General features: G+C 34.6%; 8 protein-coding genes and 1 long non-coding RNA gene across 18 annotated transcripts; 7 read left to right on the top strand and 2 right to left on the bottom strand.

Annotated features, from left to right (window-relative positions):
- Nucleotides 1–46,883: 46,883 nt before the first annotated feature.
- On the top strand, nt 46,884–83,432 carry LOC117927633 (regulator of nonsense transcripts UPF2). The gene is made up of 18 exons (XM_034847255.1): nt 46,884–47,007; nt 47,940–48,038; nt 48,972–49,059; nt 52,650–52,852; nt 53,176–53,520; nt 58,230–58,334; nt 58,484–58,611; nt 60,636–60,809; nt 60,956–61,037; nt 68,972–69,265; nt 69,375–69,572; nt 69,671–69,772; nt 70,243–70,494; nt 70,582–70,800; nt 77,154–77,324; nt 79,065–79,250; nt 81,545–82,018; nt 82,431–83,432. The coding sequence occupies exons 2-18, from the start codon at nt 47,976–47,978 to the stop codon at nt 82,926–82,928; spliced, it is 3,582 nt and encodes a 1,193-aa protein (XP_034703146.1). The 5' UTR covers nt 46,884–47,007; nt 47,940–47,975; the 3' UTR covers nt 82,929–83,432.
- Nucleotides 83,433–90,665: 7,233 nt separating this feature from the next.
- LOC117928757 (APETALA2-like protein 2) lies at nt 90,666–94,921 on the top strand. 2 transcript variants are annotated; one of them, XM_034848762.1, is made up of 10 exons: nt 90,666–91,570; nt 91,658–91,683; nt 91,812–91,842; nt 91,981–92,068; nt 92,143–92,288; nt 92,507–92,551; nt 92,664–92,767; nt 92,881–92,969; nt 93,215–93,331; nt 94,117–94,921. In XM_034848762.1, exons 1-10 carry the CDS (start codon nt 91,029–91,031, stop codon nt 94,414–94,416), a joined length of 1,488 nt encoding a protein of 495 aa, XP_034704653.1. In that variant the 5' UTR covers nt 90,666–91,028; the 3' UTR covers nt 94,417–94,921. The 2 variants fall into 2 exon arrangements, with proteins under 2 accessions (XP_034704653.1, XP_034704654.1); XM_034848763.1 differs by lacking the exon at nt 92,507–92,551 and having other exon boundaries at nt 90,667–91,570.
- A 5,514-nt stretch (nt 94,922–100,435) lies between these two features.
- On the top strand, nt 100,436–106,875 carry LOC117928760 (sporulation protein RMD1-like). Its single transcript, XM_034848766.1, has 7 exons — nt 100,436–100,848; nt 102,190–102,301; nt 102,942–103,101; nt 104,330–104,478; nt 104,564–104,715; nt 106,294–106,408; nt 106,534–106,875. Exons 1-7 carry the CDS (start codon nt 100,487–100,489, stop codon nt 106,672–106,674), a joined length of 1,191 nt encoding a protein of 396 aa, XP_034704657.1. The 5' UTR covers nt 100,436–100,486; the 3' UTR covers nt 106,675–106,875.
- A 2,629-nt stretch (nt 106,876–109,504) lies between these two features.
- LOC117928758 lies at nt 109,505–111,804 on the bottom strand. Of its 2 annotated transcripts, none has more exons than XM_034848764.1 (3): nt 111,469–111,804; nt 111,230–111,403; nt 109,505–111,144 (listed from the first exon to the last, which is right to left on the bottom strand). In XM_034848764.1, exons 1-3 carry the CDS (start codon nt 111,778–111,780, stop codon nt 109,660–109,662), a joined length of 1,971 nt encoding a protein of 656 aa, XP_034704655.1. In that variant the 5' UTR covers nt 111,781–111,804; the 3' UTR covers nt 109,505–109,659. The 2 variants fall into 2 exon arrangements, with proteins under 2 accessions (XP_034704655.1, XP_034704656.1); XM_034848765.1 differs by having other exon boundaries at nt 111,230–111,394.
- On the top strand, nt 111,539–112,391 carry LOC117928761. Its single transcript, XR_004653656.1, has 2 exons — nt 111,539–111,624; nt 111,722–112,391. It is a non-coding gene; the product is annotated as an uncharacterized LOC117928761 (long non-coding RNA).
- Nucleotides 112,392–113,857: 1,466 nt separating this feature from the next.
- LOC117928448 lies at nt 113,858–114,991 on the bottom strand. Its single transcript, XM_034848329.1, has 2 exons — nt 114,213–114,991; nt 113,858–114,116 (listed from the first exon to the last, which is right to left on the bottom strand). The coding sequence occupies exons 1-2, from the start codon at nt 114,989–114,991 to the stop codon at nt 113,858–113,860; spliced, it is 1,038 nt and encodes a 345-aa protein (XP_034704220.1).
- A 1,922-nt stretch (nt 114,992–116,913) lies between these two features.
- LOC117927761 lies at nt 116,914–123,556 on the top strand. Of its 2 annotated transcripts, XM_034847423.1 has the most exons (8): nt 116,914–117,044; nt 117,459–117,921; nt 118,176–118,293; nt 119,437–119,558; nt 121,305–121,390; nt 122,177–122,286; nt 122,378–122,410; nt 123,233–123,556. In XM_034847423.1, exons 1-8 carry the CDS (start codon nt 116,951–116,953, stop codon nt 123,287–123,289), a joined length of 1,083 nt encoding a protein of 360 aa, XP_034703314.1. In that variant the 5' UTR covers nt 116,914–116,950; the 3' UTR covers nt 123,290–123,556. The 2 variants fall into 2 exon arrangements, with proteins under 2 accessions (XP_034703314.1, XP_034703315.1); XM_034847424.1 differs by lacking the exons at nt 122,378–122,410; nt 123,233–123,556 and having other exon boundaries at nt 122,112–122,199.
- A 450-nt stretch (nt 123,557–124,006) lies between these two features.
- LOC117929063 (nuclear transcription factor Y subunit B-1-like) lies at nt 124,007–129,216 on the top strand. 5 transcript variants are annotated; one of them, XM_034849252.1, is made up of 8 exons: nt 124,012–124,189; nt 124,277–124,507; nt 124,818–124,947; nt 125,438–125,443; nt 125,582–125,665; nt 125,806–125,856; nt 128,547–128,643; nt 128,786–129,216. In XM_034849252.1, the coding sequence occupies exons 2-7, from the start codon at nt 124,290–124,292 to the stop codon at nt 128,592–128,594; spliced, it is 537 nt and encodes a 178-aa protein (XP_034705143.1). In that variant the 5' UTR covers nt 124,012–124,189; nt 124,277–124,289; the 3' UTR covers nt 128,595–128,643; nt 128,786–129,216. The 5 variants fall into 5 exon arrangements, with proteins under 5 accessions (XP_034705144.1, XP_034705141.1, XP_034705143.1 ...); XM_034849251.1 differs by having other exon boundaries at nt 124,014–124,189; nt 128,783–129,216; XM_034849250.1 differs by having other exon boundaries at nt 124,010–124,189; nt 124,258–124,507; nt 128,547–129,216.
- A 4,383-nt stretch (nt 129,217–133,599) lies between these two features.
- On the top strand, nt 133,600–135,587 carry LOC117927675 (probable RNA-binding protein ARP1). 3 transcript variants are annotated; one of them, XM_034847326.1, is made up of 6 exons: nt 133,600–133,920; nt 134,006–134,150; nt 134,255–134,378; nt 134,461–134,503; nt 134,610–134,838; nt 135,032–135,587. In XM_034847326.1, the coding sequence occupies exons 1-6, from the start codon at nt 133,738–133,740 to the stop codon at nt 135,097–135,099; spliced, it is 792 nt and encodes a 263-aa protein (XP_034703217.1). In that variant the 5' UTR covers nt 133,600–133,737; the 3' UTR covers nt 135,100–135,587. The 3 variants fall into 3 exon arrangements, with proteins under 3 accessions (XP_034703217.1, XP_034703218.1, XP_034703219.1); XM_034847327.1 differs by having other exon boundaries at nt 133,603–133,920; nt 135,180–135,587; XM_034847328.1 differs by having other exon boundaries at nt 133,604–133,920; nt 135,160–135,587.
- The last annotated feature ends 8,592 nt before the right edge of the window (nt 135,588–144,179 follow it).

The following is a 144,179-nucleotide window of genomic DNA, read 5'->3' as shown; positions in this document are numbered from 1 at the left end:
CTAGAAATCTTTAGGGAACTAATGGAAATAGTCTTGGGATTGATCAAGCCTTTTCACTTTCTGCATAAGATTTCAAAAGAAGAAAAGTCATATATTATAGCACTCTTAGGGTTGAAAAAAGGTTACAAGGATGAGAAAAAACCCATTGTCTTCCTCAATCTCTTCATCTTTTAACATTCAAAAATTAAATCATATGTTTAATTCACACATTAAACATGATTTAATCTCAAATGTGTAAACTCTCTTACACTTAACCTCTTAAGCTTTGTAAGTTACAAAGATGAGAAGACTCATTGTCTTCCTTAACCTTTCAAGTTTTGTAACATTTCAAAACTTAATCATATGTGTAAATACCTCTTAAGTTTTGTAAAGTTACAAAGATGAGAAGACTCATTGTCTTCCTTAACCTTTCAAGTTTTGTAACATTTCAAACTTAATCATGTGTTTAATTCACACTTTAAAAGTGTAACCCTTCTTACACTTTTATTTTCAAAGGTTATTTTTTCAAAAGTGTAACTCTTCTTACACTTATTTTTAACCAACAATATATATATTTATATAAATATAACAATCCCCACTTGGTTAAAAATAAACATCAACCCTTATAACCTTAACAGTGAAAATGCATAAAATAAAATATCTTTCGATTTGAATTTTACCTTAGTGTAATTGTCACAAAGCTCCGTTGAAATCCCAGGTTGCTTGTAGCATTGAACCAGTTATTCCTTGTAACGAAACCGGTAACAACACACACACTTCCACTAACCACACGAGTGCCCATTATTTTCTTGCTTAGCACTTTTATGGCCATGTGCTCAATCCATTCATGAACTTTCTTGAAAGAAACTCTAACTCTCATGAGAGGCGGCACCACCCCTAAGTTCACATAGGTGAAATTCTTCCAGCATCCTTGTTACCTTTAAGATGCTTGTCACACATAGACTGAATTTCATTAAAAGCTTTAAGCTTAACCCTCCAACGGTAACAACCAGCATTATATCATCACGGATGGAACTCACATGTTCTAATGCTGCCACAACCCACTTATCAATGACTTGTTTTTACCCATTGAACTTAAGACTAGTCATTTCTTAGTATTAAGTTGGGTTACCATCATTGGTGAGTTTTATTTAAGGAGTTTTAGTCCCATCCCTCTAGATGTTATCCTTACTAAATCTCTTGTAAGAGGTTTAGTAAAAGGATCCGCCAAGTTTCCACTTGACCTCACAAATGAGATTGAGATGATTCCATTTTGAATCAATTGTCTCACATAATCATGTCTAATGCTTATATGTCTAGACTTCCCATTGTACACTCCACTGTACGCACGAGCTAGAGTGGCTTGACTGTCACAATGTATCGACACTGTTGACACATTATTTGCAGTAAAAGGATGTCCATCATGAGATCCCTAAGCCACTCAGCTTCTTTTCCAGTTGCAGCTAGAGCTATAAACTCTGCCTCCATGGTTGAGTGTGATATACAAGTCTGTTTCTTGGATCCCCAAGAGACAGCCCCACCACCAAGTGTAAAAACCCAACCTGTGGTAGATAAATTATCTCCCACACTCGATATCCAGCTTGCATCTGAATACCCTTCAAGTATAGCAGGAAACTTTGAATATTGGAGGCTTAGTTCTTTGGTATTCTTTAGGTAACCAAGAACTCTACCAATAGCTTTCCAATGTTCCACGCTTGGATTGCTAGTAAACCTACTTAGTTTACTAACTGCAAATGAAATGTCAGCCCTAGTACACTGAGCAGCATACATAAGACTTCCAATTGCACTTGCATACTCAAGTTGAGCCACCGATCTACCATCATTCTTTTCAAGTTTTATACTTGAATCAAATGGAGTATTAGCATTTTTAATCTTGAGATGACTAAATTTGCTAACTACTTTCTCAATATAGTGGGTTTGGTTCAAAGCATAACCCCCACTATTTCTTTTCACTTTGATACCCAATATAGTATCAACTTCTCCAAGATCTTTCATCTTGAAGGTTGAGGATAGAAACCTTTTCGTTTCTATTATTCCTTTCATGTCATCACTCAAGATTAACATGTCATCCACATATAGACACACTATGACCATATAGTCATCACAAGTCTTAGAATATAAGCACTTGTCCGCATTGTTGTGTCTAAATCCATCCGAAAGAATAGCATGATCAAATTTTTCGTGCCATTGTTTGGGAGCTTGTTTTAAACCATATAATGATTTGACAAGCTTACACACTTTGTTTTCATTCCCTAGTAGAACAAAACCTTCCGGTTGTTCCATGTAGACCTCCTCATTGAGATTCCCATTCAAGAATGCCGTTTTGACATCCATTTGATGAACAAATAGATTATGAATTGATGCCAAAGCAAACAATATCCTAATCGATGTTGTTCTAGCCACCGGCGCATAGGTATCAAAATAATCAATACCTTCTCTTTGTTTAAACCCCTTAGCTACTAATCTAGCCTTAAAGGTTTGAATCATACCATCAGTGTGATATTTCCTTCGAAATACCCACTTGCACCCTATTGGTTTAGATCCTGGTGGAAGGTCTACCAATTCCCATGTTTGGTTGGACATAATTGAATCCATTTCATCATTGATGGCCTCTTTCCAAAAAGCAACATCTCTAGAAGCCATAGCTTCTTTGTATGTTTTGGGATCCTCCTCTATTTGAAGTACTATAGGAATTTTTCTTATAATATCTTCTCTATTTCCTTCTACTAAGTAAAAGGAAATTCTTTGAGAATCAATCTCATCCGATCCCAACACTTTCTCTTTTCTAGCTCTTTGGCTTTTCCGAGGCACAATGGGTTGCTCAACAACCTTTGAAGGTGTCTCCTCTTGAGACTCTCCAACACTAGTAGGCACTTGAGAATTGCTATCACTCAACAAATTCTCAAAGAACTCTACTTCTCTTGATTCAATTATCACATTAGACTCCAAGTCTAATAGCCTATAAGCTTTGCTATTTGAGGCATAGCCTACAAATGCACACTTAATGGCTCTTGGACCCAATTTTGTTTTATTTGGATCCGTTTTCTTGCAATAAGCAAGACACCCCCACACTTTGAAGTAACCTATATTAGGCTTCCTTCCTTTCCATAACTCATATGGAGATATCTCATTTTTCTTCATAGGAATTCTATTCAAAATATGGCAAGCAGTCAATAAAGCTTCACCCCACAAATTGAAATTCAATTTAGCATGCAATAACATAGCATTCACCATTTCCAAGAATGTTCTATTCTTTCTCTCCGCTATGCCATTGTGTTGAGGTGTATAGGGTGCGGTGCACTCATGTATTATGCCATATTCTTCACAAAAAGAATTGAATTCACTAGAGAAATATTCACCACCTCTATCACTTCTAAGCACCTTAATATTTTTTCCTAGTTGATTTTCAACTTCGGCTTTGTAAACTTTAAAGGCATTGAAAGTTTCACTTTTGTTTTCAACAAAAACACATAGGTAAATCTAGAACAATCATCTATGAATGTAAGAAAATACCTATTTCCACCTCTTGTTAACATGCCATTAAGTTCACAAAGATCACTATGTATTAAATCAAGCAAATTAGATGATCTCTCAACACTATGAAAAGGCTTTTTAATCATCTTTGATTTAACACATATTTCACACTTTCAAATTTCTTGGTATCACAAGCAATCAAACCACATTTCACAATCCTTTTAATAGTGCTTAAACCAACATGTGCAAGCCTATTATGCCACAAAAGTAAAGAATTTGAATCACACATATAAGCGGAAGTAGAAGCCATTTTATAGGTATTGTCATTGGTACAAAGTTTGATCATCCCATCACAAGAATACCCCTTTCCCACAAAGTTCCCCGATTTGGATAAAATTAGCTTACCGGATTCAAACACCGCTTTGATACCCGGTTTGCCAAGCAAATCCCCACTAACCAAATTTTTATTCATATCGGGGACATACAATACATTTGTAAGGGTAACCTTTTTGCCGGAGGTAAAAACAACTTCAATAGTGCCCTTGCCAAGCACCTTGGATCTTCCTTCATTGCCCATTTGAACCTCTTGATCTCCCTTTGCATCTTCAAAGGTCTTGAAAAGAGATTTGTCATAGGTAACATGAATTGTGGCACAAGTATCATACCACCATCCTTGCACCTTTCCTTGGACAACGCACACTTCGCTTAGTGTTGCAATGATCTCCTCATCAATTGCATTCACCACAGCCCCTTTTTGGTCCTTTCGGAACCTACACTCCCTAGCATAATGCCCGGGTTTTCCACACACAAAACAAGGACCTTTCTTGCCCTTAAATTGCTCTTGATTTTTCTTGGGGCTCATATAATTTCCGGAATTCCTTTTGACGTTGTTATTTTTACCTCTAGGATGATTGGCCTTTGAAACCGCATTGGCTTTGTTAGTCCCACCATTGGACTCTTCCACCATTTGTCTCTTGATCTCGATTCTTCCTCAATGCGAAGATGTTTTTGAATCTCCTCCAAGGAGTAATCTTCGCTCTTGTGGAGAATCCTCTTCCGGTAACCTTTCCAACTTGATGGTAATTTAGCCACAATAGCACCAACTTGGAAGGCCTCCGGAAGTTCAATTTTGAGAACTTTCAACTTATTCACAATTACTTGCAACTCATGAATTTGTGGTAAGAGAGGCTTTTCATCAAAAAATTTGAAATCTATGTATTGAGAAATAAGAAACTTTTTGGTACCTTCTTCCTCGGCTTTGTACTTGTTTTCAAGAGCCTCCCAAATCTCCCTCGCGGAATTGGTGTTGGTGTAGAGATCATATAGCCTATCGGATAAGGCGTTCAAAATATGACCCCTACATATGAGCTCATCCTCCTCCCTCTTCTTCCTTGCCGCCACCACTTGAGGTGTGTCATTTTCCTTTGGTTCCGGTAACGTGCCAAGGTAGGATCAAGGATGTAGAAAATCTTGAGTGCTGTGAGAAGGAATCTCACCTTGTCTTGCCACCTAGTGAAGTTGGAACCATCAAAACGATCCAACCTCACAAGGTCTTGGTTCATAATCTTGATAGTCTCTCCTTCCATTGTGAATAGAGTCTTTGATTGTTGACGAAAATTGGATACAATGGAGAAAAGAAACACTCTCACACACTCACTTTGATACAATGAAACTCTCAAAGATACAAAATAAGAAGAACAAGAAGAAGAACACAAGAAAGGCTCAAACAAGTTCTTGGAACTTTGTCCAAAGACTCTATTTCCTCCCACCTCTAGAAATCTTTAGGGAACTAATGGAAATAGTCTTGGGATTGATCAAGCCTTTTCACTTTTCTGCATAAAATTTCAAAAGAAGAAAAGTCATATATATAGCACTCTTAGGGTTGAAAAAAGGTTACAAGGATGAGAAAAAACCCATTGTCTTCCTCAATCTCTTCATCTTTGTAACATTCAAAAATTAAATCATATGTTTAATTCACACATTAAACATGATTTAATCTCAAATGTGTAACTCTCTTACACTTAACCTCTTAAGCTTTGTAAAGTTACAAAGATGAGAAGACTCATTGTCTTCCTTAACCTTTCAAGTTTTGTAACATTTCAAAACTTAATCATATGTGTAAATACTCTTAAGTTTTGTAAAGTTACAAAGATGAGAAGACTCATTGTCTTCCTTAACCTTTCAAGTTTTGTAACATTTCAAAACTTAATCATGTGTTTAATTCACACTTTAAAAGTGTAACCCTTCTTACACTTTTATTTCAAAGGTTATTTTTTCAAAAGTGTAACTCTTCTTACACTTTATTTTTAACCAACAATATATATATTTATATAAATATAACAATCCCCCACTTGGTTAAAAATAAACATCAACCCTTATAACCTTAACAGTGAAAATGCATAAAATAAAATATCTTTCGATTTGAATTTTACCTTAGTGTAATTGTCACAAAGCTCCGTTGAAATCCCAGGTTGCTTGTAGCATTGAACCAGTTATTCCTTGTAACGAAACCGGTAACAACACACACACTTCCACTAACCACACGAGTGCCCATTATTTTCTTGCTTAGCACTTTTATGGCCATGTGCTCAATCCATTCATGAACTTTCTTGAAAGAAACTCTAACTCTCATGAGAGGCGGCACCACCCCTAAGTTCACATAGGTGAAATTCTTCCAGCATCCTTGTTACCTTTAAGATGCTTGTCACACATAGACTGAATTTCATTAAAAGCTTTAAGCTTAACCCTCCAACGGTAACAACCAGCATTAATCATCACGGATGGAACTCACATGTTCTAATGCTGCCACAACCCACTTATCAATGACTTGTTTTTACCCATTGAACTTAAGACTAGTCATTTCTTAGTATTAAGTTGGGTTACCATCATTGGTGAGTTTTATTTAAGGAGTTTTAGTCCCATCCCTCTAGATGTTATCCTTACTAAATCTCTTGTAAGAGGTTTAGTAAAAGGATCCGCCAAGTTTCCACTTGACCTCACAAATGAGATTGAGATGATTCCATTTTGAATCAATTGTCTCACATAATCATGTCTAATGCTTATATGTCTAGACTTCCCATTGTACACTCCACTGTACGCACGAGCTAGAGTGGCTTGACTGTCACAATGTATCGACACTGTTGACACATTATTTGCAGTAAAAGGGATGTCCATCATGAGATCCCTAAGCCACTCAGCTTCTTTTCCAGTTGCAGCTAGAGCTATAAACTCTGCCTCCATGGTTGAGTGTGATATACAAGTCTGTTTCTTGGATCCCCAAGAGACAGCCCCACCACCAAGTGTAAAAACCCAACCTGTGGTAGATAAATTATCTCCCACACTCGATATCCAGCTTGCATCTGAATACCCTTCAAGTATAGCAGGAAACTTTGAATATTGGAGGCTTAGTTCTTTGGTATTCTTTAGGTAACCAAGAACTCTACCAATAGCTTTCCAATGTTCCACGCTTGAATATTCACAGAAGAAAGATTGAAGAAAAGAGACAGGCAGGTGTTGAGAGACCAAGTGTATGGGGTCTATATATATACAACTCTGTTGGGGGAGCTAGCATGTAAGTGAATGAGTCACTTACAGAGTTCCATGCCGTGTGTCCATGAAGATTCTTAGATTCTAAATAGATTATGGAGTATTCATTCTTTGTTGGATTTGGGCCAAACCATCCCCAATATTAGATGGAATTTGTTGAACTTTATACTATATCTTCCAGTCTTCTATGCTCTCCGTCTTTCAAGAACTTTATTCTAACAGTACACATTACTCTTTTCTGAATAGGACGTATTTTCCAAGTTACATTAAGGAAACGAAGCTTAGTGATCACCACATTGATGGAAAACAAGGCAAAAGAAAAGTGGGAGCATTAAGAAAACTTATGAACAACCAAAACATGTAATGTTGTAATTAAACTGAGTGTGGACCATTAGGGAGCAGTAGGTTTTTGTGATCATTTTCCAACGACTGGTGCACATTCTAATTTTCGGCATATATTTTGAAAACTTGTCTGCAAGTTCTGGAGGAATAGCCACTGTAAATCCCTTGCTACATTCAGCAAAATTGCCGACAGAGCCCCGTGCACTTGGTCTCTTTTGAACCTGCTTTCATTAGAACTTATGCTCTCCTGTCCTTTTGAAACATTTGAGAGCCTTTCATTGGAACTTATGCTCCTGTCTTTTGAAACATTTGATATCAGAGTTGGTGCCTTCACTAGATCTGCAACTGGCTGCATGGCTACAGTTTTGAAAAGATTCAGGTTCGGTCAAAATCAACGTAGTTTTAAGCTTTTCATATATGGTATAGGAGGCAGAGCTGTTTGATAGGTTCTTTGTATCTTTGCTTTCTGCCTAATATCGACAAGGAGGACACACGCATTTTTCTCTGGTTTTTATTTATTTTCTTTTCCTTACCTTTTGGGTAGTTATATCATGTATATATGATGACATAATGTAATGATGTAAGGGAATGAATTACAAGAAATGAAGATTTTGAGAAGTGAGATAACTAAAATCAAGTTCTTCCACTCATGATTTTAAAAATCAGACTGGCCTGGCCGGTTATGGTTCTGGTCCAATCCGATGAATTGGGCCGGAAGATGGTTGAAACGGAATCGAATCGGGTGCACTAATGGTCCCATCGACAAACTGGAAGGTTCAACCATTTTTTTTATAGCATCAAAACGACGCCATTTTGATGACTATAAAAGCATATTTTCTATCTTCCCCCCACCCCCTGTCGCCTCACTTCCTTCTTCCCAACCCACAGCCCCTAGGGCTGCACCACTGCCACCCCCCTCCCGTTTTCTTTTATAGAGGCACCTCTTCCCCCTTCCTTTTCTAGATTTTTATTTTTATTTACCTTGTTCATCTCCATTATTATTTATTTTATTTTATATTTGTTATTTTTTAATGTTATGATTTTTAAAACTTGTTATTTTAATTTAAATATAATTTTAAATAATTTTTATTTAAAAATAAATTTTAAAATTTCTAATTTTAGATTAAAATTCTGATTTTAATTTAAATTTCTATTTTTAAACTACTTTTCTGATTTTCAAATAATTTTATGATTTTCAAATAAAATTTTAATTTTTAAATAATATATAAATTATATATTTATGACGTTACCAATTTGACTTTGATTCGATCATTGATTAGACTAATAAACTGTGAATCGATAACTTTTCCGGTTCAATAACCGGTTCAATTCTAAAAACATTGCTTCCATGACATTGAAGGGGATTTCTTGAAGTATACGAAAATATGCTCTAAAATTATTAGAAGAATTTGATCTTCTTAGAACACGTCCTTCAAAAAATATATCCCACGAAGCAAAATCTGAAATTGAGTAAATAAGATGGAGACCCTTAGGTAGATGCTTCTTGTTGCCGGTGTTTGATAGAGAGGTGCTTTATCTTATAGTGACGAGGCCTGATATTGCTTGTTGAGTTCAAATCCTGAGCCAATTTCTAAACAAACCAATGCATTCTCATTATCTTGTAGCTACCCGTGTTCTACACTACTTAAAAAAAAATCATCTAGACCAATAAATTCTTTAGTCTTCCTCTAGCACTACTCAATTATATGCCTATTGTGACATGATTAGGGCAGTTGTCCAGATTGTCGATGTTCCATTATGGGGTATTATATTCTAGTTGCTTGCTCACCAATCACTTGAAGAGTTTAAGAATCAATTAATAATATCATGTTCATTGACAAAAGTGGAATATTGTGCAATGGTTACCACAGGCTATGAGATTACTTAGTTGCATTATACCGTAGTTGTATCATAGAGACGCAGCTTGAGGGATGACCTTGATGACATAATGTAATGATGCAAGACATTGAATTACAAGAAATGAAGATTTTGAGAAGTGGCAAATCTCGAATCCTTTTCTCTTCCATCCCTTCTTTTCTTTTTCCTTGAGTCTTCCCCTTCAGTTGCGAAGGAAGAATCTTATTCTAAAGGAAAACTCAATTCAATAGAATGTACCCCAGAAAACCCATTAGCCAATAAATTGATTTTCAGGCAAAAATAAAATAATTGTCTTTTTGAAACAAAACTTGACCTCTTGCCCCTCCCAATATATATATATATATATATACACACATATAGACAAAAACATAACCTTTTTCGTTACTGAAAACAATGAGATCAAATCATTTTCCCTTTTAATAACTTCGAAGCTTTAAGTAAAAGCAAATGTAATGAGTCAATGAATCCTCACGTTCGGTGGCTTTTCAGCGGCCACCACTTTCACCTCTCCTTTTGTTTCTGTATATTTATGTATAGCACGAATAGATGGAGGACGAGGATCATGACCAGCATACAGGGTTCACAGATGTACGTTGCCCACACAATTTGAAATTTGAGCCATTTTGTAAGAAATGAGGGGATGATAGAATTCATGCATTCCTTACAGTTCTGTTTGGTTTACAAAAGGGCTCCTATAAGAATCCTTCTCATAGGTTTTCCTTGAATTTGTATCCTATACTATGATAAAACTCCTGCCGGGCATTTGCGTGATGAGTGGATCTTTGCAGTGCCGAAATTTGAATCTAATTTTGTTTTAATGAAATAGTCTAATTCGACATGAATTTGGAGGCTTACTTAGTGCTCAAATTTTATAAGTAGAACTTAGTATAATTTTCAATATAACATGCTGATATGAGGCATGTGTACAGGCAATAACTCGTATTGGCCTAAACTTAATACATGACTCAACTCTTACTTTATAGCTCTTTAGTTTCATCTAAAATGCGGGCATAGTCAGTGGGTTCCGCCACCACTGCTGCTACTGCTGCTGCCTCCGCCACCATTGCCACCTCCATTGCCATTGCCACCTTCATCTGGGCTGGTTTGCACTCTTGCCTTGCTGTTTTTGGCGGCCACTGCCCCTGCCACTAGCTCAAATATCTTCACTTTTATCTGACCTCTCTGTGGAGGAATTTTAGCAGACTTCCCCACCTTGGATGGGTTGGTCGACTTGTTTTCCATTGCTTTGCTTTTTAACCTTGAGCAAAAGGGAAGTAAAAGGACAAAAAGATATCAAATTCACTGAAGAAGGAAGAAAAGAGACAGGCAGATGTTGTGGAGAGACCAAGTGTATGGGGTCTATATATATATACCTCTGTTGGCAGAGCTAGCATATAAGTGAATGAGTCACTTACAGAGTTTCATGCACTGTGTCCATGAAGATTCTTAGATTCTAAATAGATTATGGAGTATTCATTCTTTGGTGGATTTGGACCAAACCATCCCAATATTAGATGGAACTTGTTGAACTTTATACTAAATCTTCCAGTCTTCTATGCTCTCAGTCTTTCAGGAACTTTATTCTGACAGTACACATTACTCTTTTTCTGAATATGAAGTATTTTCCAAGTTACATTAAGGAAACGAAGCTTAGTGATCACCAAATTGATGGAAAACAAGGCAAATAAAAGTGGGAGCATTAAGATATATAACTTATGAACAACCAAAACATGTAATGTTGTAATTAAACTGACTGTGGACCATTAATCCAAAAAATTCAGAAACTTTTTCTCATTTAGGGAGCAATAGGTTTTTGTGATCATTTTCCAATGACTCGTACACATACTAATTTTCGGCATATATTTTGAAAACTTGTCTGCAAGTTCTGGAAGACTAGCCACTGTAAAGCCTTGCTACACTTAGTCAATTAAATTGCGCACATAGTCTCTTTTGAACCTTTCATCAGAATTTGTGCTCCTGTCTTTTTGAAGCATTTGATATCAGAGTTGGTGCCTTCATTATCTGCAAATGGCTTCATGACTACAGTTTTGAAAAGATTCAGGTTCGGTCAAAATCAACGCAGTTTTAGCTTTGCATATATGGTATAGGAGGCAGAGCTGTTTGATAGGTTCTTTGTATCTTTGCTTTCTGCCTAACCTCGACAAGGAGGACCCATGCATTTTTCTCTGGTTATTATTTCTTTTCCTTGATCTTTTGGACAGTTATATCACGGAAATATATATAGCTTGAAGGATGACCTGATGACATAATGTAATGATGTAAGGGAATGAATTACAAGAAATGAAGATTTTGATAAGGGGGACCGTAAAATCAAGTATTTCCCCGACATTGAAGTGACAAGTTCCAAGAATGGGATTTATTCAAGTCAACGAAAATATGCTCTAAAATTATTAGAATAGTTTGGTCTCTGGGAACACGTGACACGTCCTTCGAAAACTATCCCATGGAGCAAAATATAAAATCGAGCAAATCAGATGGAGAACCTTTGCTAGATGCTTCTTGTTAGTGGTGTTTGATACAGGTTACTTTATCTCGTACTGATGAGGCCTGATTTTGCTTGTTGAGTTTAAATTCTAAGTTAATTTTTTAACAAACCAATATATTCTCAGTATCCCATTGCTACACGTGTTCTTCACTATTTGAAGAATAATCCAAATCAAGGATTTTTTTTGTCTTCCTCCAACACTATTCAATTATGTGCCTGTTGTGATTCTGATTGTTGACGTTCCATTATGGGGTATTATATTTTATTTCCTTGCCCACCAATCTCCTGAAGATCTGAAAATCAATCAACATTATCATGCTCATCGGCAAAAGTGGAATATCGTGCTATGGCTACTATTTGCTATGAGATTACTTGATTGCATTATGTACTTGCAGATTTTTTAGTTCACCACCTTAGCCAATGCTTCTATACTACATATTTCTATTAATCCAACTTTCTATAAATGATCTAAGCACATTAAATTATTATCACTTGTTCCGTAAAAATATTTGAAATGGAATTGTTTGTACTCGGTTTGTTAAGTCACAACAATTCGTGGATATTTATTTTGATGAACTCCCTTGGTATTGATATTTTCCATTGCTTAGTTTTTAAGATGGGTGTTTGTGATCTTTAAATGCCAGAGGGAGGGGATATTTAAGATATGAATTTGTTCTTGCTTAATCTTCTTGATCATGCCAACCCTTGATTGTGATTTGTTTATATATATATATATATATATATATATATATATATATATATATATATATTTGAAAGTAGAGAATTTGTCCCTACCATAGTCATTCTTTGGCATGCACAAGTAACATGGAGGACCCATGCACTACAAAAACGATCATGTGATATTGTAAATCCTTGAAGATGATATGCGTAAGCGGCATGCTTGGGAGGTTGTTATGCACACAAATATACACAAGCCATCTACGCTTAACCTGCCTAACGCATACCTGCACAACTCTTAAGCAAGATTTGAGTTCCAATTCCTCATGCTATAAAGCTTTGCCAACACTTGGTTTCTAGTGTTTTAGGGTTTTTAATCAGTTTATGTTGCTTATTAGGGTTAGTTTTTGGGTTTGTCATGACCCATGCACCTTAAATTGTATATGCATAGTCATAGGGTATAGGGAGAGGATAGTAGAAAAGAGAAGAATATCATACTAAGATAGGAGAGTTGGGAGGAAATTTTTTATTATTTCCAATTTAATATAATTTCAATTCATTTAATTCCTTTATTCTTTCTTTTTCATTGCAACCAAAAAAGGGTTATGAGGAGGAATCCTCCATCATGCTTGGTTGATTTTATTTAATCTAGGGAAATTAGTGTTAAAAAAGTAAGCATTGTCGTCGGTTCAATCATATTTTAATAGGGATGAAAATAGAATTGGTTTTTTCAGGTAGCTATCTGCATTAGAATATTTTATATGAACTTAGGGGATTTTTTTTACAAAACTTGAAGATGACTCGAGTATTGCCTTATTCCATCCTACCCCACCCCACAACCTAACTTGATTTATTGTGATTGCATTTGAGGAAGGATATACAAAATGAATGACAAGTTTACATGTTTGTAGACATAAAATTTTAGTGGATTAAATTACCACTAATTTGGTCTTCAAAATGAATAAAAAAAAATAGACATTTTCTTATGGATAAGTTCCCTAAAAAAAAAACTAATCTCCAATAATAATAATAAGAAAAATATTATTAAAAATTGCTAAAATCAAGAAATTAAATCATTTGAATTAAACAACTAAAATTTGAGAATTTAGAAATTCAAATTCCATATCTTCACCTATAAATAAAGGTGTAATCTTTCAAGAACAAAGGGGGCGGGGGAAATTCATAAATCAGAAATTGAGAAAAAAAATTCAAAAAAAAGAAAACCCTAAAGAGAAAATCCACAAGCAGTACAAAAAAATTGCTACACACGTTCTTTACCATTCAACGAGTTCATTCGATAATAAGCCACTTGTGACCCTTAATTGATCTTCAAAATCAAGAAAATATCATCATCGTTTTTCAAGTTGTGATCAAAGTGAAAGAATCAGAGAGAAAATATTATTTTGTAAAGAATATTATTTTTGAGATTGTACCCTAATATTTTCAATTTTGATAAATATTTTGACTTTTATCTAACCCCTCTTTGGGGGAATTCTAACAGATTTTCCCTCCTTCAAAGGTTTGGTGGACTTGTTATCCATTGCTTTGATTTTTTTTTTTTCCATTTTTACCAGAAGGGGAAATAAAGTGACAAAAAGATCATATCAAACTCACTGAAGAAGAAGAAGAAAGAAGGAAGAAAACAGGCAGGCAGGTGTTGTGCAGAGACCAAGTGCATGGGGTCTATATATATACAACTCTGTTGGGGGAGCATATAAATTAATTAGTCACTTACAGAGTTTCATGCAGTGTGTCCATGAAGAATCTTCGATTCTAAATAGATTATTGAGTAGTCACGCTTTGGTGGATTTGCACCAAACCATCACACACTAGATGGAACTTGTTGAACTTTATACTATATCTTCCAGTTTCTTCTATGCTCCCCCTCTTTCCCGAAATTTATTCTAACAGTACACATTACTCTTTCCTGAATACACAGGAAATATTTCAAGGTTACATTAAGGAAACTAAGCTCAATGATCACTAAATTAATGGAAAACAAGGCAAATAAAAGTGGCTGGAGCATTAAAAGAACTTATGAACAACCAAAACATGTAATGTGTTAACTGGGTCTGGACTATTAATCCAAAGCTTTCAGAAACTGTTCTCATTTAAGGAGCATTAGGTTTTTGTGATCATTTTTCAATGACTCGTGCACATACAAATTTTCAGTATATGTTTTGAAGACTTTTCTGCAAGTTCTAGAAAAGTACCCATGGTAAAGCCCTTGCTAGTCTTAGTACAAGCCATCATATCTTTTATATTCAAATATACGTATGTATATTGTCTCTTTTGAACCTTTCATTACAACTTATGCTCCTGTCTTTTTGAAACATTTGGTATCAGAGTTGGTGCCTTCGTTATCTGCAAATGGCTGGCTACATGACTACAGTTTTGAAAGATTCATGTTCGGTCTAAAGACATTGTTTTATGCTTTCTCGTAACAGAATACTGGGTTATATATTGTATATGAGGCAGACCTGTTCAATAGATTCTTTGTATCTTTACTTTCTGCCTAATGCATTTTTCTCCGGTTTTTGTTTCTTTTCTTTTCCTTGACCTTTTGGGCAGTTATATCATGATGACCAGATCACATAACGCAATGACGTAAGACAATGAATTACACGAAATGAGGATTTCGACAACTATAATCAAGACACAAATTGCAGTGCTCCCTCCACGTTGATGCGTTACGGTCCAAGAATGGGATTTATTCGAGTCAATGAAAATCTGCTCTAGAATTACCGGAAGAGTTTGGTCTTCTTGAAACACATCTTTCAAAAACTCCAATAAAACAAAGTCTGAAATTGAGTAAATCAGATGGAGAACCTTTGTTAAATGCTTCTTATCACGGACGTCTAAAAGGGAGGGTTCCTTTATCTCACAGTGACAAGGCTTGACATTGCTAATTGTGTTCAAATTGTAAGCCAATTTCTTGAAGGGAAGGTTCCTTTATCTCACACTGACGAGGCTTGATATTGTTATTGTGTTCACATTGTAAGCCAATTTATTGATTACAAACCAATGCAGTCTCACTATCTTGCAGCTACACTATTTAAAGAATCATTGAGGTCAAGGAAGTCTTCTGTCTTCCTTCAGCACTACCCAATCACATGCCAACTGTGATTCTTTTAAGGGAGTTGTCTAGAATCTTGATGTTCCATTATAGGGCATTTTATTTTATTTGATGGCCCACCAATATCCTAAAAATCTAAAAAGCAATCATCGATACCTCACTCATCAACATAAGCAGTATATCATATATCATGCAATGTCTACTTTGTCTAATCTTTATTTCTTGTCGTAAGATTACTGTCTTTGATTCAATCATATTTTGATAGGTATGATAATGAAGTGAGTTTTTCACGTACTTGTCCTACATTCGAGAAATTTAAATAGGTTTGAGAATTTATTTTAAAACCCGAGTAAGACTTGGGTATGAGAAATTTCCCTACTTGTCTTTATATGAATGGTTAAGATTTTTCATTTTTTTTTTTTAACATGGATGAGAATTAATTTAATCATAATGATGGGTATAGGAGTGACTTGTCCTATTGCCTTCCCTATGTTATATCAATGGAATGAATATATCTCTATGCACTTTGCCCCTAATAAATTACTTTGGATGGTTATTAGTGTCCTTTGATGCTTGTGGAAAACTAGATCATTAACCAGACTTGATCTATTATGATTGCAAATTGAGGAGGATATATGTGTTAGAAACAAAAAAACAGAATTAATGTTTTATGTTAGTCTTTATTATTTTTTTTTTTATGATGATTGTAATCTCTATAGAGTTCCTCTTGGTTGAGGGATGGTCAATGCATTACTTGGTCGATCTGGTGATGCTTGATCGATGGTTAACAAGTTTAGATTGATCATGCATGAGATTGAGAAAATTATAAATCTCACAAATGAATTAGTGCTTAATTGTTAAAACAAAAAACAAAGATTTAATAGTAATATTAGACACTATCAAGATCCAAACTTAACTTACTAAATTAGAGTTCTATATTTAAACTAATTTTAGGATTTGGTTTATCATTGGATTGACACTTTAATCATCAAAGTGATTGGAAAACCTCTACTTTCTTTTATCAAACTTGAAATCTGATTTGTGGCTATCTCCGGATGCTTTTCTTTTATTTGCTAATTTTATTAGATATTTTAGTTAATAATTCCTTAACTTCATTTATTTTAGTTAATTTAAGTTTCTATTTAGATTCAACATAACTTAATGATGATCACTAAAAACGATAACCCCATAGTAGAACATACTATGATTTTCAATATATATAACATGCTGATATGAGGCATGTGTACAGACCATAACTCCTATTGGCCTAAACTTAGTGCAGGCCACCCATATTACTTCATAGCTCATTAGTCATTACTTTCACTTAAAATGCAGGCCTTGTTACTGGTTTCCACCACCACTGCCACTTGCCACTGCCACTGCCACTGCCACTGCCACTGCCACCTTCATCTGGGCTGGTTTGCACTCTTGCCTTGCTGTTTTTCTCGGCCACTGCCCCTTTCACTCGCTCAAACATCTTGAACAGTACCTGACCTCTCGGTGGAGGAATTTTGGCAGACTTCCCCCCCTTGGATGAGTTAGTGGACTTGTTTTCCATTGCTTTGTTTTTTTCCCTAGAGCAAAAGGGAAGTAAAAGGACAGAAAGATATCAAATTCACTGAAGAAGGAAGAAAAGAGACAGGCAGGTGTTGTGGAGAGACCAAGTGCATGGGGTCTATATATATACAACTCTGTTGGGGGAGCTAGCATATAAGGGAGTAAGTCACTTACAGAGTTTCATGCAGTGCGTCCATGAGGATTCTTCGATTCTAAATAGATTATTGAGTCTTCATTCTTTGGTGGATTTGTGCCAAACCATCCCATTACATGGAACTTGTTGAACTTTATGCTATATATTCCAGTCTGATCTATGTTCCCTCTCTTTCAGGAACTTTATTCTAACAGTGCACATTCCTCTTTGCTGCATTGGAAGTATTTTCAAGGTTACATTAAGGAAACCTAGCTTAATGATCACCAACTTGATGGAAAACAGGGAAAATGAAAGTGGAAGCTTCAAGAAAACTTATAAACAACCAAAAAAATGTAATGTTGTAAACTGGGTGGGACTATTAATCCAAAATTTTCAGAAACTGTTCTCATTTAGGGAGCATTAGGTTTTTGTGATCATTTTTCAATGGCCCATGCCCATACGAATTTTCCGTATATTTTTTGAAGACTTTTCTACAAGTTCCTGAGAACTAGCCACTGTAAAGCCCTTGCCACACTTAGTACAAATGCCAAGAGAGCCAATTATATTAATCAAACACATCTTAATTATATAGATATTGTCTCTTTTCAACCTTGCATTAGAACTTATGCTCCTGTCTTTTTTAAACATTCATGATCAGAGTTGGAGCCTTCGTTATCTGCAAATGGCTACATTACTACAGTTTTGAAAAGATTCAGGTTCGGTCAAAAAATCAACCTAGTTTTTTGCTTTTTCATAACAGAATAGTCAGTCATATATGGTATAAGAGGCAGACCTGACCTGTTTGATAGGTTCTTCATATCTTTGCTTTCTGCCTAATCTTGACAAGGAGGCCCCATGCATTGACATTGAAATCTTTACAATATGTTAATTATCATCTTGATATTAATTTAAACAAGCTGCTTGTCCAACTATCTCCACAGTGTAACATTTTATATGTATGTATAAGGCCATATGCTTTATGTAATGGAATTCCAGATATTGAACAACTAAACAACATTGGCTGAAAAATTCCTATAGTTTTAGTGAGGACATTGTTTTCTTAAAGTAGTATGGATTACTCTGATGAATTACAACAAATAGACCGACTGTGCAGTAGACATCCATTAATTATCACAAAGGCTTCTAATTACCTCAAATCCCAATCTCAGGTAAACAACAGGTAGAACAAACAGGGTACTTATTATTATAGATCTAAATTTCAGTTTAAAAGATTTCCCACTTTCCATGATATATTTATCATATTAATCTGGTAATTTAGGGGCAATTTTTGAGCTGGCTTTTTCATAATCTTTACTTCATCTTTATTGGGCATTTTTATTGGTGAGATTCAAAGATATTGACACCTAATCTTTACTTAATTTCCTGGTTTGGAGTGTAATCCTATGCTTAAAACTTGTATGCAGCCATATTTTGACTTCATTGTGTTACATCTCTCATTCTTTTAGAAGCAGGCTGGGGGTGGACGTGTCATAGGGACTTGGACGAAGTGTCCTTTTCAGATTCCATTGGTGGAGGGTTTAGGCTATGAAATAACTTCTTGTTCCTCGTTTTTCATCAGTTCTTTTAGGTGTGCCTTGTACACTGTATGGGTATTTTGTGGGTTTGCTTGTATTGTGCCCATGTACTTGGGTTGCACTAGTGCCTTTGTCGTTAGGTGCTTTTAATAGTTTTCCTCCTGGTTAGAAAAACAGTTTAAAATTGATCTTATGCTCGATTTCAGGTCAAAGAAAATTCTGCTGCTGTACTTTGGGATGATGATCTTTTCTGTTTTGTTCTTTGTTGTGTTTGGTCTGGGATTACGGCTAAATGTTTGGTATAAGGCAGCATCCAATTTTTTCATTCAGGCTTTGCCTTAGTCGTCAACTGCCAGTTAGAGTTGTTAAGTGGTTAGAAGGCTGTTAGTTGTTTGGAACTAGTTCCTGTATATAAGAAACAGAGCACTTATCAGTGGACTGTTGAGTTGTTCAATTTTTCAGTTTTATCTCTCCGGTTTTCTCTCAAACAGGTCTCTGAATCTCTTCTTCTCTCCATATCTCTAACTTCTTTCTTCAACATCCTTTCTCGGGAAATTCTTCCGCCTGATATCTCTATTAACAGTTTCTAAAACCATTTTTTTTTTTTAATGTAAGCTTCTTAAAATTGAGTGTGTTGATGATAGGGGAAAATTTTGAGTTTTTGAGGGCATTGAACATGTTTTCAAGGTCAGGATTGTAAACCGACCAATGGAGTTGGATTCTTCAGTGTGTATGGTGGTGCAGTTCTGTATATTTTGCTGCTATGGGTTCTTTTGGGGTTGGATTGGAATCTCAGTGAGAATTTAAAAACCATGCAACCCCACTCACAAAGTGATGCCCGCTTGTCATCTCATCATATATGCCATGAAATTGTATGCTTCTTTTCCTTTCTTTTACTTCTGGGTGGTTATATATGTCATAGAGATGTGGTTTGCAGGATGACATGATTCCATGATGTAAGACACTGAAGTCAAAGAAGACGCTGAGAAGTGGGTCTGTTCATATCCTTTCTCACTGTTATCAACCTGTCTGTTCAGGCGAGTCTTTCACTTTTTCACTTGCAGGGAATCGTATTCCAAAACAAAAATTTAATTCAATGCGCCCCACAAAACCAACTAAAGCTCGGTTCCTTAGTCAAAGCCTCTTAATCTACTAGTATGAGGAATATGTGGAGGATGTGGGTCACCAGCATTCAGGGTTCTTACGTGTAAGTTGCTTGCCTAGTTTGAAATTTATAGACACAACTGTTACTGTCGCATAGAAGAAATGTAACTTTCCATAACCAAAACCTCCCAAGAGAATTCTTCTTGTTGCTTGTTCGTTCTTAAATCCATATATGATACTTCTGCCTTGTGAACTAAACCCATGCCACACCCTTTTTGGAAGACAACAGGCGGATCGCAGCACCAAAATTTAAAACTGAATTGAGCCTGCCTGTTGAGGTTCAGAGCTCAAATTTTATAAGAGAAGCTATGATGAGGTGGGTATCGAGGAATTTTATTCCTACACTACAGATTAATTAATTCCTCTTCCATGAATAGGAAATATTTTCAAGGATACCAAAAGGAGAACAAGCACAATGAGCATGAATTTGACAGAAAACATGGCAATCAAAGTGGGGAGTGTAAGTATAAATTTGGAGGAAAAATTTAACATATGTATATAATTTCACAAAAGAAATTAGCTGCAGAGACTATAGCTAGCAGTTTCACTACAATTTCTTGAAGATTTTACAAGTTCGGAAAACTGACAGTTGGCTTTCTGAAACATTTGAAATCCAATTGATGCCCGGATTATCTGCAATTGGCTACATAACTAGAGTCTAATCTTCACAGCAAGCCTCCATGCATTAGTTAATATGGAATCCATGACGTGTATTTTTCTTTATTAAAAGCAATGAAATCAAGACATTTTCCCTTTTAATAACTTGGAAGCCTTAAGTAAAAGCATCTAATGAGTTAATAAATCCTCACTTTCAGTGGCTTTTCAACGGCTATGACTTTCACCTCTCCTTTTGTTTCTGTATATTTATATATATCATGAATAGATGGAGGGCGTGGATTACCAGCATACAGGCTTCATAGATGTACGTTGCCCACACAATTTGAAATTCGAGCCATTTTCTAAGAAATGAGGGGTTGATAGAACTCATGCATTCCTTTGAGTTCTGTTTGTTTTACAAAGATGTAGAAAATCTAATAGAAGAAAGGTAATTTTTCATGAAAAGGCTCCTATAAGAATCATTCTCATAGCAGGTTTTCCTTGAACTTGTAAGCTATACTATGATGAACTCCTGCCATGCTATTCGCAGAAGACGGATGAGTGGATCTTTGAGGTGCAAATTTGAATCTAATTTTGTTTTAATGAAATAGTCTAATTTGACATGAGATTGTTTGAATTTGGAGGCTTACTTAGTGCTCAAATTTTATAAGTAGAAGTTACTATAATTTTCAATATAACATGCTTGTATCAGGAATGTGTACAGACAGTAAATCGTATTGGCCTAAACTTGATGCAGGACTCAACTCTTACTTCATAGCTCTTTAGTTTCGTCTAAAATGCAGGCATAGTTAGTGGGTTCCCCCACCACTGCCACTGCCGCTTCCACCACCATTGCCACTGCCACCTTCATCTGGGCTGGTTTGCACTCTTGCCTTGTTGTTTTTGGCGGCCACTGTCCCTGCCACTCGCTCAAATATCTTCACTTTTACCTGACCTCTCTGTGGAGGAATTTTAGCAGACTTCCCCCCCTTGGATGGATTGGTGGACTTGTTTTCCATTGCTTTGATCTTTTAACCTTGAGCAGAAGGGAAGTAAAAGGACAAAAGGATATCAAATTCACTGAAGAAAGATGGAAGAAAAGAGACAGGCAGGTGTTGTGGAGAGACCAAGTGCATAGGGTCTATATATATACAACTCAGTTGGGGGAGCTAGCATATGAGTGAATGAGTCACTTACAGAGTTCCATGCAGTGTGTCCATGAAGATTCTTAGATTCTAAATAGATTATGGAGTATTCATTCTTTGGTGGATTTGGGCCAAACCATCCCAATATTAGATGGTACTTGTTGAACTTTATACTATATCTTCCAGTCTTCTATGCCCTCCGTCTTTCAGGAACTTTATTCTAACAGTACACATTACTCTTTTTCTGAATAGGAAGTATTTTCCAGGTTACATTGAGGAAACGAAGCTTAATGGTCACCAAATTGATGGAAAACAAGACAAATAAAAGTGGGAGCATTAAGAAAACTTATGAACAAACAAAGCATGTTATGTTAACTGAGTGGAGACTATTAATCCGAAAATTTCAGAAACCTTTCTCATTTAGGGAGCAATAGGTTTTTGTGATCATTTTCCAATGACTCGTGCACATACTAATTTTTGGCGTATTTTTTGAAAGCTCGTCTGCAAGTTGTGGAAGACTAGTCACTTATCAAAATTGCCAACAGAGCCCCGTGCAGTCTCTTTTGAACCTTTCATTAGAACTTATGCTCTCCTATCTTTTTGAAACATTTGATAACCTTTCATTTGAACTTATGCTTCCGTGCACACAGTTGGTGCCTTCATTATCTGCAAATGGCTTCATGACTACAATTTTGAAAAGATTCAGGTTCGGTCAAAATCAACGTAGTTTTAGCTTTTCATATATTGTATAGGAGGCAGAGCTGTTTGTAGGTTCTTTGTGTCTTTGCTTTCTGCCTAATCCAGACGAAGAGGACCCATGCACTTTTCTCTTGTTTTTGTTTCTTTTCTTTTCCTTGATCTTTTGGGTAGTTACCACGGATATGTAGCTTGAAGGATAACCCGATGACATAATGTAACGATATAAGGGAATGAATCACAAGAAATTAAGATTTTGAGAAATGGGATAGGTTTGGGGAGTTTTTTTTTTCAAAACCTGAAGATGACTATAGGTATTTTCATATCCTATCCCATCCTATCTAACCTTGATTATATATATTACTAAATAAAAATTTAAATTTTTTTATTTTTTAGCATATTAAGATAAAAATAAAAACTTATTTCTCATAATAATAAATTATAAAGTTTATATTATTTATTGAAGTGTATTTACTTTAAAAAAAAAAAAAAAACAAAATGAGATAAGACAGGTATAGAATTAACCTCTAATAAATGGATGATTATTGGGATCTTTTGATGCTTGTGGAAAACCTGGTCATTAGCCTAACTTGATCCATTGTGGTTGCAATTTGAGGAGGATATACAAGATGAATGATGGGTTTACATGTTAGAAACAAAAAATAGAATGTTTCATGTCTGTCTTTAAGCTTAATTTTTAATTTTCCTTGTGATGATTATATTCTTTATGTAGTCCCTCTCGGTTAAGGGATGGTCATTGCATTACTTGGTTTGGTGATGATTGATCGTTGACCAATGAGTTTAGATTGATCATTCACAAGATTAAGAAAAAAAACTCACTAATGAATTAGTGCTTAATTGTCAAAACAAAGAAAACAAAGATTTAAGGGTAATCTTAATTAGAAGACTAATTTAAGGATCTGGTTTATTATTGGATTGACTCTTTGATCATTGAAGTGAGGAGAATTCTCTGCTTTCTTTTACTAAACTTGAAATCTGATTTGTTGACTATCTTTGGAAGCTTTTCTTTCATAAAAAGGGCTCCTAAAAGAATCCATCTCATAGGTTTTCCTTCGATCTGTGTGCTATACCATGATGAAACTCCTGCCATATCTATTCTCAGTACAAGATGGATGAGTGGGTCTTTGCTGTGCCAACTTTGAATCTAATATGTTTTAACAAAAATATCTATTTGGAAATGAGATTGCTTGAATTTTGGAGGCATACTTAAAGCTCAAATTTTATTAGTAGAACATACTATGATTTTCAACATAACATGCTGATATTAGGCATGTGTATAGACAATAACCGTATTGGCCTAAACTTAATGCAGGCCACACCCCTTACTTCATAGCTCATTAGTTTCATCTAAAATGCAGGCGATGTTAGTGGGTTACACCACCACTGCCACTGTCGCCGCCATGGCCACCTCCATTGCCACTGCCTCCTTCCTCGGGGCTGGTTTGAACTCTTGCCATCCAGTTTTTGGCGGCCACTACCCCTACCACTCTCTCAAATATCTTGACCTTTATCTGACCTCTCTTTGGGGGAATTCTAACAGATTTTCCCTCCTTCAATGGCTTGGCGAACCTGTTATCCATTGCTTTGATTTTTTGACCTTGAGCAAAAGGGGAAGTAAAAGGATAAAAAGATATCAAGTTCACGAAGAAGAAGAAGAAGAAGAAAAGGGACAAGCAGGTGTTGTGAAGAGACCAACTGCATGAGGTCTATATATATACAACATTGTTGGGGGAACTAGCATATAACTGAATGAGTCACTTACAGCTAGAGTTTCATGCAGTGTGTCCATGAAGATTCTTAGATTCTAAATAGATCATTGAGTACTCGTTCTTTGGTGGATTTGCGCCTAACCATCACACTAGATGGAACTTTTTGAACTTTGTACTATATCTTTCAGTTTCTTCCATGCTTCCCCTCTTTCCCGAACTCATTCTAACAGTATACATTACTCTTTCCTGAATAGGAAGCATTGTCAAGGTTACATTAAGGAAAACAAGCTCAATGATCACTAAATTAATGGAAACCAAGGCAAATAAAAGTGGGAGCATTAAGAGAACTTATGAACAACCCAAACTTGTAATGTGTTAACTGGCTGGGGCCTATTAATCCAAAATTTTCAGACACTATATATTCTCATTTAGGGAGCATTGGGTTCTTATGATCATTTTTCAGTGACTCGTGCACATACAAATTTTCAGTATAATTTTTGAAGACTTTTCTGCAAGTTCTGGAAAACTACCCATTGTAAAGCCCTTGCTACACTAAGTACAAGCCATCATACCTTAATTATATGTATGTCTATTCTCTTTTGAACCTTTTATTAGAACTTATGCTCCTGTCTTGTTGAAACATTTGATATCAGATTTGGTGCCTTCGTTATCTGCAAATGGCTGGCTACATGACTGCAGTTTTGAAAAGATTCATGTTCGGTCAAAAGACATTGTTTTGCGCTTTTTCGTAACAGAATACTTGGTTCTATATGGTATATGAGGCCGACCTGTTTGATAGATTCTTCGTATCGTTGCTTTCTGCCTAATCTCGACAGGAGGACCCATGCACTTTTCTCTGGTTTTTATTTCTTTTCTCTTTCTTGACCTTTTGAGTGGTTACATCATGGATATATGGTATTAGGAGAGAATCAATCTCATCCACAACTCAAGCATCATAGTCAACAGTCAATGTATGTTTACTTTGTATAGCTTATATGTATTTTGAAAAGTGTTGTATATATTTAAAGGGTTGTAATGTATACTATAGAATAATATACTTTGACCATTCTTCTTTCCTATATAGCTTGAAGCTAGGATGACCGGATTACATAATGCTGATGTAAGACAATGAATTACACGAAATGAAGCTTTTGAGAAGTGGGATAACTAAAATCAAGACACAAATTGAAGGGCCTCTTTCATGTTGGAGTCTTACGGTCCTACAATGGATGATTTATTTAAGTCAAAAAATTTGAAATTGAGTAAATCAGATGGAGATTGAACTTTGTCAGATGCTTCTTATTACAAACGTTTGATATGGGAGGTTGCTTTATCTCATGGTGGCTAATTGTGTTCAAATTGTAAGTCAAGTTCTTGACAAACTAATGCAGTCTCATTATCTCGCAGCTACAAGCATGCTACACTATTTAAAGAAACATTGAGGTCAAGGAAGTCTTCTGTCTTCCTCTAGAACTACCCAATTACATGCCAACTGTGATTCTTATAAGGGAGTTGTCTAGATTCTTGATGTTCCCTTATGGGGTATTGTATTTATTTGATGGTTCACCACTAGTTTGAAGATCAAAAAAGCAATCAATGATACCACACTCATCGACAAAAGCGATATATCATTGTTGTAAAATTACTTTGTCCTTGGTTTGATCATGTTTGATAGGTATAACAATGAAGCAAATTTTTTTTAGGTACTCATTCTACACTCATAAATTTAAATAGGTTAAAGGTGGGTTTGGGAATTTTTTTTTTCAAAACTCAAGGAGGACTCAAATATTGCTTTATGCCACAACTTTCTTGCTCCACCGCACCTTGATTATATGTAATTAAATATAAAAATTTAATTTTAATTTTATAAATTTTTTTAGAAAAGATTAAAAAAAAAATGAAAACAGATTTTAAACTTTTTTCTTTAAAAAAAATAAATGAGGTGTGAAGGGTTCTCGTTAAGTTCGTTTCTTTTTTCTTTCCTAACATGGATGAGAATTGATTTAAATATTCTGATCAAGATAGCAGTGACCTGCCCTATTGCCTTCCCTATTTTATATTAATAGAATGAATATATTTTTGTATATTTTACCTCTAATAAAATACAATGGATGATTATTAGGGTTTGGTGATGCTTGTGGAAAATTATATCATTAACTTGACTTGATACATTCTGGTTGCAATTTGAGAAGGATATACAAGATGAATGATAGGTTTACATGTTATAAACAAAAATTAGAATGTTTCATGTCTGTTTTTAGTTTTAATTTTTTTTATGATGATTATATTCTCTACATAGTTCATCTTGTTGAGGAATGGTCAATGCGTTACTCGGTCTGGTGATACTTGATCATTGGCTAACGAGTTTAGATTTAATCATTCGTGAGATTGAGAAAAAAAATTTCACAAATGAATTAGTGCTTAATTGCTAAAACAAAAAACAAATATTTAATAGTAATATTAGAGACTATCGAGATGTGAACTTAACTTACTAAGTTAGAGTCCTATTTTAACTAATTCTAGGGTTTGGTTATGAAGTGAGGAAAAACCTCTACTTTCTTTTAGCAAACTTGAAATCTGATTTGTGGCTATCTCTACATGCTTTTCTTTTATTTGTTAATTTTATTAGATATTTTAGTTAATAATTCCTTAATTTCAGTTATTTTAATTAATTTAAGTTTTTATTTAGATTCAACATAACTTACATAATTAAACACATTAGTGATGGTCACTAAAGACGACAACCCCATAGTAGAACATACTATGATTTTCAATATAACATGCTGATATCAGGCATGTGTACACACGATAACTCGTATTGGCCTAAACTTAGTGCAGGCCACCCTTATTACATCATAGCTCATTAGTCATTAGTTTCATCGAAAATGCAGGCGTTGTTACTGATTTCCACCTCCACTGCCACTGCCGCCCCCATTGCCACTGCCGCTGCCGCTGCCACCTTCATCTGTGCTGGTTTTCACTCTTCCCTTGCTGTTTTTGGGGAGCACTGCCCCTTTCAGTCGCTCAAATATCTTGGACATTACCTGACCTCTCTTTGGAGGAATTTTACCAGACTTCCCCCCCTTGGATGGGTTGGTGGACTTGTTTTCCATTGCTTTGATTTTTTTTACCTTGAGCAAAAGGGTAATAAAAGGACAAAAAGATATCAAATTCACTGGAGATGAAAGGAAGAAAAGAGAGGTAGGTGTTGTGGAGAGACTAAGTGCATGGGGTCTATATATATACAACTCGGTTGGGGGAGCTAGCATTTATGAGAACAAGTCACTTACAGAGTTTAATGCAGTGTGTCCATGAAGATTCTTCGATTCTAAATAGATCATTATGCAGTCATTCTTTGGTGGATTTGCGCCAAACCTTCCCATTAGATGGAAATTGTTGAACTTTATACTATATCTTCCAGTTTCTTCTTTGCTCCCCCTCTTTCAGGAACTTTATTCTAACAGTACGCATTACTCTTTCCTGAATAACAAGTATTTTCAAGGTTACATTAAGGAAACCAAGCTTAATGATCACCAAATCGAAGGAAAACAGGGCAAATATTCAAAGTGGGGGCATTAAAAAAACTTATGAATAAACTGGGTGGGGACTATTAATCCAAAATTTCCAGAAACTGTTCTCATTTAGGGAGCATTAGGTTTTTGTGATCATTTTTCAATGGCCCATGCACATACAAGTTTTCGTATATTTTTTGAAGACTTTTCTACAGGTTCCTGAGAACTATCCACTGTAAAGCCCTTGCCACACTTAGTACAAATGCCAGGAGAGCCAACTATATTAATCAAACATATCTTAATCATATATATATAATGTCCCTTTTGAACCTTACATTAGAACTTATGCTCCTGTCTTTTTTAAACATTCATGGTCAGAGTTGGAGCCTTCATCATCTGCAAATGGCTACATTACTACAGTTTTGAAAAGATTCAGGTTCGGTCAAAAAATCAACCTAGTTTTACTCTTTTTCATTACAGAATAGTCAGTCATATATGGTATAAGAGGCAGACCTGACCTGTTTGATAGGTTCTTCATATCTTTGCTTTCTGCCTAATCTCGACAGGGAGGCCCCATGCATTGATATTGAAATCTATACAATATGTTAATTAGTATCTTAATATGAATTCAAACAAGTTGCTTGTCCAGTTCTCTCCCTGTATATGTATGTATAAGGCCATATGCTTTTATGTTTATGGAATTCTATATATTGAACAAGTATACAACATTGGCAGAAAATTCCTAGAGTTTTAATGAGGGCATTGTTCTCTTAAGTAGTATGGATTCCTCATATGAATTGCAACAAATAGACCGACTGTAATATATACTATGAACTAGATTTTTTATAACTTCTTCCATCTCATGTCTCAACTTTTATCTTCATTTCTTTCTTGTATGAACTAGCTAGATTTTATAATATATACTAAACTGACATGATGATCAGCTTGAAGCAAGTCTATCAAGGGCATCCGTTCAAATTTGTGGGCCTGGTGCAGAGGGATTATCAAATTATTAACTGACAAAGGAAATGGTATGTTAAGTTGGGGGGTTGGAGCTGTGGTTAAGGCTATGTTTGGTATAGGGCAGAATCCAATTTCTGAGTCAGGCTTTTCCTTCTCTGTGAACATCAGCTATTTCTAAGCATTGGTGTATGAGATTACTATTTGATATCTGCCTCAGCAAATGTAAACTGGCCCTTTCTCTAACCCCTTGGCTGATCTTATCCACATGTAACTGGTGATTTAGACTCCAATTTCAACCTTTTAAAGGCAAAGAACTTGTTTTCCGGGTCAGTTTTGCAGCAATGGACCATCATTGGGACATGTAGATTTCCACATGGGCGGGGGTGGGGTTTGGCTGAGAGAAAGATGCTGTCGTGATGTGGGGTAAGGTAACGAATGCCCTTAAGCTCATTCAAAGATCCAAATGGACAAGACTTTTAACCATCGGTTTCGCAACACAAAAGACAAGCCTCACGCACATGGGCTAGAGCATGCGGATCCTCTCAAAGCTTGGCTTTTAATCAACGCCAAGTGGAATCTACCCCAGACCCCAATTTTTCTTTTTTCCTTTTTTTATTCTATACTTAATTAACTGTAATTTTTCTCTGCCTTTCTTCTAGTTGTGGGGGAAGCTACGTCATACATATGACATAATGTTATGATGTAAGCCGCTGAAGTGAATGGAAGATCTTAAGAAGTGGACCCATCCAAATCTTTCCCTCTCCCTCGATCAATAGTTTTCCTGTCAATGTCTTTATTCGGAATTGGAGGATGCAAAACATTCAACTCACTTCAGTGGACCCCATCAAACCAATCAAGCAGAAAATGGCTGCCTTATCCTTTAGTCAGAATTTTTATTACCCAACTTTGAACTCCCACCCCCCCCAACCACCTCTGTGTTTTGGTTTATTCGTATAAAAGGTTGATTGAAACCCGGAGTTGGAAATTTATTTTATTTTTTTGTCATTTTTGGTCTTATTTTACCCAAAATACCTTTACTTTTTTCTTATAAAAATAACTTTTTAAAAAACAAAATTATATACACGATGGTATTTATTTTTTTATTTAATTTTAAATAAAATTTTAATATTTAATAGGATCAAGATTATTTGTTTTTTTAATATTTTATTTTTATTAAATATTAAAAAAATAAATAAAAACTAATATTTTACTTTTTTAAAATAAAAAAATTAAATATTTTATATTTTTTTATTTAATAAAAAAAGCTTATAATAAATCATAAATAATTTAAAGTGTAAAAGCAAATTACTTCTTCTTTTTAACTAATTAATTCCTTTTTTCTTCTTCTTCAAAAATAATATCACCAGCAAGCACAAAGGGAGACAGTCTTTATTCCAAGTAATTTTTGTTTTTTTCCATGAACATGATTTTTGAGCTGATCATTCAGATTGGAAGCCAGTCGACTAAAATTAAACCTAAGAAGAAACAGAGGGAAAATAGAAGTCGGCCCGTTCACTATGGCTTCGTTTGGTTTACCAACTTATGATTTTGGATACAAATCTAAGCTGAATACATGTTACTCCTCGCCAGTTTCTTGGCACTGGTAGTGGTTGGGGAAAGCTGAGCGTTTGGCACCCCCGCCTGCTTCCGGGCATCCTTGTTCCTCGTCATTCGGTTGAGTCGGTTTACGGCGACCACCGCAACTACCGCCGCCTTGAAGATCCTGCCTTTGACCCGACCTCTCCTTGGGGGGACTCTAACTAATTTCACTTGCTCGGAGTCTTTCTGTCCCATTGCCTTCTATCTTCTCTTTTTTTTCTGAAAGTGTCGATGAAGAAGAAGAAGGAAAGAAGAAAACAGAGGAGGAGGTGCGATGTGGAGAGCCCAAGAGCATGGGATCTATATATAAGAAATTCTCAGGTTAGTGAGTCTCATGTAGTGTCTCCCTCATGGTTGTAAATAAACCATTGATTACTCATTCTTGATCTGAATATATGCCAAACCTGAGCGCCCCATCAGATTTTGTCCCTTTTTTTTTTATATACGATGGATATTTAGCTTTATTCTAACTTTATAAATTTCTTTACAACAAAAATTATAAGTAATATTCACAACAAAATTAGACACACTATCAAGCTTTATGTTAGGACCCATAACTTTATAATTTTTTTCCTATAGTTCCTAATATGATTAGGACCCATAAAGCAATATGTGAAGGATGTGTTACTTTATACCTCTACTTTCTACCTAATCTTTCTGATTAGGGCCCATGATGGTGAGATGGTATTGATTTGATTGTAATTAAGAAGATGGAATAATATCATGGCTACTTACTGTTACTCCTTTGGACAAATTCCTATAGTATTAGTTTCTACTTGAAATGGTGTGAGTTCCAACTTTAAGGCAAATCAGAGTTTTGGGATCCAGCTATAAATGAATCCCAACTTAGTTAATTATTTGTTGGATTGGTAAATTTGTGAAATGGGATGAGGTCCAAAGGCTCTACGTGGCTAAATCCAAGCCATTCAACTCTCAACAAATTTTTGAGAATCCTAGCTTGAGCTTCATGCCATGGCCCTAGTAGAATTGACACTTCTAGCCTGTGGTCCCTATCCTACCCTTAATAAGTGGATGATGGTCTTAGACCAAAGGTTTAGTCCAATATTCCAATCAAAGTCTTGGCCCATTGAGCACACCAGCATAAAAGGCACGTTTTGATTATAAAACAAGGGCAGAAAGTAGTAGTGGGCGTTGGTCTGAATCAAACAAGAAGTATATTTTAGGGGCAAAATTATATTGTGGCTTGAGTGGCTTTACTTTAATTGCACATAGCATGTGAACTTATGAAAGAGTGTGGTAAGCCTTGCATTTTTAAATATACATTATACCCACTTGTTTTCTTTTTCCAATGTTTTATTTTTTTTAAAAAATAAAAATTATCTGTTTGGTTTCCAAAAAAAAAAAATTAAAAAAATACTAAGGTAAGGGAAGGAAAAAAATGATTTTCTTTTTTATGCAAAGTTTTTTATTAAAATAATAAAAATAAATAAATATAATTAAAATTATTGAAAATTTTATATTTTTTAAAAATTATTTAATCTTTATAAATTGAGAAAAAAATAAAATAAATTTAAAGAAATATATAAAATTAATTTATTGATTTTAAACTTAATTTTTATTCTTTCTCTTTATTTTTTTCTCCTCATATTTTCCTATAAGTTTTTTTGGAACCAAATATAATCAAAATGATTCATATAACATATTAAATCTGAATACTATAAATTTAAATATTTAAGAAAGTTTTAAATTCTAATTTAGTGGAACCCTCTGAAATTTATATGTTTATTTTTTTTCCAGTTTTTTGGCATCTCAACCCCGAGAAGAGGATTATTTTTTTAAAAAAAAAATCTTATTTATATTATAATTATACAAGAATGACATGTCAAAATAATAATAATAATAAACATGTTCTAGAACAATAATTTTGGAATAATAAGAAAAAGGTAACAATATCTTCCGGATTGAAAGCCTAAAAAATCTTATCCATTGTCCATTGATGACGATGAATTCCTTTCATTTTGAAATTATTATTTAAATAATAATAATAAATAAATAAATAAATAAAAACCCTCAAAAATAAGCACGTGCCTAAGGTTGAATTCAACGGATGACGCAACTTCAAATAATTAATATACGCAAGGATTGAGGATATTTTCCTTTGGTCTTTGCTTAAAATCATGTGCCAAGGGGGATGAACCGCTCATGCACATGTTCTACCTGTATGCGTCTCTTTTCACTTGGAGTCTGTAAAGTATCACGAGGCAAAAAAATAATAAGGAAAATATTTTTTTATTTGATTTATTATAATAATAATAATAATAATAATAATAATAAACTAAAATATAATAAAAATTAATTAAAATTTCATGTCTTTTTTAATTTTCTAATATTTATATAGAAAATAAATAAATGAAATGATTTTGAAAAGTAAGTAAAAATAATTTATTAAGTCTAAATTTATTTTTTATTTTATTTGATTTGTCCTTTTTTTTCTTTTTAATTTTGTGAAAACAATGAATGGATGTTAAATGGAATAAAAATTATGATGAAAAAAAAAACTAAAATTTGAATAGAGTTAAAATTGTTAAAAAAAAAACATATATATTTTAATTTTTTTGGAAAAAAAATTGTCTCAAATTTAATGAATTTAAATATAAAGTTTTCGCCCCAAATATAACTCTTTGAGCAAACTCATCTACTATTGGCTTTTCTACACAAGATCATGCCTTACTGCTAATAAAATTTTGGGATACACCGAAAGTGAGTTCTATTTTAATTTTTTCTTTATTACTAAAATATTGAATAATTAAGCAATCCCTTGAATAAATTTTCTATTTTTATCTTTTTTTTCTTCTTTTTAGATTGGTTCGATCTACCATTTTAGATTGGCAATCTATTGAACTGATTTCGAATCATTAGAACTAAAAGTTAAATCAGTGAATTGAGTGAACTAATTGATTTGTAGTGAATCAAACAGTTCACTACATGTCCTTTTTTTTCTTTTTTTATGAGAGAGATACTAAGATTGTGCAATGAGACGATTGCTAAAAAAGAGAAAAAGAAGAAATGTAAAAGAAGAGAAATGGGGAAAAAAGGGAGCACTTAATGGGAAGAGCGGACTCTAGAGTTTTGTTTTTAAAATGAATAATAGAGATTAAGTATGAAAATAAAAGGTCCGGATGGGTTCTATGAAAAATGAGTATAAATGAACCTATTACCTAAAATGGTATAAATAGTTCTAAAAATGGAGTTTCTTTTTTTCAAAATACATTTATATTTATTTTTATCATTTAATTATGTATATTTATCACATCACCTATTCGTAATTCAACCATGGTTTGACCGGTGAATTGTGGGTGAATAATTTCCAATTCTAAAAACATTGTTTTTAATTAAAAACTGATTTTAAAAATATTATTACCAAACAAGCCAAAGTGAAAGAAGAGGACGGTACTCATGCGAATCAAGAAAGAGAGGTAGGATTTCACAATGAAAGAATCTGAAATCAACATTCAAACCCTTCTTATTCACAAGCGCCTTACTAGTTACTTCAACATTCCACTGCGTCACTCAAAACAACATAGAATTTATTCAATCACTGCAAGCCAAACTAGCTGAACCAAAGTCGATGATCACCCTCCTCCTCAGGCTTTGATTTTTCTTGCTGGAAGCGCGCGGCCGCTTTAGCCGGTGGGATTGTAGATTTTTGAGCTTTCGCCACCTTCTCTTTCCTCTGCCTTCCCTGTTCGCACTCCCACAACGGAGAATACCTTCTCTGCCACATCTCCCATCACCCAAGCTTTTACCCGCCCCCTCCTGGGTGGAAGCTCGGCCTTTTCTTTCTTCACTGGCTTGGTGGATTTGCTGTCCATGGCTGCTTTCAATCGAAAGGGCAGAAGGGAAGAAGTTTTCAGTGCCTACAGGGACTGAAGCACGGGAAAAGAAGAAAAGCAGATGGGGGTGGGTGTGGTGGTCAGACCAAGGAACTTGGTGGGGATATATATAAGGTCTTAGAAGCTGACGGGTGAGGTGTCACCTCACCCAGTGTGAATCCATCGAGTTGAATTTGACTAATGGCTTTTTTAGCGCCTCCAGTCTCTACAGCAAACAACGGCATCGGCAAGTGGATTTGGATTCATGTCCCACTTACTAATACCACATTTTCATGTATTCACTATTCACTTTAACCGATCAATTATTCTTCATATTTATACACTTATCTTTTAAAATATCTTTTTTAAAAAGTGAAAATAATAAATAAATAAAAATTAAAACATAATATTTGGGAACACTATTTAAAACAAATTCATAAAAAATCCCCTTCCATAATATAAAAGATGCTTTAAAAATATGAACACAGTTTTTTGTTTTTAAAAAATAAAAAAATTGTCTTAAAAATAATTAACTCTCCAACAAGGGCTTAACTTTTTTTATGTACCAAACTAAAGGGTAGGAGCATTTTCAAGTGATGGCACATTCATCCATTGGTACCCAACTCCATATGTTTTTTAATTAATCGGCTAAAAATAATGAAATAATCCTCATATTTATAAAATTAACCCCTCATATGTATTTATTTAAAGAATAACTCATTTTTGACATAAATGTCCTTAATTATTTCAAGTATTTATATATATGTTTTAAAAGAAATTATTAATTTTACAATAAAAAATAAGGGCATTTTGATAAAAATAAAACCAAAAAATGATGGAGAATTAAATTTTCAAAATCGGGTTTTCAATGACCCTTTTAATCAAATAACATTATATTTTTCATTTGGTTAACTATTTGCTAGAAAACCCTACCGGGTTTAGGCCCGGACAAATAGAATCATACAAAAGATACATGCCAATACATATAGATAGATGGGTTTGGATTATAATAAAAGATTCACTGTCTGCTAATGGCCACATTACTAACTAAATAACTAAAAAAACTGTTTACCCCCAATTCCCAAGTATTTAAAAAGAGGCAAGAAGAAGCCAACTTCCACCCAAACTTGTCTTCATTTTTTTTTAGTTTATAACAACTACCTACCGTCTCAGTATAGAATTTTCAACCATATTCTAGAGGATTTTTCTCTTTCTTTCTCACTTTTTGCTTTTATTCCTTGTCATATTTTTATTCAACAAAAAGGATTCATATTAAGGATAAGGAATAACAAACTGAAATTCAACTCTACATGGAAAAAGGAGAAGAAAAGAAATGAGAAGAAACAGGGGAATCTGCAACTACAGAGCCAATCCCTGTGTGGATCATCTCCTCCAACCAGATAACCCACATTCTAAATCTTTGAAAGACAAGGAAAATGAAACTTACAGGGCTAAGACTTTACAGACCTATGCTAAATAAACTATACTGTAATTTCCCAAACCAGAGAGATCCATTTTTCTATGATAAAAATGTTATTTTCTTCAACACCCATCTTTTCATCAGTGAAAAGAATCTGAGAATCTATCAGACTGCAACTAAAAGGGCAGAATTTTGAGGTTCTGCTTTAGTTATTGGTATTCAGGCATCATCATCCTGGTCACAAATCTGAGACTTCCCATTGGAAGCGCCTGCACAAGGAGGGTTTGTCCACGGACTCCACCCTGAGCTTCCAGTGCCACCTTCTTTCTTTTTTCCCGGCCCTGCAACTGATGCTGCCCTCGTTACTTTCTTCGCCAAGATCCCAAAAATCTTGCCTTTTATGCTTCCTCTTTTCGGTGGAATCCTTGCTTTCATTTTCTTCTGGGGACTCGTATCTCCAGTTTCCATTGCTTTGAATTATGGAGAACACTGAAATCGAAGTGGAAGGATTTGTGACAAAGCAGCAGAGAGAGAAACAGGGGAGAGAAAGTGCCTGTTTTCTATAAAGGAGAAGAGAAAAAGAAGGAAAACCAGAGAAAGTGAGGAAAAGACTGGTGAGACGGGGGTATATAATATGACGTCGTGGGGGCAGAAGCCAGTTCAGTCAGAAGGGTTCCCACAGTGTGAACAAGACTCAAGTGGGGCTTGAATTCAAAACCAACAAATGAAAATTCTTCTTGTCATTTGGAACTCTCTCTCTCAAAGGTACACCTCACCCATAGCTGTTTTCCTCCAGATGAAAGTGTAGTATCACATAGGATGACTTGGAAGGTTTATGGATATGTTGGGCTGTCATCTTCTCAAGTCTCAATAGTGACAACAATGGCTCAGAAGAAAACTCACTCCGAAACCCGTTCACACTTCCGTAAAATAGATGAGAGGGACAGAATCTAAATCATAGAAGATAATGAGAGAGATAGACAAGCTGTATGCAAATAAATTAAAAAACTCAAATAACCTTTTTGGACTTATATGTAAATGGGGAAATAAATTTGTAAATTATAAAAAGACCCGTTAAATCAAATTCTGATACTATGTTAAAAACCATTAATTATTCTAAAAATTTGAACTTATAAGATTTAAGGTCGACATACATATAATACTCTTTAACAAACTACCACCATTCATTGAATTTGGGATGCCTCCCTGGTATGAGAAGCACAGGACTCTTCCATAGAACCTTCGGGGAGAAAATTGAATGAAGGAGAAAAATTTTCAGAGCATATATCTGGAAAATTAGGCACCATTTGATGTGAAGTGATGAAGAAAAGGATAAGCCTAGTCAAAGTCAGCTACTCTCTTGGAATTTCTTTGTTCATGCTTCTGCTATATAGACTTTATTTCTAGTGTGAAAGCAGAAATCTTAGCCGACCGCATAGTCAGCATCCTCAAGGCTCACAGATTGTGTCAAGAAAAGGATGTCAGTAGGACCCTTTTTTCCACGGCCAATTTACCACCCACTTGATGGTGTTTGAAATATGAGCAAAAAGTAGGGAGTGATGGTTTAACGTAAAGGCTTGAATATTTTTACCTCTTTATGCTCTTTGATTTGTACATCCTTGTGATCATGGAAAATTCTTCCTTTGATTTGTACATCTCCAGTGACCATGGAAAACCAAGGATGACAAAATTGACTATATATCAATTTGATATATCACAAAATGAGGAAGTCGGTATTGAAATTTAGAGTATTTTATGAGTTATCAAAAAAATAGTTAAACATCATTAATGAATTACTTTTTCAAAAGAATGTGGTAATTTGTAGAGTCTTGATTTATAGAATATCGTAATTTTAAAACTCATTGTATATTTATTTCCCCTAATTTACTAAATCCATGTGTAAAACCGAAGAAAATTTTCTCCAAAAAAGTAAATAAATAAAAAGATATTGTATCCTTGTGCATGTCATCGCATTGTTCCTTTGATTTGGATGTCTTTCATGTCTACAGAAAACCAAGAATGATAAAATTGACTATATATCAATTTGATATATTACAAAATGGGGAGTGTCTCTCACCTCCATATGGCGAGAAAATGACTATATAACAATTTGATATATCACAAAATGGGGAACATTGATATTGAAATTTAGGGTATTTTATGGGTCATAGAAAATCATATAAATATCATCTTTGGATTACTTCTTCAAAATAATGTAGTAATTTTATATCATATGACTTTTTCTAAAATTGAAAATATTTATATATGTTTTATAAAATTCAAAATATTTATACATTTTATAATTTAAAAGTTCAACAAACTTACTTATTTTCCCATTAAACTTCTATCAATTATTTTTCGAATTGCTTTTGAGAGGAAAAAAAAAATTCAAGTACAAATAAAATTTATGAACATAAAATTATAGAACATGTTATCTAATGACTATTATTAAAAGGAGTACTTATTAATTAAAATTCAAATTTTATAAAGTTCATACTACATTACTAGTGGTTTAAGTATAGAATATAAAAAGTTTAAGAGACAATTATGCTTTAAGGGCAAATAAAACCAATAATGGGCATAAGATTCAAAAAATGTGTAAAATTCAGTTCAAAGGTTAACAAGCATTTATGATTGAGTTAAAATATATGATTTTTTTTTTTTTTCATAATGTAAAGAAAAAAAAAACCATGGATATGAAAATTGTACAAAATGAATTTATACCATGTGACTATATTGTATCATTTATCATGTACCTACTTCTTCTTTTTTTTTTTTCTTTAGATTTTAAATTTTCTAGTGAATTATTTTTTTAATGATAAAAATATATAAATTAATCTCAAGTACAAAATAAAATCTCTTGATTTGAAATGTTTATCTCAATGTATAACTTTAACTTATTTTTCAAAATACAATTTAAAATGAAAATATTAAAATTATTTTTTAAATGTTTTTTATATGATTTTTTTAATTTCATTTAATAACAATATATATAGGATCAAAATTCTAAAATATATACAAAAAAATCTAAATAAAATAATAATTGCTTTCTTTCAAATATATGAAAATTACATTTTAAAAATGGTATTATCAATATTAAATTTTAATGAAAATTTTATTAATTACTTTCATCAACGTTACTAAAATTTTATATTATTAATAATAAAATAAAATAGAAAAATAAGAATAAAACTAAAAATAAATTTAAATTATAGAAAATATTTGTTTTTACTTAAATTTTAAAAAAATAAGTTAAAAAGATATAACCAAAAGTCTATTAACATGTCTATTGTGCTTTCCTTTTTCAAAATTTTTTAATAAAAAATATTTTTAGAAAAATTAAAAAGGTGAAATAAATGTGATACTTTGAGATAAAAAAAAAAGAGTAAAAAAGAAAAAGAAAAATATATATTAAAATTAAAATTAAATAATTAAAATGATGATATCCATAAACATATTTACTTTCCTGATTTCTTTTAGGGATAACTTTTTTTTTTCATATTTCATATTCTTAGTATCAACTATGTTAAATATGTGAACCTTAAATCCATTATCTGTTTTAATTAGTCCTAAATCATAATTATCCCAAACTTTAATATACAAATTTTCCCAATAAAAAATTAAAATTTCTTGTATATTAATGAATATTTTTTATAAGTAAAATGCTTAACAACAACTCTAAAATAAAAATTTATTGAACAAATTAAAAACTAGCTTGATTAGTGAATATTTCATTCAAAATTTCAATTATCGATTTATTTATTTATTTATTTATATTCTGTAAAATTGAACTACCGATATCTTAATTACAATTAACGTTTTCATCGATTTAGACAACTATACACCCATAAAAGGAAAAAAGAATAAGAAGACTGCCACAAAATTTGCTTGCCACGTGAACCAAACGATGTATTTCAAACCTAAAATATGTACATGAGATTATGTTTATTCTTTAAAATCAAATGACTAATCATTTAGGACAAAAGCTCACTGATCAGCAGCAGTTATGCCTCAAAAATTTCACATGTGTTGGGGGAACTTAAAGATGGAAACTATGGGTCATAGGACGCTACATTTTGTAGGAAGACAAATATAAAGGGCAATTTGATTATATCATCTATGGCCTTTATTTTGGAACAAATCAAAAATAAGAATATTAGAGCCCCTTTTTCAATGATTTTAAAAAATATTTTTAGAACCTGACAATGATTTAAGAAAGTGTTTCTAATTTTTTTTAACACTTAAAAATTTGTATCATTTTAAGTATTAGGAATGCTAGAAACGTTTTCTAAAATTACTATCAAATATACTCTTAATTTAAAAAATGTTTTAAAAAAAAACATTAGATGTTTGATTTTTAGGAAATACTTTTAAAATTTTTAAAAATTATTTATAATATTGAAAATTCACTTTTAGCTTTTTTTTTTTTTAAGAAATATTTTATAGGTGATTTTTTTAAAAGCACTTTCGGATAAAACATTTGTACTCAAAACATTTCGAGTAAAAACAATGTAAAACGCACTCTTAATTATTGGATTGCTTTGCGAACAAAAATAGAAATGAAAAATTATTGGGAATTTGATGGTTAAAAGTTTAAAATTTATAAAAATAAAAATAAAGTAAAATATTGTATTGATCTGGTAAGCCAACAAATATTATGAAGTAAAAAAATTCATAATGAATGGAAACCACAACGTACCAAGAAACGACACCATAAAATTCCCTTTAGATTGAACAGTTGGCGAACGGCCAAGGAGCCCTAAATGAGAGGACAAGAGCTTTCTAGTCTACCGACATATTTGTCATGTTTATCACAACAAGAGGCATTTTTTGCAATGAAGAGGTGTCACTTTCCAAAGTCCAGACCAGGGCTGCAGGCACCATGGCCACAGGATGATGAGTCCAAAATGCATCACTGATCATTCAAACCCTAACTTTTATGCCACAACAAGATGTGGACGCCATGAGATGCCTACTAATATCAGATTCTTTTCATACTTTCTACCCCAATCATTCACTTCAGTCTATATCAACTGTAATCCCTCCCTTGTGAACTCCACAACGAACTATCCAATTTCAGCACTGCTCTCTCTCTCTCTCTCTCTCTGCGAAGCGAAAATGGTAACAACTTTCTCTATAAAATAAAAATTTATTAGAACCACAGGATGATGAGTCCAAAATGCATCACTAATCATTCAAACCCTAACTTTTATGCCACAACAAGATGTGGACGCCATGAGATGCCTACTAATATCAGACTCTTTTCATACTTTCTACCCCAGTCATTCACTTCAGTCTATATCGACTATAATCCCTCCCTTGTGAACTCCACAACGAACTATCCAATTTCAGCACTGCTCTCTCTCTCTCTCTCTCTCTCTCTCTCTCTCTCTCTCTCTCTGCGAAGCGAAAATGGTAACAACTTTCTCTATACAATAAAAATTTATTAGAATGGAAACAAATTTTTGTCCTATTTATAATAATAATAATAACAATAACTCTTTCTGCTTTCTTTAGGAAGAGATAACGTATCCTTGTATGCATGCATTTACATTGTTCATTTGATTTGTACATCTCTCGTGACCTTGGAAAATCAAGGGTAACAAAATTGATTATACTTAATTTGATATATTACAAAATGAGGAATGTCGATATTAAAATTTAGAGTATTTTATGAGTCATCAAAAAATAGTTAAACATCATTAATGGATCATTTCTTTTAAAAAAAAAAATGTGATAATTTTATATCGTATGATTTCTTGTAAAATTGAAAATTTTATAAAATATAAAATATTTATACATTTTATAAGTTAAAAGAAGTTTGACAAACTTATTTATTTATTTATTAAGCTTAACACAAAATACAGAGTCTTAATTCATGGAATATTGTAATTTTAAATCATATTGTACATTTATTTCCCTAATTTACTAAATCCATGTGTAAAACCGAAGAAAAATTTCTCCAAAAAAGGGGTTTTTGTCTTTTACTGCAAATCACCATCCGGTCCATAATGACTTGATACCTAAAGTCTTTGGGTTAAAATAAAGACTTCAACATTTTTATCTATTTTTACTTCTTTCTCTTTTTTCGGGAGAGATATCATATCCTTGCGTGTGCACTTGCATTGTTCCTTTGATTTGGACGTCTCTTGTGTCCATGAAAAACCAAGGGTGGCAAAATTGACCATATAGCAATTTGATGTATCACAAAATGAGGAGCGTGGATATTGAAATTTAAGGTGTTTTAGGAGTCATATAAAATTGTTTTCGAAAATAATTTTTAAAAATAGTTTTTGAAAAATATTTTTTTGATATTTTTATAACAAAAGTTTATTTAAAAACTTAAAATATTTTTAACCTATTTTTAATATTTTTAAAATTAGTTTTTATGTCTAATGTTTTATTTTGAAAAATCATTTTACATCTCTATCTATTTCTTAAAAGTTCAACAAAGTTATTTATTTATTTTATTAAGTGGTAACTATTTTTTTAAATTATTTTGAAAAATAGTTTTTAAAAAATATTTTTTGATGTTTTGTAAAACAAAAATCTGTTTTGGAACCCAAAATGTTTTTAATATTTTTAAATATATTTTTAAAATATTTTTTTATTCATAACTTTATTTTTAATCATGATATATATTTATATAATTATTTTTTTAAACAACTTAATACAACTAAAAGATGTTATCTGAAAACATCATATTTTTTGTTTTTTGATAACAAAAAATAGAAAAAGGCCCTTGGAAGTAATTCTCAAATAGGGCCTAAGCTTCTATTAAAATATTGTATTGATTTGGTAAGCCAACAGTATGTAATTAATATTCTTGAATATTTCAAAATGTTAACTTTTGTATTTTTATGATCAACCCTATTTGGATAGTTCAATTAGTCTCATAAGGAAAATATTGTAATCATAGTTAAATCTTAGTTCAGTCATTTCATTTATATATGTTAAAATTATACAAGTAAAAATTTTCATAATAAAACTTTATTAGAATGGAAACAAATTTTTGTCCTACTTCTATTTTTATTCCCAAGAACCACCAAAAACATAAATAATAATAATTCTTATATGTAAAAACCCTAAATTTGATAATGTCAAGATTTTGAATTTTTAAAAAGTTTTGAGTTGAATTGTGATTTTTGTATATAAAACAAGTCTTATTTTTTCTTTGCTCCTTGTTAGCACAAACAATGAATTTTACGTTTTGGCTATATTTGATTATTGAAAAGTATCAAAGATAGAAAAAATGTTAAGAAAAATGGTTTTGGTTTTCCCATATTTGATTTCATCATATATATATATATATATATATATATATATATATATATATATATATATATATATAATAAAATCAAATATTATTAATATTGCTCAAAATTTTATATATTTTAAAATTATTTAATGGAGAAAAATAAATAAAATTAGTTTTAAAAAACATTAAAAAATAATTCATTAAATTTAAATTTTTTTTTCTTCCTTCTACTTTTCTTCTATATTTCCTTTCTCATGTAATTTTTCCTCAATTTTTTCAGAGCTAACACTTAAATGAGTTGGAAATAAAAAAATGAATTTCAAATTCTCATTTCTTATTCCAATTTTTGGTTCTCCTCTATATCTATCAATTCAGCTTAACTAATTAAAACACAATAATAGTATGTTTGACAGTGATTTTAGAAAGCGTTTTTAATATCTTTAAACATAAAAAATTTTTAAGTATTAGAAATATTAGAAATACTTCATAAAATCGTTGTTAAATGTACTATAAGAGTGTATTTGTAGCATCTTTAATATTCGAAAGATAAAATTTTTTAAATATTTAAAAAAGTAGAAATACTTTGTAATTTCATTGTCAAACTTACTCTAATTTATACAAGCATATTTGGCAAAAACTTCAAATTAACATGTGTAATAAAACATTTTTTTTTCTTTCCACATCATACTTTCCGATTTGCATACTCATTTTCTCAACACATAGAAGTCAACTAATCCTCTTGTTTGTGGGGTTCAGCATCATCGTCATCAAGCTTAGAAGCCGGAACAAAAAAATTTGGTTTTGATCTTACTCTGTACAGAGGCGGACCCATCTTGTAATGAGCTTTTGACATTGTAGAATATCTTGGTTCCCCTAATAGCGAATGAGTACCGTCTTCGTCGATATCTGCAGAAACCTTTGACGCTATGAGGATCATCATGAACATGACAATGAAACTCATTGAGATCTTTTGGTTTGAAGTCGCCATGTTGAGTGGGGCTCAAGAAATGTTGGTTGAAAAGGATTTATTAGTGAAAAGATGGTTCATTTTGAAAGCAAGGAATGATGAGTGAGATTTTATAAGGGGGGAGGAGGGGGGGTGTTTGGATGGAGTTAAATTTGGTGGGAAGTTGTTTTGATGGTTATTTTGGGGTTTGATTTTGTTGTTGAATGGCAATTATGTCTTGGAGATTTGGTCAATTTTAATTCCAAGAATTACGGATACCCATTAATTCTAATTACTCCAAATAGTCACAACTTACTAAAGAGGAAAATAATTTTTTTTTGAAACATGTAAAAAAATTTAAATTTAAAATTTTTAAGAGACAATTTTTTTTTTTCAAAAATAGAATAAAAAAAAAAAAGAGTAGGCTTGCAACTTAGGTTCATTGAATTAATGATTAATTTAAACTAAATCCGAATTAATAAATAATTAACTCAACATCAACTATATTGGAACTCTAACCCAAGATATTCAATTTAGACCTAATTCAACTTCATTTTTTTTTTTAACTTAGGTTGAATTTGAGTTAGTTGAGTTAAACTCAGGTTGGTTGGATTAAATTAGGGTTAATTGGATTATATAATTAAAAACTTATTTATAATGATTTTTTTAAAAACTTTATATATATATAAAGTGGTGAATAAGATAAAATTTCAAGATAATATTAATAAAAAAAGTGAATAAGTTTGTGTATTTGTTCTAAAAAAAAAGAAAAAATATATGATATAATTATAATGTGATTTTTAATTTTTTTTAAATAAATATTATTATACATAATAATAAATATTATAAAAAGCATTAAATCGGATTTAAGTTAGATTGTTGTTTAAACCTTGGTTTAAACCCAACCCAAATTGAGTTGGAGTTAAGAAAACTTAACCTAAACTAAACCTAAAAATCGAAAATGTTTAGTCAAACCCGTCAAAACATTGGGTTGGATTCTAGTTGGACCGGATCAACTTATTCAAGTTGCACACTTTAAAAAGAAAAAATAGTCTTAAAATTTTTACAAAAGAGAAAGAAAATTTTGAATTAGCAAAAATGTAAAATTATATTTGATTTTTAAAAAAATTGAGAGAAAATACTAAGGAAAGAAAATAGGAAGGAAAAATAGAAGAAGAAAAAAAATAGATTTAAAGTCAATAAATTATTTTTATATGTTTTTTCAAATTTATTTTACTTATTTTCTTTTATTACGTCAAAAATTAAATAATTTTAAAATACATAAATGTTTAATTAATTTTAATTATATTTGGTTTTCTTCTATATTTTTCTAATGGAATATAATAAAACTATTTTTCTTAACTTTTTTTCTTCAATACTTTCAAGAAACTATACAAAGTCTAAATGAAAAAATGTCCATGAAAAGACGACATTCAATTGGAATTGAAATTATAATACTTTTATAATGTACTTAATTTTGCTTTAATTTTATATACTCCCTTTTGGATGGTAAAATTTAATTAAAACATCAATTTAAGCGTAGCATATTCCTAAGACTAGATAACATGAGTATCCATTTTTATAATTATTAAAAGATAGACAATAAATATAGTGAAAATACATATTCTTTGGAAGGTTTTATAATTACCATTTTCAATGATCCAAGACAAGAAAAATGATTATTTATTGGAAGAGAACTTTTAAAAAAATGACATGGAAATAACTAGAAAACAATCGATAAAACTTGGATAAACTAACAAAAATCAATTGAAAATCTCAAAAATTTAATTGGACAAACATGAATCGCATGATACATCAAAAATATTTGAAGGTACGTTTGGATTCACGGTATCGGAAATGGAAAAAGGTGAGTTTGTAGAGACTCGTGTAAAATAATTACAAAATAGAAATCCCTAAAAATAATTATATTGGAAGAGAACTTTTAAAAAAATGATGTGGAAATAACTAGAAAACAATCAATAAAACTTGAATGAACCAACAAAAATCAATTGAAAATCTCAAAAATTTAATTGGACAAACATGAATAGCACAATACATAAAAAATATTTGAAAGTACGTTTGGATTCTCAATATCTAAAATGGAAAAAGTGAGTTTTTAGAGACTCGTGTAAAATAATTACAAAATAGAAATCCCTAAAAATAATTATATTGGAAGAGAACTTTTAAAAAAATGATGTGGAAATAACTAGAAAACAATCAATAAAACTTGAATGAACCAACAAAAATCAATTGAAAATCTCAAAAATTTAATTGGACAAACATGAATAGCACAATACATAAAAAATATTTGAAAGTACGTTTGGATTCTCAATATCTAAAATGGAAAAAGTGAGTTTTTAGAGACTCGTGAAAATAATTACAAAATAGAAATCCTTAAAAATAATTCAAGTTTCATATACTCACGGTTTAAATATAATACCTAAATGATCAAATGTAGTATCTATATCACTAAAATGTAGTATTCGAATAGTCAAAGTATTACATTTGACTAAAAAGTCCATGAAATGCTAATTATTTGTAGATAAGTGTTTGAAATTTATATTTTATAAACTTAGATTCTTATTTTATGGTGAAGAAGAAGAATAAAAAGTTTTTATACTATGAATAAGGTAATATTAACCTTACAAATTTTTTTAGCTTTAAGCTATGTTTGGTTCAAAAAAAAAAAAGTAAAGAAAATAATTTTCTTATGTATGATTTTATGGTAAAAAATCCTAATAAAAGTAAAGTATAATTAAAATTATTAAAAATTTATATATGAAATTATTAAATTTTTATATAAAGAAAATTAAATAAGTAAAAAAATAAAAATAATTTATTGACTTTAAATCTATTTTTTATTTTTTTTCACTTTTTTATTTTATTTTATTTTATTTTTTTCTTTATTTCCTTTTTCAGGTATATTTTCTAAAATTTTTGAGTATCCAAACATCACCTTAAATTTAAATTTTCATATACTTTAGACCATAAATTAAGGCAGAATTCATCCAAATATATACCTTATAAACAACATTTTATGAATAATTTTAAATCTTGTGATTGATTTTCTTCATGAATTGTATTAATTTAATAAAAAAAATAATCTTTTATTAAAATAAACTAGAATAAAAAATTATCATTACTAAGGCAGGAGAGCCACGTCGGATGCGACGTTTCGGTATGTAATGTGGGGCCGATGTTCTGACGTGTAATTATGTGCCACGTGGTAGAGAAGTATCCCGTATGGACAACCCTTGCTCTGAGACAAGCGGCCTCGCACCCACCCACACCCGAGTAAGTTCCCATTTGGGGGTTTCGTTCCAGACTAGGGGTTAGCCTTTCTCTTTCTCTCTCTAAACGACTCGCCGCTGTGCTGACAGAGACTTTCCCTACTTGTTCTCCGGCAACTCTTCGACCAGGTACAACCCTACCTCCACCTTATTTTTTTCTCTCCCTTTTCTCGTTTCCCATTACCAGGATCTTCGATACTAGCCGTGAGCAATCTCGTGTTTCGATTCCATTTTCCAATCATATTCGCGTCGTTGCAGTTCTGTCTCTACTCAATTTCCGTTAATTTTGTTTTATCTAGTTGAAATTGGATTCGGTTTACGCTATTTTCCTTCTTTTTTTCTTTTATGTATCCTAATCCAACCCAGGATTTGATGAAATAATTTTTTTATTTGAGTAATTTAGTTCCGATTACATTATGCTTTTCAACTGGTTGTTTGGAATAAGGGAAATAATCCATAATCATTCGCTCAGAATATATGTATTCTAGCTCGTTTTGTGATTGTTGTAATGGATGTAGTGGTTATTCGGACGAGGTTCGGCAATTAATTAAGAACAATCAAATTGTCTTTTAGGGTTTGTAGAGGGGGGTATGAACATCTCAAAAGAGGAAGCCAAAGCCATAGTCTCTCTTTTTGCAAGCTTGTGGGCCTTCAAATCAGCCAAACCTAGAAAGTTAATAGAAGCTATGCCTAAAATCCACTGAGAGGTTACTAATCAGTTTATATTGGATGAACAAGTGGGCATATTTTGTTGGAGGCCTTTGCTCCTTCACTTGACGTTGACTGAAGAATACTTTCTTTGGAATTTCTATTACAATTGGAAATGTAAAATTAATGAAAATTTTGTTGTTGAAATGTATGACATATTTATTGGGCAACTTGGCAGTTTTCTAGAATCAACTGGAATACTGCCTAGTTTGCAAAGATGTTTTGACTATTGAAGAGGATTTCTAGTTTCTACAATGGTTTACTGCATGTTCAATATTGCATTTCTGTTTTGTTTGCCTTGTGTTTGGGTGCAAATATTTTGCTTATTAATCCATTTGTTGCTTATTATACAGGTGTCTGTTGAGCCATTGAGGAATAAAAACAGGATAATGGATCACCATGAGGATGACTGCCGTGTTGGAGGTGACCATCATGGAAAGCAAGATGGCGAGGTGAGATATCAGTATTAGTATTTGATTCTTTGAACCTATGATTAATGACTTGGACAATTTGAGGCCTGCTGAACAGTTTAGTTAAATTTACCTGGTTTATAATCCAGAACTGTTATCATTTTATTTCACTTACTAAGAAGAATTTGTCTAGGTAACTAAGTGTGTGTTTGGATACAAGACCTCTTAGAGATTTATTTTAAAAAGCTAATGGTTTTTAACACTGTTTAAAGAAAATTGAGGTAGTAAAAATTTTTTAATACATAAAGTTTTAAAATTTTGGAAAGTGATTTTTAAAGACATAGGCTCAGCCTATATTTTTTGTATGACAGTTTCACTTTTTATATGGAAGTTCTTACTACTTTTTTTTTTTTTTGATAGATAAAAAGATGTATATATAACGAAAAGAGGAAGCACCAAAAGCAGTGCCCTCAAAGCATACAGGGAGTATACAAAAGAAGCCCAAAGGCTCAAACCGAAGGGGCAGGGATAGAAACAAAAAACATCACCCGCCCTTACTTAGAGCCTAACCAATCAAAGAAACTTACAAGAGAAATTACATACAAAAAAATTTTCAATCTTTGGAGCGAAAGCGCCTCGGTACCAAAAGTTAACATATTCCTTTCCTTCCAGACTGACCAAAACTGTGTGTCCAAACGGACACTAAGTTAATTTGGTAGCTCAGGAAGATTTTAGAAACTACGTAACTTTGATTTTGTGGCTTAGACCTTGCATTTAGTCAAGGTTTTCCATATTCCATATATCCAGTGGAATTGGAGTCACCGTTGTATGAGTACTAGTTTTGCTTTCTCACATGGTGAAGGTTTATTCTTTTTTAACATTATGACTGAGTATTTTCCTTGTTCACTTGGCCCCCTATATCTTATGGGTCTCACTTTTAGGAAGGAACTTTGTTAAGATGGTTTTCTGTTTCAGGAAGCCGTTGCTCGTCTAGAGGAATTTAAGAAATCAATGGAAGCAAAAATGGCCCTTCGTCGGACTAATTTGAACCCTGAAAGGCCTGGTTAGTAAAATTGCAAGAATTTGAGGCTTTATTGTGCACATTATCGTTTACCGGTTATTCTGATTAAAAAAAGTACTTAGTTAATAATCTAATGTCAAAGTTATATATAACCTTTGCTAATTATTTATTGAAGAATTTTTTTTGTTTCAATGGGAAAAGAACACACTTATTGATTACTTCATGTTTCCTACTTAACTTAATTACATAAGTTACAAAGGAAAGCTAATCATGCTCTGGATAATTAAGACTTAAAGTTTGTTAAATGTGCTAGAACCATTATCACTAGTTTTTTGTGCATTAATTTGTGTATATGTGTGAGGGTGGATGCGTGTGTGTTTTACCTGTGAATATTTAATGTTATCTACATAAGTGGAAGCCCGAGTGTCTCATTGAGAGTCCTACCTGCCCCAACCTTGTCGCTTGTTGAGTCTCTCTTTCAAAATTTCACATATTTTCATCTCAAAAGAAGTGCTGCATTGCCACTTCTATCTATGTTTTAGTTGTTGTTGCTTCTCAATTGTAGAGTTATTCTAGAATTATACTGCCACTTTGTTTGGGGGTGTTCCATTAAGTTATAAGCGAGTTGGCATCTTATTAAGAATTGGGAACCATTTGATACTCACGGTTGAAATTGTATTTTCAGTCGTTAGGTTCAAAAAGGCTTTGGGAAGACTGAGTAAGAATTTGCATGTGAACTCGGGAAGTAATAAATGAAATTCTGTATGCTGGGTTAATATTTTGCATGTACAATGAAGGAAAAAAAGGAAATTTTTAAAAGATAGGCTAGTATTTCGCATGTGAATGAAATTAAAATGATGCAGAAATGGAATTTTTGTTCTGTAGGAAATTGGGTGAAGTGAAATTTCTGTTCCAATAGGTTATACCAACAGTGTGCATGGATGTGTGCTGTTTGTTCACTACAATAGTTTCAGTTTATGAGATCGAAATAGGGATAAATAGCATGTTAGAAATTACAGAATCATGCTTTAGAATCAAAAAGTTTTAGGATATGAAAAACTAAAGGAGATTATATGGAATGCGAGTCTAGTAAAGCAAGGACTAGAAACACTATGGCTAATATATACTTGAAATGGACTATTTAAGTTAATTTGAATTGTTCATCTTTACATATGGGTGAATTTAATTTCCAAGGGATGGTTTATTTAAGAAAAAGGTAGGGAACGTTGTTCATGGATTAAATGTGGGATGGAGAAATTTGGAAACTATCATATAGGTGTTGGGGGATGCAGGGAATATCTTATAAAAAAAAGGGCTGCCATGATGTATGGTGCAGAGTGATGGGCATCTAAGGATGGCACAACTGTGAAATGTTGCTGGCATGATGGTAAGGATAGAATGAATGGTGTATCAATGCCCACACTCTTTTGTCTGTTTGGTGCATGATACTGAGTTTCTTAAATATAAACACAAATGTTGCCTTGAGAAGCTTTTTTTCTTTTTGATAGACAAAGAGAAAAAATTAAATTAAAACACGCCAAAATAGGGGGCGCTCCCTACGTACACAGACAATATACAAAGAAAGCCAAACCCAAGGCAACAAAAGAAGGAAAAAAAACCTATAAAGGAAAAAGTTAAACAACAATCCAATCAGCCAACAAATTTAGAAAAGAGAGATAGTCCAGGTCCAGAAACTGTTGAGACCACTCAAGAAGAGACCGAAGAAAGCGATTCCTCAAGCTCGTATCTGACATCTCTTCCTCTTGGAACATTCTTCGATTTCGCTCTCCCCAAATACATCAAAACAGACAAATAGGCGCCATTCTCCAAACTGCACTCCTTTTCTTCTCTAGTCCCTTAATTTTCCATTCAAGAAGCAGATTTCTCACTGAATCCGGGAACACTCACACCACCCCAAAAGAAGAAAGCAACAAAGACCAAATCTCCCTAGTCTTACCACAATGAATTAGAATGTGGTCCGCCGATTCCTCATTCTCTTTACAAATATTGCATCTATTAACCATAGACCAACCCCTCTTCATTAACATATCTACAGTAGAAATTTTACCCCAAACTGCTTCCCAAGCAAAAAAACGAGTTCTTAAAGGGGCATACTAACCCCAAACCACCTTTGCTGGAAATAAGGGGTTGTTCTCATCCTTTAAAGACCTATAATAAGATTTAACACTAAACTTTCCTTTCCTCTCAATCTTCCAAACTAAAGAATCCTCTCCTTCTTGAACCTTTACTGCAGAAATGTGATCCAGAAAACGATTCACCTCCTCCAATTCCCAATCTTAAAAGGATCTTTTAAAGTGCACCTCCCAACCCCCGCCACCACCTCCTTGTCTCCCCCAAAGATCAGCCACTACAGCAGAATTATGGGTTGCAATTCTGAACAGCAAAGGGAAGAGATCCTTCAGCTTAGAATCTCCTACCCAAATGTCCCACCAAAATCTAGTGCGTCTACCATTTCCAATACGAATCCTAGTTCTAAGAAAGAACTCCTCCCATCCCTTCCTAATGTCTTTCCAAAGGCCCATCCCATAAGACTCCCTCACCTCTCTGGTGGTCCAACCCCCTTCCTCCTCTCCAAATTTACCAACAATGACTTTCCTCCAAAAACTCTCCCTCTCTAAAGGAAATCTCCAAAGCCATTTTCCAAGCAAAGCATGATTGAAGTCCTTCAAATGCCTTAACCCCAACCCTCCATGCCTCTTATCTTTGCAAATATCAGCCCATCTAACCAAGTGGATCTTCCTTCTCTCCTCCAAATCTCCCCACAAGAACTCCCTTTGAATTTTCTCCAATCTAAGTCTCTTCCTTGGGATTACAAAAAGCGACATAAAATAGATGGGGAGATTTGAGAGAGTGCTCTAGATGAGGGTAAGACGACCTCCCTTAGAAAGATATTGTTTTTTCCACGTAGCCAATTTTCTCTTGAATCTTTCCTCTACACCATCCCAAACTCTACACGAATTATGAGGGGCTCCAAGAGGTAAACCTAGATAAGTAGTAGGGAGATTCCCTACTTTACACCCAAAAATTGCAGTTGCTCTGTCCACATCCTCCAAGAGGTAAACCTTGAGAAGCTTCTAGTTCTTATTGTCCTCCTTTTTTTCTTTATTTTTTTAATTATTTTATTTTATCTTTTTGGGTAGCAGAGTTTTGGGATCTAATGTCTCCTTCATTAGTTAGGAGTATGGGTTGAGGGCTACTCCAAATTGTGTAGCTCACAGACTGTGGCCTTCTCCCCTAGGAATTTAACCAAAAAAAAGTAATATAATCTTGTTAGTGTCCAGGCATTCTGTCCATAGATATCTTTTTATGCCTATTATGTTTTAAAATCTCAAAAATGACTTGTTCATAAGTATTTGAAAATCGTATGTTAATCTTACAGCATTTTATTGTGTGTGTGTATATACATATAAATATATAGCACTGCACACTCAGGGTGTTGTTTGTATATATGTAGATATAAATCACAATGCTTATTAAACTGACTCTTTCTATACAACATGATCACACAGAAACAGGTGATTTTGACAAATCCTAGTTGGAGGCATATTTTTTTAGGACTTAATATGAATTCCTGCTGCATAGATATTGAAACAGTGTGCTGTTGGTTCCAGACTCTGGTTTCCTGAGGACATTGGACTCCAGCATTAAGCGCAACACAGCAGTTATTAAAAAACTCAAGCAGATAAATGAAGAGCAGCGAGAAGGGTTGATGGATGACTTGCGAGGTGTCAATCTAAGCAAATTTGTTAGTGAAGCAGTGACTGCTATTTGTGATGCCAAGCTTAAAACTTCAGATATACAAGCAGCAGTTCAGGTAGTCAATGGAATTTCATGTCCACAAAGTTACTTGGAGAAGTCTTTAAATTTTCTAGTTGGAACAAAGTTACTAAATTATTGTTACTTTTTAATAGACATGTACATGCTGTACATACGAGCTACAGTTTCTTTTATTTTTCTTTTTCTTTTTGTTTGTTCAGAAGCCATGCACCATGCACATGCCTTTGACAAAATTGTATTAATATTGGTCTATTCACTCTCATTGACTCATTTGGGGAATGCTTAATGGTCTATTTACAAGTATCTATGTGTTTTATTTGGTTTTCTGCACTGTATTTTACACACTTTCTTTTCACACAGATCTGCTCTTTGCTTCATCAAAGGTACAAAGACTTCTCGCCAAGCCTGATTCAAGGCCTCTTGAAAGTTTTCTTTCCTGGAAAATCCGGGGACGAGTTGGACCTGGATAGAAACTTGAAAGCCATGAAGAAGCGCAGCACTCTGAAACTTCTTTTGGAGCTTTACTTTGTTGGAGTTGTAGAAGATAGTGGCATTTTCATTAATATCATTAAGGATCTTACTAGTATAGAACACTTGAAGGACCGTGATACAACTCAGACAAACTTGTCTCTTCTGGCTAGTTTTGCTCGACAAGGGAGAATTTTCCTAGGCTTTCCACTGTCTGGGCAAGAAATTCATGAAGAGGTGCTACTTTTATTTGGTCATTTACATAATCTAGTACTTCTCTAATTTTGCATGATGTTTTCTTTTTATGGCTTCCCATTGTGACTTCATTAGCTAAATGCATCACCTAAGAAAAACACATCCCACCTCTCTTGCAATATTTAAAATTTAGTGAAGTCAGGACCAATCCCCTTGGAACCTCTCCTCCTTTTAGACATTGTTGAAATGACAACCTTTGAATCGACCCCTACATAAAAAGTGGATAAACAAATGGCTTTTGCCTACTGCAAACTCTCCAAAAGAGCTAATATCTCAACCTCAATGTCCAACTTTCTCATATGGGTTTTGAAGAAGCTCTTAACACTACCACATTGGTTCCTAGGAATGTCACTTATCCCTAAAAGGGCACCCATCAAAGTTTAGCATAATTAGACCCTCTCAAGATAGTGCCTACATAAGAAGACTCTCCCCAATTAACCTTTTTTTTAACTGTAAATATGTCCAACCTAACAATATTAAAGATTAAAGGAACCCCAAGAAGAACAAAGAAAAAAAATGAATCCCATATGTTTTATAATGACCTTTTTCCTCACATTTCTATTATTCGAGATGAGCCAAATCAAGGAAGGACTAGGAACATTCCAAAGAACCCTGCCTTTGAAATGATCTCCAAAACCCTTAAAGAAATGATCTTCTTTTTCATGCTTCTAATAGGAACCTGATTAATCATGAGAACATTGAAAAACTTATGCAAAAGTCACAAAGCTACCAGATGATATAGAAAGAGATGTAAAATGATTTTCCACTCTTCAAGCACATGGCACACATATCCAGATTTAGAGCTGTATAATGTCTTCTTACCTATAGCATATTACCCTCTTATTAGCCACAAGTGATTTAAAGGCCTTAATCTTAGAGGAGCTTTAGAATTCCAAATGAACTTCGTAGGATCAAAAGAAGTTGTGTTATTAGATTGTGAAAGGACTCTAAACAATGAGTTAACTAAGAACAAACAGGAGGATGGCAAATATCATACCTGTCCATGCCTAACTATGCTCATAGTCCCTTCAAGTGCTCAACAGTTGAATTTGCTGAAGAAACTACTCCACTATCTCCAACTTCCGATCATGAGAACTCTTCAAGAAGGATATTTATTTCCCTATTCAGGAAGGATTAGTGTTCTAGGGAAAGGTGAAAAAACACTCCTTTCCCTATAACACTAATCCTTTTTCTATAACACTAATCCTTTTTGGATAGCCAAATAGATATCCCTTGAACACTTGTCCTCTTCTCCACAAACAATCTATTTCGAATACAAATCTTTACAACCGTTCACCAAATAAAACCTTGCTTACTATAGAAAGGCTTATAATATCCGGTTCTCTATTACTCTTATTTAAAAAGCCACTAACCATTTCACTAAGTGGCAATTTCCTATCTAGATAACCATTGACACACTATAAGTTTTATTGAATCTTCTCTAGCTGAATATGCATTGTCCTAGGGCTCACAAATAGGGACATAAAGTACCTATCAAAAATAAATAAATAGGGGCATAAAGTAAATTGACAAGTGGAAAGGGTGCTTTTAGTGAGTATTAATCTCTTATCCTTCGCAAATATTGCCTTTTACAAGTTGTTATCTCTGTCTTGGAACATTCTTCAATCGACTATTGTATCAAACAAAACTTAAGAGGAGCTTCCAGTGGTAGATCCTAATAGGTAGTTGGCAACTTTCCTAACCTTTAAGCGAATTGTGACTCTTTTTTTTTTTTCTTTTGATAAGCAAATAATGAAAATATATTAAAAAGCACCAAAAGACGTCGTAACAAAGTACACGGAACGCATACAAAGAGCACCTAAAAGCACATCGATCACGAGACAACACAAAAAACAACTCCCTCTCTTAACAAGAACCTCACGAATCTACAAAACCGAATAAAGACATAGAACTTATATCTATATACATCTTCACCCTTGAAAACAAATGTCTAAAAAAAGAGTTTTCAAATCTTGATCCAAATGTTCTTCATTATCAGATGATCTTCAATTCCTTTCCTTCCATGCAATCCAAAAGATATGCAAAGGAGTTGCTTTCCAAACCTTCTTACGTCTTTTACCCCCAAAGGGACCATGCCACCATAGGAGAGTCTCTTTAATGGTAGCAACTTGCGTCCAATGAATACCAAATAGCGTAAACAACTACCAAAGAACACATCATTGACCAAAGACCACCCTTTTTTCTAAAGTTGATCTATTGTCAAAACGTTTCCCAAACTAGCCTCCCCTCCCCTCCAAAAAAATAAATAAATAAAAAATAAAAACTAACTAACTAACTTTAGAGGGCACTCATGAGTTCCAAATTATGTTCATTGGAAAGGAAATCGACCCCTCTAGGTTACAATGTGACATATAAATATTTGATTGAGAACTTATTTATTAAGTTCATCTACACCACCTTGTCTTCCCCCACACTATCAACCACCTCTCCTTGCAATCTTGAAAATAAAACTCCACATTATCCACTTCCCAATCATTTAAAGGTCTAGAGAAATAGGGGTTCCAATGACCTCTTTCCCTAGTCTGAACCCATAGATCCACGACCCATGCCTCTTTTGAAATGGCTAAGGCATATAAAGAAGGGGAATGAAATGCATAATGGTTTGTCCGCACACCATTTATCCTTTCAAAGCTTCACCCTCCTATTACCCATCACAAATGAAGAACTACAATAGAAGTTATTCCACTCCTTCATGATAGATTTCCATAGCTCGACCCATATTTTCCACCCTAATTTCAAAAGATTCCTCATTCGGTTGCATATCACCAATTCCATTTGCAAAAAAGCACCTTATTCAACAAAGAAAGGTGTCTTGTACCTAACCAAATCCCCAACAACCCCCCCCCCTCCTCCTCTCTCTCCTCTCTCCCTCTTTGCTCTTCTCCATTCACACTATTGACCACTTCACAAGTTTATATTAGTCACTCCATGCAATGCTAGAAAAGTTGCATTTAAGCTTCTATCCAAAGTATCAAACTCCTGAAACTCATTTTATGATGTCTCCCCTCCTTGAAGATTGAACCAACAATTCTTTTAGGAAATGATAGTAAAACCATTCAGGTCCAAGGCTTTATCCTTGACCATATCAGCTAAAGCGCTAGAACCTTCTCATCCTCAAGGTAAGTCTTTAACCCTACTCTATCAACCACAGGAATAATTTTAGGGGGGTGTCCCCTCAATATCGGAGCTTCTAACACAAGAATCTGAATATAGGGTTGCAAAAAAATTTAGAGATCCCTGCACTGATCTTAAGAATCTCATCAAACACCATTTTCTGTCAATCTACCAATAAAGTTACCCTTTTTTCTGTGTATGAACCATTTTATGGAAAATTTTTGTACTTCCCATCCTCTTTTCTAAGCCACAGCATGTTTTACTTTTACCTCTAAAACATCTCTTTCCATGTTGCTGGATGATTGCACTCCTCTAGCACATAACAACTACCCTTCACCTCTCCAACTCTCTCTCTCTCTCTCTTTCTCTCTCTCTCTCAATACCCAAATTTCCCCACAGCACAAACTCCTAGCCAATCTCCCTGACCTTAACTTTTGTCTTCAAGCCGTACGTAACATTTATTGTAGTTGTTGACTTGGTAATGGGGCTTCTCCTTTCCTCTTTGGGATGTGTGTCTTTGCTGGATGTCTTGTAACTGGAGAGTTTTCATGCATGCTCCTTAGGGTTCTGAGAAGATACTTTTGGCCACTGACTCTTTTTAAAGTTCATTTCTTCTCTTGCTGTAAACAGCAGTGCTGCTCTTTCAAGTATTTTATGAGTATGTTGGTCCCTATAGGATTGTGTTTTTCATTGTATTTTCCTTGATGGTAGTAAAAATATTTAAACACCATATTTGGTTCTTTAAAGTGTAGTAGGGAAAATGGAAAAAAAGGCAGGCAGACATGGAAAAAATCAATTTTAATAGTCACAGAAGTCTCTATTTATCTAGGACATAAACTACTTTTTCAGAAAACACTCGTTCACCTTCTAACAAAAATATCTGGTCCCTTATGTCACTAGAAGTTGAACTTTTCATTGTAAATGAGAAGAGTACTCAAGACATATTTGGTACTCTCTTTTGAAGGACCATATTTAATATTAATTTCTTTCAATCTTGTTCTTTCTATTCTTGACAAACTTTTAAAATAAAAAATGAGGTAGCCTAACCATTCTTGCAACTGATTTGTGGTGCCAAGAAACTCCAATTCTGTTGTCTTAAAGATTCTTGTTGCAGTAAGTTGCTGGGTCATGTACTAGCAATAGAGTGGTTCGGGAGTTTGTACAAGGAATACTTCTCTGATTTTTAACTTGAATTACTGTAAGTGCCTTTGTCCTTCACCCTTGAGGTCTGGCTCGAGTCGTGAAGGGGAGGCTTTGTGGGAGGTTCCAGGTTCAAGTCCCAATGGAGACAAAGATATACCTAGCAAAAAAAAAAAAAAAAAACACAAAGAGTGCTTTTATCTTTCATAATTTTATTTTAGTAATTTAGTTTAGCAAAATGATGTTAGACACTAACAATTTTCATGGTTAATTTTGATTCTAGAAACCTTGAACACATTTTTTTTCTTTTTGTAATGTTTACAGCTTTATTTTTATTTTTATTTTTATTTTTGAGTTAATGGATAGCATAACAATCTTTTTCTGTTCTTTAGTTTTCTTCTGACATTTTACTGCAGTTTTTTAAGGGCCTTAACATCACAGCAGATCATAAGAAAATCTTCAGGAAGGCATTTCATACTTATTATGATGCTGCTGCTGAGCTACTTCAGGCTGAGCATACAGTAAGAGTTCTGCTACCAACTATAGCTTGTTTGTTATATTGTATGCTGATTGTTGAACTATATTACCTGACTTCTTTTGATAATCTTTTTCCATCATACTATTGTTTCCCCTCATGCTATATCTTTCTTACTTTCTGTCTTAATATAAGTCACTTCGCCAAATGGAGCATGAAAACGCAAAAATTCTAAATGCCAAAGGGGAGCTTAGTGATGAAAATGTTTCTTCATATGAGAAGCTGCGGAAGTCTTATGACCATTTGTATCGTGGTGTCTCATCGTAAGTGTTTTTCTGATTCTATTTTCCATTTTCTGGTATCTATTCAAGGCATATTGTTGAGTGGTGGTTTGAAACTGTGGGAGTGAGATGTACCCCAGAGTGACTGCAAAAATCTCTCAGTATTATTCTTGCAATGAACCTAAAATAATTTGAAGAAAGGAAATTAGTGTATAACTTAGCGTGAAAAATAAAGTTTGAGAAGGATCCCCCTGAAATAATTGTCTTGAATGCATCCATTTAATGGACAAATGGAAGTTGGGGCAATCCCAGACAAACCAAGCCCCAAATGAACTGGTTCAGATTTAGGCCCCTTGGACCTGATGAGTGTGCATCCAACTGGATTTGTACCCCACTAAATCTGACTCAACAAAGCGAACTCATAATCCAACTACATGGGTTCAGCTATTGGAATTGTTTTACACCATTCAGCTTTATGTATTTCCATATCTTCTGCTCAATGTTTGCTAATCATGTCTTCTTCCACTGCTTCAGTCCCCATGCTCTTTTTCAATCCATTGTTTCCTTTTGGTCTTTTCTTCTTTGATAGGTAATTTTTTTTCCTTTTGGTCTTAAGGTCTATAAAATTACAATTTTAAATATAATTTGTTTGGCCCCAAATAAATGGGTAGGGATTTTTTTAGATAATAAACAGATAAGGTTTGAGTTGGGTGATGTTGACATGAAGTCACTTGAGCTCAATCTGTTATCTCTAAACTTACAAATATAGAGGGGTGAATGGTCATTGACACAGGGTTTGTGCATGTTTTGATGTCAGCTATACAGGCTGCTGATGTTAGCATGGAATGGTAGTAGTGTGATTAGGGAGTTCTGTTCTTTTTCTTGCTATATAACTTTGCTACTGAGTGCATTGCGGATTCTTTGATTTCTGGATTTTAATTGAAAAGAACAAAGTATTTCAATGAGAAGTAAGACAAGAAGTGGTTGGATTTATGTTGGGCTCATTGGGGTTTTTGAGGGTTGGTTACCTGTTGAACAGTTTGATCTCTTAGCCTCATTATGTTTCACTTGAAGTGGACATTATCCTTGTACCTAATTCTTTCCTAATAAAACAGTTTCTCTTGTCTCCTATTGAAAAAAGAATGATAAGTGGAAAAATGGAGAAAGGAATAGAAATAACTTGATTCCTTCAACTATGGACTTTAGATTCTCATAGTTAGTGCATCAACGTGCGGAGAAACTAAGTGGAGGTATGATGATAAATTTTGTAACTGTGTACAAGGGTAAAAGACACTTTCATCGTCTTTTGTATTTTAAGCTGGTGGCAAGATCAATTTAAATTGGTATCAGCTTTTACCACGAGCAAAAGCTAGTCTCATTTGGTTGAATTATTGAAAAAAATAAAGATGTTATTGGTTTTAAATAACTCAGAAGGATGTAACTTGGTTATTATTCAAGGGTTTCAGTAAATCACTGCCTCATCATGACAAAGATAGTTACAATATTTTGTGTGTTTACCAGTTAACATGTGAAGAAGAAAAGGAATTTGCTGGGTGATGAACCAGAAGATCTGAGCAATCTTTCAAGATATAACATGAGTGATTGTGTCAGTTACAATTTTTAAAAACATGAATCTAATATCACACAACATCAAACTCTCAACCTAAAAAAGTTTATATTGGTTCTAGAAGACCATAACAGCTGTGAGAAAAGTATTGTACTGATTCATAGAGATTTAATGAGTACATTCCCCTTTAAACAGTATAGCTAATATCCATCAGATAATAGCTCTGCTAGCTTATTCCTGAAAATTGATGGAAATCTTCTTTATGGTCCATGTTTCTGAAACCTTCAAATGTTTTACAATGTTAATTCGAAATGCCCTAGAATACATGTTTCTCATAGTGTTTTATCAGGTGTCATTTTAGGGTTCCTTCCTGCTTCAATATCCTTTTCCATATCCTGCCCCCGCCCCTCTCCCTGTCTTCTTTTGGCTTTTCTCTAATTTATGTGTAATTGATTTTATTAGTTTTCCACTTTTTTCTTATAAGAATTTCATATCACAGCCTAGCTGAAGCACTTGATATGCAACCTCCGGTGATGCCAGAGGATGGTCACACAACTAGAGTCACATCTGGAGAAGATGTCTCTTCTCCTGCTGCAAAAGAATCTTCTGCTCTTGAAGCAGTGTGGGATGATGAAGATACAAGGGCTTTCTATGAATGCTTACCAGATCTCAGGTTTGTTTTGGGTGGACTATCTTTGTTCAAATGATGGTTATACATGTCAATAATTATAATCATTTTTGTTGGCTGGGTTGCCTTCTAGATGATGGCTCTTGGCAAAATACGCCTACTGAACTACACTATCTGTGTGTTCTATGCAGAGCATTTGTTCCTGCTGTACTATTGGGAGAAGCAGAGCCCAAAGTGAATGAGCAATCTGCAAAGACACAAGAGCAACCAACTGTAAGGAATCAATGTCCTGGATTTTGTTAGAGGCTTTACGTTTCCTAGAGTTATCCATCACACAAAAATTGTCTGTTTTTCTTTTTTTTTTTTTAAAAATTATAAATATTTGTGCTTTTTTATTTTACTCATATATAAACATGATTTTGCCCCAGATCTGCTCTTTTTCTTTTGTTGACCAAAAAAAAAAATAGTAGTTTCATCATTCTGGGTTAAGTTCACGTCATGCCATTCCCCTTTATTCTAACCATATTTGCTGGGAATTTCAAAATGATTTTGTAGTTGTCTTGAAAGAATAGTTGGATTTTGCAACAAGTGCGCACGACTGAATTTTGAAATTCTTTCTTCACTTTAATTTCATTCTCTCATCTACCTCCCTTAGTTTTTGTTAAATGGACCTACTTCCTGAAACTTCAAAATTTCATTAGATACCCCCATATTTTGAGAGGGTTGAAAGATAAGTGAAAAAAAAAAAAAATCAATGAGTTTGTAATAGTCTAATAGATAATGAATTAACCCACTTTCTTTGCCTGAACACATGAAAATGTTTTCCCAAACTTCCATGCATTGACTTTCAAGGAGGCGGCAGTAAAATTCCTCAAAACTTTCTTTGGCAGTGTGTACTCCTTAGGGAGTGGTATTTTTAGAGTGGTTGCTTGTGTTTCAGTATATTTTTCTTTAGTTAAGCTTTCTTTGGCAGGAGGATTCCTCATCCTTCTTTTGTACTTTTTTTAGCCATCAATAAATCTTTGTGTCGTTTCCAATCAAAAAAAAAAATTCCTCAAAACTGCTCAAGACTTGAGGCCTACTTAATAATTTGTAATTGCTTATAGTTTCTGGATTGATAATTCTAGGATGATGATATGTGTACACACACACACACACACACACACACACACACATAGGTATGTACGTACATTTGCTCCAAGTTACTTGTGATATTGTTGTTAGTTTTCTTTTTCTTTTTTCTCTTTTGAACAATGAACCATTTCTAGGTTTGATTGTGGTAACCAGGAACTTTCCCAATCCTTTCCTAGATAATTCCTGAATCCGAAGTGGCCATTGGAGTTTGACAGTCAATTTGTGTGGTGTTAGTCCTGGCTCCCATGGTCTGCACTGATAATTTTTGGAACAGGACTAGATAGATGTCCATAGCAAGCTAAGAAAATTCAGTGCCAGTAACATGCCCTTTGTTTTCACTTTTTATGTCATATGCTCTAGTTGCCTATCAGAAAAAAAAAAAAAAAAAAATACCCTTTGTTTTGTCATATTATGTGTGTTGAATAGCTCTATTAGAACGTATCACTTACATAATTAGGAATGTGTTTGACCCGAAGGTTTGGGTCCCCATGGGGATTCCCAAGGGCTGCTATGGAAGGTTCCTTGATTATAAAAAATAATAATAACAATAATTAAGAGTGTGTTTGTTTTGTGGGCATCTAATTTAAGAATGATAATTAGTTTTAGAGATATAAGATTACCATGTTTGGAAAGACTATAACTTGTGATATTTTAATTTCTTGGTATGATATCTTCTCAAATTAGGTGAGTTTCATATTCTTCCCAACCTTAATATTTTCTTTTTGTAATTCCCATTGCTAGGGCACAAAAAAATTTTTTGAAAGAGGACAAGTATGTCCTTGACACTATGAACATGGTTGAAGGAGAACTATATATACCTTTACTTATTATTATTATTATTTTGATAGGTAAAAACACAATATTATATATAAAGAGAAAAGGGCACCTAAAAGCTAACCCAAAGCATACATGGAGTATACAACAAGCGCTTGAAGGAAAAAAAAATAGAGAAGAGGAGCTACAAAAAACCTCACCTGCCCTCATCTAGAACTCAACCAATCAAAAAAAGTTGATTGAAGGTAAAGGTCCTTTCGTCAATAAACAACTTAGTCCAAGACCAAAAACTACAAACAAAAGATTTTTTCAACCTTTTTTATTGAAAGCAATCTTGTTTCTTTCTTTCCAAACCATCCAAAATAGACATAAAGGGGTTGCCTTCCATGCATTTTTGCACTTCTTGCCCACAAAGGAACCATACCAACCAAGGAGGGTGTCTCTAACTGACAAGGAAAGGACCCAAGTTACACCAAAGAGAGCAAAAAGTAATTCTCACAAAACCCTAGCCTTAGTGTAGTGAATTAGAATGTGGTCTATAAACTCTTCTTTGACAAGGCAAAGGAACATTTGTTAGCTAAAGACTACCCCTTCCTCTTCAATTGATCCAAAGTTAAGGCATTACCCAACAATGTTTTCCAAGCAAAAAAGCCCACCTTGGGAGGTACACAAGGGCTCCAAATGATGTTTCTCGAAAATGGGACTGCATTTCCAGGCTCCAAAGCAACATAAAGGGACTTGACGGAAAACATCTCATTCTTAGTCTTTGTCCACAACACCCCATCTTTCAAATCTATAAACACCCTCTTCTCTTGGATTGTCAAAAGGAACTACACCACCAAATTCACCTTCCAACCATTGAAGGTCGTAGAAAAATGAGGATTCCAACCTCCCTTCTCAATTGAAGAATTTCACACCTTGGCCACCTATGGCTCTTTTGAAATCACCAAGGCATACATAGAGGGGAAGGAAACACATAAAGCAACTTCTCTACACCATTTATCCTTCCAAAACCTCACCCTTCTATCATCACTCATTGAGAACACAATTCTATTACTAAATAGATACCCTTCCTTCCTAATCTTCTTCCATAAACCCACACCATACCCCTCCTTCACTACTTGAGTACTCCATCCCCCTTCTTGTACCCCATACTTCCTACTAATAATGTGCTTCTAAAGAGCTCCCACTTTCATCCACTAAGCGCTAACTCCATTTACATAAAAAGGCCCTATTAAGTGAAGAAAGACATCTAACACCCAAGCCACCTTTTCTCTCATTTGAACAAACAACCGTCTACTTTATTAATCATCTGCTCAAGGTTTTTATTCAAGGTAAGGCTTGCACAACAAGGACATAAAGTAAATAGGCATGCTAGATAAAGTGCTCTAAATGAAAGTGATTCTCCTTCCTTTAGAGATAAATTGCCTTTTCCACATGGTTAGCCTTTTATGAAACCTCTCCACCCCATCTCAAACAGTCACGGATTTATACAGAGCGTCCAAAGGAAGCCCCAAATAGGAGGAGGGAAGTGCTCCCACCTTGCAACCAAGCTCAAATGCCAAAACATCTAAATTCTCCACCCCACCCAATCGGTAAAATCTCAGTTTTGTCCAAATTGATTCTTAGCCTTGAAATGGCTTCAAACCACCTTAGCAACCAACTCAAGTAAGTCATCTGATTTTGAGAAGCCTCACAAACTAAAAGCATATCATCAGTAAACATCAAATGAGAGATTTGAACTCCATCACCACCCCTCCCCTTCACCCTACAACTTGACAAAAAGCCCCCACTTACAACTCTCTTAATGAGGCTATTGAGAGCCTCCATCCCAATCAAAAATAAGTGGGGCGAGAGAGGGTACCTTTGCCTCAATCCTTTAGTGTTATGAAAAAAACTTGATAGAGGGCCATTGACCAAAACAAAGAGCCTCATAGTAGGGATGCACCACCTTATCCAACCTGCCCACTTCTCCTCAAAACCCATTTTTTGCATCACAAGAAGCAAGAAATTTCAATTTACATGATCATATGCCTTTTCTATGTTAAGCTTGCAAAGTACTCTACTTTTATTTCTTTTCAATGGAGTCTATAGCCTCATTAGCAATCAAATGGGATTTGGTTCAAAGTGGTTGGGTTGGATGTGGAATTGTTTATCTTCAGCCAAGTTCTCAGTACTAGTTAATGGGGTACCGGCTGGATTTTTCCCGAGTTCTAAAGGGCTACGCCAAGGAGATCCCTTATCTCCTTATTTGTTTGTTTTGGGAATGGAAGTTCTAGATGCTCTAATTAGGAGGGTTGTTGCTGGGGGTTTCCTTTCAGGGTGTAGTATTCGGGGTGGAAGAAGAACCAATCTAAAAATTTCTCATCTTTTCTTTGCTGATGACACAGTTGTGTTCTGTGAGGCTAATAAAGAGCATCTAACTCATTTAAGCTGGATTCTATTTTGGTTTGAAGCTGCTTCAGGTCTAAGGATTAATTTGGACAAAAGTGAAATCATCCCAGTTGGTGTGGTGGAGGAGATTGATGAGATGGCAGAGGAATTAGGGTGTAGGGTGGGTTCGTTGCCTTCTCAATATCTGAGTTTGCCATTAGGGGCTCCTAACAAGGCTCCTTCTGTGTGGGATGGGGTGGAAGAGAAAATGAGGAGGAGACTTGCGCGGTGGAAATGACAATATATTTCCAAAGGTGGGAGAATCACTCTCATAAAGAGCACCTTGGCTAGCATGCCAATCTATCATATGTCTCTATTCCGGATGCCTAAGACAGTTGTTAGAAGATTAGAAAAAGTACAAAGAGATTTCCTTTGGGGAGGGGGAAACGTGGAAAGGAAAGCTCATCTAGTTAAGTGGGAGGTAGTTTGTGCGGACAAGAACAAGGGAGGGCTAGGCTTAAGGAAGCTAGCACTCTTGAACAAAGCTTTGCTTGGTGAATGGATTTGGAGGTTTGCTTGTGATAAAGATAATCTTTGGAAACAAGTGATAATGGCGAAATACAGGCAAAAAGGTCATGGTTGGAGAACAAAGAAGGCTTATGGGGCGCTCGGAGTAGGGGTGTGGAAGGAAATTTTGAAGGAAACTGATTGGTGTTGGGATAACATGGTGTTCATAGCTGGGAAGGGAAGCAAAATCAGTTTTTGGACTGATGTTTGGTGCACTGGTATAGCGCTATCCCAAAATTTCCCTCATCTATTTGATATGGCTTCCCATAGGAATGCTACGGTGGAGGAGATGTGGGATCAGAATTTCGGTCAAGGGGGTTGGAATCTAAGATTTCTGAGGGATTTTAATGATTGGGAGTTGGATATGATAGGGGATTTGCTCTATGTTCTGAGGGGTTACAAGCCCTCTATGGAGGAAGATTCAGTTTGTTGGAAGGGAGGAAGAAATGGAAAGTTTAGGGTCAAAGAAGTGTACAGCTTGTTGGGAAATCCCAATGACATTGTATTTCCGTCAAGTTATATTCGGGTGGCTATAGTTCCAACCAAGGTTGCATTCTTTGCTTGGAAGGCTACGTGGGGGAGAGTGCTCACTCTTGATAGGCTCCAAAAAAGAGGATGGCAGCTCCCTAATTGTTGCTTTCTGTGTGGGTATGAAGAAGAAACTGTAAATCATATACTTATACACTGTATAGTGGTCAGAGTTCTGTGGAATATTGTCCTTGGGTTATCAGGTGTGCAGTGGGTCTTTCCAGAAACTGTAAAGGAGGTCTTAACTAGCTGGAGGGGCCCTCTTGTGGGGAAGAAAAGGAAAAAGATATGGAAATCTATACCGTTGTGTATTTTTTGGACAGTTTAGAAGGAGAGAAATAGACTAGCTTTTAGGGGGGGAGTGTTAGATATTCAAAAGCTTAAGAATTCTTTTGTTTGTAATTTATGGAGCTGGACTAGATTGTATATTGAAGAGACACGTCTTTCCCTTATAAGGTTCTTGGAGTGGTTAGTGTCCAATTAAGGGGTGGTGAGACTCCGTTGATCTTCTTTTTGTTTTGAGAGATGCTAGTTGCTTTGTATACCCCCTGTATGCTTTGTAGCTTTTCGCCTCTGTTTTAATACAATCTGCTTTACTTATCAAAAAAAAAAAAAAAGTCGCATCAAGAATTTGTGTTCCCTCGATGAAAGGATAGACAAAGGAGGCTTAACTTTAGCTTGATTATATGGAGAGAGATTTGCATTTTGATTTTTCTACTTCATTTATTTATCTAAGTTTGAGTTTGTTAGATCTATATGATTTCTTCAAAGAATTTAATGCATATTTGAGGTTTTCTTCTAATTTTTTTTTATAGGTAAATATTTCTTTTCTTTTTTTTTTGCCCCTGCTCAAGCTCAAACCTAGCATCTCCCACTTGAGCCAGACCTCAAGGGCAAGTTTTTCTCTAAATTTTTGTTTGTTAGATTTGATTTATTGGGGTAAAATTATTGGAGTTATATGGATTTTTTTCCTAGGAGATTGAGTTTTTTATTTTTGTAAAAGAATATTAATTTTTTTTATAAGCAAAATAGAACATATATTGAAAACGTCTACGAAAAGGTTAAAAGGTTAAAAAACACAAACCCACTCTCCTTACTTTAAGTTCAACTAATCTACAAAATCTATCATAGACATTGTATGGTCCTCTATATACACCCTAGCCCAATTCACAAAAGTATACATAAAATCAGATTTGATTGTATGAGTAGAGGGTGAAATTTTGGAAGGATAAGTGATGTGGGAATTTGTCCTATGGAGAGGCTTTTTTTGCTTTGTTTTCTGTAGCTAACACGAAAGATGTATGCATAACTGAGGTGTGGGATCAAGAGGGGGAAAAGGGATATTGGAACCCTTGACTCTCAAGACAACTCCATGACTAGGAGCTAGAGAGGGCAGAGGTTTTTTTCAAGCAATTACAATCTTAATCTATTGATAGGGACATTAAGGATAAAATGGTATGGCAAATCTTGAAGGTTGGCCTTTTTTCCAATTAAATCACTCTACCCTCTATGTCTTCTGTAAGAACAGAAACCTTCCCAACATTGTTTGGAATTCTTGGGCTCCAGTGAGAGTAAGTTCTTTTTCCTAGGAAGTTGCCTGGTGTAGGATATTAACATTGGACCTACTTAAAAACAAGGGGTGTACGATACTGAATAGATGCTATATGTGCAAAGAAGAAGAATAAACTATTGATCATCCTCCTGCACTGCTCAAAACCGACAATCCTGTGGCAGCTAATATTTGCACTATTTGGTATAGAGTGGATAATTCACTCTTCAGTAAAGAAGGCACTCCTAAATTGGCACGGATCTTTTCTAGGGAGCTAGAGGAAGAGAACTTGGAGAAATGCTCCCTTGTGCCTATTTTGGACTCTATGGAATGAGAGAAATAGGTGAGTGTTTGAGAATACTGAAAGAGTAGATCGAACACTCAAACAATTGGGAGTTGATTCCTTGTCCGTGTTAGACTTGATTGACTGGCTGAGGTCAATGTAGTGGATGGGGGTTGATTTTTGCGTACCCCTCTACTTGATATGGCTATGTAGTGCCTTTGTATACACCATGTATACTTTAGTGCGCTCTTTTGTTAGATGTTATTAATATAGTGAATATTTATCAATTAAAGAAAGTATCTGTTGGGCTAGGTACACATACAAATATTAAATCATGGGGTTATGAAATATTCTTTGACCTCTACATGGTCATCTTGGCTGTCTCCAGATCCTATAGAGCTTTCATTCTGTTTATCATTTATTTCACTCAGCTGTGGTTCCATGACAGGTTTTACTAGACCTTCATTAAGTTTCTCAAACTTCCTATCACATATCTGGACCATATCTAAGTCATGCATTCTCTATTTGCTTCCAGTTTTCTCGTCTGGCCTTACAGTTGTCATTCATCATTCTCCTTTTAAAGCTGTGCTGAATCTATGAATATGATTCCTAATGGCTCAACCAGTTGCTCCTTCAGTTACACTCATCTTATTTGTTTGTACTTCTAATTTGAGTCCTTGGAAGCTATTTTATTAAGAAGCTACATATTCTCTACATTATGTGTGGTCATATGTAATTGTGTTCCTTTTATGCCATCTCTTACTTCTTGTTAGGTGCTGATTAAAATATTCCCAGTTTGCCTATGAAAAACAATGAAGGTTCATATGATCAATACCAGAATGGATGAATGTCAAATGCTTCTATTGGGAAGCTTCCATCACTATTTTTCATTTCACATAGTTCAGTCACCCATTTTATCTCTGGACAACACGTCATAGAATCATACTTCTCTACAAGGGTTGATTCACATTTTTTTCTGTTGATTGTATTTTTTCTAAGGATCTGGCACCTGAAGCAGACCAAAGTCAATCAGTCACCCAAGATGCTGCAGAGATCTCTGTCGACTCCTGTTCTCCACGGGAGGGGAGAAGCAATGAGAAGGGGAAGGATAAAGAAGAAAAAGAGAAAGAAAAGAGCAAAGATCCAGACAAAGAAAAAGGGAAAGAAAGAGATGCTGACAGAAAAGGAGAAAATGAAAAGGAGAAACTGAAAGGTCTTGAAGGGACGAATTTGGACGGTCTATTGCAGAGGCTCCCGGGTTGCGTGAGCCGTGACCTTATTGATCAATTGACTGTAATCATATCTCTACTTGTTTTAGCTTTGTTGTATCATATATTGTTTTTCTTCTCATCATGTATCTCTTCAATAAGGATCTTATCCTTGTTTGTGGTTGGTTTTCCAGGTAGATTTTTGTTATTTAAATTCAAAGTCAAATCGAAAAAGGCTAGTTAGGGCATTGTTTAATGTCCCCAGAACTTCTCTAGAACTGCTACCATACTACTCACGCATGGTAGCCACACTGTCAACATGTATGAAGGATGTCTCTTCAATGCTCTTACAATTGTTGGAGGAGGAGTTCAACTTCTTGATAAATAAGAAGGTCTGTGTAGTAGTTCAATATGCATTTGCTTTGGTAATATAGTGTCTTGTTATCTTAATAGATATTTTGACAACATGATTGAGTTGAACTTGTTGCAGGATCAAATGAACATTGAAACAAAGATCAGGAATATTAGATTCCTTGGAGAACTCTGCAAGTTTAGAATTGCACCAGCTGGCCTTGTTTTTAGTTGTTTGAAGGTATACTGAGAATAGTCATCCATTAAATAGATTTCTAGTGTCTTTTGTAGATAAAGTTCTATTATTTCTTTAGCTTGGGTCTCTAAGCACTGCCAATGCTTATATAGGACCTTTTCTTTTAGCCTTTGGTGGAATTGCTTAGAGATATTCCAGTGCGAGGGTGGATGGTAGGGGTGTCTGTTATGTGTTGGGTTGGGGTTAATGTCTCTTTTACATGGATGCAATTTATACCTTTCTATTGAAAGAGCAATGATGGAGACCTCTTAGCCTACGCCAGCTTTATTACTTTCATTAGGCATTACTTAAATATTTGCACTTGCCTTACCATGTGGTGCATTAAATTTAACTGGAAGCTGAATTTGAAAATTTGTGCTACATGTTGAGACTTGGGACAGAAGTTGCATTTTGGTTGACTTTTAGCTTGTGTTGGAGTTCTTACTCATATGAGTGATTCTTTCTGTTCTTTCCAGGCTTGTTTAGATGATTTTACTCATCATAACATTGACGTTGCTTGCAATCTTCTTGAGACATGTGGCCGTTTTCTGTATCGTTCTCCGGAAACTACTGTACGTATGGCTAACATGTTGGAGATATTGATGCGCTTGAAGAATGTAAAAAATTTGGATCCTCGTCACAGCACTCTTGTAGAAAATGCTTATTACTTGTGCAAACCTCCTGAAAGATCTGCACGAGTTTCCAAAGTCCGTCCACCACTGCACCAGGTACAAGTTGCTTTTAGTTTCAATGATTTTCCATCTGTTGTAATATGTGACGTTAGTAATCAACCTTCCATATGATGTACCCTGCAGTATATCAGAAAATTGCTTTTCTCGGATCTTGATAAGTCTTCCATTGAGCATGTGCTGAGACAACTTCGTAAATTACCATGGAGTGAATGTGAGCCCTACCTTTTGAAATGCTTTATGAAGGTTCATAGGGGCAAGTATGGCCAGATTCACTTGATTGCCTCTCTTACTTCTGGTCTGAGCCGCTATCATGATGACTTTGCAGTTTCTGTTGTTGATGAGGTTAGTACCTTTCATCATTCATTGTATTTATTATGTTAGATTTTAAACATGGTCTTGTTGACAGAAAAAGAAGATTTCATTCTTCTTCCTATGCTTTCTCCTGGTTTTTCCCTCATTACATCAAATATTCCTTGTTATGTTGCTACCACTTAGCATTTAGTGTGTGTGTGTCTTTTTTTTTTTTTTTTTTTTTGTGAGTGAGGGAGTGGTTTGGTTTGTTGCGGAGGGCACTTTTATGGAGTATATTAGTTCTGGGAATTTAGAAAATGTCGTGAATGTGTTGACTGGCCCAAATTTTCACATCCTTGCTAACTTGAGATCTTACTGATGGAGTCAGAAAAGATTTTAAATTCCAGTAGGCAACCTGACACCACAGTTCCAGCGTGGCTTTTATGCTCATGCTTGAAATCTTTTAGCCTTCCCTGAATTGGAACAGCAAGTTAAAGGAAAAAGTGCAGGTTTTTAGATTTTTCATACTAAGGAGACTCTGAATTCTGTCCTGACTAAGATTTAGTCATAGATATTGGATTATTTACTGGCTGATTGACTCATATTGGGGGAAATGTGACTTTGACAAAACCAGTCAAGTGTTCCAGTACATGTTCTTTATGTCCAATTTATCCGCTTAACTTGCAAACCAAACTGTTCAGCATCATCTTGTTCCATCAAACTAGCTCTTTCTTATCCTAATAATTTAACATGTAGGTAGAATTACTGCTGATCATTTGCTTAACATGAACAAAGTCCAATATTGTTCTTCCTTTACTTTTTCTTCTTTATATATACATATAACAGAACACTTCTTTGTTCTATATGTAGCATCTAGCTTTTTTATCACTTCCCCTCCATTTTAGCAGCAAGTAATATCATGTTATCATTTTTTTTCAAAGATTCTGGCTCGGGGCATTGCCATAGTTCTCTTCTGTACAGGTGGCTCATAGAAGCTTCATTGCTGTCAGGCTTTAATATCCATATCTGAAATAATTTCAATCAAAAAAATATCCATATCTGAAATAATATTCCCACCAAGCATGTAATTCTTCATAATCTTTGTTTGCATACTTATAAAGGGAAAGGCCCCTAAGGAGCATAACCCTCAAGGGGGAAATGGGAATGAAATCCCCCACTAAAGCCTCTAATGTAGAGTCTCCCCACTTAGCTAATTGCTCTATTGCTTGATTAGTAGATTTGAGAGCGCAACTAAAATCCTTTTGGGAGTTAATTTGTTTGGGAAGCCACACATCCAATCTCCAAGAGACCCAATGGAGAATGCCAGTGGAGTCACTTTCAACTTGAAACTTGTTAAGGCCCAAGGTATTTGCCTAAACCAAACTATTGAACATGGCTAAGATCTCTGACTCTATAGCTAACCCTTTATCAGTTGGCCTGGAGAACACTCCAGTCACTGTGCTGTGTGATCTTTGGAGACACCATCAATCCTCTGCCTAAAATTTGCCAATAAATAGACATCAAGTTGAGCTTAAGGCACCCACCCATATGAGGGTGGATTCCACACTGCCAAGACCCCTGTCTAACTCCTGAAACCACAGCATGCCTGTCTCTATTCTAGCTTAACCAAAATCAATGGAGTGCTTTGGAACTCCTCCAGACCAACTGTTCTCTCAAAAAGAGGCAAGAAAGTTGACTGCTACCCTTGGGATTGTAAAGATCTATGCTTATCCTCAAAAAAATTGGCATTTGGTTCCTACCAGCTCATCCATAGGATTGCTAGTGTTGCCATCATCCACGATACTGGCCCCTAAGCCTTATAGCAAGGCTGTCAAAAGAAGTAATCTTCATATCTGCCTCAGTCCTTGGGGGATCTAGCTCATATCAGCTAAGCCTGAACAATCTGTACCATAATCCTAAATCAACTGGGTAATGAAGGGATGTGTGATCCACCGTTTGGCACTGCCTATGAAGAGAACATAGTTCTTTGAGCTAAGAGCTTTAAAACATCTCCTTATCTGAATCAAGTTGTTGGTATTGATCTTTTTGTTAGCCATCAGTCAAACAAAGGCTCTTACTTTGGGTGGAATTGGGTTGCCAAATAAAACTAGCCCGAAGGAATATGACTAGACATAGAGACTTGGAGAGGTTTAGCTAGGACTTCAAAAAAGGTGTCTAAGGGGGCCAACATGCTTACATGCATGTATGTGTGTATGTGTGTATGTATGTATTCTTTATATTGAAACTTGGGGAGTACCGTGAAGGATGATAAATTCAAGGTTTACTAAAAACTGGTCAAAAAGGAAAAGTACGCATATAATTACATGTGTAAGCAAAACAAACTGTACATCTTATGAAGGAATCAAAACAAACCATTCTATTGGGAATAATGAGTGTTTCTCTGTACTAAAAGTTCTGTGAGTTTTCAAGTGACTGCTCAAGTTTAGCAAAAGCTGCTTTGTGGGGTTGTATCAGTTGGTTGGAAGGCCTAAAAGAAAACGTCATTCTGGTGGGGATGATACCTATTGGTACTGGATTCAAAGGATTAGTGCACTGTTCAAGACAATGCAACATCCCCTTGGAAACCAAAAAGAATAATTTGATTCAGGAGGGAAAGGAGAGATATCTTGTTCCACCACAGAGAATGATTTGATTCTTGGATTTCTAAGAATTTCCATGATACATAAACTGAACTGCATATCTCAGGGGGTATAAAGTCCCCAACAAAAGGCACCAATTTTTAAGCACCTCCTTTGGCTAAATGATTTGCATGTTTTAGCAAAACAAATTGCACATCTTATGGAGGAATCAAAACAAAGTACAACCCCTTACATGTCTCAAGGGGGTATAAAGTCCCTAACAAAGGATACAAAGTTTTTAACCCCTCATTTGCCTTAATGATTTGCATTTTTGGTTAGCAACCTTGAGTTGCTTGCAAAATCAATAATTTGATGGACCCACCATCATACTTCCATAGACTTTTTTCCCTCTTGGACACCTAGGAAATGACAATAGCAAAGTCTCTGTCACAACCCATAACTTTGAAAAACCCCAAGCTTTAACTTGTTATAAGCCCTCTAAAAGAGCATGAATCTTTGTCTCAATAGTGATACTTTCTCCAGCTAGTATAAAAAAATGCTCTATGTAATGTACCATAATAATCCCTAAACACTCCTCCCTAAATCCTAAGTTGACCAAGGTTTACCCTAGGAACAACCATCAAAATTGAACTTTATAGAGTTTGCTAAAGGGGGAAACCACTTAGTTCAAGTCTTCTTAGTTAACTTCTTGAATCTACAAATGTGATTTTCCTCCTAACCTTTAGAGGCTTGAGGCAATAGGACCTTTATTCACCCTATCTTTTTGTATTAGTCATGGAAGCCTTTAGTTGCCTAATTGAGAAGGGCAAGCAAGGAGGTTTCATTAGTGGCTTTAAGATCGAGGGTAAAGGGGAAGAAGGGATTCAAGTCTCACACCTATTGTTTGTAGATGATACTCTTCTATTTTGTGAGGATAATATAGATTAGTTGAAATATCGAAGTGGATAGCCACTTGCTTTGAGACTAAAAAGTGAAATTATTCCAATGAGGGAGGTGGAGGATGTGGATAGAGTGGCTTCTCTTTTTGGTTGCAAAGTAGGGAGACTTCCTACTTCTTATCTTGGAGCTCCTCATAAGTCTTGTGATGTGTGGGATTCAATCAAGGAGAGGTTTAAAAGGAAATTGGCTGCTTGGAAAAAGAAGTTCCTATGGAGGAAGCTTAGTCCTTATTAAGAGCATTGTATCAAGCCTCTCAATCTATTTTATGTCCCTTTTTGCAATTTCCTTGGAAAGTGAGGATTATATTAGAGAATTCCAAGGGACTTTTCATGGGAAGATACAGGGGAAAGAAGAAAGATCCATTCGGTAAATTGGTTAGATATTTGCAAAGACAAGAAGTACGGAGGGTTGGGTCTAAGAAGATTGGATGGTCTTAATCAAGCCTTGCTAGGCAAATGATTATGGAGGTTTTCTTTTGAGCGAGAGAACTTGTGAAGGAAGATTTTAATGCCTTTTAACTCCTCGTAGAATGTGTTTTTTTGCACAGGAATCTGTTTGGGAGAAGATTTGAACTGTAGATATGTTAATGAAGAGGGGATCCATGGTTTATAGATGTAGTCTTTGTAAAGACAATGAAAAATCAGTTGAGCACATCTTGATTCATCTTGATAAGCGAGTGCTATGGACTTTTCTGTTAGTAGGTATTTGACTTGAAATGGGAGTTTCCGATTTTAATGAGAAATCTCCTCCTTGAATGGAAATTTAAGGGGCTAGATAAGAAGAGAAGAATTGTTTGGCTCATGGCTTTGATTTGCTTATTTTGGTGTGTTTGGAAATAGCATAACCGAAGTACTTTCAATGATGAAAAGCTCTCAAATCAATGATTGAAGGAGTACATTAAGTAACTATTAGAGTGGTCCCATGCTTCATTGAAATGGAGAACCTCTCTATTTTGGATTTCTTAAATGCTCTTCCTTGTGGATAGCTTGGGTTGTTTTGTTGGCTAACCTTGTATATATTTGGTGCTTGTATCGTGAGGTTTTGTGTATACTATCTATATTCATAGAGTGCTTGCTTCTTATTGTCTATCAAAAAAAAGCAAATGTGATTTTGCTTTTATTGTCTATCAAAAAAAAAAAAAGGAAAAAAAGAAAAAGGAAAAAAGCAAATGTGATTTTGGTCTAGCATTAACAAACTCAAAAAATGCATCTATAGTGTCTAATTTAAAAAATAATAATAAAATGAAGTCATAGAAATAAACCAAGTCACAAAGAGGCTTCATTGATGTCTATCCATCCTCAAAATTACTTTCTTTCCAAGTAGTCCACATCACACTGAGACTAGACCTCATCTCTTGAAAGACCCATACACTTCTAGGGGGTGCCCAAACAATCCCAGCAAATAAAAGAAGCTTATGCTAGAGTCCCAAACTAGCAAGAAATGTAAAAAAAGGAAAAAAGAAAAGGATGATGGTGATTTCACTACTAGGCAAACACATAAGAGAGCATGAGAGAGCAAAGGACATAAATTTTTTGATCAATTAAATTAAGATGCAAATCAAAGTTATAGGAATGGGAGGAAAGAGACTATCCAAGAGCCAAAGAGATAGAAGAATTTGTAACCCTTGAAGGCTGGAGCTAGGGGCTGGCAGGGTGCATGCCCGGTTCGCCGTTGTTCCAAATTCTATTTTGTTATATTCCATTGCTTTGAAATTCTTTTTAACTGTATTTGATAAATAAATAAATAATGAATGAATTGAGAATGTTCTTCAAATTGCTATATTTTTTTTCTACAAAAATTTAATGAACTTATTTAATTTCTTGATAAAATTAAAATTTTCTTAACATCAATTATATGGTTAATCAAAAGATCTATGGATAAATGATAAGATCTTGTTGAGGATAAAGATAAACCATTAAATATGAGGATTAATTCATCAATATTTGAAGTTTTGTATTTGGTTGCCTCCTCTAAACTGAATTTCTGGCTCTGCCTTTGGGCTGGACTATTTGAAAATGCTGGGGTTTCTTTCCCCACCATAGATTTAAAGCATCTGGCATAGGATGTGAGGCACATGTAGTTTCAGCAAGCCTTATAACTGAAATGTGCACATCAGATGTCTGCTATGAACAATTCATTTTTCTGTTCCTCTATTTTGAAGTCAGTTTACTAAGACATCATATAAAATCCATTTTGTGTTGGAAAAACAATCTTCAAGGCTTTATTTGCATTAAGGATTACCTTAGTGGATATTACCGGTTTTAGAGTTAATTGCCCACATCTAGTAATAGTCCGAATCTCTGATGTTAATAGACAACTGAATCTTGGTTTTTTGAGCCATGAGTCTCAAAATTATTAAAATTCACTGTGCTTTGAAGTTTTTCATTGTAGGGTCATAAAAATTGAAACCGAGGCAAGTTTAAATATTAAAATTGCCCCATGGCATTAAGAGCATTGGTTTATTTCTTTTATTTTTCTTCAAATGTTTTTTCTCTTACCTTTTAAGCATTTTGCTATTGTCTTGACACTGTTTGTCAACCCAAAACATCTCTCTATTCATCAGGCTTGGGACTAGCAGTGTGAAAAGACACCCCCAAAACCCTGTTCAATATTAAAACTAAAATATTAAAAATAATAATAATGACAACTTACTAAATAACTCCCTGCAGACCCTCACCCACAAGGTTTTACTCCCTAACACAAATCAACGCATGGACGCCTGCATGCTTATAGTTATGTGTGTTGAAACTGTTGTAGTTAATTATTTTACTTTCAGGTTTTGGAAAAGAGTAGACTGGGGCTAGAGTTGAATGCCTGCATGCTTTTAGCTGTGTGTTGAAACTGTGATATTTATTTTACTTTCAGGTTCTGGAAGAGATTAGACTGGGGCTAGAGTTGAATGACTATGGGATGCAGCAGCGACGCATTGCCCACATGAGATTCTTGGGAGAGCTTTATAATTATGAACACGTGGATTCATCTGTTATCTTTGATACTCTCTATTTGATTCTTGCTTTTGGCCATGAGACAGCAGAGGTATGGAGGTATCTTGTTTTTTAAAGAAACAATTGTTTTTTGTGTAGTCTATTTCCAGTAGTTTAGACAGAATGGCTAGGCAATCCAATTGTGCTAGGCAGTGTATAACATCAATAGCATACTTCATTTTTTTTTTTTAATTCTTTTGGTTTATTATCATTATTATTTTTAACTTTAATATGGTCACACAACTTACTAACATATACGAAAAAATATGAAGGTGAGAGATTAGTGCATTTTGAAAATTGTTTCTCTAATTTTGTCTTTGCTAATGTTACAATTGGACTGATCTATTTGATTCAAGGGAAAAACTGACAACATAGTCCTGAGATTCAGACAAGAGAGGACAAACAGAAAATGTAGAAGAGCCAATGTCTTGTTTCTTAAATGTTAGAGAAAAGTACAATTTTAATGTCATTTGTCTATTTTTTTTTTGGGGGGGGGGGGGGTGGGAGGGTTTCTTTTCTTCCTTTGATGGACTTAATGTCACTTGTCATTTTATTATGATACGGTGATTGGGGAACAATAGTGAAAGTGTCTTGCATATCAAGTTGTGAGAAGTTATGATCTGAGATGATTTTTGGATCATTTGCTTTACTCTGCTCGACTAAAATAGTCATAGTGTTTGGCTATGCTGCAAACATGATAATTTAAAAATTGAAGCCATTTGTTAGTTAAGTCTATTCTTAGCTAGATAGTAAATTGGCCATGTACTCAATTGTTAGAATTGACCATGGATGTTGGGTGTCTCAGATTCCACAATTTGTAAATGAGCATTCATGAACACTGTGGCACATTTAAATTGTGTGGTTGATCCTGAAAAGGGGATGGGCCAAATTCAAATGTGATGGTTGGTCATAACAACAATTATTGTGAATTTGGTTCCATCCACAGCTGATGCAGTAAGACCATTCAGGTACCATCTTGTCCAACACATCTGTCAACTGTGAAGCCACTCAATCTTACATAGGTTCAGGTTGCAGATGATGCAAAACACATTACCATGGAGGCACCTTCCGTTGTCTGAGAATTCCATGGATATTTTAGGAATATCATTCTGGATTATGATAATACCATAGAACTCATAACTTGAGGTTATTAATGTGTGTGCGTGCTGATCATTTGGCTGATTAATTGGCAGATATTGACCATGTTCTCAAGTGTACTAAGTACCCCTGCAATGGAGGGTGACTTCCTCACTTATTTGTCTATGATTGTCTCTCTTATTGGGAGGGTTGTGCTGCAGATCCTACCTGATCTTGCTTGTCACCCTTAGAACCAATATCTGCATGTGCATACCTTAGGTTCTGATCCCATATATGCATTCAAATGCTTCACATAACCAGAGAAGTGAAAGTGAGAATATTTATAGGAGCGCTTCCATCAGTGGATACTTCTTTCCATATAATTCTGATCTGACCTGATGTCTTATACCCTGTGTATGATGTCTATGCATGTGAAAATTGCTTATGGGAACATGAATAATGAAGTGACATACAAATCAGTGCAAGCCATTCTTTTCTTTTCTTTTCTTTCTTTTTTCCCTGCTTGGTCAAATCTATATTTCATGCCATTCTCCTATCAGATAAGGATGCTCTAATGTGATGAATTTATTTGAAAATAGCATGCACTTGAAATTGGCTTTTTTAAATAAGGTTTAAAAGACCTTTTTGAGCTCCTTGGATCTGTGCTGTTTATGATTCCCCTAGTTTAACCTTGTTTCTCTTTTCATATTATTAGCAAGATGTACTGGATCCACCAGAAGATTGTTTCCGCATTAGGATGGTTATTACCCTTCTTGAGACCTGTGGGCACTACTTTGACCGGGGTTCTTCTAAGAGGAAACTTGATAGATTTTTAATACATTTCCAGAGATATATTCTCAGCAAAGGTTCACTACCGCTAGATATTGAATTTGACTTGCAGGTCAGTCTCTGAAACTCCTCTTCTCCTTATGCACACATCTGCCAGATTGGGTTATATGATCTCATATCCATGCAAAACTTTGGTTTAAAATATTGTGCAGTTTGTTTGAGCAAGGAAATTTTAATAGCTGACCTTCCTTAGTTTGTGCAATTGTAAGGTCTTGTTGGCCACTTGCTTGCCATTTGAAAATCAAATTAAAAAAAAAATGTATCTTTTCAATAATCCCTTCACTTCTGAAAAGTGGTCCAATAGAAAATTTTCATCTGTTCATCTAATTAATGCTTTAAAAAAAATTCTGTTAGGCAAAGAAGGTTATGTATAATACAAAAATAAACAAAGTACTTTGAAGTATATAGGATGTATACATGAAGCACCCCCACTTTCAAGAAAACCTCACCCAATCTGCAAAATCAAAGGCATCGAGCCTTCTCTTATGTACATGCTAATCAAGCTGAAAGATTGCATAGGAATGAATGTTTTAACTTTTGCTGAGTCTTCATTTTCATTCTCATCAAGTTGTCCAAATATGCAAAGAGGAGCGACTCTTCAGACCTTCTGTCTTTTCCTCCCTACAAAGTGTCATGTCAACTTAACATAGTTTCTTTTACCAAGTGCCTTGATCTTGATATAATGAAGTAGAGTATGCTTAATAGACTCCCCCTCAAGTTTGCAAAGAAAACATCTATTTGCTAGTGGTCACCCGCTTTTTTGGAGTTGATTTGATGTCAACTTGTCCCCAATTGGCTTGCCAAGCAAAAAAACTCACTTTGGATGGGACCATAGATTCCAAATAATGTCTGTTGGAAAGGGGATTGACTACTTGGGTTCCAAGACCTAATAGAAAGATTTAACTGAAAACACACCCTTCTTAGAATCCTTCTAGATCACCTTGTTGTTTTCTTCTCTCCTAACTGACAACATTAACAATCTTGAGAAAAAAGTCTCAACAATGTTTAGTCTCCAATCGTTAAAGTGCTTGGAGAAGCACGGATTCCAATGACCCCTAGCTCTCTCATAAATGTCCATCCAAGCCTCCTTGGACAAGGCAATCGCATGCAAGGAGAGGAAGGAAAAACACACCGGTTCCTTGTCACTCTATTTGTTCTTCCAAAACTTAGCTCTCCTACAGTTACCTACTTAAAAGGATGCTTTACTAAAGAAAAGATCTAACCCCTTATAGCTTATTAAAATGGGAAAACTGGTTGTGATGAGGATATTCTTTTGATTGAGTGTGTTTTATGTTGAAGGTACTGGGGGGTATACATGTATTGTAGTTAAGATAGAGGGAATGTCTTGTCGGAATAGATCTCACCCCTTAATAGCCTATTAAAATGGGGAAAACTAGTTGTGATAAGGATCTTCTTTTAATTGAGTGTGTTTTACGTCGGGGGTACTGGGGGGTATACATGTATTGTAGCTAAGATGGAGGGAATGTCTTCTCAGCCTAAAACTTGGTGTTTAACTAAAACAGAGTACGTTGACATGGATGTTCTCTGCATTGGAAAGAAAAATTGTTTCTGAAACAAGGCAGGGTGACAAGAGAATATGGTTCTCAAAATTTCATAAAAGTAGCATCATTTTTCTAAAGGATCAAAATAGGCTAAAAAACCAGGGCAATAGATTTTGAAAGATGGGTTATATATTACCTTTGAATTTAGACTTCGGTTTACTTGAACCTTTAGTACAGCCCACTGGAACCCCAATTACTAAGGACCCAGAAAGATTTTAGGTGCTCCATAATTAGGTTCTTGTTTCAATAATTTGGGAATTGTGTCCTGAACAACACATGCTATGAAACACCAGCCAAATTATCTTCTGTGGGCCTGATCTTTCAGCTTCCCATACGGTAGTCAAGTGTGTGGTTGAATTGGGAATGGAAATGCCCTCCTATGATTGGAAAAGGAAATAAAAATATGTTCAGAAGCATTGTTCTCTAAAGAATTCACCAAGTTTTGTGGGAAACTGAGAGAGAAAAAACGAATCTCTTTAGATTGTGGACAATTTTTTCTGTAGCTTTATACTGGCTAACACTTTCAAGTTCCTGCAGTTTCCAAACTTAAGGGTTGGATTAGAAGGAAACTTAAACTTGAGCTGTTAGAAGAGGCTTCAGTTTGAGCTTTTAGGAATCTGATTGATCATGGAAGTTCCTTGCCTTTTCAAAATTACTTTGGCCACCATTATGGCTTGTTTTTCATTTGTTTTTCAAAGAATAAGGCCCATTTTTAAGACATTTATGAAATTATCTCATTCTCTACTCTATATATTTGTCTAGACTCATAAATGAAGCATTGCAGGACTTATTCGCAGATTTACGTCCCAACATGACACGTTACTTATCCATTGAAGAAGTTAGTGCAGCTCTAATAGAGCTTGAGGAGCATGAACGTACATTCACAACTGACAAGGCCAACAGTGAGAAGTATTCAGACACTGAAAAGCCTTCAAGCAGGACTACTTCCAATACCAGCTCAGCGAATGGACAAAGCCCTGCAAATGGTGTTGAGGAGAATGGTGGAGCACATGAGGATGTCATAGGTGAGAGTGACAGCGACTCAGGGAGTGGCACCATTGACCCAGAAGGACATGACGAAGAAGAGGAGTTGGATGAAGAGAATCATGATGATGGATGCGACAGCGAAGATGATGAAGACGATGGGGGTGGACCTGCATCCGATGAGGATGATGAAGTCCATGTCAGACAGAAGGTGGCAGAGGTGGACCCTCAGGAAGAAGCCGATTTTGATCGGGAGCTCAAGGCTTTATTGCAGGCAAGATTTAGTTTGATGCTCAGTGTGTGCCTTGGCCTTTAAATTTTTTGTTATTTTTCATATATGATGCTTTACATTCCATTTTATTAGAAAATATTTGTTTGGAAGAAATAATTTAGGACTCATGATTCGTTTAGTTTTAGATGCATTGGCAAGATTTTGTTGCATCTCGTAATGGAAGAAAATGTTAAAACTTGAATATATTCCAGTGAAGTAAGCTAAAAATAGAAATTGAGAATAAACAATTCATGATAATTTTACAAAAGTAGTGTCTAAACATATTTTAATGGAGTAGGAGTGTGGGCGCTGTAATGTTAGTTACTATCAGTGACCATTGGTGACTTTGTTTTAATAAAATGGGAGGGGTTACGGTAGACAACTTTTTAACACTGCATTTAAAACTTGGATGCAGGAGAGCTTAGATTCACGCAAGCTTGAGCTGCGGGCCCGGCCTACACTAAACATGATGATACCAATGAATGTTTTTGAGGGGTCAACCAAGGATCATCATGGACGGGGGGTTGAGGGGGAAAGCGGGGATGAGATATTGGATGAAGAGGCTGGGGGAAGCAAGGAGGTCAGGGTGAAAGTTCTTGTAAAGCGTGGGAACAAGCAACAGACAAAGCAGATGTTCATTCCTCGGGATTGCTCGCTTGTGCAGAGCACAAAACAGAAAGAAGCAGCTGAGCTTGAAGAGAAACAAGACATTAAGAGGTTGATCTTGGAGTATAATGATAGGGAAGAAGAGGAGCTTAATGGGGTGGGAACCCAGACGATGAGCTGGACGCCAAGTGGAGGCAGTAGAGTTTCCCGAGGTAGCTCATGGGAAGGGGGGAGAACATCTGGAGCACGTCATCGGCATCATCAGAACTATTCCGGTGGTGGATTTTATTATGGCAGAAGAAAGTGAGCATTTTGACTTAGGAAAAGGCTAGAACTACAGCATCTTTTATCCAGGGTACATACCTCAGTTGCCAAATTGGTATCTTGTTCCTTGCGATCCATGCTATGCAAAAATCGCAAATTTTATGAGATATTTGCATCTGCAGAGAGGAGGTCTCATCAACGTCTTTTAGCACAGAGATCACCTCTTATCTTTTTCCCTGACAAATTGATTGGTGAGGTTTATATCAGAGATTCCGGCCCGGGTCTTGTTAGAAACTAGTGTTTCGGGGAAGTGAAATCATATCCAGGGTGTCAATATATGAAAGACAGGATGGTGATTTTGAAGTATACTCAATAGGACTGTACTGTCATTTAACTTCTCATCTGGACTATATCTTGGTGTTTGTCTTTGTATATTCATCTGTGTGGAAGGTGGTTTGATGCAATACTTCCTCTGCTTCGCTTTTACCTGTATATTGAAGTTAATGAGAAAGCAAATTAAAGCATGAGTATATTTCCCCTTTGTGTTTATCTAGTGTGACGATAACTAACAGTGATGGAACTGAATCCTAATTCATCTCTGATTGAGAAGTGGGGTAGAGTCCTGAGTCCAGTAATGTTCCTTCCCTCTACCTTTTATTTTTATCTGTTTATTTATTTCTTTGTTTTTGTTCCCCATTTCATATTTCCGCATACTATGCCACCACTGATAGAACCGATAGTTCGATTTATTGGTCTCCGGTTTTTGGGCTGCCTTAAAAAGAAGATTAACAGACATTTTCTTGTGACATTATGATTTTGTAATGCAGCACTGGATCCTATACCAAATCAGTTTTCTGAGCATGGGGGTTTGGTCTCTTGCAATATTTTGAGCCTTTGAGTTACGATATTATGGGTCTAGCTACAAGATGGAAGAAGTACCCATAGAAAAGTGCAGTCAGTCAAATTATACAACTCGTGGAGCCACAGGTTTGAAGAAGCACCGATCAAAAAAGTGAGGTCATTTAGATTGTACCACGTATATCATTCATTTGTAGCTTAGTCATATTCTTCATGCTTAGTCTTATTTATCATATCTTTTTTTATACATTTTCAACAGGTGAAAATTGTGACATCAATGGTGGCTCTTAGCATCTTTAGTTTTCTCCTTTAACCTACTCGGAGATTTCTTTTCCCTGCTTTTTAAACATCCCACTAGCAAGAAATTTTTCCCTCTAGTTGTTAGAACCTAGGAAAACTTGAATCTAGGTTTTGAATCCTATGAATTGGTTGATATGTTGATGCTGCCTATGAATAAGATGCAAGAAAACAAGCTGCTTTATCGACTGTTTTTTTCTTCTTTTGCTGCGATAAGTATCATTCCTTCCATATGTCTAAATAAGAATTAGTGTTTTCTTCTAATAAAAGTAAAGATGCCTTGAAAAAATTCAAATGTTTAAGATTAAAAAAAAAAAAAAAATCAAATTCTAGAATCTCTCGCTTTGATTTGTATTCTTGCCTTGCCTTGAAGGCAATGTTAACCTCACCAGCCATCAGATACCTAATACCCCACCTTCTGTCTTTCTCTTCTGTTCTTGAGAGTTATTCTAATCTCTCATAAGAACAGGAATAAAAAGGAGAAAAAGAGAGAGAGAGGTGATGTGTTCATATGGAGAAGCAAGACTCAGTAGAGGAGGGAGCCACTGCTCCACGTGCTCTTTCGGCTGGTTCCATTTGGGCCGAGAATTCAATAGTTAGAAGGGCACGACAAGACCCCCAAACATGCAAATCATGTGATTCACAATTTTATAATAATAACCAAACCAACTCCAGTGTCCAGACTTTCCCTTCTCCTTATTGCATGAACAACTGTACATTTTTCTGCTACCAACTTGGAGAAAACTACTACCCCAGTCGAGCCTAATACTTCCGCCCCAATTCTTCTCTTTCTTTTCGAATTTGTTCCTTTTGTATTTTTTTTTATATAAGTAAATTCCTCATCAGTATTTTTGTTTAGCACACCAATCTTTTTTTTAAAGAAGGGTTTTTTTAATGCTCAAAGACCTTGTTAAAAAAACAAAGTACTTTGAAATTATATATATATACTTTGAAGTGATATAAGCAAAATATCGATATATAACAATATAAATTATGAATACGATAAATTATTAAATTGGGTTTAGGTTAATGCTCATATTGGGTCGAGATGAGTTCAATCTCATCCTCCGAAAAATTTAAATGCAATGATAGAGGTATGAATTATGAGAATTTTCTATATCCACCCCACATACATTACCTTATTTTATCTGGTTTAATTTTTCAAAATTTTTAGTTATATTAAAAATATATATTTTATAAATAAATAAATAGTATAAATTATTTTATGTGTATTAGTAGGATAAGATAATACATAAACTCATTCTAAACCCATCCAAATTTAAAAGAAAAAAAGTCAAATGGACCTGTAACCTTTTTTTTCTCTTTTTCTTCCCATTAGGAATGAAACAAGACATGTGCCTTTAAAGAACTCATCTCATTGTCATCCCTACCCACATCCCTTGACAGCTAGCCTAAATTGAGTTTTCTCAACCTAAATATTTGTCCAAACACTTTAATTAAACCATTTTTTAATTTAGTTATATATATAATCAAAACAAAGTGAGATAAGAGAAGACAATAGAAAAAAAAATTAAATCAATACTTTAATCTATTTATTTTCATTCCAAACTCATCTCATTAAATACGAGATGAATCGGTACTTGAAAAAAACTCAACCTCATTATCATTCCTAACCATTCCCCTTACTCCTTGACCTTAAGTCAATCTAAATTAAGTTCAAATTGAATAAGCTCTACTAAAATCAACCTAAATATTAAAAGTCGGCCTCCATATAGGATTAAGTCATACTAAGCTCTATTTATAAGAATTATTACTTTCTTTTCAAAATTTATACACAATTGAATCATTAAGCTTGTGTGATAGCTTACCTCCTTTCAAAAACATTTGGTTGCAGAGTTGCAATCACTACACAAATAAAATATTTAAAATGTAATTAGTATTTAACAACCTATAATTACATGCATGATTCATTTTGACTTTACTTTGACAAAATAGGTTTGGTGTTCTTAGATCTTGCCTTCTTTGAATATGAAAACATCCAAAATGAAAAATAAAAAATATTTAATATTTAATTTAAATTAAATTTAAAAAAAAAAGGACAAAATCATGCATTCTACAATGCAACAAAAGAGTTTGTGATGTGAAATATAATGAACATAAAGTCAAAATTTTCATTATTGTAGGAAAAGAAAAATCTGTTAAGATTTGGAAGATAATCTCCTCATCATTTGCTGTCGGGACAATATCATTTTCTAGGCCCTTAAAAATCAATACCCAACCAACCATGGTTGTCACCATATCATGATTTCATATTTTAACTTCTTCTTTTTTTTTTAATTATCAAAAATTAAAATATTTTTTAAAATATCAACAAAATGATAGCTTCAATTATTAGAATATTTTTTTTATAATTTTTAATATTAAAAAAAAAAACTTTCTATAAAAAGTCATTTTAAAATTAATTGTAAATTAAAAAAAAATGAGGAGAAGGACAAAAGTGTCATATTATTTTCTTAATGATAACCGGCGGAAAAACCGCGGTGGTAAGACAACCAACCTAACGCTTTTAAACGTGGAAGGTTATGATTTAAAAAGCACGTGTGAAAAATGCAGACGAGCAATGGCAATCATGTAAATAAAGGGAAGATCGAGACTTAAAATGAGCAGTAGAAATGAAAATCAAAATACGAAAGGAGGGGAGGCGACCACGTCACCAGTGGCACACAAACCTCGTACCCTTTGCCGACAAGTACACCCACTTCATTCATTTCTTATCAACCTTTTTAAGCCTTCTTTCTATAATAATTCAATCACTTCTATTATTAATCATATCAATTATTATTCTTCCTCTTTCACACTCTCACTTCACCCTCTTCCCTCCCCACCTTTTTTTATTATTATTATTTTTTTATTTTCTTACCAAATTTGTGTATTCCAAGACCGACATGGCATTATTATTATTATATGCTCCATTGGGCTGATGTCAGCAATGACGTTAAAAAATAAAATATGATTAAAATAAAAATATAAAATATTCTTTTTTTATATGTTGAATTTGTCAAGATTTGACCTTGAAAAGACATAATTAAAAAAAAGCGTGAATGCTGAGCTGGCATTTTATTCTTATTGTATTGATTTTTTTAAAATAAGGTTGATTCTCTATTAGCTGCCTCCAACGTTAAAATTTTATATTTTACTCCCACGTGATTTATTTTATATTCGTTGCTTTCCTATGTTAAAATTTTTATTCGTTACTCTCACGTGCTTTATTTTTAAAAATCAAATGCTGTCAATTCATTTTGAAAAATCAGCCTGATTATATTAATATTTTATTTTCTATAAAAAAAAAATCAATTCCTTGGACAACGACAAGATTCGCTCCATTTTTCAAAGTGACAACAAAGGTTGGTGATAACTTAGGACGCTTATAAATCCATGGTGAAGGCGAAGAGACTTTTGATTATTATAAACTAATTACATTTTTTTATAATATTTTTTCAAGTGTTTTATTTTTTTAATTAATTAAAGTTTTTTTATTTTTTTTATTTTCTATGATTCATGCATCATTGCCTAGTCAGCAGGTCCATCATGGCATCGTGAAAGAGCATTAATGAGAAATTGTTCATCTTGACAAAGAAGATGAACCTACTTTTTTATTATTAATTTTTTATTTAAAATATAAAGATAATATTCCAGCAATTTCAAAGGAGTCGGCAGTTTCGGTGATTAGATGTAAAAAAAAATAATTGTGTTTGTTGAATAATAATCACGTTTTTTTGCATTCAATAAACATATAGACAAATCATAAAAGTTATGTATAAATAAGATCGTCGTTGTAAAAATGATTATTTAATAAATATTATTTTTTATTTTTAATTTTACTTCAAGCATAGTTGTAACCTCGATATTTAATACTATGTTTGGTTTGTGAGATAAAATATAATATGATATAGTTTTTAATTTTATATGAAATGTATATTTTAGGATATGATATTTAGTGAAATATGTTATTGTTGAAAGATAAAATTCAAATTATCTTTTAAAATATTTAAAATTCAAATTAATTATTATATCCATGAATCTCTATTCTAAATCGTGAATAGAATTATCAAAATTTAAAAACTATTTATGTTTTACAATAAAAATGCCTTTTAAAAAAATAATAAAATAGATGAAATTTAAGAGATAAAGTCTTCTTGTAGAAGCATGTTCTTTTCGATCCCTAAAAACTATTCCTCCCCCATCTGTCTTAGATGGGCCAAGTTGACCGGCATCCAAACCCAACTCTTGATATTTAATTCCTAACATGAATTTAATGTTTAAAATAAAAAATTATATTATATTATGATATTTTTTATTTAAAAAAATATGAATTTTTTTATACTTAACCATAATTATGATTAAAAATATTTAAATTTTATAAATAAATAAAATTTATATTATGTTATTCAAAATATAAAAATAATTTATATATATTTTAAATAATAGAAATAAAAATATTTATTTTATAAATATTTTTTTATTCTACAAAATAAGTAATATAAAAAAATGATAATAAAAGGAGTAAATTTATGATTATAGATATTTGTTTAAACTTAAATCTAAATCATCGTATTTATTGCTTTCTTGGATGACTTTGGATGGCAATCTAGAATATTAAATTTGACTCCATGTACAATCACATCTGCCTATCCTAGACCTTATCCACACCCAAGAGCATCGCACTTATACGTGGCAGCTACTCATTGGATAACCTAGGATCGACGTTGATTTCTTGATTTTGACCCTCATATCCAACGTCATTAGCTCTTCAATTATTAGTGCGACCCGAATACAATTGGGTTGATTAATAATTCTTACAAAACCCATGAAAAAAATAATTAAAATATGTATATAAAAATAAAAATAAAAACATTGAGAGTTGAAAGCTGAGATGACTTTTTGAGAAGAAGAGGAAGAAGAAGAAGAATGATTGAATTTTACCAAAAGAAGAATAATGGTGAAAGATTCAAATGTGGTGGGCATGATGGGGACTGATTGGAGATGAGGATACCCTAACTGGAAAGGGAATATGACAAAGGTCTGGGTATCCTTTGATTTTTTGTGTGTACACAGATTAGGGATTTGCCCGAAAGAGGAAAGCTTCTATGTGGGAGGGCGTCATCAATATTCTCGTGTTTCCACCTTCACTTGTTATTAATCTCAGAAATGGACGGCTCAGATTTTTCCTGATGTGCTCATTTTATTCATTCATTCATTCATTGCCCAGGCTGCTTGGTTTCCCTGAAAAAGACCTCTCCTCTGTCTTCATTAAGTTTCTCTCTCATCGTCATCATCATCTTCCTCCTTCTTCTCCTCTCCATTGATTTGGTGGTTGGGCTGCTTATCTTCTTCCTCCCTTTCATTTTTTCCGATTATTATAATATAATCGATAAGCGACCATGTTAATAAAATTTTGACCGAAAATGCCCATGAAACACAGTTTTCTGCGTAGCCTCTGTGAGTGGTAGCTGATGGGCCAAAGTGTAACTTCAGCCGCGGTTCGAGGAGCTTCTCCGTCTCGGTGGGCCCATTTTAAATGATAAAAGAGGCGCTTTGCCTTTTAATCAAACACAAGGGCCACTCCAATACCCCCATATCAAACACGTGATTCTCTATTTTTCAACTCCGGAAATGCTTCCCTCTATTCACGCTCGCACGATCACACCCTAATCAATCTTCCCTGACCGTCGACCGTCCCTCGAGTAATGGTAGGTTCATCCCACGGTGAGAGGTTAGCTATCTCTAATCTCAAGACCCATCCACGTGTCAACTGTGGGATTCTTGATTCAGGAAAGGACAATTCCATATAGTAACCGATCATTGTGTTCATTGTGTATAGTCAGTTTTTATATTGTCTATGTATTTTTCTAGAAAATAATAATAATAATTGTCTTTTAGGTAGAGTTTTGATTTTGGGTGGGGCCGGAGATGAGAGAGGGTGTGGACGGTTGGATTTATTGAATTTGTATGGGCCTATGGGGACACCATCACATTTGATGAACATGGAGGTCCAGCTCACCCAAACAAGAAGAGAAGGAAAAGAAAAAGAAAAAGTCAAAGAACAGTGCGGTCAACGATGTCCGGCATAATGTGAGAGATGAGACACTCTGATATCTCCGTCCATCTTCGGACGTTACAAACCTGTAACGGACTGCCACGTGGAAAGCCACGGGCTGTATTAAATCATGTGGTACACAGTATGAACATTTCCCATTGCTGAATGCTGACGCTGACGGATCGTCCAATTTATTTTCTTGATTCCTTTTTATTAATTTTGATATTTAAATGGGGTAGAATGTTAATTAATAAGGTAGTTACAAAAATAGAATATCGAAATTTAAGGTGATTTAGAAGACACATTTTGAATGGCCACCTAAATTCCTAATTGTAATACAAGGACATTAGAAGTGGGCCCCGCTGCCCCATCAGACGGGCATTACTTACGAGAGTAGTAGTACCGAGTACGCGTGGTACAAGTACTATTAATAGTAAGGAAAATGTTACTATTATTGAAAACATGGTCACGGACCCCTTCAGATTGTCTGTCTTTTTTTTTTATATAAATATTATAAGGTATAGTTCTATACTCATATTATATATAGATTTACAGAGTGGCATGTGTGGGAGTTAGGGAGAGTGAGAGAGGGTGAAGCAAGCAACTTGGGTGGCAGCTGAGCGACTGTTATTTCTTTTTTTTCTTCTTTTTTTTCTAAGTCATTTTCCCCTCAAACACCAACCACTCTCTCTCTCTCTCTCTACCTTTGCAGGCTTCTTTCTTTCTCCTTCCCCACATCTGTCTCCCTCTCTTCACAAGCTGCCGTTACTTCACCAACCCCACCTCCCATCAAATGCATCTCTTCTCATACCTTCTTCGTCAATCTTTTCGCTTTCTTCTTCTTCTTCTCTGATCTTCAGCGGTTACGCCCGGAACTGTTTGTGGGAGCTTGAATTGTGGTAGCTTTTTCATTGTTTGCTTTGTTTAGATATGTGGGATCTTAATGTTGAATCTGGTTGTGATGAGGATGAGAGGATGATAGTGGTGGTGGTGGAAAAGGGGGAGGAGGAGGAGCTGGTTCCGGGGGGGTGTAGGAGCCTCATGGAGGATTCCGGGACTTCGAATTCCTCGGTCGTCAATGCCGACGAAGCTCCCAGCAATGGCGGCGACGAGGACTCTTCTAACAACTCCTCTGCATTCAATTTCGGTATCTTGAACAAGTTAGGACGTCATGTGCCCACCTACGGCGCCGTGGAGGAGACTCCGGAGTTTGTGACCAGACAGCTTTTTCCGGTCACCGGAGACGGAGGAGGCGGGGAGTCGGAGCTATGCTCCGGATCGTCTTCGACGTCGTTTCCGAAGCCTCAGTGGCTGAACCTCTCGTGCCCTGAACCAATTGGGCAGCAGAAGCCAAAGCAGCAGCAGCAACAACAACAGGTGAGGAAGAGTCGGCGAGGACCGAGGTCCCGGAGCTCGCAGTACCGTGGCGTTACGTTTTACCGGCGAACTGGTCGGTGGGAATCGCATATATGGTGCGTTTCTTGATGATTCCGTGAATTATTTGTTACGAGTTTGTGTTGTTGAATCATGATCTTGATTAGTTTTTCTTTGCTGTGTAGGGATTGTGGGAAGCAAGTGTATTTGGGTAAGCAAATGATGCCATTTGGGTCGGTTCAATTTCATTACAGAAAGATGAATTTGGTGAATTATTCCAACTTCTCGGATTTTGTGATGAATTTGGGTATTGATCTTTTCTTTCTCTTCCTTCTTTAGGTGGATTTGACACGGCTCATGCTGCAGCAAGGTAAGAACATCTTCTTTTTGGGGGAATTATCATTGATTTGGACCACATGAACAATAGCCTCATTCTTTTTTCTTGATTAAAATTCTGGGTTGTTTCGTATCTTTGTGAATTTCCTCAATTTGGGTTTTGTGAATTCAGAGCATATGACCGGGCCGCAATTAAGTTCCGGGGAGTGGATGCTGATATCAATTTCAGCATAAGTGATTATGAAGAAGACATGAAACAAGTGGGTTACTCTCAGTTTGATCTTGTAAAGTAACTTCTTCTCTGATTCCTGATTGTAACTGAATTGGTATGCAGATGAAGAACCTGAATAAAGAGGAATTCGTGCACATACTTCGTCGTCAAAGCAATGGATTCTCTCGAGGGAGCTCAAAATATAGAGGTGTGACCCTTCATAAATGTGGAAGATGGGAAGCTCGAATGGGGCAATTCCTTGGGAAGAAGTAAGAACCCCTCAAACTGAAGCTATATTTTGGATGATTATCTAGTTACATGTAGTACATAAAACTTGGTACATGAGGGTGCAGACCCTATTTGTGATTTTTAGGTACTTAACAATGTGCTCTTTCCTTTTGTGGAAAATAAACCTAAGATGGATATTTCAAGTAAGAAATGATTAGGGACCCATTTTTATCCATGAGAGTATGATGCTTGCTTGCAGGTATATTTATCTTGGGTTATTCGACAGCGAAATAGAAGCCGCAAGGTCCTTGTGATCATGAATTCATTTCTCTTGATTCTGAATTTCTTGCACTTAAATGTCAATTTTGATAGGTTCCATCCAAACATGGATCTCCAATTTCATTTTTTGAATTCAGGGCATATGACAAAGCTGCTATCCGATACAATGGAAGGGAAGCGGTCACCAACTTTGTGCCAAGTACCTATGGAGAAGGGGCAATCTTAGAGGCCAATGACAGAAGTACAATTTTATTTTGTTCTTTTTTTCCACTGAATTTTCTCATTTCATGTGCTCATCTCTAAGAATTCATTTGTATTGTTCTGTACAATTAATTTTGTTATGCTTTGATGCAGGCAGTGGGCACAATCTTGATTTGAACCTTGGGCTTTCTTTCCCTCCCGATGGTCCTAGGGGAAATGACACAGTTGGGAGGAGATCCATGGTAACATTCCAATTAAAATGCTTGAGTTTGATTGCATTTCCTCGACTTCCTTTTCATCCTTCAAATTTCCATGGCGTTTTCATTATTCAACTATTTTTGTCCCTTTTTTCTTTTGGAAAGCATTGCAATTCATGAAGATTTTGATACGGTTTTGTGGGTTATTCTCACCTTAAGATATCTGTCCCTGCATGCTCTTTCTCCAGTTCTTTGATACTTACAGCCCCCTTGGTGGTGGTTTACTGCAGGTTGAGAGCTCCACTTACACACTAGTTGGTGGACAACCCTGCCATAGTCTAACCACAGTATCCAAGCACCTTCCCATGATATCCGGCATATGCACTAGTTTCTTACCAATTCATGAGGTGATCTCTCAGGAACTCAAATCACTAGTATCTTGTTGAAGGTTTAGACATTGAATATTGCAAATATCTGAAAGCCCTAATACTAGTTTTTGATGCATTAACTGTGGATCCCAAAGCATATATCAGGTTCTTTCCTTGTTTTCATTGCTCTAGGATTCTTGCTTTTGCATTATGGATTCATATTCACAGTAATCAGGATCTTATAACTTGCCCAATTAGCCTCCTACTAGTAGAATGAAGTACTCATCCTTAAAACTTAAATCACTCTCCCATCTCTTACTAGATTGAATCTCTTTATTGGACTTGGTGGAATATAATTCAGGCATGAGGTAGGGACTAAATTATCAGGGGCTTATGGCCTTATTTCAGTGTTTTCTACATGGGAATTTCATCATTTAGCAGAGCAATGTTTACTGATTGATCGTCTTTTACGAGCTCTACCTTTTTAGTAAACACTGACTTCATCTCCCAACATATTCCTGTGTATTTTTGTTTGTCTTTTGGCTGACATTCCACATCTAATGCGGAGAAGGCTGCTTCTTGAATATTTTTCACTCCTGTTCTGTATTTTTCTTTTGTTCATTTACTCATTTGCCTGTGAGTAGACTGGGCAAAGTCCAATTTGTCTATTGTGGCCACTTGAGGCTTCATTGAAATAGATAAATGGAAAATAAAAAATAAAAAACTAGAACCCAAATGTATTACAAAAGGAAAGGGAAACAAAGAGGGAAAGCAGAAAGAGCTAAAATACAAAAAATGATGCTCACTTTTTCTTCTTTTACCAGGAAACAGCCCTGGAGAAAAGGTTGGAAGGGGTTTCTTCACCAAGATTCTCAAACTGGGCAAGGCAAGTGTATGGCCATGGTGTCAATATCCCAATCCCACTGTTGTCTACTGCAGCATCATCAGGATTCCCTTCTTGCTCCACCATTGGTCCCTCTGCAACTCTTCCACTATTAAATCCCAGGAACATTAATCCTGCCCTGCAGCCTCCTCCACAAATCTCCCCCCCAACCACATCCACCACCAACAGTACTAGTTGCTTCTACAATTTTGGGAGCTCAAATCAACAGATGCAGTTTTGATAATTTTTTCCCCTCTTTCTGCTTAGGAAGTGACCCTGCTGGAAAGCAAAACCAATTAGAGGGTCGTTTCTGTGCTTGTTTTCTGTTTGATATGAAGCCATGTAAACTGATCATAACAGTGTACCTGGTACTTCTACTTGAAGCACTCCATTTCGTTTCATTTCATCACTGCTGTATTACCACTCTCCTAATGGCCTTATCATCAACATGTAGAACAAGAGGCCATTGACAATTGTAATGCATTGAAGCAACAATGGTGAAGCCGAGAGAGGGAGGGAGGGAGAGAGAGAGAGAGAGAGAGAGATGGGGTTGTGTTGTATTGTGAAGCTGAGTTGGGGACAGCAGGATTGAAGTGATGGGGTGTGAATTAACAACATGGGCTGAATTGGGAATAATAACAAGCTCATAAAGTGCTCAGACCATTCAGTTCATGTGCCGTGCAAGGTAGATAGAAAGGAACAGCCCCGTTCACAATGTCACTTCATATCCCATTTTGCCTCTCTTATGTTTTGTTTGTTTCCCATAATTCTATAGGAAGCTACTAAGGGGACAAAAAAAGTTGTTAAAAAAAAATGATTTTCTATTATTTAGTTTTGTAATAAAGTATAAGAAAAAAATAAAACATAATTTAAAACATATTTTTAAATTATATAATTTTTATATCAAAGTTAAAATACGGGAAATTATTTGAAGCAACATATAAAAATCATTTATTTCGTTAAATCTATTTTTTTTTTTTTCTTTCTATATTTTTCTTCAAGTTTTTTAGGACCAACAAGAAAATAGAGAGGAAAAAAAAATGAGGAAAATTTATTTATTTATTTTTGGGTTGTATTTGGTCTAAAAAAAGGTATTAAGAAAAAAAAGGTTATAATGAAAATTATTTTATCTATGAAAAATATAAAAGAAAATTAAATATAATTAAAATAAGTTAAAATTTTATGCATTTTTAAATAATTTAATCTTTATATAAAAGAAAAAAAAAAACAAGTCAAATGAATTTAAAGCAACATACAAAAATAATTTATTAAATTTAAATTTATTTTTATTTTCCTTTTTTCTTTCTATTATTTTTTCTTATATTTTCAAAATTAAACATAATCTACATATATATATATATATATATATATATATATAATTTTTTTTTTTCCTTTCAATGAAATCCAAATTCGGGAACCACTCTCGGTTTTTTGTTTCTAAAAATAGAAAACATTAACAACTTTTGTATTAAAAATAGAAATTCTTATACAAAAAATATAGGCTTACCTTATATTCTTAAACAATACTTTTTAAAAATCATCACTTTTTTAATATATTGTCATATGCTATGCCCAAATGTTAAATATGACATTTTTTTTAATAAAAATATGGATGAAGAAACTTATGTGATCAACATGTAGATAAATTAGACATATTCAAGCATATTATATAAAAACCCATACAATAGAATGCTTTATTGACATTTAGGCATAGTACAAAGGTGAGATTACTTAAAAGAACTTTAGAAATTAAATTGGTCACATTATTTTGTATCCTCTTATAGTCTTATTTGTCATCATTGTTTTATATCCCTATCTCACTTTTTTTTTAATGCATTTTTCTTATTTATTTATATCTTGATGCATATATTTGTACATTCCTTCAACTATATAGATTTTATCGTATACTTTAAATTGATGATATTTAAACTTCAATTGGTACAAATACTTAGATTCTTCCCATCTAATAACAAGTATTCTTCATTCATAATCGGAAAATTTTAAGATGTATCATAGAACAACCCAGAGATTAAATGAATTAGTAGTCATTTTAAATTTAACAAAAAAAAAAATCAAATTTTTAGTTTTTATTGATAAACAAAACTTCATGCAAAATAATTAATTATTTTGAAAATCATAATAGATTCAAAAACTAAGAAACTATGAAATAATAATCTATGATGTTAATAACACTTTCGATAAAAGTTTTTGTTAACAATAATCACTTTGGGAATTCTTTATTAAGATTTTGAATTCACCACTCTTGAAAAATAGGTGAGTAATATGAGTTTGTGTATGTTGTTTCAAATAGTGATGAAAATATCATGAAATATCGTTGATTTTTCATGAAATATTGATTATTTTGTGGATAATTTGTTTGCCCCATTAGTGTTTCTATTCCTTTACCAATTGAAGGGTTTTTTAATTTAATAAAAATACATAAATTTTTAGTTTTTTTTTATCGATAAACAAACTTTATGCCAATTAATTAATTACTTTGAAAGCCAATATAATATATTCAAGAACTAATAAATGAGAAAACGATAATCTATGACGTCAATAACACTTTTAATGTGAGTTTTGATAACAATAATCACCTTGTTGATTTTTTATTATGATTTCGAATTGAGTACTCTCCTATAATAGATAAGTCATATGGACTGAGGTATATTGTTTTAAAAATGAGTTGATGATGTGGTTTCAAATTTATTGAAAATATCATGAAATATCGGTTTTTTTATAGATATTTCACTCATCATGTTAGCATTTCTTCTGTCTTTTCATTTAAAAGATTGATGGTTTTTTAAAACCAAAAAAATAAATTATTTGTTTTTATTAATAAACAAAACTTTATGCAAAATGATTAATTATTTTGTAAATCAACATAATATATTAAAGAACTAAGAAATGACAATACAATAATGCATGATGCTAATAATACTTTTGATGTGAGCTTTTGTTAAAATTTCCTTGTGAATTTTTCTCTTTACGATTTTGAACACGTTTTTTTTCTCCTTTCCTTCAAAAATTTGAAAGCTTAGTGTAATGGGCCTGAGAGAGAAAGTAACAAAGTAGTCCAAACTAAGCCCATTTCAATATAGTACTTATGTGTGATGAAAGAAACCAAGCCCAAGCATACTTCCCGATGATGAAGGAATGCAGTGTTCCTATTAAAATTTTGTTTGACAGTAATTTTAGGAAATACTTTTAACTTAAAAAGCATTTTTGAAAAGACATTAGGAATTTGAGAAAATTTAGAAAATATTTTTAAAATTTTGAAAAATCATTTTTTTTTAGATAAACACATGATAGTTGATTCTCTTAAAAATACTTAGGTAAAGACACTACTAAACACATTTAAAAGCATGTTTGACACTATTTCTTGTGGAAGTGTTTTTATTGAAAATGTTTTCTTTTACAACACTTCTGAGAAACTTTGATGAGAATTTGGAAAAGTAATTATAGTGTTTTTGATGATATATTGCATACATAAAAAACACTTTTAATAATAATAAATTACTAATATATATATATATATATATATATATATATATAAACATTTATTATAGTATTAAAAAAACTAAAAAACATAATATTTTTATGAAAAGGAAATGAAAGATGAAGAGGAGAGTGAGAAAGAAGTTAAGAGTGGAAAGGAAATGGAAGATAACAAAAAAAAAAAAAAAAGGGTATTTTAAGGATATATAAAAAAATTTGAAGCGTTTTTTTTTACAAAAAAAAAAACCTCCAAGTGTTTCTCTAAACAACACTTTAGTGTTTTTTCTAAAATTTGAAAAGTATCAAACACCTATTTTTTTACCTTCAAAACATTTTAAAGTATTTTTAAGGCTAAAAATGCTTTTAAAAAATGTTGTGGCTCGAAATCTATTAGTTTTTCCTTTTTGGTAAGGAAGGAGTGAGGTGATCCTTATTAAATCCATTAGGTTTTTTCTTTTCCAACTCAGTATTGCTCTTTAAATTTGGTGATTCTGATTTCTGACCATGCAGTTGTATATATTAATCACCTTATTATATATATATATATATATATATTATAATAATTAAATATGAGACAAACAAAAATTTATAATTAAAAATTATGAATATTTTTAAATAAAAATTTTATATATATATATATATATATATATCATCAATTATTTTATATTCTTTAAAATATTTAAATTAACTGTATCATAATTTTAACATTGATGTGCTTTCAAATTTTATATATTATTACATATTGTCATAGAATATATCATATAACTTGAAATTCTTATGTTATCATTTAAAATTATTTTTATGAATTTTTATCAATTTTTGTCTTATTAATATTTTGTAATATATCCATAATATTCAAAAGCTATACTTACTATTTACCAACTTAAATGAATTCACATAATAATATGGATTATATTTTTCCATTTTTCTCTATTATACAAAATAAATTTCATCACGGATTATAAAAATTGTAACACCACTTCAATAAATAAATAAAATATTTAATTCCTAGATTATAATTTTATTTTTTCATATATAAGACTATTAAATGTCTTATCAATTAGTTCACCTACCAACCAATCAATTGATATATTTTTTTCACAAAATATAATTCAATATTCATTAATAGGAAGAAATTGGTAATTGTTGTTGTGAAACAAAAGTTTGGTTAATCTTGATTTTGATGATAACAAAATAAGGTTTAGAACTAATGATCATATTTCAAGTGTGATTAGGCAAGACGATTTCCAAAGTGGCAATCACAAAGACAAATCATACCAAGGAGAAATCATGAAGAAGAAGACCACCTCAAAAGAGAAGAGTTTTTCAAGACCCAAGTTTCATAAGATCTCTTTGTAAGGTTGTTGGTGCACTAGGACTTTCATGCATTTCATTCTTTATTTATGCACCAAAATCATTTAAGAGTAATATTGTTTTAAATATCTTTAGAATTGGATGATTTCATATTTTCAACTAAAACCTTGTGTTAAATTATTTTCAAACTTGTATTAAAAGGTTTTAAGTTGAAAAAGGTTAGGTGTTGAGCTAAAAAATGGCTCAGCCAGTTCAACTTGTTGAGGAACCGATCGACCGGTTGTGATCGTCCCATCAAGTACCGATCGAGGGAGGCCAAAAAGTTTTTCTCTCTCCTAGTGGCCTTCTCTTCATGGGCGAGGTGATTCTTTTACCGGTCGAAGTTCGATTGAGGCTAACGGTCACCTGCCAAACATTTAATGCTAACGGTTAGTCAACCGGTTAACCCCTAACTCGACTGGTCGAACCCCCAAATGGCTAGTTTGACTTTTCTCTTCTATAAAAAGGCTCCAAACTTCATTGTTTAGTAAGCTTAACTTTCCCAAATTTTTCTTAATTATATTTGAGCCTTGGAAGAGTATTTTTGAGTGCACCATTATTTCAAAACTTGCATATCTTTAGTGCACCATTCAATCCTAGTTTTCTTGTATCATTTGAGCTTAAAGTTCTTATGCTAGGATTTTTGAGAGATCATTTTATTTGTAAACATTTGAAAGGAAGTTTCTCAAGTGTGAGGTATCACTTGAGGGGTTGTTCAAAAGTGGGATATTTCTTTAAAAGTGTAAAGGGTGCTTGGAGCCAAAAGTTCAAGTGAGTGAATTGGAACCATAATTCAATTGTATTGCTTGAAGACTTGGTTTGAAAGTCTTGAATTAGTGGAACCTCAAGCTCAGGATTGAAGTTAGAGGAGAGTGGATGTAGGCCGGGTTGCACCGAACCACTATAAACTCTTTTGTTTGTATTCTCTCTTTCTTACTCTTTAATTTATATGCAATTGTCTTTATATTGTTTATTATATACTTGCATATAATTATCTCCTCATTCACATAGTTTAAATTTGCGAAAAGAAACCATCACCCTATTTATCCCCCCTAAGGTGATTACCATAGTTTGGATTAGCTTAAAATTCTTAACCGTTATCTTATGTTATAAAAAAAAAAATATAGGGGATTTGATCTTAATTTAAAAATCATATCTTATCAAAGAAAAAAAAAAAAGAAACATAAAGAATTTTGAAAAAAAAAAACCCTTTTAAATTCTCGATTCAAATTGTTTCTAACTTTCTTTTATTTGTTATTTCTATATAAATTCATTCTACACCTTTTACATCATTTTTTAAAAAGTAATAAGTATTTGACAAAATTTTAAAATATATATTTTTAAAAATTAAAAAATCACTATAAGGCCATTTTTTAATTTATATACAACCACAAGCGACCTGAGGGTGTGGGGAGGAAGTGAATACACTGAATAGAGAGGCGCAGGGGCAATATGCAGAGATGAAGATGATGTGGCGGAGTCAGTTGAGGGCCATGCTTCTCAGCCCATCTCCACGCCCGCTTACAACACTCCTCACTCGCTCCTCCAATTCCTCTCGCCCTCGCCTTTTCGCTCTCCACAAAACCCTATCTTTCCATTCCCATCCCTCATTTCGCTCTCCAACAGCCCTCAATTTCCCTGCCAGTTCCGCCTTCGTAGTTCCCGTTCGATGCCTTTCTTCGATTTTTCCGGCGAACACACTGGAGTGGAACGAGCCGGTGTCGTGCTCGGAGGTGGGTGATGCGGATGGCGAGGGTAGAAGCCTTGGGGAGGAAGATTCCAGGACTTCGATTCCTGTTAGGGCGTACTTTTTTTCGACTAGGTTTGTTTTGGGTTGATTTAGTTTTCTTTGTTTTTGTTCTGTTTCTGGAATGGGCTGTTTGGTTGCTGAGAAAATGTGGGAAAGGAAAGGAATTAGGGGCACTTCCATGGTTTGGTTTGCAATAAAATGAATAAAGTGGTAGTAGATGCAGGAAATTGTTTTCCGTTTTTAGTCTTCTGTTTGTGTTGAAAGAAAAACAGAGCAATATAACAGAAGAAACACGGCGAGAAAAAAAAATGTATATATATTTGCCTGCTTTATTTTGGGAGTCATTAGGGCAAGTTTGGAAAACATTTCTCTGAAACTGGAGCCGAACACTTTGGGCAAGTTTGAAAGACACTTCTGTGAGATTGGAGTATCGCACTAATACAATTTCGATTGTGATATATATATATTTTTCATTATTTCATTATTTGGGTCTCTGTAGAACGAAGGCATGGAATGAACTTAGCTTACTAGAAAAATTAAATCATAACCATAGTGTACCGTATTCGTTAGATATTACAGAAGTTCCTGAACTAATCAGGCTTTTTTAGACTGAATAAACAAAATCCGAAAAAGGCACCCAACAAATATCAGTTGTTCCCTAATTACTCCTGTGTATTCTGAGTTTTTATCAATATAGGCAACTCCCAAACTATTTGGGCTGATTTAATTCCAGCCCAAATCCTGGATTTGTGGCTATGGCTATGGCTATGACCCTGTTTTTGGTTGCTGAGAAAAATAGAGGAAAGAAAAAGGGAACTTGAAGATCAAGTTTTTTGGTGGGGTTAGTGCCAGTTTTGTCTTTGTTGCCTCCATGCTCACATTACACAATCAGAGGAAGCAAAAAAAGAATATCTGGTTATAATATTTCCATTTTATAATCTTGATGTTGTTGATTCTTTGAAAGGTTCATCTTGAGCCAAATAGTTTCATTGGGACCAGTCGAGTAGATTTATTTGTTTCTTTATTGTTTTTATATTATGGGGTCTGAAATGATGATTGAGGGAGTGTTGTTGTCTTCAGAAATTGAATGGCTCCATTGTATTTTACATTGCATTTGAAGTTACAATTTCATTACCTAGAATGGGGCTGTTGAACTCTTGGGTTTCATAAAATATGCTGTTTCAACTTTTTATTGAAGTCATATTGATGACTGTTACTTTCCATTAGTATCTGATTTATCATAAAGCATATATGAAAAATAATGAAACAATTTGATTTCCATGGGACAGCCAAACATGTCATGAGTATTGCTTTACTGTGTTTGCCTACATTTTTTTCAGCAATGCAACAGTGGATAATCCAAAAGTATATGATTTTTTGTGCTTCTGAATCTTGTGATTGTTTTTGTTGTAGTGTGGATTTGAGAAGTTTAGTGGAGCAGAACAGACCCCATTTCATCCCTCCAACATCCCGAATGACTAACTATGTTGTTTTTCGGTTTGGAAACCTTGAGTCAGACTACAATGTAAGTATGTCACCTTGTTCCTTTTATTTGGAATAGTTTTAGCTTTTAAGGTAGTATCTCTTTGCTGATTTTGAAGGGGTGGATTTGGATGTGGGTTATCAAAATTCAAATCCATTGGATATCAGTGGATTTAAGCTGCATCTGGTTGACCATGATTGAGTTTGTTTTGCAATTCCATTTCACTGCAATTCAAATATCTTGTTTTTATTATGGAATTGCTTTTGTGGGTTTGGGTTCTTTATACTTTAAATTCAACACCAAAGCCATTGGATGCAACAAATAAAACACTCAAATTGTTGATTATGGGTGGGGGCTCAAATTCAAATTCAGTCCCCAGTTCATGCAAGCAGGAACAGAATATTTGTTGTCACCATTTTGTTTTTGTAATTTTTTTGACCTAGGAAAATTTTGGCATTAGGAAACTTATTTTAAACCTGGGTGCCAGGCTATTTTCAAGCACTTGACAACTTTGGATGTCAAATTGGTCTATCTGATTTCATCACCGAATCATTTCTTGAATCAATGATATTAAAGTCGGAGGAATGCAATAGATATTACAACATGCCTTTTAAGACCAAATTCTTCTGTAATTGCCAACGTATACATCAAAATGAAAGCAGTAACAAGACCTTTGTTTCAGGTTTCAAATGCTAGCTTGAGTGGGAGTGACTGCTGTTACATGGTAGTTTTTCAGTATGGCTCCATTGTGTTGTTTAATGTACCAGATCATGAGGTTGATAGGTGTCTGAAAATTGTAGAGAAGCATGCTTCAGGATTGCTTCCAGAAATGAGGAAAGATGGTGAGCTCCCAAAGTTCATTTCAATTATGAAGTTATCTCTTTCTTTTTCTTTTAGTCTTTAAGCCCATTTACCTTCAAGAACACACACATACACACAATTTGAAATGTAAGGTGTAAGGTTAAGAGGTGGGAATTGGAATACCTTCAGTATGCAAGAATAGGACACAGTAGTGTCAGCCTTCATTATAGATCTAAGAGAAATTAAACTTTCAGAACCTAACAATGGTTGGAACTGGCTATAGAAGCAAAGGCGCACACATTTTATAAAACTCATTCAAATTTCAATATTAGCCATGCAGTGTTATTTGAAATGTAAGGTGTAAGGTTAAGAGGTGGGAATTGGAATACCTTCAGCATGCAAGAATAGGACACAGTAGTGTCAGCCTTCATTATAGATCTAAGAGAAATTAAACTTTCATAACCTAACTTTAGTTGGAACTGGCTATAGAGGCAAAGGTGCTAGCACCGGTGGAAGGCTTAAACAAGGCAAGTTCTTCGGGCTTTCAGTAACTTGCTGATGGAGGATGACTCAACCATAGTTATATCCTGGCCCCTTGGAAACTTGTTTTTTTTTCTTTTTTCTTTTTTTTGGGCTGCAAAATCTCTTACTTGTCTACAGAGTTGGCATGCCTTTTTTTATGGATACCATGTTTGGCTAAGTGAAGTGCTTCTAGGCTAGAGGTTTATGTAGGGGAGTTCATGGCTGCTTTGGAGGTTTCTTGATCTATATATTTGGATATTTTTGGTTGCTTAAGGCATTTCTTTTCTCTATCTTGACTTGTTCACTTTTGAAGGTGCTCATCCCTTGTGTAGTTTTGGTTCTTGATGCAATGCATTTCTGACCAAAAAAAGAAACGTGAACTTATTCCATTAGTATTTTTTTTTCTGTTTTTATCTTTATTGGAGCCCTTTGGTTGAAGATCTCATCGATGCATTAGAAATCAAGGTCTCAATTCCCCTTAAACCTCATACTCATGCTTTTGTACAAGTATATTATTGAAATTTCCAGTTTAAGTGTGAGACTTGACTGGTTCACAATTGGATGAATCTCTGGTTTGGCAGTGACACTGATTTATCTCGCTCTTTCAGTGTAGTTGTTGTCTATTCTTTTGTTTGAGGTTTGTTAGACCTTTGCTTCCTCAATAGATTAGAATTGCATAAGATGCTAAACATATTGTAGAAATTTTTGACTTATATGACTTTGATTTCCGTGGGTCTGAAACTGTAGAGTATGAGGTCAGAGAGATGCCAACTTTAAACACTTGGATGCAAGGTGGGTTAGATTACATAATGTTGCAGTACTTGAATATTGATGGAATCCGAACTATTGGTAGTGTTCTCGGTCAAAGTATTGCTCTTGATTACTATGTGCGCCAGGTATGTTGCCAATCACCATAAGAAGTTGTAAATTTTGAAGTTTTTGCTTGATCAAGTATGCTTAGCAATTTCTTTCTTTTCTTAGGTTGATGGTATGGTTGCGGAATTTACAGACATTAACCGTGGGATGGAAAAAACTGGAACTTTCACCATGGAAAGAAAAAAACTTTTTCAGTTAGTGGGAAAGGCAAATTCTAATCTGGCAGATGTGATTCTTAAGCTTGGACTTTTTGAGAGGTGATAATTTTGTGACTGGTGTTGAAAAGAAAATTGTTCATACTGCTTTGCAATTCTGAATTTGATAGGTTCACTATTGTTTTTTTTACTTAAACGGCTTTTGATAGAGGATTTTATCGATCATTAATGAATTTCAGTTTTGCTTACATTGACATTGCTTGCATTGTCTTGGTTGATTTTGTTTCTCTGAAAATGCATTAGGGGGTGCATCTGTTGGGCATAAAAGATTTAGTAAATTGCTTTTAACCAAACATAAATTGGTCTTAAATTCCAAATTTTTGGCAAAAAAATTAGTGCTGAAGTTAAGTAATAGATAGCTTTAGAAATTTGACAATTGAGGAATGAATAGAAGATGAATTCTAAAAACAAACACTAATGAAATGGTAATAGAAGTTCATATGCAATAAGTTGAAAAGCATAATGTTAGCAATCTATTCAGAGATTCTAGACTATCAATAACATCCCTGTGCTTTTGGAATTTGTTCATCATCGTTGGCAGCATTGTTTACCTTCCTATTTTAGTGCCAGCAATGGAGTGGCATGGTGACAGGTTGAGACCTACTCAACTTGGAAGAAAATTATTTGAAAACTCCTAGTGTGTGACACTATGACCATGTGTTTGAAAAATGCATTTCTGGCACTGTGACTACGTGTTTAAAAATTCATTTCTGGAAATGAACTTTCAAATTACTTTACCACTTTTTTGTTTTTAATGAAGAACAACAGTTTTTGGAAACAAAACCAAACACACCTAAATCCCTTGTTTTTGTTGGGTTTCTCCTCCAGTTTTACAAGGGATTTCAATTGAAATTGGTTAATGAAGAGTTTTATCTTTTATTTTGGTTTTGATCTCGTCATGTCTTCCTTCTGGGGTTCAGAAGCTTCTTGCCTCCAGCTCCACACCTAGAACTTTATTCTCTAATATTTATTTATCACTTCTCTTTTCAACGACTGAAAAGTAATAATTTTTTTTTGGGGGTGGGGGGCGGGGAGGGAGGGGATTGAGAGTTTTGCAGGATACTCTTTGAGGAGTGTTGAGATGTTAGATGGGTTTCAAGAGGATGATCGATTGTTGGAATCCAGTTTTTGGAAAGCAGAGTGGGTTTGAAGGGTGTGCTTGAGGTGTAAATTTTTTCCAGTGGGTTTGGGAAGTGCCATCCACGCATCATGTCTATGGGAACTGAGAAAAAGTGTGCTTGAGAAGTTGTAAAACTCGTCCACTGGGTTTTGGAGAAACTGTCCCTGTTTGTCTATGGAACTGGGAAAACCTGTAGTTACCTTTTATCTGCAATTGTTTCTACTACTACAACTACTTCTACTACTAATAGCAACAACATTAGAAAATTGTTCATGGTTTCCAAAATTCAATACAATATATATGTAAATCTTTCCCTGATTGATATCTAAGTTAGATAAGAAGAATTGTATATTCCAATCTCCAATCCTTATAGTTCCTCAATTAACATAATCATCTTTTTATTTTTGCTTTTTATTTGTTACCTTTTGTTTTTAAATATGATTTTACTTTGCTTGATATGCATTATATATAACCTCTAGAAACTTTTTTGGATTTTCCAGATCAGATATTGCCTGGAAGAATGCCAAATATGCTCAGATATGGGAGTATCTCAGAGATGAATTTGAATTAACTCAGAGATTTGCAAGTCTTGATTTTAAATTGAAGTTTGTGGAGGTACAGTATTTCCAATCTTTCTTCTCTTAGAAAGCACTTTTGGTTCAACACTTGAAAATCGGTCTTCAGGCTTTCCTTTTCAACTGACCCAGATATTTTTGTGACATCTTGGTTTTTCCTTGCAGCATAATATTCGCTTTCTTCAGGAAATTCTTCAAAATAGAAAATCAGATTTCCTGGAATGGCTTATCATCATATTGATAGGTGCTGAAATTCTCATATCTGTTTATGATATTGCCCATAAATCATCAATTACTTCTCTGTAGCACCAGTTTCTGGTGATCCATGAAGTCAAGTTCTGATTGAAGGTCAGAGTTGCTGCATATTTATTCTCCAAATAGTTTCTTTTCTAGTCTACTACCCATCATATTGGCCCTTCTTGTATCTTGTAAATTCTAATTTAGAATTTACTTCTTTTTTTGGCCTTTTGGGATCATTTTTATATCATATATAGGATGTATTCTGAATTTGTAATTATTTTTTTTAATAGTAAGAAATATAATCACAATTCACAGCAATATCTTATGCTCAATTTTTTTCAATCATCTTGAAATCAAGTTGAATAAAATTTTAGTGCACATGGATTGTGCCAGATACAATTTTGTTTGAGCAGCTATGTTTGACCAAAAATAGGTTGGAGAAAATCAATGGTAGAGGAAAGGGCCAAGGGTATGGGGATGCTTGCTCTTTATAGTCCCAGTGATATGAACGATTTGGTAAGTTCCTTAGGGACAAGTGACAAAATATATTCTCTCTGTATCGTATTATTCGATATGAATCACTTCCACAAGCCTATGGCAAAGTTTGCTTAATATGTGCATAGTTGTCAAATTATATATTTCATTTATTATTAACTTCTGTAAAATTTGGAAAAGATTTATTGCTTCATTTCTTGAAGGTCAGCTTCAGCAGACACTTGAACGACCATGAAACTGAAGGGTTTAACTTGTGGCTTATCATTCTGGATGAGGTTGGATTAATTTGGAAAGCAAAGTTCTCCCAAAGTCAAAGTTCTTGCTTTATTTGTTGTCAGTCAATTCTAGGCATCTTTCAAGTCAGGTCTTAGAAAGCCTCAGGGCTAGACTGATGTTTGATATGTAGGCTAGTGGGGAGATAGCTTAGGCTAAAGGATCAAGGATCATTCATAAAAGTTCTTATGTCCCTTTCCATCCAAGCCACTCAAATGATAGCAAGCAAAGGCATGTCATAGAACTCTCTCTGCTCCATAAGCATATATCGTTTTCTTTGGCAAGGATCTAGTATGTCATTTGGGAGGATTTAGAGTTATTTGAGTCATCTCTTTTTGTGGAATTTCAGGAGAGAGAGAGAGAGAGTTCTATGACATGCCTTTGCTTGCTATCATTTGAGTGGCTTGGATGGAAAGGAACATAAGAACTTTTATGAATGATCCTTGATCCTTTAGCCTAAGTGTATGGCATATATTGTTTTCTTTGCCAGGAGTTCAGTGGGCATTTGGGAGGATTTAGAGCTAACCTATGTGGGTCATCACCTTTTTAAGGGTTTCAGGCAGAGAGTGAGTTTAGGGTGCTATTACATTCTGATTATTTGCTATCATTTGAGTGACTTCGATGTAAAGTAACAGGAGATTTTTTATGGAAGATGCTAGTTCTTCAGGGGATGTGTGCATAATTTGCAGTCTTGCCTTGCTATGCATCCAGATGCAATTTTTCCCCTACAAGAAATCAGAAAGTGGCCATTTTGTGTCGAGAGAATCCTCCTTTGGAATGGATTCTATAGTGTTTTGATGTGTGATATTTTGGCAATCTAGTCTAGATGGTCATTTTAGGTGTTTCTACCTCTCTTGCATTCTTGTTTTACTAGATTTCTAAGTGATTTCAAACTGCTAGTTTTGTTAAGTTTTTCATTCATTAGTATTACGGGCCTTGATGTCTTGTAGAGATACAGACTCTTAAGATTTCAGCTAGTTGTCTGGGGAAGTTTAGAGGAAGGAAAGGGAGAATTTGAGTTAGTAACTTCTCCATACAGTTAGTGAATTTTTTCTCCTTTCCCTGGAGTGAAGGAAATCTTGATGAACCATGTAATGTGTGGTCTATTCTTTACTGTGAACGAAACTGATCAACCATGGTTCCACAATTTGATCCTAGCATTATCTTTTATTTTTTTTGAAGTGTTGTTTTCTCTAGCTTTCATCTGCCACATGAAATTGAAATTTGAACCTCCCTTATCCCCATCCAAATGCTTGCCACTTAAGCCAGGTCTCTAGGACTGCAAAGAGTCACTTAGAGAGGCTAATTCATTCGTAGCTGTATCATCGTCATGGGAGATTTAGCTCAGGCCTTCTTGGGGGTAAGGATTCTTGTATAATCACCTAAAATGGAGATGTTTGAGAAAGTTCAGCTACCAGGGATGGATCCTTTAGATATGGTCCTACCTAGGTAACCAAATTGGGAAGTTGATAGATTAGTCAGAAGGGGCTGTAAAATAATCTAGTAATCTATCAAGTTCCACTAGAAAGATGAGAGATTCTTATTCCCAACGCCATTAGTGATATCCAAGAAATAAATGTCAATATTTGTATCTCTAATGGCTAATCTTTGGAACCTCTCAGAACCCTCGGGTTCCCATATGGCAGCTCCACATAATCGGAGGGAACTTAATTGAGCAGGAGCTCAACCTGCCAAAAATCATGCTGAAACTTCACTCTTTGCCCATTTCACAGGGAAAAGGAAACATGAGAAAGGCATATACAGATATATATGCTTAGGGAATTCATCCAAATCCCACCTAATGCCTTCCATAACCTTTATCCATGAGAACCCCTTACCACTGCAGTGTCCAAGCTTCACTTTCAACCCTAAATTTGTATTCTGAAAGACTATCTCAATGGAGAACCCTGAAATCTATTTTCCAAGGAGGGCTTTGTTTAGAACATCAAGCTTTTTCACCCTCAAGGCCTCCTCCTTGGGAGGACGCACACCCCCTTTTCAGTAAAAAGGTGAAATCAGTGATACGTTGAGTTTTTTATACTAGCATTGCAAAATTTATTCTTTGCAACTGGCATGAGTTGAGATCTGGTCTAGCATTGCTTTTACCATTTCAAAGCGCAAATGGGCATGCGCCGGAAAATGCTAAGCAGGTTGTTTTTAGTTATTTATGAGTTCTGGATTTACTGGTGTATAAATTCTTCGTTTAAAGTAGTCAATTACAGTGCCATTACATTTTTCCACCCCAATTTTTCAAGCTTAGTCCTCCCGCCTGATTGATTAAGATCAACTCCATCTTTTGATGTGTGAGTTTCTGTTGCATGGAGCCGTGTAGTGAAACTCAATTTGCAGACGGTGATGAAGAGGAGCTTCTCCAATAATTTTCTTTTCAATATCAGCTTGAAGTTCTCTGAGAGGAAGAGCTGCTAGAAACCCCTTAATAAATTCTTTGCAGGTAGACTTTCCTTGACAGACTAATTCCCTGTGACTGGTCTCATCTTCTTCTCCTGCATTGGTTGAATGATTTTCTGTGATTGCTTCTGAGTCCACTTCCCTTTTCCTTCTCTCTCTCGGTGCTTTGAAAACCTTACTTTCTATGTTGAACTTTAAAATGAAGGCTTGATTGCAGCCTTCAAACAGCCTCTCACCTAGTGTGTCAATTATATAAATCACATTCACTTCTACCTTGAGAACAAAAAAGTGATCATTCCAGCTCACGATGTAGATTTCCTCCTCTATTGTCCGTTCACTCCTTCCCAGCTCCTCCCATATACTGTCAAAGGACATGGCACCCTTCAGGAATTCCAACTGATTTGGCATGTTTTCCAGCTCAAAGAAGCCCACATACGACTTCTCTGGGATCACTGTTAATGGTCGAACTTGTTCTTGTAAGACTGTGTCAAGGTCGAAGTGTTGGTCCGAAAATTCATTCATGTGGACCGCACTTTCACATAAGTTTCTCCATTCTGAAGATCCTTCTCTTACCAATTGATCAAGTTGGCATCTCAGAGGTAGGATTTCTGGGTTCTGATGGAGCCAATCAGCAATAGTCACAGCTAGCACTGTGCAGGCACCTTCACCTGATGCTCTCTCACTCCGCTGATCAATGGAAGCCAGAAATATCTCTGTCTCTAGCTCCAGTTTCCCATCTCTGCTTACCAGTTTTCGTTTTTCCCAGGTGCCTATCTCAAACCGATCACTGCCTGTAAATGCACAAGACCCAGAATCACTTTCGCCCTGACTGCATCTTGCTTGTGAGGAAGCTAATTGGCAGCGTCGATCATTGTCAATATCATCTCCCCCATCTTCACCATTTGCTTTGTTCAGGAGAGGTGTACCTCTAGGAAAATTAGGCACTCTGAAACTATGGTTGCATTTGTTCCATGAGAGAAGTCTGATCAGTGAAGGTTTCTGCTTGACCTGGTAATTTAGCGGATCGCCTGCATCCCAGTTCTCATCCTTCTTGTTATTGAAATTTTCACACACAGTATCGCTGCTTAGTAGATTTGTCATTGCCAGGTTCCTGTAGGTTAGTTCAGATTCCTCATCTGATTCTGAATTGGATGAACCATTTGATTGCACTGGAGAACAGTTCCAGTCTCTGGAGAATTCTATTCCAGCTTGCTCTTCGATATTTATGAATCCCTTGTCATCAGTTTGATTCTGAAATCTTATGCATGATGACAGAGAGGGTAACAACAGTTTTGGAGAAATTGGATGTACTGTGCTGTTGGCGTGTTCATTTTGGATCTCAAAGAAGCTGAGTTTCATCTGCAATGTAAAATTTGCAAAATTAGCTAAAATTATCATAGTAGGATTTTGTATTAGCTAACAAAAAGGATCCTGTTCAACTTACTGTTAGCGTGGCCACATGGGTGGAAGTGGAACCATTGATGCAACACTTGACTGGAAATTTGACAATTTGTTCTGAATTTGCAGTTGGACAAGCAAATGCAGCAATATCTACTTTGGATTTAGATACAATAATTGATGCTGGCCTGTTTGATGCTGAACCAAATTCCTGGTAAATCTGATATCTGAAAGTTAGCTACTAAGTTTCAAATCACACTGTTTATCAAGATGTGTAGTACTTACAAGAATTTGGAGGTTGATCATCCATCTTCTGAAACCCTTGGAGTCCCTGGGTTTCAACTTGCAGTGGTGATCAAAACATTCATTCCAAGTGACACTCCCATCTGGGTGTGCGCTTTGTTTGGAGGTGCAATTCCTTTGAATTGCTCTTCGTAATAGGTAAGCTTTTCTGGGACCTACCCATTCTATCTGTACAATCATATTAGCAGATTCCTTATTCAGCAACTCTGATGATGATAAACCTTGGAGATCACAGATGGTAAGATGTAGCTTGAAACTTCTGCTCTCTGGTGTATGTTCGCCTGCACAAAACATCTTGCAGATGAGAATTTCTTCTGGGTTATGCCATGTGACCAGGAATATCAATCATATATCACTGCAGAAACTTGAATTGTTGCTGGTGTTGACGTTAAGTACAGGAAGAAGGACGGGTGTAAGTCAACTTGTAGCCAATGTGCAACAAATTCCAATTCGAAATGAGTATACAATAGAGAAGGGCTATATCATATGTGAGATAGTTTTTGACTGGTTCAGCACCTGACCCAGTTTCCTTCAGATATTTCCTACTTTGATGGATTACTCCATCCCTTTCCAGAAACCAGAAATGGAGGGGCACTTCATGCTTGAATCACTAATATTCTTTTTCTGTTTAATCAATCATTTCTCTGTAGAAAAATGAAGGACGAAAGAGATTGTTTCTTTTCTTGTAGGATTTTGATAAGGTTTCATATGGGTGAGTCACTTTCTAGACTTTTGATTTAATATGTGGGTTGTTGAAGTGAGACATTTTATTTTATTTCTGTCCGAGTGTCACGGCAGCACCTCTTAATTTCTTTATCCAATTGGCGGTGCAGTTGGGCAAAAGGATATTGATTTGGACCGAGGATTTGAATTCAGCTATAGAATTGGGTTGATAAATTATTCAATTGCGGAGTCACCATCTCTATCTCTCTTCTTCAAGCTCGCCCTCGCCCTCTATTCATTCCATTGGTTAATGTAAAATGTAATATTGTGGCATTCGTTCCACTCCTAGGTTGTTTAGTTGTTTGATAGGATTAGACAATTACTACTATTTGTGGGGGCTCCCGACTCTTTGAGAGGCACAAAGAAGGGAAAAGATTGTCTGACTTTTATATAACTAGACGGATCTGACTCCAATTAGCTCAGAATCAACACTATTAGGGTTTTTGAGTCCTATTTCAGTATCAAATCAATACTTATAAAAAATATTAGAACCAATCTTGATCATTGATGTGTATAATTTGGTTTTATATTTTAATTTCATTTTTTAATATTTTGATTTTATTTGTTTGAGTTATAATTTCATAGATTTATATTTGCATCTAATAATTTACATTTCATTGTATATAATCTAAAATTTTCAAGCTAGCTATGTGCTTTTCATCTCTCTCTATCCAACCGCCCTCATTTTTTTCTTTCAAGCAAGTTGCTTAAAGGAGGATAATATATATATATATATATATATATATATATATATATATATATATATATTATAAAATTTCATATTTTATGTTATTCTAATTGACATGAACATATAAATTTCTTATTTAATTGTCAAACGTAAATCAAGGAAAATAATTTTATTTATTCAATTATATGGAATTTATTAAATTTGTTAGATTCTTATTTTGTATTAGTTTTAGCAATTTTTATTTAATTCCAAAAAAGCAAAGGAAAGGAATTTATTTTCTTTGTTTTGATCCTCAATGTAGATTTCAATTACGAAAAAATAGATTTTTTTTTTCAATGATAAAGAGGAAAGGAATAAAAATTAGAAGTATAATTTGGACAGGTTCAACGAATTGATGCTGGCCTTTAACACCCCTTCAACGAATTGGAATCGGCAATGTCATCTCCTTGCTCTGGAGGGGTACGCACTCGTTGAGGCCCGTAGGCTCCACAGGGTCCGAGCTCACCATGGGTCCATGTCGGCCCTATGGTTCGTTGGGCCTTTAGCCACTCTGGGTATCGGCGAAGCGTTTCATTTTCCAGGATAGGTGGAGTTCTACCATCGAGAATTTCCTGAATCGCTACGTGGCACGTCGACTGTGATGATCTCGCTGTTGATTGGCATCGGGTTTTATCTAAGTACGGCGGTGACCAACTTGGTGAGGCAAATAACCAAGTGGCTGCCGGATAATATCAATGATGGGATGCTGGAAAACGTGTTCTGGATGTTGGCTGTTGGCTGTTGCAGGAGTGATGAATTTTGGCTATTATCGGAATGTGGAGAAGCTAAGCATAAGACTATAAAATCATTGTTTTCCTTTATTAATGTTTAACTGAACAACCAAAACTAAGCTTCATTTAAATACATAACTCATAGATAAGAATGTCTATGTGGATGATAATTCCCGGGTCAAAACTATAACTAATCTTGGGTGGCCGGCGGCGAAGTTGGTTGGGATGATGGTGGTGACGATGATTTTCGGGGAGATCCGGAGCTCTTTCGAAAAAATTTTCTGGCCCAGACATGCTTTCCGTTGATGGAAAATTTGGCCTTTCTCTTGCCTTCCAGGACAACTTCAATACTGGAGGGAGATCGAGTAACAAGGCGTGCATACAGGGGTTGCTCAGTTACTTCATTCACTTCTTGCATGTGAATTGCTTCAATGAAGTCTCCATATTTTCTGTAACAATTAAAAAAATGGGAAATTTTGATACCAGTTAAGTTGTAGGGTTCTAGTAAAATTATCTTTGTACATAGGGCTTTACAGGGTACCTACATCGTGAAGAAATCTTTGACTTCATTTTCGGAGATTGGGTAGCCCTTGGAGAAGGTCAAGAAAATGGTTCTTTCATCCGGTGGAACAGGTCTCTCCTCAGCAGCAGAGAGATCTATGGGGCTGGGGCTATGCCTCTGGCTCACTCCACTACTATTCAGGGTGTGTGGAGCAACACGAGCTGTTCCAGTTCGCAAGTCAGTGACACCTCCAACTCCAGAATAATACGAGGGCGAAGGTGGTGGCGGCACGGGATCCATCATCATCAGAGAAAACAAATTCCCCACATGGGCGGGAGTACCATATATTCCTTCCATAGCAACCCCATTGCCCGCATTGTTTTGGAATGTTTGTTGCAGTATGTCCTGAAATGCCCGTGTACAAACTTCATCCACCAGTTTTGCAACTCCTTTAATGACAGCAATCCTGTTCTCCTGAAAGAACTGAAGAGAAATGGCGCCTTTTGTCAAGCACTGAAGCAAAGGAATGAGGTTAGCATCAGAGGAGGGAAGAGGCACGGGCTTAGGATCGTCAATGCAGTTCAAGCAGGTCACTGTCTCATCTACGATAGCATTGAGCATGAAACCCGGCAATGCCAACACGTTGGTCACCAAGTTATCACTGTAGCCCGTCTGCTCCAGCCATAGCCACAGTGCAATCACCTGCATGGACTGGCCGGGGTTTCTGCCGAGATTTTGGACTAGCCTTGCGTAAAGTTCACGGTCTATGGAGTGAAACATGTTGAACTCTTCTCTGGTGACTAACACAGAAGAAGACCCCATTGCAGCGGAGTTGGGCAAGTGGGTTAAAAGAGGTTGGTGATTTATAGAGATGATGAGATGCCATTTGTGGGCTTTGGAAGACGACCATTGGGAACGAAGCACCACCTCCAAAAGGCGCTCTTCTTTTCCGTATTAAGATCTTTTTCTCCGGCTGATTCAACACAACGGTTGATAGAGGAGTGAAGTGAGGGAGGACAGAGGAGCCCTCATTCATTTGCCTAACCTTTTTCTCTTTTTCCTTCGTGCCTTCTACCTTCTTCCTTTTCAGCTTCCTGTTTCCTTGTATGACATTCCGGATTTTGATTCGGGTCGGAATCGCTCCGGTTCAAATAGCATCCGAAACCATGCAAGAACAAAAATCACTCGAAATATCGGCGAATAATCGCATATTCACGACCGGCCACATGAAAAAACACGGAAGAAATCTCGGTAGGCATAATTTTTTTTGAAAAAACAGCGAAAAAATCCACCGATTTATTGGCTAATATCGAAAATTTGGGGAAGTTGATTGGAGCAGGCTTTCCTACATAAATTTGCCGATATATCGGCGATCCATCCGCGGTTTTCTGATATTTCTGAGAAAAATCGTTGTAATTACCTTTTATTTTAATTTTTTCATTTATATTATCCTATTATTTTATTTTTAAAAATTATCGAAAATTTTGTGTGTCACTTGACTTTTAAATTTTAATATATTTATCATATTAAAAATTTAATCTATAATATTTTATTTTAAAATATTAAAAATATAAAATTATTGAACAATAAAAACTAAAATAAGAACAATGGATAAAGTTCTAATATTTTATAAAATCGGATATTAAACAAAAATTAATTGGATAAGATAAATCATAAATATAAATTTTTCTTGATTATTTTATATACAAAATAAAATAAAATGAATGTGTAACTTATTTATAAGATTTGTAATTAAAGTGTAATTATAAAAAAAATTATAAAGAGTGTAATTACATTATAATTAATTATTTATTTACAAAACATTTACTATAACAATAAATTATCTAGTGATTGTCCAACAATTTATGTGCTTGATAAGAAAAATTAATACCAACCAACTATATTCAAAGTTCAAACTAACTTTTCAATAATTAGTAATTTATAAAAAAAAATAAAAAAATAAAAACTAGAAAAACTACAAATATTAGACAATAAAGAATAACACATAAATTACCCATTATGAAAATATCAAATTATAATTTTCTTTTGTCAATTTATTTCATATGATTAAAAGCGTAATTGAAAATCCAATTTCGAAAATTTAACCCTCAATCATTTTTTGATTTCGTGGACAAAAATATCCAAAATATTTTATTGTAAATATAATCATTTCTCTTTAAAACTTATGTGTAAATAGTTAAAATATAAAAATATCTAAAAAAATTCAATTAACAAATTTAAAAATTATTTCATCCATTTTAATAGATTAATTCAATTTTCTACCCATAATCTCATGATATAATTACACCAACCATAATCTCATGATATAATTACACCAACCACGAATCATCTGCTTTAATTTTCATTTTAACGTCTAAAGTCTTCTATTTCAAAATATTTTAGGGGCACTCATATATATATATATATATATATATATATATATATATAATTAAAAAAATTCAATTCTTTCTCTTATTTTTAGAATAGTCTATGGGATTACCTTTTACATCATTTTCCAAAAAGGATAAAATAATCTCCTCAAAAAAACTAAATATGGTTTTTTTTTTAATAAAAATATCCCACATCGAAATTTTTTGCTACTAAAATGAATTAAAAAAGGATTAAAATAGAGGGAAAAAAAACCAAAAAGATTTATTTCCAATTAAGATTGTAGGTTTAAATTGAAATTTTGTATTTGTAGCCAAACATTCCGAAAATAATTATTTTCAACTCTTCCCAAAACAAAAACTGAAAAAAGAAAAGGGCGGTTGGAATTTGGAAATGGCTACCAGTTCCAGATTCCTCTTCACAAACGGCGTCATTTCGCGAACTTCCGACACGCCGCTGGTATCAACCTTGCTCGAAGCCCATCCAGGTAACTCCCCAAACAACAATATTCTACCCCTAATTGCTTTCAAAAACATGTTTTTCAAAACAATATTTTGTTTTTCACAACAACAACCGAAACAAATGACATAGCGATTGCTTCGTCTACCTCTTTCATTCACTACAAACCCTCGGGCTCAAGAAAAAGCAGAAGTCTACAGAGGCTGATTTTGAAAAAATGCTTTTGTAAAACGAATTCAGTTCATTCGTGATTAACATTTCACAGGACCAGGTGATTTGCATTCATCGCACTCCATTGCGGGTGTTGCTTTGAGAACAATCGAAATGGAATTTTCAGTTGCTTAAACAAATCACGATCTCAAAAAAACTACAGTTTTTTGCTTTTGGAATATGGTTTTTGGAAACAGTTTCAGTTTCTCATTTTCGGAATCCAATGTGCCAGGAGCTTACACAACCTCTCGCACTCACAACAACACTTCATGCCTCCTCTTTTGGGAAAGACATCTACAGAGACTGGCCGAGTCCACGAGAATTCTATACAACTCGAAACCGGGATTTTTGTTCAAGTCCAACAAGCCTATGCCTTCTTTGTTGCCTTTGTCAGTGTGGGACTCGGTGATTCAGTCTCTAGTTGATGATTCCATGAATAAAGCCATTCCAATTGTCTTGAATGAGAGGAGGAGTGGCGGTGAATTGGCTATTACTACTCTTGTTAGTGGGAATTTCGAAAAATTGAGCGGAAATGAGAATGTGGATGAAGAAAGAATTTCTCAGATTCTTGATGTGTATTTACATGTGGGAAGTTATGTTCCTCCTGTGTTTGGTGTCCGAGAAAATTGTGCAAAGCTGGCTGTGGTAGGTCCGGGGAGGGATGTTGCTATGGCAAAGTATTCAGATTGGCTGAGGTTGGTGTGGATTTGGAATTTTGGAGAATTAGGGCATATTGGGTGCTGAGAGATATGAGAAAGAGAAAAAATATAACCTTTTTTCTGTGTTCTAGTTTTTCAGAAGCCCATAGAACATACAGCAAAAGATTACCAATTTTATCCTGTTTTCTTTTCTAATTTTCCTTGGCAACCAAATAGAAGCCCATTGTTTCTTAATCCTCCCTTTTTTATTGTTGTGATATGTGATATGCAAATATTGTCTTTCTAGACAGGCTTAGGAAGCCGTTGGAGAAGTTAAGGCCTGATTTAGTTACAGAGCTCTTGTTATCAAATGATGGTGATCAGATCCTTGAAGGCTGTATAACAAATTTTTTTGTCGTTTGCCGCAAGGTGAGTAGTTAAGATTTGTCAATATCAATACCCCTTTTCATAAATAACCCCCTTTGAAAAAGCCATGTTGACATTAAACTTATCATTTTTGGACAAAATTGTAGTATGGTTCCTTTATTGGCTTGTTAATAACTAGAACTTGACTGAATTTTTTTGCAAGGTGTTGTTCAGCCTAGATATATTTATTGGAGAACCCAATTGTATTCACCTTCATTGAGCTCTACTTAAACTTTAACTGTCATCTAACTTGTATGAGAAAAGTATCCTGGTTCTAGAATTTAGTTCTAGTTTGTTGCATGATTGGAAATTTGTTGATATTTACATATCACTGATGATCATACCAACTCGAGACACATTTCTTACAGACTTAAAATTAATAGAAGGATGCAATGAAGGCTAAAGGAAGTGCCCTAATTTGGCAGAGGTTACAGGGAGTTTTTATTTAGTGTCATTGAACATACAGGATGGTCAAATAGTTCAGATGGAAGTATCAAGTGCTGTCCATTATTATTTTAATATATATTTATATGAAAAAGAATGAGAAGGAACTACTAGGGATTTTTTTTTTTTTTTTTCTGTCTAATTTCGGTCATCAAGTCACCTTGTTGACCTGCTTAAATGTTTATAATGGAAAGAAGTGATGCCAATTCACAACTTATTCTATCACATGCATGGTGGTCACTGATCTGAAATGCCCCTATTGTTGCCAAGGAGGAAACTGTCTTGATTGAGGCTGTGAAATGTCAAAACTGTCCTTTGTTGTTTGGAAGAAAATAACGATTAGAATATACTAAATCTCCTGGGGAAAATGCCTTTCAAAACCAGATTATGCTTTCTAATTTTAAGTGCTTTTGAAGGTTTTTAATGTGCTTCAATACTTCCTTTCACGGATAATACTTGTATGCATTTAACGAACTATGTTAGTTTCAAGTTTCTATTGCCAGCTCTTGAAAGCTTGTCTAAGCAATTTTCAATTGGCAAAAGTGGCTCCATCTGTCTTTGTAAATGCAGTTGCCCTCCCCCGTGAGTTCTAAATTGATGCACGACTTCAAACTTATCAGATCCATATGATGATTGGGAAGAGAGAAAGAGTTCGAATGTTAATTTTATGATTATGTTGTAGTTTATGAAATTCATTTTCAGGATAGCAGTGAAGTTAAGGCAAAAAACCTACATGATTATGGAAGTACATCTTCTTTCGAAGTACAAACTGCACCTTTAAGTGATGGTGTTCTTCCAGGAATCATTCGGCAAATAGTCATTGAGTAAGTCCTTTCCTCTTATGGAACTCTAGATTTTGTTGTTTTCAGTATATATATATATATATATATATATATATATATATATTTTACATTTTTGAATTGAATGATATCAGTTATGTTAATCTAATGTGGAATGCGCACAAGTTTTCTCTTTTAATGGATATCATGCACTGTTATAGAAATTTCAAGATTCGAAATGAAAATGACAAAGATAGGTCTGTCTTAAGAAGAAGATGACCTCATTTTTACAAGCTGCAAATAATGATAAGGGTTTAGATGAGTAATCAAGAGAGAAAAAAAAAACAGACATTTTGGTGCGGAAGAATGATTGGATTGCCACTGCTGAGGTTAAAAACTTCCCAGGTCATATGGAAGCCTTAGGTTTACATGATCCTTAGTTCCTTCAGAAAAAGCCATTATAATATGGGAAATCTTTAGCACCTAGAAAAAAATGCAGTTCGGGTGATGGCATAAACTAATTGGGGATTTGAGAGGTTGAAAGACCTGATAGATGAACAAAAATAAGGTTCATCAGCTATTCCCATGCATATAACCTTTGACCTTTACTAAAGGTATAGCATTGGTGCTTCAATTTCATGAAAATCCATATGGACATGTTCCTTGTGCTTTGTAGTCCAAAGAATCAAAGAATGATTGGCATAATCTTCCACTCGCTTTACATTCATACACTAATTATTTCCAGATCTGAGGCAGTTGGACTCTTGGAACTTGCTTGAAAATTGGATTTGCAGGGGCTTAAAAACAATCCATTTGTCTCTCTTGCACACACAGGGCACAAACACATCAATTTGATTTATGAACAAATTTAAAGCAAGAATAACTTATATTGTCCACTAGACTGATCTCAAATCGGGGTTATTATCTTTGGCAATTACTGTTCTATCAATTCTTGTAATGACCAATCACAGAATGCCACTTCACTTTGGGCTGTTTTGATGAAAATACTGTTTAGATTGGTGATTGCTAGAGTCAGAAAAAAATAGTATTATAATAGGATGGACAAGGGCCATAATATGAAGGATTTACCTTGTAGAAAATATAGAGAAGGTGCAAAATGGTTTTTGACAACCTAAGATTTAGGAAATACTTCTTTTGAAACTCTAAGATGAACTCTTTAACTTCTTTAAAGAATCAAAGTTTCACATGTCTTTTGTAGGAATCAATGTCTTTGCAGATTGCACTGTATAGTGTATACCAGTTCCATCTTTGCTGATAACATTGCATTACAGATTCTGGTCACCCCTAGTAATTATTCTTCCATGAATATTTTATAAATGCATCATTGTCAGATTAACAGTGGGCTACAATCATTTTCTCGAGCAACCAAGTCCTGCAAAAAGTCAAAATTATGTGATGACCTAGAAATTCAGTATCTGGAATCTGCATATCTAGTGAATGTTTAAAGTTAGCTTTGGGAACTGTCATGAGTGAGCACTTTCATCCTTCAACCAGTTTTTCAGAGCCATAGTTCAGTTGTGGCATTCCTTCAACTCCCACTATTTGCAATCAACCATGAAGTCTAGAACACCTTTGTCTGTATCACCTTCACCAAGTCTGAAAGCCTTATTTTCTGATGCTACTGCTCCTGCATCACCCTCACCAGCTATGAATCAAACTTAAAACCAAATAGGAGTTGACTCTGACCTTGTACAGCCAGTTCGATTAACCAATATGGTTTGAGAAAATCTAGCTCAAACTTTGTATGTGTAACAACTTTCCTTACTGCAGAGTATGCTTGAGCATGGGAATTCCACTTCGAGAAGTTGCGCCTTCATGGTCAAAGTGTGAACTCTGGGAAGAGGCATTCATTACAAGTAAATCTTCTAGTTCTTTCTATCTTTTTCTAGAGGTAGGAAATAATTTTTCTTTTCTAGATATGTAAAATTTGGGCCTTCTGTGGGCAGTTATCTTGTGGCAGGCACAGATTCTAGTCTTCTATGACCTTTCTAACTGTAATCTGCAGTAAATGCTTAATTTGGGTGTATCAGGAATTATGAACTGACCACCTTTGAAAATTTTAAACTTCATCTCTAGGGTTTAGTCTGAAACTTGTTTTGGTTCTTGGCTAAGCTTCTGTTACTAAATGTTAGTATTTAACTGTGAAACCTTTTCAAATATCTTTGTGTTTAATTTCTTAAAATCGCATGGTTTAAAAAATCTAGCAACTTCTGTTGTGTTAGTAATGAAAGGGCTAGGATCATCGTTTGTATGGCATTTCTAACTTGGACATTGCCATCAGCCTATGACTTTGGAATAGGCGACTTATGTTATAGAATAAGCATACTAGTTGGAAATGCCATTTCTAAGTCTATCCAATGGAAAATATTACCATTTCCACTGGCTAGACAAGAAATGCCATTGAAACTAGGTAGAAGTTCAGGTACTACTTTAATATAATACTACTGAGTTCGAGTCCACTAGATCAGGGGCAATGACATTTGCCATTTTGATATTCCCCTTACCAATGCTATGCAATTGTGGCTAGTCTTTCATGCAATTTGATGTTTCGTCTCACACTCTATCCTGCCATTGTAGATTCTAAAAAGCTGTTGCAACATGGACTTCAGTACTTGTAACATTTAAGTAGAGCTTTGTTTCAGATAGCTTGAGAGTGATGCAGCATGTGGAGACAATTCAAGCTCCAAGTTCATGGGAACAGCTGGAGTCAAATAATTGGAAGGAGGTATCATGGGAGGAAAAGAGATTTAAGGTGTGTGAAATTCTGGAAATTTAAAAGATTTAGTGCTTGCACTGCTGCTATACATTGTCTTCATATTGTCGTTCCTTTTGAATGTAAACAGGAGGGTCCTGGGATGATCACAGCAGTAATCCAGGTAATTCTTGACTGGCATTAGAATCCCATCATTGATGTTGACTAATTCATTCTTAATCGTGGAGGTCCTATTTCCTAGTTTTAAATTTGAAGAACATCAGAATGTTACAAATTGAAATTTAAAAAAAAAAGAAAAAAAAAAGAGGGAAAAGAGAAAGGAAATGAAAGAAGGAAGCTCTACACCAACTGGATTGAATAATTGTAATATCACAACTGCAAGTTTAATTCGTAGTACTCTGTATCATTGGCCCGTAACCCTCTTTTCTTTTTTTATTTTACACCAAAGGATGGGATGTCTTATTTCTTTATTTAAACTCCATTTTGCACCCAAACAACGGAAACTGAATATTGTTTATATCAAGCATTCAACAACATGCCTTAATCACCAGATAGGGAACCAACCTGAATCCATTATACACTTGATGAAGAGGTATGGATCTTCTTAAGCTGTAGAGGGGTATCCACCTTTCTTAGTCTCTCTAACGATGGGAGCAGGAGAGAGCGGGTTATGTTCTTATTCAAAACATGTGATCTCAAGAACAGACACTTAGCCTTATATTTATATCCTTTATGCCTTAGGGACCATACACTTTGGACTATCGCGCCTCACGAGTCTTAGGCCCATCATCTAAGACCCATTATGGCTCTGGGCTCTACACATGAGGTGACCCATACTCTAGATCAAATAGAAATCATATATATATATATATATATATATGTGGATAGCTAAGTCCTGAACAATGGTTAATATGATGTGGGTCTACATTTATTCTAACATGGGAGACATAATGAAAATAACCGCTCTCTTCATGTTCTTGAACAGAAAGAGATCATGGAGAAAGCAAGCCTTGAAGGGTTCCCAATGAGCAACTTTATTTAAGAGATGAAATGCTTACATCGTCTATTATTTTCCTGGGGAAGCTGAAGAGAAAATGCGGATTTGCCGACAATCTGGGGGGCCTAGCGTCTTGCCTGCAAGCACAACTTCAAAATTTTCCAAGCATACCGTGTTTCTTTCATGTATTGGAAGCTTTTTTGACATGTAGCCTGTGTTTGCCGGAAATAAATTGTGATGAAGACCTTGTAGAAAAAGATGTTTCATTCTTCCCCGTGTTCATTGCATCTCAGAATTCCATTTTCCTTTTGACTTTGCTTGACCCAGCTCCATTTTATTGCCATGTAGACAGGAAAAGAAGCGAGAAATTCGGGTCTCATCACAACTATTTTGAAATATTTTTAATTAAAATTCTTTTTTAGATATGTTTTTAAGTAGAATCATCTCAATTATTTTTCTAATAAAATATCAGATAAAAAATAATAAAATATTTTATTACATCGCATGCGTTTTTTACTTTTTATATCATTTTGTATTATTTTTAAAAGTATTTTCTAAAAACAAAATTAAAGGATAATAATAATGTTTTTTATTATTTCAATAATTTAAAAATAATTATTATTATAATTTAGGAAGCAAAATTAAATTATAATTTTATTGCCAAAGAATTCAGTACAACCGTATCCTAAAGACCTGATTCTATGTACAGAGACGGCATTCAGCGAGGCAAAGAATAAAAAAGGGACGGTGGAGATGAACTAAAAGCCAACCAGTCATCATACTTCTCTCCCTCTCTTCTTCCTCTCTCTCTCTCTCTCTCTCTCTCTTATCCAGCGTCTGATCTCTGTCCAAAAAAACAAAATCAAAAACAATTCCATCAAAACTCTCTCTCTCTTCTACGCGCGCCAAATACAAACATTCTTCAAACACTCTCTCTCTCCACAGGTACGCTCTCTTTCTCAAGCTCTCTTTCTCTCTCTATCTGTACGGACGTGATGGATATAGGGTTTCAGTGTTCGTTTCTCAACCTAGGGTTCCGGCGACCATGGCAGATGGTCCGGCGAGTCCCCCCGGAGGCAGCCACGAAAGCGGCGGGGACCAGAGCCCCCGCCACAACGTTCGTGAGCAGGACCGGTACCTTCCGATCGCCAACATCAGCCGCATCATGAAGAAGGCGTTGCCGGCTAATGGTAAGATCGCCAAGGATGCGAAGGACACTGTCCAAGAGTGCGTCTCCGAGTTCATCAGTTTCATCACCAGCGAGTACGCGGATCTCTCTCTCTTTTCTTTTCCTTCTATTTCTCCGATGATTGTGTTTTGGGTTATTTGATTAAAAGGATGAAATCTTTTCCTTCTATTTCTCCGATGATTGTGTTTTGGGTTATTTGATTAAAAGGATGAAATAATCCCAATTGCTAAAGCTAACCATAACCGTTCACTCATTTTCAACCTAAACAATATCCATTGTTGACCAAAATATCCTTCACCTAACATGGCAGAGTTTGATTTACAAGGAAATTAGGGTTTTGGTTTTGCAATTGCAAAATATTTTTTGAAAATGTTTCTTGTTTAGGGCTAGTGATAAGTGTCAGAAAGAGAAGCGAAAGACGATTAATGGTGATGATCTGCTTTGGGCGATGGCGACCCTAGGATTTGAAGATTATATTGAACCACTAAAGGTGTACCTGCAGAGATATAGAGAGGTAATAATTCTTCTGGTTTTAGTTATCATTGATTGGTTATGAAAATGAAAGAAATCGAAGTTTTGAATCTTCACGGTTTTTCTTCTAGTACTAAATATTATTTTTTTGTTTTTGTTTCAATTTAATTTATTGATATGAGAAGATGGAGATTTCTTTTAATTTGCCAAGTAATAGAGGAAAAGAAAAGACAATGAAGCTTTGCTTCCAAAATCAACAAATTTAACTCAGCTAATCCAATTAGTTGTGTTAAATTCATTGAGTGGAGCCTTTTTTTCTTGAGTTCCCAAGTCATGAAAAATCCGAGCTTCAAAATCTTTTTTATAGGTCTATTGCTCTCCAAATGATCCAGCTTCTTCACGTTAGCATATATCAATATTTTATCTTTAAAAATATGCTTATTTGTTTAAAGGTTGACCTGACAAATTTTTAATATGTTTTTTTTTTTTTTTTTTTTGTGTCTTATCTTCACCAAATGGTCTTGGCATCACAGCTGGAGGTACAACCCTTTTCCTCTACCTAGTATAATTGTTGTTTTTTTTTTATCTATTTATTTCCTTGATTATTTGCTTGTTTGTGTTGTGTATTCTTGTAAGCTTATGTTTTAATGATGTTAGCCAATTGTAAACTTGGACAGGGTGATACCAGGGGATCTGCTAGAGGTGGAGATGGATCTGCTAGAAGGGATGCAATAGGAAGTCAACCTGGTCCAAATGCACAGGTGCTATATTGTCATCTTCATTAGAACATAGATTTGGGCTTCACATGTTTTAAATAATAGCATTCATTTGTTATTGTGGAATGGGCTCTCATCCACATTCTTTTCCTTAATTCTGATTTATTTGGGAATGAATATGGCAGTTTGCTCATCAGGGGTCCTTTACGCAAGCAATGAACTATATGAATTCCCAGGTACATCTGCGCGTGTGTGCATATGTGCTGTCTATAACAAAGAAAAGATATGATTTCACCTTTGCTTCTTTTGAAAGAACAATCACAACTGGAAATTTTTAATATTCAAGGAGTTCCATTTGCACTTCTCTTCTCTCATGCCATGTACTTTTAAAGTTGTTAAATGGTATTGACAGTAATAGAGCTAATCCAAAACTTGGTGTTAGATTGTGTAGTTAGCTTGACCATAACACCAAGGAAATAGTGGATGACCTCTTCTTATTGTGTCTTTTTGAAGATTTTTTTAGTCAAAAAACAACTGTTGCGTCTTTCCATTTTTTAATGTAAGTCCAGATTGAAGTTTTAGCCAAGGACACACACCCAGTTGGACCTGCCTACACCCTATGGCTTAAAACCAAGGTTGGGAAGGTTTAGATTCTTGAAAAGTTAGGTCAGTCTACTTTTTTTGGATGGATTCATTTTGGTGCATTTGGGGCTCATAATAGTGGATTAGACTTGTTGCATGATAGGCCTGCTCAGATAGGCCACCCACTTTTGTCGTGTGTGAAATCTTGAACCAATAAGCAATGGTTTATATTTTACTCTCTAGGTTAAACTTAAGCTCAGAGCAAACATTTGCTACCCCTAAGTTGAGTCCTGGTCTAATTACCATAATTGGTTAACCATTAGATTTTGATCCAGCCTTTTCCTTTAGTTTTTTTATGCTTAAACACACACAACAACAACAACAACTTTGTTTCTTTCCGATAGATGCTGAGCTTTTCTGTTTTGATAGGCTCTTTGTGTATTGTACTTATGTCCAGTTCCTACCTATGAAATGCTTACATAATTATATTTGAATGCCATTGAAAAGGATTTTCTTCAGTTAATACTAACTGTAGGTTTATTGTGGACTGTTAGTTCATGTAATATTACATGAATAGGAGTTTTTTTTTTTTTTCCTATGCAGTATTTGTGGTCACACTTAAAACAGAAGCTAAACAGTATGTAGGTGGAAAAGTATTCGATGATTAAGGAAAAATTACGACCTTAATATGATGAATAAAATCATCTAAACAATTAGAATTTGGAATAGGCAATTTGTTTACATGGTTTTTTTTTAAAAAAAAAATGACAAGCATTACCCATAATAGAGGTTTGAGTTGGAAAAAGAATAAATCAAGAAAGAAGTTGAATCCTAATCCAAAATGTGGAAAAAAAACATAGCTCTAAAAGGCATAAAGTTCTCGTGGGTCTTGCCACAACCCATTACCCAAGGGAACACTTGAGGAAGGTGAATCGCAATTTAGGTTGTGCATGTCAATTTTATAACATACTGAAAATCTGAAGAGGCAAGCATTTAGCATAGGCTTGTATATCACCAAATATTATTCAAAGTAACAAACCTTGAGATTTCAAGCATTATTTACTAGAAGCACTCAACAGAAAACTAATGCAATTATATAAATTTTCAATATGCACTCAAAAACTTTAAGAATAAAAATCTAGAAGGAAAAATGAAAATAGATGAGGTGCACTTCTTCAACAAGGTGTGTCCCTTAGCAGGCAAAGCACTGCATTTTGGGCCTGGGCACTACAGCTAGGGAGTAAGTGCACTTTGTGTCTGGGTGTGCCTAATGACCATGGAAAAGAAAAATGATAGAGAAAGCTAAATTAAATACTTAAGGAATTATTTAAGAATGTGGAGAAAAACCTGTTATTTTGTGATATTCACAATCGAATATGAAAAAATGTGATTGAAAGTAATGAATACAATTTTCTTCTGAAAGATACTGAGGAAGGCAGAGAAAGAGAAATAGAGTGGCAAACACGATATATTTTACATGATCTTCTCAAACTTGAGGCACTTAATGGATCACACTAATCCCACCATATCTCAGGAAGAAAGAAAAAAAATATGAAACAGTCGATCCCAAACCTGGGTATCCCATCTACTGATTGGTACCCACCTATGCATAACAAATCTAAGATGGGATGTGGATGCTTGATCTGTGGAGCTGTGACAATGCTAGACTTGGTCACAACACAGCTACAGCTGGACATGTGTTGAGCGTACCCCGCAGTTGTCCAAGTGTCTATAAATTAATTTGTTAATATTGGAAGTAAGTCTGACACTCGGATGATACACCACAAACATGTAGTGAACACAAAATGGAAATGGTTGACAGGCTCCAACATGTGATGGACATACCTGTCTAAGATCCAAAATATGTGGTAATCGGTGAATTTAACCCAAAAAAGGCACCAGTACCACAAATCTTGTGATTTTTTTCTTTCTTTTTTTCCTTTTTTATTCTGATAAAGTCTTGTGGCTATTAAGGCTCGATTATTTTTTAGCTTCCAACATGGATTTGCTACACTGCTAATTTCTTTGTTTCGTCTTGCTAATTTGTTTCGCCCTTGTTTACATTATTTACATTACATGAGATGAATGTGATAATGCGATGAAAATGGTTATATCATTGCATTTGTGTATTTATTTAATTGTCATCCCAATGTCTATTTTTATTCTTAGTGGAATATTGGTAATTGTTTCAATTTTTTATCATTATTCTCTCCATTCAAGAGGTTTGGAGATGTGCTTTCAAATGATATACAAAATAAAAATGTCCCTTTTCTCTGTGCATTGTGGGGTGGAGTAGGATTACTGGCTTGGATTCTAATGCAATGGAATTCTTTGCATTCTGCAGGCACAGGGGCAGCATCTAATTGTATCTCCCGTGCAAAGTAGCGAGTAGGAGACTCTAGCTTCTCTTTTACCAATTCAATGATTCAGAATTTTGAATGGTAGATACTATTAACACCCCTACCATCCTTTATACATATTTTCAAATACCGCATATTTTTGTTTGGTTTTTCTTTTCTTTCTTTCTTCTCTTTTTTGGTTTGGGGGTGGGGTTTCTGATCGTGTTGGTGCTCTCATCAGCAGAACAGCTGGGATAGCCTGATATTGTAGAACTGGATCTTTGCCGTTTAATTGTCTAGGCATATTTGAGGGCAGACTGCAATATCTGGAGAAGGGTTTGCATATGATACCTTAGACTTTCATGTTCTGCCGTGTAAGGCGGGTGACGCTTGGAATTATATTTTGCTCGTTTTGGATGATTAAGCAACAGCTAATATTATACCTCAGATTGTCATCTGGTGCCATGTATGTCAGAAGAGGACTTGTTATTATGTTTTGTTTTGGAGGATTAATATTTTGTTGATGGGTTGAGACATGGTTGAGTTTTGGGTTGGTGTATCTTGCATTTTTGAGGACCCTTTATTGCATAATCTCTCAATTTTTTTTGGATTGGGTTAGAGTGTACTTAGGTGACTATTCCATGACCATGATAGACTTTATAAATTGGCTGTGCTCGAAGTACGTTGAGGGAGAGGTTGTTTTTATTCCCCTGCCCCTCTTTTTGCTTGTCTGATGGTGGTGTTTTTTGTATACATCATATATACTCTGATACGCCCTTCCCCTACTAATGTATCCTCAATTTGCATATAAAAAAATGCATGCTCCCTGTGTACATTGATTATAGCCCCTTTTGGGCTATACCTTCTTGAGTTTTTATTTGTAAAGGAAAGGGGGAAAAAACAGCAGTTCTTATCTGGCAAAGGATGATTGCATGCTTGTCGATTGAAAACCATGTTCCTGTCCATGTCCATGCATTTTGGCAATTGATCGTGTGCCTGGTGCTTGGACTCTTTCTAGTCAATTGCAAGAACCTCATGTCAACTTTTCCTTACAAGAAATACCGCATTTTGCTTGCCCTCCAACGTGATCTGGCCCCAGGGACTCAAGTTGCATGCCCTGTCTAGTTTGGTTTGCAGGACCCAAGCTACATGCATTAGTATTTTGGGTAGTCCTAAAACTCTATTCAATTTGCATCCAGCAAAGCAGATGTATGCCTTTATTATTTTTTGACTATTCAAAGTTTCCTAGGGTTCAATTATTTGTCTTGGTCGTCGTGGGGATTGTTAATTTTAGGTTAGTCCAGGGACATGAAACTGTCTCCACCTGCCAGTTTTGACTTGGATGGTAAACACACCAGGTCCCCAGACCTGCAGAAGAAGCATGTTTTGCGTTTTCAATTCTACTGATAACAATTCTGGTCTTGAGGGTAACAATTTTTTTGAGAAGAAAACGATAAGATGTTGGAAATTAGATGCTAAAAAACTGGTACATGTAGTGATTGGGAATTGGTTGACTTAGTTATGTAGCTAAAACAGTTAGACCCATGCTGCTCAAAGAGGGAATTGGTGGGACTCCAAATTGCAAATCGTAATAATGGTAGGAGTCATTCAATGGAGGGTGCATTAGAAAGCCAAGTTGGGGATGTGTGTGTAGGCAGATGGCTTAATGTGAAAGGGTGTGGGTGTGGGTGGGAGTCAAATTCACTTACTATGGGGAGTCCAAACTGAACTGTACAGTGAGCCACAAGCATAAGACAGAGGTGAGTTTGGAGCACGTGACGCTCACTTGTGAGTTAGGTGGACACGTAACGTACACGTGAGCTGGGGATAGGAGGGAGGAGGGTCACAGTGTCGCATCATTTTGTATGCTCACCCCAATCTATCAAACATGGGGGCCAAAATAAAGAATGAAATCCCCCATTGGAAGAGAAAAGGGCACCAAATATGTGGTAATATATCTTAATGGTCTCCCACGACGTGTCCATCATTTCATGCCCTGCACGAGCAGGCCAGCTCACACCCCCAACCCCCCACCCCCTCAAAGAGCACCACCACCATTTCCAGAGTGGTAAAAACTCTACATGCATGAGTGTGTGTCACAATCACGTTCGTCAGGGAGAGAAAAGGGAAAGTGTACGTGGTTAGGCCAACTCACACCCTCAAAGGCTCCAGCTCACACAACCTCCCACCCCCCACCCCCTTCTTAGTAGTCCTCTGACCACCTCCCCCAGATTATTATTTATTATTATTATTTCGCTAGAACGTGAAGACTGAAGACTGAAGAGGGAGGGAGGGAGGAAGGGAGGAGCAGGGTCTTGTTTCTTTCTCGGTCAAAACGAAGCTTAAGCTTTACAAGCTTTACCCACTATGCCAAAAAAAAGAAAAAAAGAAAAAAAACCAAAAAAATGGGGTACAGCTGGCCACGTTAAGCGTCCAGAGAGGGGAGCTGGCCACTCTCACGTGGTCGTCTAGGGGGTCGTTGAAACCAAGATGGACAGATACAGACTGAGTGAAAGAGCATCCCTACCATGCTCTCTCTTTTATTCCGTTGTCTCCCTCACGTGCCTTCTCTCTCTCTCTCTCTCTCCTCAAATTGAAGGTTGATTAAAATTTCCCTAATATACATTGGTTGGGGTTGGTAAAAACCCTATTCACTTCTCCTACCCTCTGCCTTCATTTTTACCTATTTCCCCCCTTGATGAAGACTGGTGTCTGCAGATTTCAATAAATGGTTTACTGCTGGAAAGGGTGGTAAATTCTTTACCATTTCTATTCCATATAGAAAGCTTCTTCTCCTCTCCGGATACAATTCTTTATCATTATTCATGCACGTCTCCCTCTCATTGGTTGAGACCACGACACATGGTAAGTACCCTATGACTCATCATGCAACCATGTGCCATACCAAAATACCGAAAATTATTTTTAAAAAAAATTAAAAATTATAAAATCCTAAATAAAATTAATAATAATATTTACTTGTCACAAAAGCCTCTCTTTTACAGCTTCTAAAACACATTTTCAGCATGTGACACAATTTAAAAAAAATAAAAATAAAATCAATAATTTTGAAAAATGCAATCAAAATTAGTTATTTGGGTGCTTTAAAGTTTTAACTCCCAAACTCATGATTACAACCACCAGGTTTGGTTGTTTATTTTTGGCCGTCCGTACAATCTCCCATTAACCTTAATCACCGTCAATCACGGCTACTTTGCCTTTTCGTCATAGTCTACAAAACATCATTAAAATAATTTTATACATTTACATTACATTTTGCTAATCACTTGTATGAAAAATTACTATAAAAAAAACTGTTTTATTTTTTTAAAAAAATAATTTATATAGGTTTCTTTGGATATATTTTTTATATTTTATTTTATTTTTAAAAATAAAAAACATGTCACGTTTATTTTTCGATTATATTCGGGTTTTGGAGAACAAATGACTTGCGGCCAACGAGGCAAGCATCTGTGATGAAAATCCAATGGGCGGTTGATAGGTTGCACTGCCCAAATCCAGTACTGCACTAGGTCATAGGGGTGTAGGGGACGCGCTGTCCATGGAGTGGGGACCCAGAAACAGAGTGATTGAGAAGTGGGTCCACGTGATCAAGTGGTGGTAGGTATCATTGATAGTGATGCTGACGCAGATCAGATGTCTTGACTTTGACTGCATCGTTGCATACAAAATAACCAAAACAACAGCATCCGACATCACTATCTCAATTAAATTATTTCTAATTTCTACTTCTTTTTTGTAATATTTTTATGAGCTAGGATTCAGCTCAAATTATTTAAGTGAAATTTGAATACTTTTCTATTTTTTATTTTTTAAAAATAAATATTTTAAATAAAAAACAGAAAATAATTGTGTTATTTTATTTTTATTTTTTCGAAAAGCAAAAAATTGTTTTGAAAAATAATTACCAGACAAATATTTAATTCATGTTCCTAAAATTATTTTTCAAATTTTGAAATTTTTGTAGAAGTAAAAACTTTACTTTAATTTTAAAAATTTTTAACTTTTATATTAATTTTTATTTTTAAAACAAAAAAAAAACAATATATCCAAATATACACCTGGATTACCTTTAAACCAATGTAATTTTGTACTAAAAGCGAATGGTTATCAAATTCTAAAAATTTTAAAAATAGTATTTAAAAAAATCAAGAAAATTTAAGGGGGAAAATGTAAAAATTATAAATATAAAGGGCATATGTTATTCGCCGACTAACCTTCTAGGACAGCACGTCACGTACGTTAAATTCGTTAACCGTGGGAGACCCATATTTTTCAATTAACGTACGACGTGCCGTTTCGGTGTTCCTCCTTTTAGACGTTGCACTCGGGGAGTGTGTCAACACGCGCCACTCTTACAATGACAACGTTGGATCCAAGTATAGTGGCTTACGCATTGTTGGCACAAACTTTTACTGGTTAAAATTCTTTTAATTAATATTTCTTTTTTAATAAATACAGGAATTTTAAAAATAATTTAAAATTTTGAGTGTTAATTTTAATTTTGTTTTAATTAAGAAAATAACAGATCATGGATGACACGTTTACAGATGGGTTATGACAGATATAACCCGGAGTGGACATGTCTAATTAATTGATAGGAAAAAGATTGAATTATCTCCTAAATAAATGCTATTACTTGTGTCCTACTAAATTATTTTCTTAAATATGTTCTCCATTAAAACCATTGATTTCCCTATTGGCCAGAGATGCATTGTAAAGAGACGATTCTGTTCCTCTAAAACAACTGTTGCCGCCCTTGAGAAAGGGTAATTTCGACTTTCCATGTTGAAATCAGCTGGAGAGGCGCCCACGTAAGACACCGCAATTATAGGAGCATTTCTGTAGAAAGCTTAATGAACCCCGTTAAGCTGTCGTCCCGGAGCGTGGGAAACACATCACCAGATAAAACTGGGAAAGGAAGAGTGGTGACGCGTGGGAAGGGAGGAGATAAAGCTGATGTCCTAAGCAGAGTCTATCTGGCTGCCCCTCTGTCTATCTGGTTTTTTCTTCCCCACATTATTTTATTCGTAACCCCCCGACCTCAACCTTATATACTCCAAAACACCCTCTTCCTCTCCCTCCACAAACCCTTCTCTCCCTCTCCAACTCATGCCATAGTGTCATCCTCCCATCATACGCCGTCGTTTCAGGAGAAAAAGAGATACATTGGACATGACGATGAGCAACGCTATCGGACAGTTCGGCGACACCACGCTTACCAAAGTGTTTGTTGGCGGCCTGGCATGGGAGACTCCCAAAGAGGCCATGAGAGACCATTTCGAGAAGTATGGTGAGATCTTGGAGGCCGTCATCATCTCCGATAAGCTCACCGGCAGATCCAAGGGCTACGGTTTCGTAAGTGCTCGCTCTTTGCAGGGGACTGATAGGTTTGCTTTGTTCGGTTCGGTTGCTAATGTGCGCTTCTGGTTTTTGGGTATAGGTGACGTTTAAGGAGCCGGAGGCGGCGAAGAAGGCCTGCGAGGACGCCACGCCGATGATCAACGGCCGCCGAGCCAACTGCAATCTGGCTTCTCTTGGAGCGCGACGCCCGAGGTCGGCTGCCTCCAGTACACCACCTCACCAAGGTATCTTTAATCCCTACAATCAAAAGTACAAAACGCGAGAAATGTTATTTTCGTAAATTTCAACTTCATGGAGGTCTTAAATTATGATGTTTTCTGTCGTTTAGGATCTAACGGTGGATCGAGGCCCACCTCAGCTGCACCTACTAGTCACGTGCAGTGGTACTATCCGGCGGGAACGCCGGCTCCCCCCTTCCATCACCAGCATCATCAAGCTGTTCCTTTTTATGGGTATGCTTCTTTTTCTTGATTTTCCGTTAGGTTTCATATTATAGAGATTCGCCGCGTCTCATTGTATCAGTTCCGGTTTCAGGTACTCCCCCGCCTACATTGCGGCCGACATCAGTTACAATCATGTAAGTGCAACTGTGAAATTAGGTACAAGTGATTTATGAACCGTCCGATTCTTTCAGTCATGATCCAACGGCTGACATAGGGATTGTGTGTTGTGGCGGTGCACAGAAGCTAAGCTACACAGGTGGTTCGTACATGAACGGGCATTTCTCGCAGGTGTATCCAGGGCAGGCTATGGTGGGTGCGAACGCATTGATGCCAATGTACCCTTTCTATCATTTTCATCAATCACAGACGATGGGGCATCCAGCTCACATGTTTCCACCAACGACGGTGGGCCCAATGCCCACTGTCCCAGCGATCATCTCAAAGCCCTCATCAATGGCTCCCAACACAGGTACCCACATTCGCTTTGGTGTATACTTGATACACATTAATTTATGCTCCTAAACAAGGAACAGGAATCATATATTCACGTGTGATTGAGTTGGTCCAACTGTCAATTAGGCTTTTGCAGACACAGTTGTACAACTGTAAAATTACTATATTGGCCTCCGTTCTTTTGAAAACTGAAACACTTTTCCAACCAGGGCCAGGCTTGATAATCTTTTTCAAGCAAACGGGTACCCTCAAATCTGATAATGGAAGCTGCAAATAAGTCTTTGAAAAATCCAAAATTTTGAACAAGTAAGATGTGAACTGATATTACAGAGAACAGTTTGTTTGGCTGTGGAATAGGTGCGATGGGAGGAGGAGAAAGCTTTAAAAAGGTTGGATAAAGGAAGAAGGAAAGAAAGAAAGACTCAAGGCTTAAAAGAGCAATAACGAAAGTGCCTGCCGGTGCTCTGGAGTTGGCAGCTGCTCAGAACAACATTATTATCTGATCTGGGATGGCTGTTTTCCAATTATTTTTTTCTTGTAATTTCTTAATTTCTTATTCTTAGGTGTTTGATAATATTCATTCATTCTCGTTCTCTCTAACATGCATCTATCTCATCATGAGCTGTAAACCATTTAAGGAAAAAAAAAAAAGAAACAAGAAAAAAAAAAAAAAAAAAAAAAAGAGAGGAGACATATGTAACAGAGGTCATGTACCCATGCCCTATGGAATCTTTTCAATGGCTTCATTGGACTTTGATGCATAAAGCCTCTCTCTCTCTCTCTCTCTCCCTCTCCCTCTCCCTCTCTCTCTCTCTCTCTCTCCTTCCTCACTGCAAAACAATTGCAAGAAGAAAGAATAGGATGGTTGCGTACCCAATTTTGGTGGATATTAATAATTTGGAGTGGCATATCAATTATCAAGTGGGCATCATGCAAATAGAGTAAAAAGGGTGGTAAGGTATCCATTCTTTGTTATTGTGAAATGGGCTTTTGATGATGTATGTACCTGTCTATAACAAAAATAATAAGAATTGTCATGTTGGGCAAATTGAAAATAAGAAGAGTAAAAGAGAGTGTAGCCATAAGAAATGAAATGGTTAGAACTTCAAGGAGCATCTGTAGAAGGGATGAATATGCTCAAATGGATCAAGCTCAATGTTGGGGTGGATGATTGTGATACCCACATCTTGCTAATAACCTAACTTCTTCTATGGTCTCTGACAAAAATACCTTATGAAGAGTAAAAGAGAGTAGAGTCTTAAAGTATGAAATGGTTAAGACTTGAAGGAAAATATATAGAAAGGATGAATATGCCCAAATTGGATAGAACTTAGTTTTGAGGTGGATGATTGTGATATTCCACATCCGATAATAGCCTATTAAACAAGCTTCTTATTTGGTCTATGACAAAATATGCTATGTTAATATAGAAATATGAAATATCTTATTTCATCTTATTAATCTCTACAAAAACTTATAAATCACGAGAGTCAATTAACTTATAATGGGTAATATTTACAATCACGACGAGAAATAAAACCCTTTTATGACAAATAAAATCGCTTTATATCTATGCAAGTCAATGTAATTTAATATAAGGATGGGTTATATTTTCACTTCCAAAGTAGAAGCAAATAAAGCTAGTATTTGTTTCATTTCTCCTTTATGTAATTTGTCAAAATATTGTACACAATATGGGAGGTACATCAATTCACCTCCCATAAATCAAGGCCTAATATCATATTAAGTAAGTTTTTGGATCAACTGAAAGCTTCACATGATAAAAGAAACAAAAAGGGGATTTATATACTCTCCCTTTAAAAATAAGCTTACTAAAGAAATTCCATATTGGTACAAGGCTTCACCACATATATATACTCAACAAGTCCCAGGATGGGTCGAGAGTGGGCTATCCTCATTTCTCAACCAGTTAGTTTTATGTGGCCCACGTGGTTTACTTTGTTCTTGATTATCTTTTATTTAATTTAGAGATAATCACGATGGTTTTATTAATTATATTTTATTTAATTTAAAGGATAATTATGGATAATAATATTAAGTACTAAAATCCTATTGGTCAATTGAAGATATGTTTTAACCGTTCACGTTGATGGAACGTGATGAGAAACTATTTAGGTCCTCTCTCTACCCATTATACATATAGTTTTCTCTCCTTCAAGTGAAGCACATCAAACTAAAGGGGTAAGGGAGAGAAACCAAGTATTAACTAATTTGTTTTCTTTACAAGAAATTTCTTTTTCTAGACCAACCTTTAAGACCAATCTTATGGATCAAGGTATGTTTTCTTGATTACTTTATTTACTTTGTAAAAATTATAAAGTTCTAAGGCTAAGGTTATGATTGTTCTCCAAGAATTAGGCTTACAATTATTCTGCATAATTATAGGAATTTCTAACATGTGGTATCATAGCATATGGTTTAGGAACTTGTGATTTTCCTTTAAAGAGATTATTATATGTTTCTCTCTTATGATTTCGAATTTTTGACAAGAGAATTAAATTTATTGATTATATTGTCCATTGCAATGAAAAGATTTTGTCGATTTTTTTTTATATAGTCGGTTTCTTTTTAAATTCATCGTAATGCCTTCAAGTTCTTGTTTGTAATCTTTATTAAATGGGATTCTTATCGGATTTTTGAAAATTCTGGATTTGTTTGCAAAATTCTTGATGGACCATATAATAAAAATTGCCATGAATATATAATGGAGAATATAAAGATATGACATTCAATATTGGATCTATCAATCTCTTTTAATGCATATATTGATGATTGATATATTTTAGTGAATGAGTTCATCAAGTTTATTGAACCAACTTTTGCATCAATAAATTTTTATTATATATATATATATATCATGAATTTTTATTTATGATGGTATGTTTTTTAACTTTGTCTTTTATTAACAATAAATATTAATTTATCGATGATTGTATGTGAGAATTGTGGAATGATAATCACCTTATGGAATAAAGTTTTATCTTATAAAAGTTAATGTTGAAGTGTTCTATTATTATGTAATTTGATTACGGCATATTGTAATGGTTTGTTAGTCACCAAAGTGGCCAAACCTTAAAGTATGATGTCAATCAAATTGTGTAATATTTTTATCTAATTTGATATCTATAGTATGAATTAATTTGTTAGTCTACAAAGTGACCAAATTAGAAAGTCTTTCATAAATATCAAAGTAAATAAAGTTCAATTGCTCATGGTTATGTGATACTATATGTGAAATGACATAATGATATGTATATATTTTGTCATGAGTATATTGAAGTTCATTTATATAAAATATTTAAGGATAACTCAAAGGTTGATCAATTAATTTTATATCAATGAACATGATTGTGGTAAGTTGATATACCTTATTTTGATATGTTTAGTATATCCAAAAATAGCAAACACGTCAAGTTAGACTAGTATATCTATAATTACGAATTATGAAAAATTAAGCATTACTTATGGTTATTGTTGTACATTGTTGGATCACCCAAAGGAGAACTTCAATGTACATTTATTGTTTATTAATATTTGAATCTATGTTATGTGTTTGAGTTTATGACTCCGAGCATTAATGTATGAGCTTTCTACATGTTTACAGTATTTGCTCATGTTTTTTTTCATTCTCAAGCTTCATCTCTTTTAAAATATAGTGGGCTTAATTTCTTTGAGTGGTGTGAACAAATCCAATTTCAGCTAGGGGTTCTGGATTTTGATTTGGCACTCTTAACCGATAAGCTTGCTACTATTACTGATTCAAGCAACACAAAATAGAGGTCTTTCTATAAGGCTTGGGAAAAATCAAACAGACTAAGCTTGATGTTTATGCGAATGATAGTAGAAAACAACATCAAGTCCACAATTCCTAAGACTAAAAGTGCAAAGGAACATATGAAATTTGTGGAAGAACGGTCCCAGTCCGACTTTGTTGATAAGTCATCAACTAAGACATTAATGGGTATATTAACCACAATGAAGTTTGATGATTCATGTACCATGCATGAGCATGTCACTGAAATGATAAATATAGTAGCAAAATTGAAATCCATGGGAATGGAAGTGAATGAAAACTTTCTTGTGTAGTTCATTATAAATTCTTTACCTTCTCAGTATGCCCCATTCCAAATGGGTTATAATACTATTAAGGATAAATGGAATGTGTATGAATTGCATAATATGCTCATTCAAGAGGAAGCTAGTCTTAAGAAACAAGGAGATCATTCAATTAATCTCATGGGTTAGCAAAGAGCTGGAAAAAAGCCCACAAAGAATAATGGATAGGGCAAGCTAGTAAGGACTACATAAAGTTAATGTATCATCTACACAAGTCCATAAGAAGGAACACAAAAATGATAAGTGTCATTTCTATAAAAAGCCTGGACACTGTCAGAAAGATTGCCTAAAACGTAATGCATGGTTAAAAAAAAAAGGTAAGCCTAGTACCTTTGTATGTTTCGAATCAAATTTGGCAGAAGTTCCTTATAATACTTGGTGGATTACTCTAGTTGTACCACTCATATTTCTAATACGATGCAAGGATTCCTTTCGATCCAAACCATAAATCCAAATGAAAAATTTGTCTTCATGAGGAATCAAGTCAAAGCTCCAGTTGAAGCCATTGGAAGTTATTGTTTGATTTTACATACTGGACATCATTTAGATCTTTTTTAGACTCTTTATGTTCCTTCTATTACTAGAGATTTAGTTTCTTTATCTAAACTTGATACAATTGGACACTCTTTTAAATTTGGGAATGAATGTTTTAGTTTGTTTAAACATAAACACTTCATTGGTTTTGGTGTTTTATATGATGGTTTATACAAATTAAAACTTGATAACCTTTTTGTCGAGACTCTATTAACCTTGCATCATAATGTTAGTACTAAACGTGGTTCAATTAATGAAAGTTCAGCTTACTTGTAGCATAAACGCTTGGGTCACATATCCAAAGAAATAATACTAATATTGGTAAAGAATGAAATTCTTCCTGATTTGGATTTTATTGTTCTTGGCATATGTGTGGATTGTATTAAAGGAAAACACACAATTAGGCAAACAACCACAAGAAGCACACAACTCCTTGAACTTATACACACTAATATATATGGGCCTTTTGATGCTCCATCTTTTGGTGGAGAAAAGTATTTTTTCATTTTTACTGATGATTTTTCATGTTATGGTTATATCTATTTATTGCATGAAAAATCTCAATCAATAAATGCCATGAGGTGTTTATTAATGAAGCTAAAAGACAACTAGATAAAAGAGTAAAAATTGTCAAGTCTAATAGAGGTGGTGAATATTATGGAAAACATAATGAGATTGGACAATGTCCTAATCCATTTGCTAAATTCCTTGAGAAGCGTGAGATATGGGCTCAATACACAATGTCAAGTACATCACAACAAAATAGTGTTATAGAAAGGTGTAATCGTACTCTAATAGACATGGTTAGGAGTATGTTGAACTATTATTCTTAACCTTTATCTTTGTGGATGCATGCCTTGAAAACTACCATGTATTTATTAAATAGGGTTCTTAGTAAGATAGTTTCAAAAACCCTTTTTGAATTGTGGATGGGAAGAAAACCTAGTTTAAGACACTTGCATGTTTGGGGTTACCTGGCAAAAGTAAGGATTTATAATCTGCATGAAAAGAAACTAGACTCAAGAACAACAAGTGACTTTTTTATTGGTTATCCAAAAAAATCTAGAGGGTATAAATTTTATTGTCCTGACTATAGTACAAGAATTGTTGAAACTAGAAATGCTAGGTTCATAGAAAATTGTGACATTAATGGGAGTGTGAAACCATGTAAAGTAGGAATCCAAGAAGTTAGGGTATAAATTTCCTTACCTATAACTTCTTCTCAGGTTGTTGTTTACACAGTTGCCAAACAGTTTGACAACTTGCAAGAACAATAAATAAATGATCAAATTCCCCACAATGAAATTGTTGCAAATGAATCTATAGTGAATGAACCACATGAAGTAGCATTAAGAAGGTCTCAAAAACAAAAAAAGACCTATTATTTCTTATGACTATATGGTTTATCTATAAGAGTTAGAATTTGACTTAGGAATTGATAAAGATTCAGTTTCATTTTCATAAGCCATAGAAAGTGTTAATTCTATTAAGTGGTTAGATGCCATGAAAGAAAAGTTGAAATCCATGGATCACAATGGAGTTTGGGATCTCATCAAATTGCCTAAAGGTTGTAAGAGGGTCATTGTAAATGGGTTTTTAAGACCAAACACAACTCAAATGGCAATATCAAACGATATAAAGCTAGACTTGTTGCCAAGGGTTTTACTTAGAAGGACGGTGTTGACTGCAATGAGACATTTTCTCCTATTTCAAAAAATGACACTTTTAGGATTATCATGGCGATGGTAGCTCATTGTGACCTAGAGTTATATCAAATGAATGTGAACACAACTTTTCTAAATGGCAATTTAGAGGAAAAAGTTTACATAGATCAACCTGAGGGTTTTTCTGTTGAAAAAAAGAAACACATGGTTTGTAAACTCAAGAAGTCAATATATGGACTTAAACAAGGTTCTCAACAATGGTATCTTAAGTTCAATGATATCATCACTTCTTTTGGATTTAAAGAAAACACCATTGATTGGTGTATATATCTGAAGGTCAGTGGAAGCAAGTTTATATTTCTGATTTTGTATGTTGATGATATCTTACTTGCTACTAATGATCTTGGTTTGTTACATGAGACTAAGAAATTTCTCTCTAAGAATCTTGAAATGAAATATATGGGTGGGGCATCCTATGTGATAGGAATTGAAATATTTCGTGATAGATCACAAGGATTGTTAAGATTGTCTTAAAAAACATATATTAATAAAGTTTTAGAGAAATTCAAGATGGAAAAATGCCTTATAAGTGTTGTTCCAATTCAGAAAGGAGATAAATTTAGTCTTATACAATGCCTAAAGAATGAATTGAAATACACAAAAATGGGAAGGATTTCTTATGCATCGCTTGTTTGGAGCTTGATGTATGCACAAACTTGCACCATACTAGACACTAGTTTTGCTATTGGAATGTTGGGTAGGTATCAAAGTAATCCAGATTTGGATCATTGGAAAGTTGCAAAGAAAGTATTGAGATACTTGTAAGGAACAGAATATCACATGCTCACTTGGAAGAGATTTGATCATCTAAAGGTCATTGGATATTCATATTTAGACTATGTTGGATGTATTGCTATAAGAAAATCCACATTTGGCTATTTGTTCCTTTTAACTAGAGGAACAATCTCATGGGAAAGTGTGAAGTAGTCTGTCATTGTTGCATCCATTATGGAAGCGGAGTTTGTGGCATGCTTTGAGGCCATTGTTCATAGATTATGACTGCAAAACTTTATTTCAGGACTTGGGATTGTTGACAATATTGCCAAGCCATTGAAAAATTATTGTGATAATTTCGTAGCAATCTTATTTTAAAAAAACGACAAGTATTCAAAGGGTGTTAAACACATGAAAGTAAAATACTTTGTTCTTAAATAAGAAGTTCAGAAACATAGGGTGTCAATTGAGCACATTAGCACTAACCTTATGATTGCAAATCCATAACGAAAGGATTGCCGCCAAAGACATTTAATGAACATGTTGAAAGAATGAGCATTATTGGGTATCGTTGTTAACATTATGTTATTGTTTTGTGTTTTTATGTATTTGACACTTCGAGCTCTTTTAAATATTGTTTATGATATTTAAATATCATGTTTCTTATCGTTGGTATATATACAATAATGAATTATGTGAGTTTTAACAGGATTTGGCTTTGACGAAGACATTATTGTTGGACCATTATGATATATCCCATTACAGATCATGTTAAGTTTGAAACTATATATTATGATACATGGAAGAGACTAGGTCGAGATAATGACATATAACCACTATGATCTTTATTAGTTTTTATTTAATGATGATTTATGATGTGACCAATGTAAGAAAGGATTTAGCTTATACTATGCATATTATGTTTTATTATTAAACCATGATGATGCCACATGGGCCAGTGGGAGACTGTTAGTTTTATGTGGCCCATGTGGTTTATTTTGTTATTGATTATCTTTTATTTAATCTAAAGATAATCATGATGGGTTTATTAATTATCCTTTATTTAATTTAAAAGATAATTATGGTTAATAATATTAAGTACTAAAATCCTATTGGTCAATTGAAAATATGTTTTATCGTTGGTATTGATGGAACATGATAGGAAACTATTTAGATTTGGTCATTTTTCTACTCATTATAAATGTAGTTTTCTTTCCATCAAGTGAAACACGTCAAACTAAAGGGGTGAAAGGAAAAAAATCAAGTCTTCACTAATTTGTTTTCTCAATAAGGAATATTTTTTTCAAGACCAACCTTTAAGATCAATCTCATAAATCAAGATATGTTTTTTTGATTACTTTATTTACTTTGTGAAAATCATAAAGTTCTAAGACCAGAGTTACGATTGTTCTCTAAGAATTAGACTTAAAATTATTCTGCATGATTATAGGAATTTCTAACGAGGCCAACCCAACCCAATTCAATCAATAATATATCCATTGATAGTACGGAAAGATTCATGTTGTAACCCACACAAAAGATTTAAATACTTGACCAAAATTTTGGGGATTTAGTTAACAAGATTCTACAAGGACAAAGTGGAAAACAAGTCTTATAAAGAGTAGAAAATTTTGGCCACTCCACTTGGCATGACCTGTCATGTTTGGTCTTTACCATTTTAGTCAAAGCCAAAGGAAAATGACACCATGAAAACATAAACCATCCCTTATGTCGGTCAACTTCTATAATTTTAAGCTTCCTCTCATAACCCAAAAAATGTAAATTTTCTTTTTTACATTTTTGAGCCACCAAAAATATACCTAGTTGGAACCACGTAGAATATAACCATTTAACATAAGCTCAATTGAAAATAAGCACGTGCTAATTGGAAAGAAACTTTTCTCATCTCTTCACATTACTAATACAAAATACCACGAGCTAATTGGAAAATTTAATAATAAAATAGAAAAATACCAAATTCCAGGCTGTCTTTTAGAGAATGATAAAATTACCAATGCTGCACCTCTCTAACTTTTCTTCCAATATTTGATTTATAGCTAATAATTGATATTAATGATGAATTATTTTTTACTTTTCTTTTCTCACATGTATCACGTGCTCAAAATAATAGATAAAAATCCCAATTCTCTATATTTCCTATTTTCCCCAATCCATAATGTTTTAATGATGCCTGTTGTTATCAAAACAGGTCATATTCTAACAGTCCCAGAAGGGCCAACCAAAAACT

This window comes from Vitis riparia, chromosome 13 (assembly GCF_004353265.1).
Source record: "Vitis riparia cultivar Riparia Gloire de Montpellier isolate 1030 chromosome 13, EGFV_Vit.rip_1.0, whole genome shotgun sequence".
In the NCBI taxonomy this organism is placed as follows: Eukaryota; Viridiplantae; Streptophyta; class Magnoliopsida; order Vitales; family Vitaceae; genus Vitis; species Vitis riparia.
Note: the sequence above shows the minus strand (reverse complement) of the source record. Positions and strands in the feature narration are given on the sequence as shown.

Coding starts and splice junctions, on each gene's coding strand:
- LOC117927633 (XM_034847255.1), top strand. CDS start 47,976: ATGGATCACCATGAGGATGACTGCCGTGTTGGAGGTGACCATCATGGA. Junction 61,038..68,971: donor AGACACAAGAGCAACCAACT/GTAAGGAATCAA, acceptor ATTTTTTCTAAG/GATCTGGCACCTGAAGCAGA. Junction 77,325..79,064: donor TTGGCCATGAGACAGCAGAG/GTATGGAGGTAT, acceptor TCATATTATTAG/CAAGATGTACTGGATCCACC.
- LOC117928757 (XM_034848762.1), top strand. CDS start 91,029: ATGTGGGATCTTAATGTTGAATCTGGTTGTGATGAGGATGAGAGGATG. Junction 91,571..91,657: donor CGGTGGGAATCGCATATATG/GTGCGTTTCTTG, acceptor TTTGCTGTGTAG/GGATTGTGGGAAGCAAGTGT. Junction 92,768..92,880: donor CTTAGAGGCCAATGACAGAA/GTACAATTTTAT, acceptor GCTTTGATGCAG/GCAGTGGGCACAATCTTGAT.
- LOC117928760 (XM_034848766.1), top strand. CDS start 100,487: ATGAAGATGATGTGGCGGAGTCAGTTGAGGGCCATGCTTCTCAGCCCA. Junction 104,716..106,293: donor AAGCTTGGACTTTTTGAGAG/GTGATAATTTTG, acceptor TGGATTTTCCAG/ATCAGATATTGCCTGGAAGA. Junction 106,409..106,533: donor TTAAATTGAAGTTTGTGGAG/GTACAGTATTTC, acceptor TTTTCCTTGCAG/CATAATATTCGCTTTCTTCA.
- LOC117928758 (XM_034848764.1), bottom strand. CDS start 111,780: ATGTTTTGTGCAGGCGAACATACACCAGAGAGCAGAAGTTTCAAGCTA. Junction 111,404..111,468: donor TGATCAACCTCCAAATTCTT/GTAAGTACTACA, acceptor TTCAGATATCAG/ATTTACCAGGAATTTGGTTC. Junction 111,145..111,229: donor CCCATGTGGCCACGCTAACA/GTAAGTTGAACA, acceptor TTTACATTGCAG/ATGAAACTCAGCTTCTTTGA.
- LOC117928448 (XM_034848329.1), bottom strand. CDS start 114,991: ATGGGGTCTTCTTCTGTGTTAGTCACCAGAGAAGAGTTCAACATGTTT. Junction 114,117..114,212: donor GTCAAAGATTTCTTCACGAT/GTAGGTACCCTG, acceptor TAATTGTTACAG/AAAATATGGAGACTTCATTG.
- LOC117927761 (XM_034847423.1), top strand. CDS start 116,951: ATGGCTACCAGTTCCAGATTCCTCTTCACAAACGGCGTCATTTCGCGA. Junction 117,045..117,458: donor CTTGCTCGAAGCCCATCCAG/GTAACTCCCCAA, acceptor CCAATGTGCCAG/GAGCTTACACAACCTCTCGC. Junction 119,559..121,304: donor ATTCGGCAAATAGTCATTGA/GTAAGTCCTTTC, acceptor TCCTTACTGCAG/AGTATGCTTGAGCATGGGAA.
- LOC117929063 (XM_034849250.1), top strand. CDS start 124,290: ATGGCAGATGGTCCGGCGAGTCCCCCCGGAGGCAGCCACGAAAGCGGC. Junction 124,508..124,817: donor ATCAGTTTCATCACCAGCGA/GTACGCGGATCT, acceptor TTTCTTGTTTAG/GGCTAGTGATAAGTGTCAGA. Junction 125,666..125,805: donor AACCTGGTCCAAATGCACAG/GTGCTATATTGT, acceptor TGAATATGGCAG/TTTGCTCATCAGGGGTCCTT.
- LOC117927675 (XM_034847326.1), top strand. CDS start 133,738: ATGACGATGAGCAACGCTATCGGACAGTTCGGCGACACCACGCTTACC. Junction 133,921..134,005: donor GATCCAAGGGCTACGGTTTC/GTAAGTGCTCGC, acceptor TTTTGGGTATAG/GTGACGTTTAAGGAGCCGGA. Junction 134,379..134,460: donor CAAGCTGTTCCTTTTTATGG/GTATGCTTCTTT, acceptor TTCCGGTTTCAG/GTACTCCCCCGCCTACATTG.